The sequence below is a fragment of the Silurus meridionalis genome, chromosome 21 (genome assembly GCF_014805685.1).
Source record: "Silurus meridionalis isolate SWU-2019-XX chromosome 21, ASM1480568v1, whole genome shotgun sequence".
Lineage (NCBI taxonomy): Eukaryota > Metazoa > Chordata > Actinopteri > Siluriformes > Siluridae > Silurus > Silurus meridionalis.
Window position 1 is genome coordinate 11,388,360 of NC_060904.1, and position 144,179 is coordinate 11,532,538.

At 37.0% G+C, this 144,179-nt stretch overlaps 9 protein-coding genes across 16 annotated transcripts in view; 4 read left to right on the forward strand and 5 right to left on the reverse strand.

The window, feature by feature from the left end:
• The window catches only part of LOC124403766 (NIPA-like protein 2), a 6,943-nt gene extending 4,734 nt beyond the window's left edge, over positions 1–2,209 (forward strand). For both annotated transcript variants that reach the window (XM_046877508.1, XM_046877509.1), the window contains 6 exons: positions 84–180; positions 272–410; positions 573–661; positions 1,438–1,501; positions 1,603–1,697; positions 1,779–2,209. In XM_046877508.1, coding sequence (XP_046733464.1) covers positions 84–180; positions 272–410; positions 573–661; positions 1,438–1,501; positions 1,603–1,697; positions 1,779–1,885 — 591 coding nt within the window. In that variant the 3' untranslated portion in view covers positions 1,886–2,209. The remainder of the gene's footprint in view (positions 1–83; positions 181–271; positions 411–572; positions 662–1,437; positions 1,502–1,602; positions 1,698–1,778) is intronic.
• A 5,178-nt stretch (positions 2,210–7,387) lies between these two features.
• Positions 7,388–23,352, reverse strand: pop1 (POP1 homolog, ribonuclease P/MRP subunit). Its single transcript, XM_046877734.1, has 16 exons — positions 23,222–23,352; positions 22,934–23,021; positions 22,705–22,836; positions 22,119–22,294; positions 19,772–20,032; positions 19,494–19,581; positions 18,750–18,928; positions 17,751–18,013; positions 17,586–17,679; positions 17,352–17,460; positions 17,051–17,170; positions 10,201–10,322; positions 9,446–9,634; positions 9,100–9,254; positions 8,671–8,859; positions 7,388–8,343 (listed from the first exon to the last, which is right to left on the reverse strand). Exons 2-16 carry the CDS (start codon positions 23,019–23,021, stop codon positions 7,539–7,541), a joined length of 2,970 nt encoding a protein of 989 aa, XP_046733690.1. The 5' UTR covers positions 23,222–23,352; the 3' UTR covers positions 7,388–7,538.
• Positions 23,353–26,222: 2,870 nt separating this feature from the next.
• On the forward strand, positions 26,223–32,064 carry fzd6 (frizzled class receptor 6). Its single transcript, XM_046877735.1, has 7 exons — positions 26,223–26,290; positions 26,410–26,496; positions 27,138–27,517; positions 29,371–29,567; positions 29,717–30,731; positions 30,854–31,002; positions 31,357–32,064. Exons 3-7 carry the CDS (start codon positions 27,332–27,334, stop codon positions 31,736–31,738), a joined length of 1,929 nt encoding a protein of 642 aa, XP_046733691.1. The 5' UTR covers positions 26,223–26,290; positions 26,410–26,496; positions 27,138–27,331; the 3' UTR covers positions 31,739–32,064.
• Positions 32,065–44,020: 11,956 nt separating this feature from the next.
• On the reverse strand, positions 44,021–46,127 carry mrpl17 (mitochondrial ribosomal protein L17). Its single transcript, XM_046833640.1, has 4 exons — positions 46,062–46,127; positions 45,689–45,874; positions 44,515–44,583; positions 44,021–44,436 (listed from the first exon to the last, which is right to left on the reverse strand). Exons 2-4 carry the CDS (start codon positions 45,860–45,862, stop codon positions 44,176–44,178), a joined length of 504 nt encoding a protein of 167 aa, XP_046689596.1. The 5' UTR covers positions 45,863–45,874; positions 46,062–46,127; the 3' UTR covers positions 44,021–44,175.
• A 2,742-nt stretch (positions 46,128–48,869) lies between these two features.
• pigm (phosphatidylinositol glycan anchor biosynthesis, class M) lies at positions 48,870–64,400 on the forward strand. The gene is made up of 5 exons (XM_046877650.1): positions 48,870–49,235; positions 50,831–51,357; positions 54,101–54,359; positions 58,745–58,846; positions 64,190–64,400. The coding sequence occupies exons 1-5, from the start codon at positions 48,957–48,959 to the stop codon at positions 64,358–64,360; spliced, it is 1,338 nt and encodes a 445-aa protein (XP_046733606.1). The 5' UTR covers positions 48,870–48,956; the 3' UTR covers positions 64,361–64,400.
• Positions 64,401–64,421: 21 nt separating this feature from the next.
• LOC124403845 lies at positions 64,422–95,255 on the reverse strand. 6 transcript variants are annotated; one of them, XM_046877645.1, is made up of 9 exons: positions 95,028–95,255; positions 94,601–94,674; positions 93,753–93,934; positions 77,268–77,371; positions 70,395–70,484; positions 69,628–69,754; positions 68,694–68,827; positions 67,901–68,100; positions 64,422–67,754 (listed from the first exon to the last, which is right to left on the reverse strand). In XM_046877645.1, exons 1-9 carry the CDS (start codon positions 95,064–95,066, stop codon positions 66,698–66,700), a joined length of 2,007 nt encoding a protein of 668 aa, XP_046733601.1. In that variant the 5' UTR covers positions 95,067–95,255; the 3' UTR covers positions 64,422–66,697. The 6 variants fall into 6 exon arrangements, with proteins under 6 accessions (XP_046733601.1, XP_046733600.1, XP_046733605.1 ...); XM_046877644.1 differs by having other exon boundaries at positions 93,753–93,937; positions 95,028–95,254; XM_046877649.1 differs by having other exon boundaries at positions 94,601–94,688; positions 95,028–95,254.
• A 4,535-nt stretch (positions 95,256–99,790) lies between these two features.
• Positions 99,791–113,103, reverse strand: LOC124375463 (ankyrin repeat and SAM domain-containing protein 6-like). 2 transcript variants are annotated; one of them, XM_046833823.1, is made up of 16 exons: positions 112,358–113,103; positions 108,963–109,489; positions 107,810–107,854; positions 107,451–107,655; positions 106,387–106,493; positions 106,137–106,276; positions 105,697–105,940; positions 105,356–105,405; positions 105,070–105,279; positions 104,446–104,614; positions 103,650–103,840; positions 101,992–102,175; positions 101,562–101,629; positions 100,758–100,874; positions 100,539–100,623; positions 99,791–100,381 (listed from the first exon to the last, which is right to left on the reverse strand). In XM_046833823.1, exons 1-16 carry the CDS (start codon positions 112,690–112,692, stop codon positions 100,341–100,343), a joined length of 2,718 nt encoding a protein of 905 aa, XP_046689779.1. In that variant the 5' UTR covers positions 112,693–113,103; the 3' UTR covers positions 99,791–100,340. The 2 variants fall into 2 exon arrangements, with proteins under 2 accessions (XP_046689779.1, XP_046689778.1); XM_046833822.1 differs by having other exon boundaries at positions 101,992–102,178; positions 112,358–113,101.
• Positions 113,104–118,017: 4,914 nt separating this feature from the next.
• LOC124375626 (receptor activity-modifying protein 3-like) lies at positions 118,018–126,365 on the reverse strand. The gene is made up of 3 exons (XM_046834146.1): positions 126,049–126,365; positions 123,778–123,937; positions 118,018–121,222 (listed from the first exon to the last, which is right to left on the reverse strand). Exons 1-3 carry the CDS (start codon positions 126,092–126,094, stop codon positions 120,967–120,969), a joined length of 462 nt encoding a protein of 153 aa, XP_046690102.1. The 5' UTR covers positions 126,095–126,365; the 3' UTR covers positions 118,018–120,966.
• A 5,415-nt stretch (positions 126,366–131,780) lies between these two features.
• Positions 131,781–143,341, forward strand: hus1 (HUS1 checkpoint clamp component). The gene is made up of 8 exons (XM_046877274.1): positions 131,781–131,930; positions 133,176–133,303; positions 133,869–134,045; positions 134,623–134,730; positions 136,980–137,054; positions 137,830–137,929; positions 139,563–139,685; positions 142,973–143,341. The coding sequence occupies exons 1-8, from the start codon at positions 131,879–131,881 to the stop codon at positions 143,053–143,055; spliced, it is 846 nt and encodes a 281-aa protein (XP_046733230.1). The 5' UTR covers positions 131,781–131,878; the 3' UTR covers positions 143,056–143,341.
• Positions 143,342–144,179: the final 838 nt, after the last annotated feature.

The window sequence follows — 144,179 nt, forward strand, 5'->3', positions numbered from 1 at the left end:
ATAGCCATGTACATATTGACAATTTGTTACTACTGTTACTACAGTGTTTTCTAGTAAATTGTATTTGTTAATCTCTCCTCTAGTTTTCTGAAGTGGTTCTGTTTTGTATCCTGCTCTACCTGTACAAATGCAGGAACTTAAAACACATTGTTGTTGTCATGCTTCTGGTGGCTTTGCTGGGTAAGAGTATGCACATCTCATATAGTCAATAAACAATTGGGGTCCAACATTGATTTAAAAACAGCATTTTGGAAAAATGTGTGTATTTCAGCTTCTGTGACTGTGATTTCTGTAAAAGCTGTGTCTGGAATGATCACAGAGACAGTCCGTGGGAGCCATTTACAGCTCACTTACCCCATCTTCTACATCATGTTTATCATCATGATAGTCTCATGTGTCTTCCAGATTAAGTGAGCATGCAAGAATATTTTCAGTTCTTTTATATACTAAATTATAGCCACAAATGTATTGGCTTAGTCATGTGACTAAATAATTAGAATTAAAATAATTAATTCTGGAAATATGTTTGAAATTGTGACTGTGATAATCAATTATTTTCCTCTTCTTGACAGATTTCTCAATGAAGCAATGAAGATGTTTGATGCCACAGAAATTGTTCCTATTAATTTTGTTTTTTTCACAGCCAGTGCTGTAATAGCAGGTACTACAAATTATATTTTGAATTTTGAATTAATCAACATAATTTTGTACAAGAGTTGTATTGTATAGAACATTATCAAAACTTTATGCCAACAAACTTATATTGAGTTCAGTATGTTTCTTATAAAGTACAAAGCAGTCACTAGCATTGAATAGTATAAGTGTAAGTATAAACTTTTGTAGTATAGTGTAATTGGCCAGATATCCTCAAACTAGAAAAACAGAAAACACTGAATGAACAATTCCTGAAACATTACTTATATATTCACTAAAGATTTTAACATATACGTTTTAAATAAATCATTGTCAATACTTTAAATGGACCTGAAAAGTTGCTAGTTGCAAATAACCTTTACAATATAATACATGTTTACAATACATGTGGCTCAGTTCCAGGCATTCCTTGACATTTTCTCTTGAAATATATGAGCATTCCGACCACTTGTTGTTCAGAACACAGTTCCTTTACCACTGCATCTGTTTGAAACTCAGTTTAGTTCAACTGGCCAGTTATTGTGTTTATATATGCACAAAGAAACTGATCTGAAATAATTTGGAACACTTAAATGAACTATGACACCAGACATGTCAATCATCTATATTCTATCTTTAAAAAACATCTTTAGATTCACATTGTGGCTAATTCTTCATTCTCCTTTGGTAATTTTCTTTGTGTATATTCGTCATTGTGTTCAATACAATTTCATTTAAGTGTTTGGTTATTTAATTGTTATTTAAGAGTAAAACAAAACTGATATATAATATGTTTCTTTTTAGGTATTTTATTTTATGAAGAGTTTTATGGTTTATCAATTATATACATCCTCATGTTTGTGATTGGGTAAGCATTGAATTATACATTGCAGGTGAATACTTTGCACATTATATAGAGGACAAGATTTTCCTGTGCTGACTATGGATGTTGTTCTTGATAATTAATAGGTGTTTGTTAGCATTTACGGGAGTGTTTCTGATTGCTAGAAAGAGACCAAAAATAAAAATGGACAGTGTCATTATCTCTATGGGTCAAAGCTCAGGTATGTTTATTAAAAAATAGCAAAAATCCATTTAGCTCCAATGTAACAAGTGCTCTACAGTAAGTGTTCTGTGTTTTCCAGGTAAGAACAGCACTGCTAATATACAGCCAGAGACAAAGGACAATAAATTTGGAGGTCTGGCTTCCAAACTTGTGTGCAACACTGGAATACAGCAGGATGACATTTAAATCTACCTAATGTTCTAGTGTGCAGAGTGAAGTGTGTGTATGTGTGAGACAGAAAAGTCTGGTGTGTTATATGTCTGAATAACAAATGTGGGCTGCATGCGCATGCATCAAACTTCATAAAGAAGCAATAAATTAGAACTGGCTGTCTTTATTTGCATGAATTTCAAAATGCCTGTAGAGCATCTGGATCAGTACTGTTTCTCTGTCAGTTCTGAGTATAAAAAGCTCAATGATATTTGTAAGATATATGAAACGAAACTGTAATGAGCCAATTTAATTAAAAATAATATTTATATATTAATAGAATTCTTTTAATTTATAGAAAGGGTGTTTTTTTACATTTTGATTTATTCTGTAATAAATGATTGTAGTATAAAGAATGCTTGCCTGGGTTTTGCTGAAATGTTGGAACACTATCAGTACAAATGATTGAACCACAGTGAACAAATGGGGCTTTATTTTTTAGAATAATCGTAAATTCACACAATAAAAAAAAAATTAAATAATAAGTTGTTATGTAAGGCCCTTGTAACTGAGAGTAATTTAATTAGAATTAACATTTCAATTCTGCATTTTCTTCTACAAACCCGATTCCAAAAAATTTGGGACACTACAAATTGTGAATAAAAACAGAATGCAATGATGTTGAAGTTTAAAATTTTAATATTTTATTCAGAATACAACATAGATGAAATATCAAATGTTTAAACTGAGAAAATGTATTATTTTAAGGGAAAAATAAGTTGATTTCAAATTGCATGGCATCAACACATTTCAAAAAAGTTGGGACAAGGCCATGTTCAACACTGTGTGGCATCCCCTCTTCTTTTTATAACAGTCTGCAAACGTCTGGGGACTGAGGAGACAAGTTGATCAAGTTTAGGAATAGGAATGTTTTCCATTCTTGTCTAATACAGGCTTCTAGTTGCTCAACTGTCTTAGGTCTTCTTTGTCGCATCTTCCTCTTTATGATGCGCCAAATGTTTTCTATGGGTGAAAGATCTGGAATGCAGGCTGGCCATTTCAGTACCCGGATCCTTCTTCTACGCAGCCATGATGTTGTAATTGATGCAGTATGTGGTCTGGCATTGTCATGTTGGAAAATGCAAGGTCTTCCCTGAAAGAGACGACATCTGGATGGGAGCATATGTTGTTCTAGAACTTGGATATACTTTTTTAGCATTGATGGTGCCTTTCCAGATGGGTAAGCTGCCCATGCCACATGCACACATGCAACACCATAAGATCAGAGATGCAGGCTTCTAAACTGAGTATTAATAACAACTTGGGTTATCCTAAACCTCTTTAGTCCGGATGACATAGCGTCCCAGTTTTCCAAAAAGAACTTCAAATTTTGATTCGTCTGACCACAGAAAAGTTTTCCACTTTGCTACAGTCCATTTTAAATGAGCCTTGGCCCAGAGAAAACACCTGCGCTTCTGGATCATGTTTAGATTTGGTTTCTTTTTTGACCTATAGAGTTTTAGCCGGCAAGGTGAATGGCACAGTGGATTGTGTTCACCGACAATGTTTTCTGGAAGTATTCCTGAGCCCATGTTGTGATTTTCATTACAGTAGCATTGGTGTATGTGATGCAGTGATGTCTAAGGGCCCGAAGATCACAGGCGTCCAGTATGGTTTTCCAGACTTGACCCTTACGCACAGAGATTGTTCCAGATTCTCTGAATCTTCGGATGATATTATGCACTGTAGATGATGATAACTTCAAACTCTTTGCAATTTTTCTTTGAGAAACTCCTTTCTGATATTGCTCCACTATTTTTTCGCCGCAGCATTGGGGGACTTGGTGATCCTCTGCCCATCTTGACTTCTGAGAGACACTGCCACTCTGAGAGGCTCTTTTAATACCCAATCATGTTGCCAATTGACCTAATAAGTTGCAAATTGGTCCTCCAGCTGTTACTTATATGTACATTTAACTTTTCCATCCTCTTATTGCTACCTGTCCCAACTTTTTTGGAATGTGTAACTCTCATAAAATCCAAAATGAGCCAATATTTGGCATGACATTTCAAAATGTCTTACTTTTAACATTTGATATGTTATCTATATTATATTGTGAATAAGTTTATGAGATTTGTAAATTATTGCATTTGTACAGTGTTCCAACCTTTTTGGAATCGGGTTTGTATAAATAGAAAACAATTTTAATATAAATGAATTATGATGATAGCTAAAAAGGCAAACAAAGTTATAAGTCTCACACCCCAGTCATTAAACCACCCCTTTCCTAAAAAAAAGTATGCACTCTTCTTCCACATTTCCAACTTCCCATTGACTTTTTTTGTTTAAGCAGTGGCTAAATGGAATTTTGCAAGTGGCAGAACTCTGACAGTGATCAAGGAGATTAAAGCAGATTCAGTTTTAATTAGATCTTAAAGTACATTATATATATATATATATATATAAATAAAAATACAGTTTTACAAAATAAATCACACATGACCATGGAAACCTGGTTTATGTGCCACAGGACTGCTGTAAATCATTTATGACATATTGGTTGGAAAAATATGCCGGATACCGGATCAGTCGAGGCCCGGGTTACCAACGACCGCCACAGGTATTGTTAGCCAACAGGGTACTGGTGGAAATTGGGTTATTGTTAAGGAAGACGTCTACAGAGACGGCAGGGAAAGGAGAAGTATAGGGAAGTGGAGGTTCGGATGAGCACCTTTTAAATTTTGGTACTATGACTGGTAAAGGGAGAGAGGTAGCTGATATGATGGACAGGAAAAAGGTAGATATGTTGTGTGTTTAGGAGACCAAGTGGAAAGGGAGTAAGGCCAGGAACATTGAAGGTGGGTTTAAACTGTTCTATCATGGTGTAGATGGAAAGAGAATTGGTGTAGGGGTGATTCTGAAGAAAGAGTTTAGTAAATGTGTAGTGGAGGTGAAGAGAGTTTCTGATGATAGTGAAGCTGGAAGTTGAAGGGGCGATGAGAAATGATAAGAAATCAGTGCTTATGCTCCACAAGTGGGTTGTGAGATGGAGAAGAAGTAAAAATTCTGGAGTAAGTTAGATGAAGTGGTAGATGGTGTACCTAGGAATGAAAGATTGGTGACTGGGGCGGATTTCAATGGGCATGTAGGTGAAGGGAACAGAGGAGATGAGGAGGTGATGGGTAGGTATGGCTTTAAGAAGAGGAATGTGGAAGGGCAGATGGTGGTAGATTTTGCTAAAAGGATGGAAATGGCAGTGGTGAACACTTATTTTAAGAAGGAGGAGGATCATAGGGTGACGTATAAGAGTGGAGGAAGGTGCACACAGGTGGACTATATTTTATGTAGGAGATACAACCTGAAGGAGATTGGAGACTGTAAGGTGATGGCAGGGGACAGTGTAGCTAGACAGCATCGGATGGTGGTCTGTAAGATGGTTTTGGAGGTGAAGAAGAAATGAAGAAGAGTGAAGACAGAAAGAAGAATAAGATGGTGGAAACCGAAGGAGGAAGACTGTAGTGTGAGATTCAGGAAAGAGGTCAGACGGGCTCGGTGGTGAAGAGGTACTGGATGATTGGGTAACTACTGCAGGAGTGATAAGAAAGACAGCTAGAAAGGTACTCGGTGTGACATCTGGAAATAGAAAGGAAGACAAAGAGATGTGGTGGTGGAATGAGGAAGTGCAGAAGAGCATAAGGGGAAAGAGGTTGGCAAAACAGGATTGGGATCGACAGAGTGATGAGAAAAGTAGACAGGAGTACAAGGAGATGCGACAGCAGGTAAAGAGGGATGTGGCAAAAACAAAAGAAAAGGCATATGAGGAGCTGTATGAAAGGTTGGGAGAAAAGGATTTGTACCGATTGGCCAGGCAGAGAGACCGAGCTGGGAAGGATGTGCTGCAAGTTAGAGCAATAAAGGATGGAGAGGGAAATGTGTTGACTAGTGAGGAGAGTGTGTTGAGAAGATGGAGTATTTTGAGAAGCTGATGAACGAGGAAAATGAGAGAGAGAGAAGGTTGGATCGTGTGTAGATTGTGAAGTAGGATGTGGATAGGATTAGTACGGAGAAAGTGAGAGCAGTAATTAAGAGCATGAAGAGTGGGAATTCGGTTGGACCAGATGACATACCGATAGAAGCATGGAGATGTATAGGTGAGATGGCAGTATCCCTGACCAGTCCTGACCATTAAAAGCATTAACTTCTTCAGCAATTTCAGCTACTGAAGCTGGTGACCTTGTTGCTGGTTCACCACTGTTTCTTCCTTAGACAACTTTTGATAGATACTGACCACTGCAGACCAGAAACATCCCACAAGAGCTGCAGTTTTTGAGATGCTCTGACCCAGTCATCTAGGCATTACAATTTGTCCCTTGTTTAAATCCTTACGTTTGCCCATTTTTCCTTCTTCTAACACATCAACTGTGAAGACATAATATTTACTTGCTGCCTAATATATGTCACCATACTCCATCATCTCTGGAAAATGGATGGCCCCGCAGAACTGCAATCGGAAAAGGTTTAAAAGGTTATAAATTTGGTATTTAAAGTCCTAAAAGTTTATTCCATTATGATAAAAAAAATCTTACTTTTGATTCAACAGGTTAAATAGTAAAATGGCATGGACAAAAATGATGGCACCCTTTATCTAATCTTTTGTTGCACAACAAAAATATCTGTATTCATTGATATTTTCATCATTTGAAAATCTGATTTAAGTTGAATATAGTGATATATAAATAAGGCCTTAAATTATAATTTCCAGAACTACTTTTATACATAATCTTTAGTTGTTGGATAATCGTGATGATAATTTATTTTGCCTTTATTAAATTTTTTTTGTTTTACACCTAATTTATGTGTCTTAGAGAAATCTTATTAAACAACAAAGACCAAGATAAAATCCTCACCCATCCAACTTTATGTAAGCAGTCTGTCTGGCTTTTAAATTGATCTAAACATGCAGGGAAAACAGTACAGGGTGTCTCATTTCCCTTAGTACCCAGGACCTCTGTTGCTCTTCTGTTGCAAATCAATGATGCTTGGTTTACTACAGATGAACAAGCAAGAACACTCATGTAAGATAATACAGGTTTGTTCAAAGGATGCTTACTTTTCGGTCATTTACTGTAGATCTCACCACAAGATCAGTAAAACAATCCCTATACCTATCTTCATTTCTATATCTCTTCATGCTGCAGTGACACTTCAGAAAATCAATTCATAAATGAATTACACACTTATGCTGATCTCCAAACTTTCCAAAGGAGCTGAACTCAAAGAAGCATATTAGAAACCTTTAGGTAGTCTATGAACGGTATGTGTGAAATAGACTAGTAAACAATCTAAAATATAAAGTAAATCAAATTAAAAAATGTAAATCTTTAAAAATCCTATTCATGTTTTTGTAAAAAATTTTATTGGTATTCCCAGCATCACACTTTTACACAATAACCAGAAACTAACATAAAAAAAAAAAAAAAAAAGTGAACAAATCAGATGCTTCAATGTTTTGTAACTTAAATACTCTTTACAGTGAAATTTACTATACAACTAGCCTTTATTCATGCAAATATTCCAAAGCCCTTAATGCAAATCTGTATCAAGCAGAACTATCAGTTAGATGCAGACCTGTGTTGGTACACAAGACAGGTATTGATGCTGAGCCATTTGAGTAGTAGTGGTGCAGAGGTCAAGCTTCTATATGGAGTCTTACAAAGCGATACTGGAGGGAGGTAGGATTGCGCAGAAGCAGGATGCCCCGCTGATCTGCTGATTGCCCAAGAAGAATTTGCAGGAGGCCCGCCAAGCTTACAAACCCTAAAGCCTCCCCAGTTCCTGCTGCAAGGGAGAAATCACCCTGCACAACCCAACCAAGGGTCATACGGGAACAGTGAGATGAGACATTGGTCGGTTGCTCAGTCCACAATCCATGCACTAAATTTGAGTTACTGCAGCCAGTGGCAGAAAGTGAGTCAACAGAAGAGTGGCCAGGATCTGTTGTAACACAAACAATAGACTCGGAGCAAGAATCTTTGAGAACATCAGAGGGGTTGGAGCATTTGTTATTAGAGACAACAGTGTTTTTCTCTATATTGGAAGCTGAACTAGGGTCATCCTTTGTAGAAATGCTGCAGTCTTTATCTTGCCCAAGAGCAGTATAGCTTAGTGAAGCTTCACCACTCTTGCCCCTCTTCTTCAACTGTTGTTTTAGGTGGTCTATATGTTGCGGCTCCATAGGGCCACTCCAATGGGGGTCTTCACGAAAGTGTTGCAGGTCTTCAGTGGTGGGCACACAAAGCATGGCATGAAGCGCAGGCTGTCCCTTACTCAGAGCACGGACACGCACCCACAACACACACCGTTTCCACTGTGCCTGTAGAGACATGCTGACTACAGGGCACAACGACGGGGCACAGGAACCTCTTGGCGCTCTCCGAGTGTGTGAAGATGATGGCCTGCACCAGACGGATAGCTGCCTCAACACCTTACGGCTCCTAAAGATAAAAAAAAAAAAAAAACTTAACTGAGAAAATCCACAACTCAAATAATACTTTATTTAGAATATAGAACTAAGAAGCTTTGGCAAGACTTTGTGTTCACCTTAATGCAAATCAAATCATGTCACATTTTATTTATGAGGCACATTCAAAAATAACCTTAGTTGGCCAAAGTGCTGTACATAATGGCAAATTATATATATAAATAAAATTATGTTTATATAATAGCATATAATAATTTTCTTTCTCTCAACTATTTATTAAATGTGTTAAAAAAATTATTTTCATCTAATAAAAAAACAAAACAAATAACAACAATTATACCTCAGTACAGTAAAAGTTGATGTTCCAGACAGTGATGTCACATCATCCATTTTCATTTCACTAGTGTCTTGGTTGCCTTTTTGTTGTTCCACTCTCTCCTCCCATTCCTCTACCAGCTGTTGCCAGGGGCACCGGAAAGGAGCTACAACACCATATTTGATGTAGTTTGTGCGTTTGGAAGGTGGGTGTCTGTAGATAATTACAAGGAAATCACATCACTGGCAAAATTAAAATATTAAATATTATTTTAATGTACACAAGCCATTGCAAGTTTCTGCTAAAACCTGTCAAGCCAAAGCATTTCAAATCTTAGTGTCGTTCTCTGTAGAGTGATACTAAAATAGGAACGTTAAACATTACACGGCTCCAGACGAGGTGCACCACACAAAGCTACAGCAACAATCTAATACGGATATATATTTTTAGCACCTCTTAAACTTTTCCAGCAGTTCGAGCTCCTGCTGCTCCTGAAAATGGACACCTGCAAGGCAGTCTGGGTAATTGTGAGGAAAGTGGGGCGTGCCTTTATTCTGGGAGTGTTTTAAACTCATCTGAAGACCCCCAACACGAACACCACTGTATACCTGACACACAGATTTACATAGGTTATGGGCATGCATTATATATATTTCACAGCTTAATACATATCATTTCTTACCAACAGTTCCTAACATTGTGGTGCCAGGATGGTTGACCTTGTTAACAATAATTGACAAGTATTTGACCCCAAAGTACATAAAGTGAAGATTTCTTGGATAATGAGCCTTATCTTTACCAAAGGTACCCAAAATGCCATGCCCCAACCCTTGGGTAGTAGCAAGTCCCAACCGGATCCCCAACCAAGTCGCTCCTCTCCCAGCTGTTTCCCTGCCTGGTTAACCAGTAGAATTGGCACTCGGCCCTGTGCAGGGGTCGTCAACCTGGAACCTGGAACGAGCAGCTCTCTCTTCATCTTGTTTAGATCCTGATGGATGTACACACTTTGTTTACTTTATAATTAGGTTAACAAAGGTAAGCTCTAGTACAATACAGGCACAACAGGACACGTTTGCTATCCAGCCCCATACTGCATACACTATTTTGTTCTGTTTTAAATACATCAGTGGCTAATCTGTTATGTATTCATGCTACAGAACACAAAATAATTCATAAGTCTATAATGGTTTTTTTTTTTTTTTTTTTTTTAAATGTGAAAGGAACTCCAGAACTGAGACTACAATAACCTGGTATTATGTCTATGTTCAAGGTGGGATTTGTTTTGTGAAAGGGAGTTGAAAAAAGACCATTTGACTTTCTTTTGTGGACCTTTCATTTTGTAGCTTATATAATTAAATATTATACCAATAATCACCTTTTACAATATCTTTATAAGTGCATGAGTCATTCCTGGTAGAACAATTATATTTTCTTACTACCTTACATACACAAACTTACATGCCTTTATTTACACTGTATGGACCAGGTCATAAATTTGTTTGTTTGTGTGTGTGTGTGTGTGTGTGTGTGTGTGTGTGTGTGTGTGAGATATACCTTTTCTGAAATCTTGTTGTTTGTAACATTCTCTCGAACAGACTTATCCCATAGAGAACTCTGAGCACAGAAAGAGGGGACTCCTCTCAGTGTCAAATTTCTTCTCTGTTCCTCGTCAACACCTACCACACACACACACACAAAACAGTAAGCACTGATAAGAAAACTCCACTGCATTCCACATTTTAAACCAAAAATACATGTATGGTAGTAATATGGAATGGTGACATTTTGGACTGTAGTCTGCTCATACATTTAAGAGAGGTAAGAAAATATGAACCTAGCCAGTATATTGAACTGACTGAGTAACACAATGTCATTATCCCTGTTTGCATGTTTAAAATAAAAAATAAAATAAAACAGCAAAAAGAAAAGACGATAGAACAGAATTACAGATTTCATTTCCTGTTTTTTCCATCTAGACGTGATAGCCAATTAAAAACATAGTACCTTTTTTTTTTAAACCCACCAATTGTGACCAAAAATATTGTACATGTAACTGACAGATGTTATATAGGTTTTAAACTTTTGTTTAAACCTGGAGTCACACTCCTACAGCCTGACTCCACATTTGGAATGGCCCTCTGAACAATGCCAGAAAAATATTTTGAAAATAAAATTTTAAATATTATATTTTACTTGTATCATATCTGCATTTGATGATAAAGATTGGCTTTCAAAAAAGAATTTTCCTTATTTATTAATAGAGGTCGAGCTATTGATAGTTGATTGCTGGCAAAAATCCATCCTAATAGTTCCCTTTCTGGAACTTGAGCTGCATCAACAATGCTTTGGGAAAGCTTCCGCGTTGCCCACGCTCTGAATCACGTGTGTAATCTGTCGAATAGAAAGCCTAGTGTCACCGGTGGAGTGACGTCACAACCAGGAAGCTATAAAAAAATAAATAAATAATAATAATAAAAAATAAAAAAATAAATCGATGGCTTGTGCGTCGCTTGCTTTGGATAGGAGCATGTAAGGTCAGTTCCAGAGGGAGCCGGCCGTGCAAACTCCGCGCACACTCATTCCGCCGCGCACATTGTGCTCGCATGTCTATGCAAATAGGGCAATAAGTCACCCCGCCCAGAGTTGTAGAGGCTGTGACTGTGGCCACTGAGGGGGCACAGCTCCGAGGTTCCGGTCTCTCCACTGAGGTGGTAGAGACGATTCTAAATTCCAGAGCTCCCTCCACGAGGAGGTTGTATGGCGCAAGATGGCACCTGTTCAGTGTGTGGTGCGAGCATCACCGATTGAATCCAGTTAACTGCCCGGTTGGTTCAGTGCTAGAATTCCTTCAAGAACAGTCCGCCAAAGGGTTGGCTCCGTCCACCGTCAAAGTCTACACGTCTGCCATTTTGGCGTATCATGCCCCCTTAACGGTACAATTACTGGGCAGAGACCTGCTGGTGACGTGGTTCCCACAGCACAGCCTGCAGTGCAACCCAAAGTGCCTGGGTGGGACCTGGCCGTTGTGCTGGAGGCTCTGTCTGAGCCCCCAAATCGAGCCATTGGCAGAGGCATTTTTGAAGCACCTCACAGTCAAGTCCTTTTGGCTATTTGCTCTCTTAAGAGAGTAGGGGATCTACAGGCCCTCTCAGTGGCCCCCTTTTTCTGGCGTTTACTCTAGGCATGGCGACTGTCTTCTTGTACCCCAGAACGGGTTACATCCCCAAGTGCCCTGGGTCATCCCACGACCCGGCCACAGACCAGGAGAAGCTGAACCAGCTATGTATTGGACACTTACGTCCACAGGACGAGTCCATGGAGGAAGTCCGAACAACTGCTTGTCTGCTACAGCCCTCTGAATAGAGGCCTCCCTGCGAACAAGCAGAATTTGAGCAGTTGGTTTGTCAATGCAATTGCATCTTACTACGAGTCCCCTGGTCGCCCCGTCCCGTTCAGTGTCAAAGCGCATTTGACCCGGAGTGTGGCAGCCTCTAAGGCCACACTGCCAGGTGCTTTTGATAGCTTCCTAGTCGTGACGGCGTGCTTTCCATTGGACAGATTACACATGGAATTCAGAGCGTGGACATCGCGGAAGCGTTCCCAAAGGGTTGTTGACGCAGCGTCTCATTCTCTCAGGGAACTAGGGTTACATACGTAACCTAGAGACATTTTTCTGGCTTTCAGTCCGCTGTCCTTATGAGAGTGGCCTTTAGGGAGTAAATTACTGATGCTACATGCTGTTTGTTTTTACATGTGGGATGGTGTGCTGCACGAAAAGCACTATATTATATTTATAATTTATTAATTATATAATTATATTTATTAATGAATATATTCCTATTTATTTCCTTTAGCACACTCACAATTCAGTGTATATTATTATTTTATATATATATATATATATATATATATATATATATATATATATATATATATATATATATATATATATATATATATATATTTTTTTTGTAATACAGTTCAGTAGTACCCCAGTCATAAGGGTTGCACAATCCCAAGCTCAGATAAATGGGGAGGGCATCCAGCTAAAACGTGCCAAATCAAATATGCGGATCACGAATCAGAATTTCATACCGGCTCGATCCAGGCCTGGGTTAACAACAACCACCACAGGTATTGATTGCCAAAGGAGGCGATGGAGAAGACCTCTACAGAGACAGCAGGGAGAGGAGAAGTGTAGGAGAGTGGAGGTTGGGGTGGGCACTTTCAATGTTTGTACTAAGACTGGTAATGGAGAGAGGTAGCTGATATTATGGAGTGGAGAAAGGTAGATATTAGGGATGCACCGAAATGAAAATTCTTGTCCGAAACCGAAAAAGAGGAAAGCAAGGCCGAAAACCGAAAGAAATAATGCCAATTATTATTAATAATTATTTTTTCAATTGCATAAATTAATATTAAAGTTTCAAAGAATAAATCAATTACAAATTATGAAAATATTTATTTATAGCACATTGCAACAATGCACAGGATACAATAAAATTCAAACAATGTCTATCGTGAAACTGATTGCTGAAATATCTGCAGTTATATGCTTATGAACGTGAGTTGCAACAACATTCAGCTCAGGTAAACACACCTCTGAAAAATGTCATCTGCTCGGTATGGCATAACGGGGCTCAATGTGCTCGATCACTATCACTAGGAAACTTCCTTGCCTTTTCAAAAACGTCCGCCACAGACGGAGTGCGCGTGCTCGGGGGGGTTTTGCTTTTCTGTGCCACGTTTCTCTCATATTCAGCATAGCGATCGGGATGTTTGGATTTCAGCTGATAAATTAAACCCGACGTGCAGACGCACCTCCTTTTGAAATTTTGGCATTACATGTTTTGCAAATCACTATCCGTGGGTCTTTCTCAGATATACTCAAATACGTCCACACATGTTGCTGCAGGCGCGGTTTCTGTTTGCGTTATCACAACAAACTGTTTCGGCCGCGTTGTTTCGGTGATCAAAGTCTTTCGGCCGAAAACCAAAAATGCACTATGCACAAAATTTTCGGTGGCCGAATATTCGGTGCATCCCTAGTAGATATGCTGTATTCAGGAGACCAAGTGGAAAAGAAGTAAGGAACATTGGAGGTGGCTTTAAACTGTTCTACCTTGGTGTGGATGAAAAGAGAAATGGTGTAGGGGTGATCCTGAAGGAAGAGTACAGTAAGAATGTAGTGGAGGTGAAGAGAGTTTCTGATAGGGTGATGAACGTGAAGATGGAAGTTAAAGGGGTGATGATAAATGTCATCAGTGATAATGCTCCACAGGTGGGTTGTGAGATCGAAAATTCTGGAATGAGTTAGATGAAGAGGTGGACAGTGTACATAGAAATGACCTAGACAGATTTCAATGGGCATGTAGGTGAAGGGAACAAAAGTGATGAGGAGGTTATGGGTAGGTATGGCCTTAAGGAGAGGAATGTGGAAGAGCAGATGGTAATAGATTTTGTGAAAAGGACGAAAATGGCAGTGATGAATAAGTATTTTAAGAAGGAGGAGGAGCAAAGGGTGATGTATAAGAGTGGAGGAAGGTGCACACAGGTGGAATATTCTATGCAGGAGATGCAACCTGTAAGAGATTGAACACTAAGGTGTTGGCAGGGGACAGTGTAGCTAGACAGCATCAAATGGAGGTATGTAGGATGGATTTGGAGGTGAAGAAGAGGAGGAGATTGAGGACTGAACAAAGAATAAGATGGTGGAAACTGAAGGAGGAAGACTGCGGTGTGAGAATAAGGGGAAAGGTCAGAGACAGGGGCTTAGTGGTGGTGAAGAGATGCTGGACGATTGGGCAACTGCAGGTAAGCAGGTAAAGAGGGATGTTGAAAAAGCTAAGGAAAAGGCATATGAGGAGCTGTATGAGAAGTTGGACACTAAGGAAGGAGAAAAGGATTTGTACCGATTGGTCACGCAGAGGGACCGAGCTGGGAAGGATGTGCTGCAGGTTAGAGCATTAAAGGATGCAGATGAAAATGTGTTGACTAGTGGGGAGAGTGTGTTGAGAAGATGGAGTGAGTATTTTGATCAGCTGATGAATAAGGAAAATAAAAAAAGAAAGGTTGGCTTATGAGATGGTAAAGCAGGAAGTGGATAGGATTCATAAGGAGGAAGTGATAGCAGTGATTAAGAGGATGAAGAGTGGAAAGTTGGTAAGACCTAATGACATACCGGTAGAAGCATGGGGATGTTTAGCAGAGATGGCAGCAGAGTTTTTAATAAGATTGTTTAACAGGATTTTGGAAGGTGAGAGGATGCCTGAACAATGGAGAAGGAGTGTGCTGGTACCGATCTTTAAGAATAAGGGAGATGTGCAGACCTGCAGTAACTACAGAGGAATAAAGTTGATCAGTCACACCATGAAGTTATGGGAAAGAGTAGTGGAAGCCAGGCTGAAAGAAGAGGTGACCATCTGTGAGCAGCAGTATGGTTTCATGCCAAGGAAGAGCACCACAAACGCATTATTTGCTTTGAGAATGTTGGAGAAGTATACAGAAGGTCAGAAGAAGTTGCATTGTGTGTTTGTGGATTTAGAGAAAGTGTACGACAGGGTGCTGAGAGAGGAGTTATGGTATTGTATGAGGAAGTCAGGTGTGTCAGAAGTATTTGAGGGTGGTGCAGGACATTTTTGGTGCAGGTTTAAGGTGGAGGTTAGATTGCATCAAGGATCGGCTCTGAGCCCTTTCCTGTTTGCAGTGGTGATGGATAGGTTGACAAACAAGGTCAGACAGGAGTCTCCGTGGACTATGATGTTTGCGGATGATATTGTGATTTGTGGCGAGAGTAGGAAGCAGGTTGAGAAGAGCCTGGAGAGCTAGAGATATGCACTGGAGAGAAGGGGATTAAAAGTCAGTAGAAGTAAGTGTTGCAGGTAGAATAGGTGGAGAAGGTGGAGGAGTTTACGCAGTAAAAAGCTATAAAATATATAAAACTAAAAAAAAAAAAAAAAAACCCAGTCAGACACAACCTCCTGGGATGGGATGTAGGAGTAACAATCCACAATTTGATGAAAACTTTAAGAGCAGAGACCATATTACAAAAAGTCAAGAAAAGAAAGAAAACAGAATAAAGACAAAACATGAGCTCATCGGTCAGGCACACCAGATGCAATGTCGTGGCATTGGGTTACATAGCTTTAACGTGAAACCATGCAGCAAGACAATGTAAGAAAAACACACTCCAACAAACAGAAGACTTCATGAGGAGGGGAAAAAGTAGACAGTTTGCGAATTAATCACCACACCTTAACACAATTGAGCATGATTTTTACCTCCTAAAGAGTGAAAACTAATAACAACTGAAATAATTTGTGGCACAAGCCTGGAAAAGAAGAATGTAACAGTCGAGGCCAGTAGCAGCAAGGTATATGCAACTAAATACTACTAGTAAACAGTTTCAATACTTTTGCTTAGCTACAAACTTAGTGGTCTACCACCAAAGCTGCTCTAACTTGTTCAACACATTGGGTTTTAAATCATTCATTCAATTCCTCATATTTACCTCTCAAACATCTTCAGTGTATTTGCAAATACAAATTTGACCTTGACATTTTACTAATACTATTGTAGGGGGCAGTTTGCCAGGGTCTAATGAAAATTAATTCAATGTAAAATACTTTCAATGATTGTTCTTTTTGTTCTAAGTTGTAGTCCTAAGCCATTGTAGCAATGTGGATTGGACACATTGATGTGAATAGTTTTCTACAATGGCTCAGGATTACAAATGCCATGAAAAGTTTTGCAAGTCTCCATCAGCGAACAGTTACTTGAACATGCATTTATTATTCAGACTCAAGGTTTCTTCCTCATACCATCTCAGAGTGTTGTTTCTTGTGACCTTCACCACCTGCTTGCTCATCTGAAATAACACTTATAAAGGCTAATTTATACATTTAAATGTATTGAATACATTTAAATGACTGTATTGAATACATTTAAATGACTATTGAATACATTTAAATGTATATTCTTTATCAATTTATTTCTGTAAAGCTGCTATATCACAATGTGCATTGCTGTGCATCCAATAAAACTAAATTGAAGTCTATTGTGATAATCTTCCTATCTAGAAATTGTCATTATAATTCATTATTAGATAAACTTATATGCAATATGAAAATATCCTAGCTTTCTAGCAGATTGAGATGTAATGTATAAATTAGTCAAAATATTATTACATGGCTGTAAAATTAACATTCTTAATTTGGGAATTACATTGCTTGCATTGCAAGAGTTTGATTGTTCACATCAGACAGCAGAGAGAAAGCTTGCCAGAAAAATCCACACAGCATGCAGTTGACACAGTGTTTCCAGAACATACTGGTTAACCAAACATTCACGTGATATCACAGCACAAATATATACACTGTGTACATAAATGTTAAAATGAGTTCACCTTGGGTCTGGTAAAAATCTGTTGTAACTTTTCCTCGTTTCGCAGACAAAGACAGTCTTGGGTCGTTTACGGTCATCCCTAGAACACACCCTCCTGGAAGCTCAACCGTAGAGTTTATACCTTATTCAAAAATAATTTTTCGTTACACATTTTATATTCTGCTGAATATATTGCAAAAGAGTTATATGCTTGTCTGTTGATGAGCCACATTTGCTGATCTAAAGAGAGAAATTGGTGTATTACTACAATCTTGGAAAAAAAACTGCCACAATAAAACTAATTATAGCAATAAATACAATACCTTTCAAGAGCTGAAAAATATCTGTTTGCTGGCGATGTAGGGACATGCTCTCCTCTTTCTTACACTCTTCTGGCCACCAAAAATGGGATGAAGTCATTTCCATATTATTCTTTAAAAAAATAAAAAAATAAAAATGGATAGTTTACATATAAATGCAATTCCATTCTTCACACATTCAACACTTCAGTATTCATGGGAATAGACCATTTTCTTAGTGCTTAAGCTGCAACTCACCTCACAGTCAGTTGCTGGTACAAGCATCTGAGTCAGCACAGAGTGGGAAAGCGGACCAATTAGACGATACCGTACTATTTCCATGGTGAGATCACTGAAAAGGAAAACCAATATATAGAACTCGCATTGGATTTATTTTACATGTCATGCCATTACGTTGCTCACCTGATCACAATCTCAGTCTTGCAGGATGTCCAACTAACAGGAGTTGTAAGTGATCGAGTGCCATCCCCCACAATTTTTTTGGCAGTGCAGCCAAACTTATGGTCAGCTTTCAATTTCCTCTTGGCACACCGTGGCTTAGAGTCAGAAGATGCAGCTGGAATGAGACTTTCTTCTACCAGGTTCTCTGAAGGGTCCACTTCTACATTAGCTGGAGACACTGCTTCAAAGCAATGGCATACTGACTGCAATTCTGGTAGAAGATCCTGAGATATATATACACACACAGAAAAAACATTAATAGGGACACTTTATAATAGGCAAAAAGAATGTTTACTCCAGACCAAAACACCCATATGTGCTGATTCAACAAAGAGAGTTTAGGCAGTAATGTCAGGCAAAGAGGACCTTAAAGCTCAGTCACTAGTACTTAAACATGTCAAAAGACTTTTCTTGAAACATTTAAATTAAATACGCTAATTTAAAATGTCTGTGTGCTTTTCTATCCATGTTTTCAAGGACCTCACTTTCAAAATCTCAATAATAATACATACAAGTAAAGCATACAATATATTCAATGGATATTTTAGACAACTGTATGCTTTCATAGTAAATGTATGGGGAAGAGCCACATATGGGTGTGATGCCCATGTGTCCACAAACATATTGCCATATCAATGACCTTATATGTACATCTGAATATTATTATTTGTAGTAGTAATAACAGTAATGCCATCAGTTGCTGCTAATATTAAGATTGTGATCATTATTATTTCAAATAATATTGAAATTAAATAATCACATTTATTTAAGAGTTTCCATATTTATGGCTATATGGTTAGTCTCTCTAAAATAATAAATGGGAAAAAATGACCGCATAGCAATAGGTCAACTAGAAGCTGCAGTGAGCTATGAAATGTATAACTGATAAATGACTAATTATTACAAGTATACCTAATAAACTTTAGCTTCTAAGTGTGTATAAATGCACATACATGCTACCTGTTTTAAAGTGGGATGTGCCCAGATCCACAACTGTCTGTGAGGTGATGCAGTAGCGCATGGTCTCCAGAGAAATTGCACAGGACCCAGAGGTTGGCAGGGGTACTGATCAGCCTTATAAAGCATAACACTCCCCTCTTTCTGCCCTGACACACATGATGCTGCAGCAAATGTTGGGCCTGCAGGGACACAGAAACCAACAACACTTATTGGGATTCCAAAATGATATTAATGACAATATTACACTTATACTGGCTATGAGGAACATACTTTTCATATTTTACAAAGGGTCATTTAATTACCTTTAAGCCATAATCAATACATTTTGCTAACTTTTATTCATTAGTATTACTACAGACATTATTTTCAGTCAGCGTGTGCTTAGGAAAATGTGCATTGTACTAACAGTTGAATTATATTGTGCTTTGAGCTGCACTGTGCTTCGTTTAACTTATTTGTCAGCATTTCTACCTTGCTGCATGCTTCGGGAAAAGACAGCAAGTCATCTAATACAATTAACAGAAAACATTTGTTTGCAGCTCAGCACATGGCAGAATTGGGAACCTGTGCTTATTTTATTTATGGCATCGAGGTGAATTGTACCACCAAGATGTGCATAATATGGCCATGGTTTTGGACACCAGTCCATCATACACACATGCACTTTTTGAACAGCTATTCATAATTTATAGTGTTTTTTCTGTTGTACATGGTGGAGCTTTGAAAAGCTGGTGAAATATTCACCTGCATCTTTGTTGGTGAGTCTGGAGAGTGCAGTAAGTAGGTGTTCCTCTGGACCATGAAGCTCTATGCAACAATAGTATGAGAGGTCCTGAATAAGACAAATGTTTAAAATAAATAAATAAATTGACCAAGAAAGAGTAAAAACTGAAAGAAAAGAAATGGTTGAATGTTAAACAGCATGAGAAGCATAGAAAGACAAAAAAAGGGTTATAATTGCTTAAAAAGCATGAGGTATTTAATGCTACTGTTAAGAGTGATAAAAACTCCAGCAAGCTGACCTGCAGCAGGCAGCCAGAATTCATGGCCCTATAGCTGGCTCTGTAGCACTTGTATGTGGGGCGGTCTCCCAGACAGTAACCCCATTTCTTCAGCATGTGAAAACGCTTGGCATGCCAGATGTGAGTCTCTAACCATTTATTCTTACGCTGCCGTCGGTTAAATTCCAGCAACAAGCTGCCATGGCGGCGACGGGCACGTCGACTTTTGGTCTTTGACTGCTCTTTTTTCTCTTTCTTCCCTGTCTGCTGACTCTTCTCCAACTAGACAACAAAAATAAGGTTACAGCACTAAAAACAGTTTCTACACACACAAAACACTACTACAATAAATCAAGTCACAATAGTGTTCATTACAGTGATTTATCACGAGAGAAGGTGTTCTTGGCATGCAGCAGAGTAAAGTGCACCTTTCCCATGATAAAAATTACTGCAATGGTTTAATGTTTATTAAAATAGTAACAATAAGAAAAAGAAAGCAGTGAAAAAAGAACCCTGATAAAATTTATTTCTTAATTATTAGTTATATCACAAGTGTGTAATTAGACATCAAAATTGACTGATCAGAATTCAGCACCAAAACTACCGTAATTTCCCGACTATAAAGCGCACCCTTATATAAGCCGCGCCCACTGAATTTTACAAATATTTTTATTTTTAACATAAATAAGCCGCACCTTGTGTATAAGCCAAACAGTATACACTGAAACTAATGAACTTTACACAGGCTTTACCGAAAGAGCGTGTCTGTTACACGGTGTAACGGGTGAAATATGTTGTGGCTCCTTTAAGAGCAGAGCAGCATTTTGGGAACAGCAGGTCACTGCATTCTCCCGGTATTACTGCGTGCGTGTGGAGACTGAGGATTATGTGCTCATTATTTTCTGATGCTCATTTCTAAGTTTCTTTGACTAACCCGTAACGCTGTTGCCAAGAAAAATAAAAAAAAGCAAGAGTTTTGGAAACCTGTCTGTGCTTATATGATTTCTGTTGCAACTGGAGTTAGTGAGCTCTCCCTTCACCCGGACTCAACGCGTTACAACGGCTTGTATCTAAACAGTAGCCGACCAAGAAAGTCCTTGTTCACTGTCTTCCTCCTTCCTTTTACAACTACAGTGGTATCTTGACCTAAGAGTGCATTAATGTACGAGTTTTCCGAGGTATGAGCGGTCAATTTTTTTGCTTTGTTACGTTAGCAAAAAATTGAGGTACGAGCTCGAGACGCTGCTAGATGGCAAAGCGAAGCCAGAAAGCGAAGATTGTGACGAAAATTAAGATAAGCAAAGAAGAAAAAGTAAAAATGTAAAAGTTTAGGAATACGTAATGTACAGGAGTGATAGTAAAAAACTAGTTTTCCCTCCGCCTCCGCTTATCGCCTTTACCCCTCTCCACACACACACACACACACACACACACACACACACACCACTACCGTTTTCGTTAGCTCAAGTCGTCTCATCTCCAATGAAAATACATATAAATACAATAAATAAATCCTTATTATATCTTTACATACTCTTTCTATTATGTTTTTATACAAGGTTTGTTATTTAGAAATGTATTTTCCAATTTAATAACATGAAACATAAAAACGGGGTGTCATTTTGAGGGTTGGAACAGATTAATGCCATTTTAAGTATTTTCAATATGGAAAACTGATTTGATGTGCGAGCAAATTGAGATACGAGCTCGTCCACGGAGAGAATGACACTCATAGGTCAAGGTACTACCGTATTTCTCCCGATGTCGTGCAGCTCAGAACACAGGTGAGGTGCATTTTTTCGTTTACGTTCGAAAATTTCATTGGTCTAATATTATGTCGCTCAGTTTTTTTGGCTTGAAGTTTCTGAAACCGGGAAAAACCCAGGAAAAATCCATAAATTAGCAGCTTCGTTGTTTAAGCCGCGGGTTCGAAACGTGGGGAAGAAAGTAGCGGCTTATAGTCCGAAAAATACGGTATTTGTTTTAGATCTCCACAAGTTGGGCACGAAAAACAAATCAACACAACAATCCTAAATGATGAGCTGGTTTGTTAAACATGTTGGAAATGGCCCACTATTATCCCTCAGAACATTCTAAAGCCAATGTCAAATGTTGAGGGAAAGTCGCGTTGCAACTCTGAAATGAATCGAACTTTTTATAGTCAGGGACCTCTTTAACAGAAAAATTGAGAGTATAGAATGTCCAATGATTAAAATTTATACAATAAATAAAAATATTTTGTTTTTAAACTCTCATTAAATCAAATGTTCAGTAAACCCTTTTCATAGTCATAACAGCAGCAGGTTATGGTTTAAATCACCCGAACAGGTGACATACAAATCCGTCTTTAAACAAGAAAATTGTGTACCATTCTCTGTGCCATCTCTCTCAGTCTGCAAGGCAATCTCTTGATGTTGTGGCTCATGGCTCTTCGGCGCATATGCTTTGGCAGAGCTCCAAACACATGGGAGCTACTTGTCATCTTTGTAGCAGCCCTTAACATGGCATTGACTTCTGCAGCTCGTGCTTTGGCAAAGAGTGATGCTGGAAAGAAACAAAAGAAAATATGGAAAAACAAAACCATAAAAGCCAAATGCAGTAGTATCTAGCAAAGAAAGTAACAGCTATTTTATTTCATATTTTATTTGCTGTTTTATTGTTCTGATCCTTACCAGTCATGTACTTGGGCAGTGCCTGCTCATGTTCATTCTGATGCCCCCAAAGCACATTGTATATGTACTGTTTAACTCTTCTGATCATTACCAGTGAGGCACTTGCGCAGTGCCTGCTCATGTTTACCTCCTCCAAACTTTTGCCCCCCAAAGCACTTAGTTCATGTACTGTAATACTGTTCTGATCATTACAGTGATGGACATGAACAGGCACTACTGAAGTACATCCTGATGCCACCAAAACCATAATAAAATGTCCTGTTATTCTGTTCTGATCCTTACCAGTGATGTACTTGGGCAGAGGCTGCTCAGGTACAACTCTTTCATCCTGATGCCCCGTCACCCAGGTGCTGGAGTGCTGTAGAGACCCCTTCATGTGCTGCTGCTGCTGCTCCTGAGAATCGGAGCTGCGACCTGACCATAAGTATTTTAATATAAATGACACACAAGCTCGGCAACCCACAGCTTAAAAAGTCGGAAAGGAAGTATTTAATATATTTTTTCCACCAACCTGTACCATCATGTGACTGCGAATAAGTAACATTAGAAGGCTGATTTCTCATTTTCTTGTGTCGCATTCTGTCTTTGGCCCCCGACATCTACAGCAAAAAGAATGAGCACGTTTTTATTTCTGCACGCAATATTCACACACATCACGTCTGCTCTGGTCTTCTTTAAGTAATTTGGCTGTAATTAGCTAGCCACTTCCATAGCAAACACGGGAAGAAGTTTCCTAATGTGAATACATTCGCCAAATTACAGCCTTCGTTTGTACCTGACATAAATGGAAAGTACTTACTTTGTATCCTGCTTGTTATGGGAAAACTTATAAATGTATAAAAAATGGTCCTGTCGTCCAGTCCTCAGCATGTCAGCGCTAACACCGCGCTTGTAAAACACGTGTAGCAGCACTTCCGCACCGCGATGCTCATGGGTAATGTAGTGCGTTTGTAACTTGGACTCGTGTGTTTCATCAAAAAAATATTTACATCCTTTTAATGATGTCACTTTATAATTTAGATGTTTAGAATTGTATTGTGCAGTAAGACATTTTGTGTATTGTTATTTATTTTTATTATAAGGAATTGGGTGAATGTAAAGACTACCTGCTTTTGTTGGAGTGGATGATGACAGTTAAGAGTTTTAGAGTTTTGGCTCAAACAAAATACATTACATGGCTAAAAGTCTGTGTACACTTAACCAACACACACACAACTGTGGGCTATAAACCGTTCCTACACAAATTGAAGCACACAAGTTACACTATTAATTCCATGTGTTACATTAGTACAATTAACAAAGACTACCATAGAGCAACCCTGCACCGTAGACTAAATTGGCAAATATTATCATGTGCACTGCCTCACTTTTAAATACCCTGCACAAATTGTATAGTTAATGTCTCTATCTTTATTTATTACTTTATTATTATTTTTATAGCACCACCACACTATCCAAATTTCTTGTACATGCAACCCATGATACTTGGCAAATAGGGGACTAATCCTGAAATGGGATGACCAAACAGCACATATCAGCAGGGGCGCCGTTAGGGGGGGTGCAGAGTATGCCAGGCATATGGGCCCAAGAGAACGCCAAGGGGCCCTACAATCATCAATTAAAAATTTTCCAATTAGTTTTTTTTTTCTCGTACATACACACATATATTTTAAATAATAACACTGTGGTGAAATTAAATAAATTCCCTGTAAATAAAATTCAACTATATTACCTTTATTATTAATAATATAACATATAACATATTAATATATTTATATATATATATATATATATATATATATATATATATATATATATATATATATATATGGGGGCCCAAAATTCTGTCTTGCATACCCCCCTTAAAACTGTTAATTGCGCCCCTGTATATCAGTGTTATGTTGAAATTACCACAGACTTTAGCCCTGTAATTTAATATAACGATAAGTCAAGTCAAGTTTATTTCTATAGCGCTTTTCACAACAGACATTGTCTCAAAGCAGCTTTACAGAAATTAACAGTTAAGGTGAACAATGTGTATTTATCCCTGATGAGCGTAATGACTGTGGCAAAGAAAAAATCCCTTAGATGTTATGAGGAAGAAACCTTAAGAGGAACCAGACTCAAACAGGGAACCCATCCTCATTTGGGTGACATTAAGAGTGTGATTATAGTCTTTAAACAATACAGAACACTGGAGAGAGAGAACTAACACGAGCACTGGAGTGTAAGATTATGAGTAATGATCTTTCTGCAGTCTTTTACAGTCATTGTGGTTATAAAACTAGTAGCTACTAAACAACTCATAAAATAGCTCAACATTTGCGATCATCACAGATCCAACACCAGCTTCTCCATGCCAGAGCTTTTAAACACTCAAGGAGGTCCAGTGTCCAAACTCCACATGCAGTGGGATCCAATTGGCACTGGTACGTCTCTAGATGGTTGGAGATGTTTGCGAGTTCGGCATCTACTTCTTTAAAGGTCCACAATCTTCATGAGGTGGGACGTGACTGGGGCTGAAGCAACCTCAGGTTGCCTCGAGATGCGTAGTGAAAGAGAAGCAGTGGAGAGAAATTAGTGTAGCTGCTGTTCATGATATTAACAGCACAAGTTGATAATGTGCATTTGATCAGATGTTCTGGAGCACAAGGTTATGTTGTGATGCGTGTTATGTGTAGGCTTTGCTAAAAAGATATGTTTTTAAGAACGTGTATTAATCCTTATTTCTCTCTCCCTGTCACCCCTCTGTTCTCTCTCTCTCTCTCTCTCTCTCTCTCTCTCTCTCTCTTTCTGTCTAGTTAAATATACTATTAAGGTACCAATGATTAGTGATTCTTTCCCTTTCTTCTTTTTGGATCTGCCTGATTCATCAATACCCTACCTCTGGATGGAGTTCTCTTTAATTGAAGAACATGTTGTGCAGCTGAGAATAGTTCCACATGAACAGCTTAAAGATGGCTTAGGACTGCAATTTGCATGAACAGTCCTGCATTCAACTACCAATCACTGAACAGCACACCTTAACAATCAAGAACTATAATATATGGACATTCTGTGCCACCCATATGAAGATGGGCTTCCTTTTGAGGAAAACAGGTTCCCTTTCACTCAAGGTTTCTTCCTCAAAATATCTTGACGAGTTCTTCCTTGCCACTGTCGCCACTGTTTTGCTAATTAGAGATAAATTCAGATGTATAACTTATTTACTTATCTATATAAAGCTGCTTTGGGACAATATACACTGTTTAACAGCACTATGCAAATAAAACTGAATCGAATTAAATTGAATTTAAAGTAGTTTGTGTATATAAGAAATAGTTTTGGAAGTATATTCGTGTTGTACATTTTCATTACATTTTCTTAACTGATAGAGGCTTTGTAAACAAGTTTCAAAAAGACACCATTTAGCAATTACAGATAGGGATATGTCGTGAGAAATTCTGTCAGTCTGTGTCTTTGGCCTCCTATGTGAGGCAAGACTTTAGGGGGCTGAGATGGCATAAGACATAAGATATTTTGTGCAAATTTCATGTGGAACACTATCATTTATGGACGTCGGATACAAACTTATATTATGACATGAATTTTTAATCAGTTCTCAGAAAGGGCAAGCAAATTTAAATGTACAGATGTATCTGCAAAAACAATTCAGGCATTTCATATTTCATGTTTATATTTGTTGAGATTTTTTCTAAAATGTGAGACAGTTGTGTGCTCCATAGAACATACTCCGCCATGGATTTTCCATAGGGACACTGAAATGTGGGTGGGGTTAGGACACGAGCAGCCACTAGAGGGCGTCGGAGACACTTTTGCTTCACTTTTCAATCTCTTTCTCGTTGTCTGTCTTTTACAGGCAGTAAAGGTTCTCGTTTACTTCGTAGTTTCGTATTTTATTATTCAGTTAAAATATATATTTAGATCATAGCATCCGGGCAAATTTAATATATAATTAAAAATATGTATTGATTCCTTAATTCCCAGGAAGAACTAGACTACGGAGCGGAGACTGCACTCTGTTAGAAGAGGTGAAACTTTGTTTGCAGAATGTGACGAATAACAGGAATAAACGTAAGTGGGGAACATGGGGCACAAAACAAAGCAAAATAACTGTATACTGATGGAAATTGTATTGCACAGAAAGCTGTATTTAGAGCATACACTCTGTATTTGGCTGTAGGAGTGTTATGAAAACATGAAACCTACGACTGCTTTGTAATGGTCGACATGAGACTTCCGGACAAAAGAAAGCGTCCGCTTTTGTCGAATTTCGTCAAAATTGTCAAAAACCCGACTAGACTCATTCCTGTAAGCCTGGATAGTTTAGTGTTTTGAATCCGTGAAACTATCACATTAGGTCGGTGTAATTTTACAAACAGTAAATCCATTTTAGACAACCACCTTTAAGGCGTAACCTGAAAACTTCCCGACATTCCAGGATCAGCAGCGTGTCTAAACCAGAAGCCTGAAAATATGTTTAATCACAATGTTTTAAAGTATCTGTTTCTCTTCCAATTTCACATCAACAAAAAATAAAGAGTCAAATCAAGAGAAAGGTTGTTTTGGTCAGATTTGCCGCAAAGTCCACTTTTATTTTGCATTAAGAAGTGTGTGCTGTTTAATACCAAGCAATGAGAAACAGGTTAAAGTTGTGTCTCATGCTTGCTGCTTTTTGCATTTCCATGACTTTGTTGTGTGGATCTCTGTTTTAGGCTCCTTGTGTGTTGGATTAATTTGTGCTCAAATCTGGCTTGTGGTCATAAAGTCAAAGTGTTGCTCGTCTCCATGGACATGGACGTACCTTTTGCCCAAAAGCCAAACAACACAGCCTTTCAGTTGTGCCCAAAATACTGAGCAAGTTTGGTTTTCTACAGTAGCGCTAAACACCGTGGCGTAGTAGTTCACCATGTGGAGTTGCACCTGGCTTTGGCTGTGTGTGTGTGCGGTGCATCTGGACACATGCCTGACACATAGCATGTTCACCTGTGAACCGGTGCACGTGCAATGGTGTAACACCATGCCGTACAACATGACCTTCTTCCCTAACATGTTTGAGCATTACGACCAGGATGTTGCTGCTATCAAGATGAAGGTGGGGCTTTATCTCAATACTAACCACACTCAAATGTACTAGTTTCATGTATACTGTGTTTTCAGTAACCCAGCATTGGGTATTTCGGTGACTGTGACATGGTTTCAGCTGTCATTTGTCAGTCATTGGAGACTGACACAGGTGTGATACACACATTTAAGTGCTAACTGGGTTTTAACTCGCCTAACAAGACCTTACAAACTGATCAGGGATAAGTGACATGAGTAATTATAAAAAAGGTGGGTAACCACTCAGTAATCCAGTTTGCCATAATTCCCTGAAAAAGTGAAAGGTGATTAAACTAGGTTTTCATCATGGACCTAGAACAACTGGAACAATCTTCCATAACTTCTGTTTGGTCTCTTTATTGTAGGTACTAACAAAAAACCTGCACCTTTTGACCATTTAGTGCTTTATATGCCATTATTAGTGTTTTGTATTATAAATTGTATTCACAACTGAACTATTTTATGCACCTAATGTATCATTCAGAAATCAGTTCTATACAGTGATTCAGGATAGAGGTAACCAAAGTGGGAACTGGTTTTCATTCTTGCTGACATTGTATTTGTTTTTAGCTTAGCAATGTATCTGCTTAAGTTTCAATTGAGGTACTGGAGTCGATAAACACAATAAAGCAGAGTTGCTTAAATTGTGGGGCATGCAGTATTAAAAGTAAGTTGCAGTTTATTAAAAATAAGACGATACAAGGCTTACAACATCAAAATGTCTTAATATTAAAGCTATTAAATTAAATTCATAATATTTTTATTAAATCACATTAAATGCATACATTTATTAGGGACTTGTGCAAGTTGTCAAGAAACTAGGAAGGTGGGCTCATGCAGAAAAAGTTTCATACTTTCACTGCCGAAATCAATGTAATTGTGAGTATCCGGAGAGACTGTGGAATAGTAAGAGCACTATGTTATTATAAAGTAATAATTGTACTTACAATGGGTATAAATATCTGCACACACAAACAAAACCAACAACAGATAAATAATGTCAGAAATACCCCCGAATGTGAAATTACAATCTACATCTTGACCTGCTAATACTTTCCACTTTTTCTTGCGAAAAACATTCTAGATTCATTAAATGTAAGAGCATCTTCTACACATAGCTTGCATAAGTTTACCTCAAATATTCTGAGTTGGCTTCAGGTCTCGGCTCTGGCTAGGTCATAAAATACAATTTGATGGTTCTAAGGTTAAGCCAATGCTTTTATCCTTTGTCATGTTAAATAGTGGAATTAATTCCATATTCAGTGTTTTAGAAGACAACTAAAATCATCTGGTATTTATAGCAAACCATTATTCCCTCCACCTCACCTGAAGAAAAGTAATGTGGGTATGGTGTGCTTTATGGATTTATGGATATCTTTTTACAGTTGTTCTCATCAGACCATAATACACTTTGGCAAAGGGTTTGCTTGGTTAATTTGGATGTGTTTTTTTTTTGTTTTTTTAAACTGATGACTTTTTTTTCTAGTCATCCTACCTCATAGCCATAACATAAAATAGAATATATGAAGAATATGAGAGATTGTTTTTCACATATTCAACATAGTTGATGTTTGTCATGAAGCTAAAACATATACTAAATTTGCATCATCAGCATAGCAGTGAAAGCTAAAATCGTCCTTATGAATAATTTGTACACTGAGGAAGCAAATATAGGTTTTATGGGCAGTGGGCTAAGAACAGAGTAGGGCTCAGAGTAATTAATAAAAGGCATCAGAGTAATTAATAAAAGTATTAAGTATATACAAATCATAGAAACAATTTATAGAAGGGCATTTTCTGTTATGCCTGAGACATAGTTCAACCTCTTTGTTTTTGCATTTTCAGCACTTCATGCCACTGGTTAGTCTACACTGCTCGCCAGATGTGCATTTGTTCTTGTGCCAAGCCTTTGTTCCAGAGTGTACACAGCAGACACAAGTGCATCAGCCCTGTAGAGAGCACTGTGTGCGCGTCCTCTCTGACTGTACAAAAGACATGCTAACCTTCGACATCACTTGGCCATCGGAGCTGTCTTGTGACAGGTCTCAAAACACACACAGCACATTCTTATTCCTTTTTTATATTTTTTTAAAGTTTATCCAACATATAGTTATAATGAATACTTATTTAACCATTTAAAATAATGCACATTCTCGAGGTTCATAATAAAGTTTTTCTCTTTGTGATTTAGGCTAAAGCCCTGTCGCACCTCTACAGATGAATCTACAGAGCTTCCTCAAAAAGACATAACAACACCCAAAGCATCTTTATTAGCCAGTAGAGAATTGGGCTTCTGGTGTCCTTTACAGTTGAAGACCCGTTCTGGTCAGGCTTCCTCCTTCCTGGGTGCTCAGGATTGTGCCCCTCCATGTGATAACATGTACTTCAAAAGACACGAGATTGAGTTTGCCAAGAAGTTTATCGGCATCACCTCTGTTGTGTGCTTGTGTGCCACGCTATTTACTTTCTTTACCTTCCTCATCAATGTCAAGCGTTTCCGCTACCCAGAGCGTCCAATTGTCTTCTATTCCATCTGCTACAGCTTTGTGTCTCTTATTTACTTTATCGGCTTCCTGCTGGGTAATGAGACGGCATGTAACAAGCCAAACATGCCCACCACTGTATCCACAGTGGTGCAGGGGAGCCAGAGCAAAGTCTGTACACTGCTCTTCATGATGCTCTACTTTTTCTTCACTGCTGGTATGGTCTGGTGGGTCATTCTCACAATCACATGGTTTCTTGCAGCAAGGCCCAAGTGGAGCTGTGAGGCTATCGAGAAGAAGGCTGTGTGGTTCCATGCAGTGGCCTGGGGCCTTCCAGGGAGCCTTACCGTCATCCTGCTGGCCCTCAACAAGGTGGAGGGGGATGGTATCAGTGGTGTGTGCTTTGTTGGCCTATATGACTTGACAGCCCTGAGATGGTTTGTGCTGGCTCCACAGGCTCTTGGTGTCATAACTGGACTCTCATTTCTCCTTGCTGGCATTGTTTCACTTAATCATGTGCGACAAGTGATCCAGCATGATGAGCGCAACCAGGAGAAGCTGAAGAAGTTCATGATACGCATAGGTGTGTTCAGTGGCCTGTACCTGCTTCCTCTACTCACACTGCTGGCCTGCTACTTGTATGAACAGGCCCTGCGGGGCATCTGGGAGAACACATGGATCACTGAACACTGTCAGGAGTATAGCATCCCCTGCCCGTACAGAGTGAGCCCTGATTTTCTTATATTGAACTTAGACTGATGAGCACAAATATATTATTTCAGTGAAAGTGATTAGAAATGAATGCATGTATTGCAGTTTTATCTTGTGATTTTTTTCCTTTATAGAAAATTGATGCTGCTCACCCAGATTTATCACTGTTCCTGATTAAATACCTGATGACACTTGTAGTCGGCATCTCAGCCGTTTTTTGGGTTAGCAGTAAGAAGACCTGGTCAGAGTGGGCCTACTTTTTCAACAGAACACGCAAGAAAGAGTGAGGCCTATTACCTTTCCCTGACACTAATAATTATAAATAATTCTAAAGTCATGATTGAAATTACATTTAGATCAGAGAAATATAATAACAAAACCTATTAAAATTTGTGTTTTTTGATAGGAGATTAAAAAAGTCAGAGATAAAATGACAGTGTTCATTAGTAAAATGACTCTTTGCTAATGTCTGTTGACCAGAACAACACTGTTTGAACTTTTACAGCAATGGTGGCTACTGTGGGTCCCTCTACTGAAAATATTTCTCATCTTTAAAACAGCAGTTGTTTTTGCGCGTACATAATGATTTTACTATAAACTATACACTATAACACAATCTATTCTTTCTCTCTTCCAGCCCTATCAGTGAGAGTCGGCGTGTGTTGCAAGAGTCTTGTGAATTCTTCCTGAAGCACAACAGCCGTGTGCAGCATAAGAAAAAACACTACAAGTCTGGCTCACACAAGCTCAAGGTCATCTCCAAGTCAATGGGCACAAACACTAGTGCTGAAACAACCAACACTACTAACCATGACTTAACTTTCACCACTACCAACTTCTACAAGGGAACACCTGGTTCAGGGTCTGAGATGCGAGGTTCATCTAAATCATCTGCACAGGAGCAGGCTGCCTCGGGTAAGGTGTCCAGTCAGAACAGCAAGGATCAAAAGAGCAGCAAGTCTGGCAGTTCCATTCGAGTCAGTGGCAATGGGGAGCCTCAGAAAAGTGAACTCGCCTAGTAAAGGCTCTGAACTGGTCTTACAACTAAATTTAATTTAACATCATCTTAAAGACCATAAATGAATTGAAGGATAAAAAAAAGTTCATATCTGTTCCTATTCCACTGTGGGCCAAAATAGAGCTTTAAAATCAGGGCCAGAACACCAGATACTGAAAAAATGTGTAAATGATGCTAATGTATTTCATTATCAAAATAGAACATTTTTTGATACTTTAAATCTTGTGCTGGAAATACTCAATTTAGCCCGTTTCAGGTTCTAACACTACCAATTTGTGGGAGAAGTACAAGGAGTTTTAAACCATTAAAACTGTTACATTTAAACTATATCTATCTTAAAAGCATGCCCTTATATTTCCCTTTTAGTAAGCCTACCAGTATTTTACTACTAATACATTATTTATTGAGCACTGGAATTAATGATATTGTTTTTGGTTCTTTTTTATGAAACAATAGTAGAAGAATGTGCCTTAAAGAAATCCTATCTTGTTTTTATCACCTTTACTCTACTACATACTGTGCCTAAGAACATAAAATCACTTGAGTGTAATTATTCTCATTACTAAATAAGGTAATAAGCACAGGCCCCCATTGGCTTTCATATATTATATGTTTATTATATGTTTATGAACAAAAGCATGGCCTGTTTGACACCTGCTTTACAGAGTAAGTCCAGTTATATATCTAATTCGGCTCTTTTTTTTTTTAACTTATTGTTTCCTGGGTTAAGGGTAGGTGATTGAAAATCTTGCTATGCAAGCCAGATTCACTTTGGCCACAAGACACTACCCATCACAACCGGTGCAGTGTCCCCCCCAAAGTAACTGTCTATGTGCTTCATTTGAAGTTTGCTGCCAAAATGACATGCTGCAGTCTGTTGTTTGTTCTTATTTTGAAATCACCAATATCAGTTCTGCCCTACGGCCAGAAACAAGTCGAGTTTATCAGAAATATGCACACACTGCACAGACCTGTTCATTTTACCTTTAGCACACTAAATATAAAGAATGAGTTTTAAAATATGTTGCAATGAAATGTTACCATACATCCTAAAAAACCTGGAATATATCTAGTATTTCTCTCATGGAAAACATGGAAAGTGAAAAATGTGATCAAATGTTTTGGAAATATTCCTGAGGTGCTGGATTATTGGATTTGCTGTTATACCTGGATTATTCGTCTGCTGTTCTAAAGAGTTGATAAGTGGCTGGGTTTTATTTGTTTGTTTGTTTTCTTTTTTAGAATTGTACACTGGATAAATAGCACACCTTTCTGGTGTATAATTATGATTAACATGAGGTGGAAGGGTATATTAACACTGTAGTTATGTGTCATATATTTAGTTTACAGTTTATACTGTATAATCATCTAAATATGCTTTCCCTGCTTAATTAACCGGTAGAAAATGAGTATTGCTTTTTTATGTAGCTAATACAATGCATTTACACTTTTTATTTTAATTTAGATGAAATCGAAAGATGGCACAATGCTTTTTAACAATGATCTTTTTTTTTGTTGTTAATAAAAACATTGTGTTTGTTCTTGACACTTTAGGAATTTAAATTGGACATTAGTTTTTGTAAATTAAAACACTGGATGTAATTCACCATGAATTGAATGCAAGTCTGATAAAAAAAAAAAAAAAAAAACATTTATTGTGTTACTGCATCGTTTCTGCTAGTTGAAAGTACTTATGTGAGAGACATAAGGCCAAATGTTTATTAATATCTAGTAAACATTTATCAAAACTTACACTAATTTACACCTCATGTTAAAATACCTTTCTTTGTTCGGAATGTATGCTTTGTAAATGTTAACTTTGCTAAGTGGGATAAGTATTTATGTGGTGATGGAAAAAAATATATAATGACATGGAACAGCCATTTGGCACTCAATTACTTCATGCCACTGTTTAAGGAGAAATAGGTTTATCTTATTTTTCATATTTTCTATTTTATGATGTTGGTATTTTGCAAAATATTATTTTCAATCATTATGTATTTAATTTCTTTTTGTATTTTGCTATAAATAATTATAATAAAACATTTTCAGATAAGCCACGCCTCGTTTGTGCTTTTATATATTTCTTATGTATAAGGCTAAAGCATGTAGTATTTTCTTTTATAATATATACAGTGAGGGAAATAATATATGAATTATTTATATATATATATATATATATATATATATATATATATATATATATATATATATATATATATATATATATATATATATATATATATATATATATAATACACTGGCGAACCCAGCCATTAGGGGGGCACAAGCCAGTGCACTCTTAGTGCCGGTCCCAAGCCCGGGTAAATGGGGAGGGTTGCGTTAGGAAGGGCATCCAGCATAAAACATGTGCCAAATCAAATATGCGGATCACAAATGAGAATTTCATACCGGATCATTCGAAGCCCGGGTTAACAACGACCGCCACAGGTATCGTTAGCCGACAGGGTACCGGTGGAAATTGGGCTACTGTTGGCCGAAGGAGGAGAAGGAGAGGAGGAAGACGTCTACAGAGACGGCAGGAAAAGGAGCAGTGTAGGAGAGTAAAGGTTAGGGTTGGTACTTTAAATGTTGGTACTATGACGGGTAAAGGGAGAGAGGTAGCTGATATGATGGAGAGGAGAAAGGTAGATATGCTGTGTGTTCAGGAGACCAAGTGGAAAGGGAGTAAGGCCAGGAACATTGGAGGTGGGTTTAAACTGTTTTATCATGGTGTGGATGGGAAGAGAAATGGTGTAGGGGTGATTCTGAAGGAAGAGTACAGTAAGAGTGTAGTAGAGGTGAAGAGAGTTTCTGATAGGGTGATGATCGTGAAGGTGGAAGTTGAAGGGATGATGATAAATGTCATCAGTGCCTATGCTCCACAAGTTGGCTGTGAGATGGAGGAGAAGGAAAGATTCTGGAGTGAATTAGATGAAGTGGTAGATGGTGTATCTAGGAAAGAACGATTGGTGATTGGGGCAGACTTTAAGCAGAGGAATGTGGAAGGGCAGATGGTGGTAGATTTTGCTAAAAGGATGGAAATGACAGTGGTGAACACGTATTTTAAGAAGAAGGAGGATCATAGGGTGACGTATAAGAGTGGAGGAAGGTGCACACAGGTGGACTATGTGCTATGCAGGAGATGCAACCTGAAGGAGATTGGAGACTGTAAGGTGTTGGCAGGGGACAGTGTAGCTAGGCAGCAGGACCAGATGGCATCACAGGTCGGGTTCTGAAAGCCTGTGCTGACCAGCTAGCACCGGTGTTCACTGAGATATTCAACCTTTCTCTGGAACAGTCTGTTGTCCCCTCATGTTTTAAACAGTCCACCATTGTTCCTGTCCCGAAGAAACCCCAGCCTGCCTGCCTCAATGACTACCGCCCTGTAGCTTTGACCTCAGTAGTGATGAAGTGCTTCAAGGGGCTGGTCAGAGACTTCATCACTGCGTCACTACCAGACACACTGGACCCATTACAGTTTGCGTACCATCAGAACCGCTCTACTGAGGACGGCATTGCTCATCTCCTCCACACCACGATGAGCCACCTGGACCAAAGAAATGGGAATTATGCAAAGATGTTGTTCGTGGACTACAGTTCAGCGTTTAACACCATAATTCCCTCCACACTCACCTCTAAGTTGTAGGTCCTGGGACTCAGCCAGCTGCTGTGTCAATGGATCTCTAACTTCCTGACAGACAGACCACAAGCCGTACGGATGGGAAAACACACCTTATCCACCCTCACCCTCAGCACTGGAGCTAACCAGGGTTGTGTTCTGAGCCCCCTGCTGTACTCGCTGTACACATATGACTGTATGGCCACATCCAACTCCACCACCATTATCAAGTTTGCTGACGACACTGTTGTGGTGGGCCTGATCAACAACAACGACGAGATGGCCTACCTACAGGAGGTTAAAAACCTGGAGAGATGGTGCCAGGAGAACAACCTTCTCCTGAACGTCAGCAAGACTAAGGAGTTGATCGTGGACTTCAGCACAAAGCGCGAGTGGTCATACCAACCGCTAAACATCTACGGGACTCCAGTGGAAAGAGTGGACAGTTTCCGGTACTTCGGTGTTCACATCAAACAGGATCTGTCTTGGTCCTGTCACACTAACACCCTGGTGAAGAAGGCCCGACAGCGTCTGTACCATCTGAGACGCTTAAGGGACTTTAAACTACCCTCTCAGGTGCTAAAGACTTTCTACACCTGCACCATTGAGAGCGTCCTGACGGGTAGCATCACTTCCTGGTTCGGGAACAGCACCATGCAGGACAGGCGAGCCCTCCAGAGGGTGGTGCGTTCATCTACAGCAATGGACTCTTTTCTTTGTTGCGTTCAGGGAAACGCTTCCGCTCCCTGAAAGCGAACACAGAGAGAATGAGGAGGAGCTTCTTCCCGCAGGCCATTCGGTGTTTAAACCAGGAAACACCCAGGATCTAAAAGCTGGTCCACTCTCTCTATCATCACACTTCTTCTCTGTACAGATCTCACCTTTCGCACCATGACACTTTAAACTCTGGACTTGCACAGCAAAGTGCACTTTATATTTATTTATTTTAAACCACACCATTCTGCACACGGACACGTTACACCACACCATACCGCACACGGACGCTTTATGGACACTCTACACCACACCATACCGCACACGGACACTTATGGACCCTTACACCACACCATACCGCACACGGACACTTTATGGACACTTTACACCACACCATACCGCACACGGACACTAACGGACCCTTACACTACACCATACTGCACACGGACACTTTAGACAACCCACCACTAAAACTTTGTTACACATTTGTTTACTGTTTCACTGTCTACTGCTATAAGAAATATTTTGTATATACATTTTTCTCTTTGTTCACATACATATCTTTATATATCCTTTATATCTTATATTCTTATATTTTATTTTATATAGTTTTTATACTTTATACTTTATTTATCTGCTTTTTTTTCTTTCTTCCCACCCTATTCCCCTCATGCCGGACCGTCGTATAAAGCATTTCACTGCATGTCGTACCCTGTATGTATGTGTATGTTATGAATAAAATTTGATTTGATTTGATTTGATTTGAATTATATAGGAGGAGTTAATTATTGTTTGTGATCTCAAGGGAGCTGGGACCACAGTCACCAAGAAAACAATTGATAACACACCGAGGTCCTTCTGCTCAAGAATGCACATGACCAGACATGTCTGAAGTTTGCCAATGAACCCCTGAATAATTCAGAAAAGGCTTGAGAAAATGTGATGTGGTCAAATGAGCTCTTTAGCATCAACTCCACTCACCATGTTTGGAGGCAGAGAAATGAAAAATATGACTCCAAGAACACCATCCCCACTGTCAAACATGGAGGAGAACACATTCTGCTTTGGGGCTGTTTCTCTGCTAAGGGTAAAAGAAGACTTCACCACATAAACGGGGCCATGCAGTGTAGAATCTTGGATGAGAACCTGCTGGCCTCAACCAGATCACTGAAGATGGGTGGTGGAAGGGGTTGTCCAGCATGACAATGACTAAAAACATACGGCTAAGGCAACAATCTGATCTTGAAGCCCATTCTAGCTTTGTGCAAGTCTACAAACTTGCCCCTAATGTCCTTTAAAGCTCTTGGGTCTTGCCTATGGTGGTGGAGAGGTTTAAATAAAAGATTGATTCTGTGAGTGGAGTCTTTTATACACATAACGAGTTCATATTAGAGTACTTTTTCTAAAGGGGCAAGACTAATTTGGTCACGTGACAGGGCAGCTCAAAAAAATACTCTTGTTTCAAAGTAAATATGGTGTTTTAAATGACATAAATCATCAGGTCACCAAATTGAACTTTTGCTATGTTTCCACATGGACAGTTTTAATTGGCAGATGTGTGCATCATGGCAGATTTTGGTGCTTGATCTGAGACTTGGTGCATCATGAAAACAAATATTTAATGATAAAAAATTATTTTTCGGTGAAGTTTATTATTATTTTTTTTATATCTGAGTAAAGAAAGGGCGTGAATAAATCTGTATTGCATTGCCTCTTTTATATGTTTTTATATAATTAGTAAAAATGGTCAAACAGAAATTGCCCTTCATTAATCGCACATTAATAAGATTTGTCGGTAATTTGCGTTAGCATTGTTATTAACGCATAACATTATGACTTTATAACATTATGACTAGTGAGCGAATAACACTAATTATCTATTCATTATGGCACCTGTTAGTGGGTGGGTTGATGTGTTGGAAGCAGGAACAATAGGCAAGCGTAAGGATTTGAGCGAGTTTGACCAAAATTGTGATGGTTTGACGATTGGGTTAGAGCATCTCCAAAACTGCAGCTCTTGTGGGATGTTCCCGGTCTGCAGTGGTCAGTATCTATCAAAAGTGCTCCAATGAAGGTATAGTGGTGAACCAGCAGCAGGGTCATGGGTGGTCAAAGCTCACTGATGCACATAGGGAGCAAAGGCTGGCCCGTGTGGTCTGATCCAACAAACGAGCTCCTGTAGCTCAAATTGTTGAAGAAGTTAATGCTGTTAATATTTGATTAGTCAGAACTGTTTTGGCAGCAAAAGCTAGACCAACACAATTTTAGGTGGATTGTCATAATGTTATGCCTGGTCGGTGTGTGCATGCATGTATGTATGTGTGAATATAGAACACACACATATACTCACATATATACAATATATGGACAAAAGTATTTGGATACCATACCTGTCCTGCCATATGTGGTTCTTCTCCAAACTGTTACCACAAAGATGGTGGCACACAGTTGTACAGGACGTCTTTGGATGCAGTATAATAACATTTTGCGTTCACTTGAACTTGGAAACACAAATCTGTTCCAGCACAGCAATGCCCCTGTGCACATAGTGAGCTCCATAAAGATATGGTTTACATAGTTTATAGAGGAAGATCTTGAGTGTCCTGCTATAAAGTTTTGATCTAAACCCTACTGAATACATTTGGGATGAATTGGAACACTGACTGCACCCCAGGCCTCCTCACCCTACATCAGTACCTGACTGTACTAAAACCATGGTGGCTGATGAACACACATGTCCACATGCACATTTTAAGAATCTGGTGGAACATCTTCCCAGAAGAGTGAAAGGATTATAAGAGCAAATTGGGACTAAATGTGGAATGCAATCCTTAAATATGCTAGATATTTATCTGCACTTTTGCACGACTGCTACATTTTGCACTTCTGGTAGATGCCAAACTGCATTTCATTGCTGTGTACCTGTACAATGCATTGACAATAAAGTTGTATCTATCTATCTATCTATCTATCTATCTATCTATCTATCTATCTATCTATCTATCTATCTATCTATCTATCTATCTATCTATCTATCTATCTATCTATCTATCTATCTATCTATCTATCTATCTATCTATCTATCTATCTATCTATCTATCTATCTATCTATCTATCTATCTATCTATCTATCTATCTATCTATCTATCTATCTATCTATCTATCTATCTATCTATCTATCTATCTATCTATCTATCTATCTATTCATCTATCTATCTATCTATCTATTCATCTATCTATCTATCATTCATCTATCTATCTATCATTCATCTATCTATCTATCTATATCTATCTATCTATTCATCTATCTATCTATATCTATCTATCTATCTATCTATCTATCTATCTATCTATATCTATCTATCTATCTATCTATCTATCTATCTATCTATCTATCTATCTATCTATCTATCTATCTATCTATCTATCTATCTATCTATCTATCTATCTATCTATCTATCTATCTATCTATCTATCTATCTATCTATCTATCTATCTATCTATCTATCTATCTATCTATCTATCTATCTATCTATCAAGCACATACCATATTTATGACCAGGTGTTTACAAACTTACGCACACGCACGCACGCACACGCATGTTTATTATGTTAATGTTTATAACAAAAAGCAGGCAATGCTATCTTAACCAGATTTAACCGTGTATATACAGTATATTAGCCTCTATAATAAATTTTTAAAACAAACTTATATTAAAGAGAAGGTTGGCACCAGGTTGCACCTCAGACTGTCCAGGAGCTTAGTGATGCTCTGGTCCAGATATGGGAGGAGATACCAGGACACCATCTGTTGTCTCATTAGACATTGTTGGGCATGCATACAGCACACAGGGGCCATACATATTACTGAGTACTATTTTGAGTTGCTGCAATAAAATTTCAAATAAATGAACTAGCCTGTCTCATAATTCTTTTTTACTTTTAATTTTCATGGTGTCCCTCTGTAGGTGGATAATCGCCATTTCTATCAAACAGTATCTTTATAGGTAACCGGCATGATTTTTTTACCATTGAGATCTAATGTGTTTTCAGAGTGTTCTTTTAATTTTTTGTAAGCAATGTATATTAAAACAGTTACAGAACACTTGCCCAAAAGTCTTGGGTACAGTCAAGATTGTTTTTGGCAAATGTAAGATGAGCCTTTGTGCTCTTTTTGGTCAGCAGTTGGTTTGGCCTTGGAACTCTCCCATGGATGTCAATTTTGCCCATTCTCTTTATTGTTGGATCTTGAACAATGACCTTAACCGAGGCAAGTGAGGCCTGTAGTTATTCAGATGTTGTTCTGGGTTCTTTTACGAGCTCCTGGATGAGTCATCGTTTCGCTCTTGGAGTAATTTTGAAGGCCAGCCATTTCTGGGAGGGTTTACAACTGTTCCAAGTTCTCCATTTGTGGATAATGACTCTCACTGTGGCTCTCTAGAGTTCCAAAGCCTTAGAAATGGCTTTTGTAGCACTTTCCAGACAGAAACATGCCAATTACCTTGTTTCTTATTTGTTCTTGAATTTCTTTTGATAATTTTTGCTTTTTAAAATCTTTTACCATGCTTCACTTTGTCAGACAGGTGTTAAGTGATTTCTTGATTCAACAAGCCTGGCAATAAACAGTTCTGGGTGTGGCAAGTGTGATAAATGTGCAAAAAATATATAGGCTCTATACTTGTCAAATGTACCTTTTTTATGAGCACACTGGTGAAATTCTTTCTCCACATATCCCAGGATTGTTCAAACTTGATGTAAGATGTTTATTTGGTTCGTTTTTGTATGAAGAGAGAGATAACATAAAAAAAAAAAAAACACTGGAATAAAAATGTGTTAAAATCTACTTTAATGTACACAGGCTGATTGGAAACAGATAAAACAGAGAAATAGAGCAATAGCGACATCTACAGGAGAGAAGTGGGGCGTTTCCGACAGTTTTTAGTCAGTCAGTAAGTAATGTTAGTGTTCAAATTGTGTTAAAGCGAGTATTTTACAGGATAATATATAGCGTTATATCAGATACAATTATTATTATTATTATTATTATTATTAATTGTAGTCATAGTACCTATAGTTTTACCCATATACCCTACCCACAGTAGGGTATGTGGTAAAAGAGAAAAAAATAATAAAACAAACAATATTTCACCAAATAACAGTTAAAATAAACTATTTGCAAATAATTTATAAAACACATTAGAGGTTCTTCACACTGAGATGTCAACACTAATTAGGATAAGCACCTGTTCCTTCCCTTTAGTTTCCCAACAGTTTGTTGTATTTACAAAACTATCTAAGGAAATTTGACACAAAATGCATACTTTTTTTAAAACATATACCCAGGATTGAAATGCCTTTAGATTTAGGACCAAAACAACTATTAGATGAACAACTAGATGAGTTGTTCCTATCCCCAGGAAAGCATTTCATCTTTTTGTGCACTGGTATAGTAACTAAAAAGTTCCTTATATATTATGTAACAACTAACAGACAACTGGCTAGCAGAAGGAGTATCATAGCTTAAGCTAGCTAGCCTCATAAATTGTCAATAAAATAGTGCTTTTACATTTAGTATATCTAATTTAGGTCTGGATCGCTACTGTATAGTTGATAGTTGCTAGTTAAACTTTAATAGTAAGTTGTTTTTACAATTGTATAATTTTGTTATGCAATAGCTTACACACAGCACATGGAAGTTTAAAAATAAACTTATGCAATTTACATAAATACTATTATTTTGTGTGCAGGATTTAAAATGTTAGGGAGGACGGCACAGAGTATGTATTGGTGTAGCCTCAATAGCCCACAAAAGTCTGCTGTGGGCATGTGATTCATGAATGTCCAGGGTAGAGATTTAACTGAAATTGCAATAAATCTGCAGATTATTCCTGTTATAGGCTAAATTTTCAGTTTAACTACGACGGCTACAAAGTCGTAGCAATACAAGAATAAAGTTCTAGCACTATGAGAAGAAAGTGACTATTTTCATAATCTTAGTTTTTTTAATTTTAATTTTATTTTTTATTTTTTTACACATGGCATTAAAACACCATTGTAATTAACAGAAAATGCTTTATTAGTAATCTAAATGCTGGCACAAATAATAATACAAATATAAATAAATTTAATCTTATCCCACTATTTTATTTTTGTTTTAGAGCAGGCAGAATTATAGATGTAACGAACCACATTTAAACGCTAACAAAAAACGTTTAATTTAATCTGTCAAATCTTAAACCTCAAAACAACTACTACTACTTCCTTCGGCTTCTTCCATTAGGGGTCGCCACAGGAGATCATCTGTCTCCATACCCCTCTGTCCTCTACACCTGTCTCTTTCCAACTAACTACCTGCATGTCTTCCCTCTACCATATCCATAAACATCTTTCTTGGTCTTCCTCTTTTTCTCCTTCCTGGTGACTCCATCCTCAGCATTCTCCTACCGATATACCCCATGTCCCTCCTATGCACATGTTCAAACCATCTCATTCGGGCCACTCTCATTTTGTCCCCAAAATGTCCAACATGCTCTGTCCCCTAATGAACTTGTTTCTTATACTGTCCATCCTCGTCACTCCCAATGAGAACCTCAACACCTCAGCTCTGCCACCTCCAGCAACACCTCCTGTCTTTTACTCAATGCTATGGTTTCTAAACCATACAACATCTCAGGTCTCACCACAGTCCTATAAACTTTCACTTTCACTCTTGCAGATACCCTTCTATCACAAATCACTCCTGTCACTCTTCTTCACCCACTCCACCCTGCCTGCACTCTTTTCTTCACTTCTCTAACACACTCTCTATTACTTTGCACTGTTGACCCCAGGTACCAGAACTCCCCCACCTTCTCCACCTCTTCTCCCTGCAACTGCACCACTCCACTGCCCTCCCTTTCATTCACACACATGCACTGTCTTACTCCTACTACCTTTAATTACCTCTCCAGGCTCTTCTCTACCTGCTCCCTACTCTCACCACAAATCATCATGCGCAAACATCATAGTCCCTGAAGACCCCTGTCTGACCTCATCCATCAACCTGTCACATCACCACTGCAATCCGTAAAGGGCTCAGAGCCGATCCTTGATGCAATCCAACCTCCACCTTGAACCAGTCTGTCGTTCCTACTGCACACATCACTGCACGATCCGATGCTGTTAAGCTACACTGTCCCCCGCCAACCCCTTAGTCTACAATCTCCTTTAGGTTGCATTTCCTACATAGGATATAGTCCCCCTGTCTCTGTAGACATCCTCCTCTCCTTCTCCTCCTTCAGCCAAAAGTAGCCCAATTTCCACCTGTACCCTGTTGGCTAACAATACCATTGGCGGTCATTGGTAACCTGGGCCTCGACCAGTCTGGAAAGAATTTCTGGTTTGTGATCTGCATATTTGATTCTGCACGTTTTACGCTGGATGCCTTTCCTAACGCAACACTCCCCAATTTCCGGGCTTGGGACTAGCACCAAGAGTGCACTGGCTTGTGCAACCCTAATGGCTGGGTTTTGCTCTGCAGAAACTGATAGTTTTCATTTTTTAATGCTGGCGAGTGACCATGTAATTAGCAAAATAATACACTGCAATGTGTGTGTTACATGCTTTTAACGCACTATGTGGATGTCTCTGTTTTGCATGAAGTGCATAAAGTCGTGTAATGCACACCAAGCCCTGGGTTATTAACTAATTAGAACTGCAAATACATTTTCATTTTTATGTTTGGACACGAGAGTTTCTTTTGTTTGCATTTTATATTTTAATGTGTCATTTGACACACAAACTTAAGTTTTGTGTAGATATATAATATATTGAACAGCACAGTAAGTGGAAAGCACCATAAATACGTTACTCTTAGTAATGCAGTTGGCCTTACTCTTCAGACCAAGAACACCTAGAAATTTTATCTCTGTAATATGTTGAACAAAGAATTAACTTGAAGGCCTGAAAAACATTGTTAGAATACGGATCATTTTATTCAATCAAATTATTTTTACTACAGTGTTTGAAAGAAGACATAAATAAAGGCTTTACATATCCAAACCTTTGTACAAAACCATTTACATTGGTGCTAAACAAAACAGTGTACTATGATGATGAACGAATCATGAGTCCGTAATTTTAGCAGCCATTTGGGCTTTTTCTTCTCTGTACCCTTTTAGAAGCTGGTTAACCAGGTTCAGGTCATTCGTACGTCTAACAGGAAACAATGGTGGGAATGGGTTGCCCTTATACTCAATAACAGCCATAGCAGCCCGGTCCAGGTTTTCCCTGTTTGGAATACGGGCCATCAGAGTATATCCACTGGACTGGTTTTCAAACCTTGGAGCAAGTACTTTGAAAAGCTTCGGAATCAGATCTTTTTCCTGGAAATAATTGAGAAATCAAGTGAAACATACTATTTACTTTTCTTTAAAAAAAAGTGAAAAATAAGCAGCACCTACCGTGAGCCAAAAATTTGCCATTTCCATTGACTTTTTATTAGTATCTCCTTTTTTGGCGTAGTCAATTAACTGGCAACACAGGCAAAAAAAAAACAAAAAAAAAAATTTTTAACACAATCAATTCAACAATAATTCTCGCTGATTTATTTATTTTTATATTAACTGGTCGTGATATTTATCTGTTCATCTGCCTGTTAACACATCTATGACATATTATAGCATTACATTTCTCTTATCTCCAGTGATATATTGCCATATTACCTACCTTACCTAATCTGCTCTTCTTGTTACGGCTACATTTTTTAAGTTAACGTTTTTAAGCTGGTCACTAACAATGTTTAATGTTTAAACCATGATTAATCTAGGTGTATATACATTTCTTTTAAAGTGGCTCCCTTCAAAGTTTCAACTTTTTAGTATTATAAATATTTGGAGACACATCCAGAGTGACTTACATTTTATCTCATTCATACAACTGAGCTGCTCTGGGGTTAAAGGCATTGCTCAGGGGGTCAGGGGTGGCAGCTTGATATGGCTGCGATTTGAACCCTAACCCTTCGCATCCAAGTGCAATATAAGTGATTTTCACATAAAAAGCCAGCCATTATTACAGTTTATTAATACAAAAACTGCAGAAGGAATGTAATTTTATTTAACATCAAACTGGGACATCTTCACCACTGATAATTTTTTTCTCACATGGAGAAACACTACCCATGTTTACTCTGCTTAAGACAACCCACTGAAACACAGACAAGCCCACCAAATCAGGTGCAGTGTTCCACATTAGTTTTCTCAGCAACCTAATATATTGATGATGTCTTCATGTTTTAAACATTTATTTCTATCATGTTAATGGTCTCACTAATAAAGTCAACCACAGAATATTATAATCGAATTGAGCAATTCGGAACATCTGGTGATGTTTCTGTACTCCAGACTTATTAGCAGCCAATTTATAATGATTGTATTGTACAATTGTACAAACTATTTCTATTTATTTGGACAATTACTTACTTTGTCCCTTAGAAGGCGTTGGGAAACATGTAATTCCAAAGGTTGTGTGCTTTTGTATGATTGTCTGTACGGTTTTCACCACCATGGGGATGTTTTAAGTTAAGACACTGCTGAGTTCTGATCTTGACCTGTCTGAACAGCAGTCATGACATCTTACCTTTTCAGCGTAAAATCTAACCTCGTCGGCTCGGGCTCGGGTAGTCTCGATCCTCTCATGTCGAACCAAACCCGTTAGGATGTTCCGAAGCATATTTATTCGGGATTCAGGGCCCAGGCCAATTCTCCGTGCCACCCGCCCGTGGGAGATCAGCGCTCGGATTGTGAGACGCATTTTGCAAAGGTACTATGAAGGACACGAAGATTTACAAGATCTCAAAGAAACGATTCCAATGTTTAAATATATATCTCTATGTGTGTCTCTAGCTTGTGTTTTAATATCAGGGATTATTAATGTTTATAATATCCCTGAGTAAGTATCAATATAACTAAGAAATGACTTGATGCTTTACAGCGACAGACTAAACACTCACACGCTCTTTTCCTACGCATGCGCACCACTGTAACCGTGTTCTTCGAATTGAGGCGTAATCGACGAGTTTGGTATATTAACACCACCTGCTGGACTGGAGAGTGTACTGTATAATTTACTGTATATCTAAACCCTGTAACCCAATCTCAATTATACTGGATTAAGGGTAGTGTGTCAAAATTGTATTATATTATTGTTATGTATAATATTATAATAGGAAAGAGGTTCCGAAGCTTTCAGTTTTTTCCCTCAAGCCATTAGGCTCCTCAACACACCATATTGAACTGTACCAAACTCACACACAAACTCACTGAACTGTGTATTACTGAACGTGAACTCATACACATACTCAAAACCCTATTTCAGTTCATACATATCCATGTCTTCAGCATTACTAATATTATATTATAACCATATTATACTGTTTAACTGTACATTGTACTGTATAACATATTAAATAGTAGGTTTACTGGTCGGCGCTATTATGGGTTTTGTGTATATGTCTCACACTGTCCTGTATTGTCTTTTGTCTTGCACTGTTTGCACTCGGTTGCACGCGATGCACTTTATGTGGCGATGACACTTACTTTAGTCCTTAGCTCTGTTTTCTGTTATGTAGCTCTGTGTTGTGTGATGTAGCTTTATGTTGTTTTATGATGCACAGGGTTCTGGAGAAATGTTTTATTTCACTGTGTACTGCGTCAGCTTTATATGGTTGAAATGACAATTAAAGCTTCTGAAAAATTGACTCGACTTGATTATTATATTACTGTATTATACCAAATTGATAAAAACCGGACAGAGCTGGAGGTGCTGCAAGGAGTGATGAGGATGGACAATATTCGAAATCAGAGGGAAAGTACAGGTAGGACATTTTGGAGACAAAGTAAAAGAGGAGCTAATGAAACCACCTTGAATTTTTACTGTTTACTGTCATAAGCATACCATGTATATACACTTTTTTTCTCATATATATATATATCTTTATAAATTTTATATAGTTTATACTTTATTCATCTAACTTCTTTTTCTTGGTTTATTTTTCTCCCCATCCTATTCCCTCATGCCGGACCGTCATAAAAAGCATTTCACTTCATGTCATACCCTGTATGTATGTGTATGTGACAAATAAAATTTGATTTGATTTGATTATTTTATGAGATCATGCCTAGAGGAGGGACTGGGGTATATCGCTAGAAGAATGCTGACAGGCAGGAGGAAAAGATGAAGGCCAAGGTGGAGCTTTAAGAATGTCTAGAGAGAGGACATGCAAAAGACATGCATTTATGATTTCCCAATATTTAGAAATTAATAAATAGAAAACATTACTTTGTAACCTGCTTAACTTATGAAGTTTTATAAATCGGTGAAACTTATAGTACAATTAAAACATATAAACAATTCCTTTTAAAGTTCAATAGAGTTTAATGCCTAATACATCTATTTAGGTTCTAAGCAACACTGGCTCTAGAGACATGCAACAGCTCTTAATTTAGTTCAGAATCTTGTTCCAAAAAAAGATTAGACATTCACTAATATTCTCTAAATTCATTTCAGTTTACTTTATTTGCTGATAAACATCAAATAACATTATAATGTTAAATTAGAAAGGACACCCGTGTTAGTGAATTCTTTCCATGTTTTTCCACATCTCGTGTATGTACATGGCGAGCCAAATCAAAGGTCACCATTTGCCTTAGTTTTGCCATTTTTGCTTTAAACATATAAACAGTGCTATGCTTAGCCTCTGTGAGAAGTGATGTGGTGGACAGTTGGAGCTGCTATATATATATATATATATATATATATATATATATATATATATATATATATATATATATATATATATATATATAAAATGGACATTTAGTGCAACCCAGATGAGGATGGGTTCCCTCTTGAGTCTGGTTCCTCTCAAGGTTTCTTCCTTATGCCATCTCGGGGAGTTTTTCCCTGCCTCAGTCGCCACCGGGTTGCTCATCAGGGACAAACTTTCACTTATAAAGAACATAATAATTTTTAATCACCACATTATCTGTGTAAAGCTGCTTTGAGACAATGTTCATTGAAAAAAGCCTTGTTTCAATATCCTGTCTACTGTGAATTATTTAGTTGGATTATCTTCCATAGCAATATTCTCCAATTTGCAGCACTGTTCCTCTTTTTGCCCCTTATACAAACCATAAAGTTCAGACTCTTCCAATTATTTCTGAGGTCTATAAGTATAGGTTTGTCTCTCTTTTTTTTATTCTTGCAACTTCAATTGTTTATGAAGTATAATTAAGCTAATCGTGATGACCAGACCATAGATCTTTGGACCCATTTGTAAATATTTTCATGAAACTGGATTTTGGAGTGGAGGGATTCTGGTGTGTGAAAGAAAAAGGATGCCATGCAGAAGGCAGTTGGTTTTAACAGCTGAGTGGCAGGTTAAAGAAATTAAACTGAAAAACTGGGATTACGCAGCAAAAAATGAAAGATTTCAGTGTGTTTAAATACAACAAATACGTACAAATGAAAATACTTCAGTAAAGTACACATACACAAAAAATCTTCTTAAGTACAGTAAAAAAAATCTTTACTGTCCACCACTGGGTTATCTGTAATCACTATTTTTTATTATTATTATTATTATTTATTATCAATACTTCTTTCTTTAGATTAAATAGCATTGCATTTATTCATTGTTTAACCAGATGTTTATTTTGTCCTATATTTTTATTTAGTTCCATGCAAGTGTTTGTTCATTAGCAATGAGCCCTCCACCAACCTTAATAACGTGTGATGACTTTTATTTTGGAAAATAATACCAGTTTTACCAGGAAGTAAACAATTGAACTGGTGTATCTTTTGAATTTTCGTAGTCTTCAGCAAGTATTGACGTAAAAATGAATGCATGTGGATGACGGGCGATGAGAATGATCCAGCGAGATTAAGACTGAGGATAAAGATTGAGTCATTTGCTGATTATATTCCCTGGCAGACAGTCATCAGGTTATCAGGTGGCACCATGCTTCCAGTACAACTAATGACTTTCAGGAATCTGCACAGCGTCGCGTTTATTATACGCGTGATTTTGCTTGGCTTTGGGATTTATCAAGACAAAAACATGGTGGTCAAATACACTGACATCGACTATCACGTCTTTACAGACGCATCCAGACTTGTAACACAGGTGAGATCTAACGAAACCAGACTCTGAAACCAGACTTCATGTCTTGAAATACTCAAACCTGTAACACCCTGGTTAATATGAGCATTTCAAAGCATAAAAATACACTGAACACCTATATAAAACCCTAAAAGGTGACGTGAATAGCATTGATGATCTTGCTGCATTGCCACCAGTCAGGGAGAGGGATATATTAGAGAGTAAGTGAACAATAAACAGACAGAGTAATGCTCAGTGATACATGTGAAGTTCAGGAACAATCTTTAGAGGAACAACAACAACAGTTCAAAGTGTTGACTGTTGTGGGCTCCAAAATTTCCCAGATTTTAATCTGATCAAACATCCATGGGATGTTTTTGGTCTCACAAATCCAATCCTTTAAGGTCCCCACCTCACATCTTATAAGACTTAATAAAGGATCTGTTGTTTATATCTTGGTGCCAGATTCAGTACCACAGTACACCTTCAGAGTCCATGTCAGAAGGGGGACCTGCACAATATTAGTTTCAAAGAAGCTGTTTGGTGACTGTCTAAAGAAATAACCAAATATCTAAAGAAAATATCTGCAAATTGTTCTTTTTTTAGAATAATATTTTTAAAAATGACTTTTCTATAAAATTGACAAAAAATAAATTATGTAACTAATTAAATGATTGATTAATTTGGCATTGTATAGTAAAGTTATACAGCAACAAAATGCAGTTTAGCATCTGTCAGAAGAGCATCATGGACATAATTGACAAGTTTTATATATATATCACATCAGTAAAACAAATGTTAGGTGATTAAAAAATATTTTCCCGGTGTAGTTTTTTTTTAAATATCTGAGTAAAAAAGATGTTATGAATTAATGTGTGTATTTATTTATATTTTTGATAAAAATGGTAAAAAACAGAAATACGCGGTGCATTAATTGTGTTAATAAAATTAGATAGATAGATAGATAGATAGATAGATAGATAGATAGATAGATAGATAGATAGATAGATAGTATCCCACAAACGTAATTACACACTCATGTTTTAGCATGGCATGATATGGTATGTCAGTGCCACATGTGAATGGAAAGCTCTCAAATATAGATGTGAAATCCACCCAGCCATATAACACATGCAGAGTTTCTATAGATGCATTATTTCTTTATTTTTACTGCATTGAAGCCCTTATAATAAAGCTTGATCTTAAAGTACTCAGGATTTGGTATACTCTTCTGTGATTAAAGATTAATATTTATGTCGCTTTTCTGCAAATGCTCATGTACTGTGCACAGCTCAGATGTCTATCAAAGAAGCGATAGCAAGCAATTCATCTATTGAGTCGATAAACAAATTTGAGATTTTGAAAATTGCACAATTGATTTAACTTCCCAAGTTGCTTAATAAATTAAAAAATATTATCTTGCATCTAACAATAATATTGCTAATAGAGTTCCTACTGCAAGCTGCTAATGTCTTTATACCTGCTCTATGAATATTTATAAATAGTTGTTATAATTTACACTTTATACCCACACATCTTTGACACAAGTACAAGAAATTTTATTCAGAAAGTAAATGCTTTAAAACAGTGTTTTGATTATAACTTTTCTGCTTTCATAGGGTGAGTCTCCATACAACAGGTCCACCTACCGGTATACACCACTCCTGGCGTGGATGTTATCACCTAATATCTACTTGACCTTTCACTTTGGGAAGCTGCTGTTTGTGATTTGTGATGTACTCTCCGGTGTCCTCATATACCACATACTGACCCTTCGAGGTTTATCCTGTGATGCAGCCTGTCATTTCACAGCTCTTTGGCTTCTAAATCCTTTACCGATTGGTGTATCAACACGTGGGAATGCTGAAGCACTGCTGGCTATTTTGGTTCTATCCACTCTCCTGTGTTTGCAACTGAAGAGACATTTTACAGCAGCATGTCTATATGGTCTCTCTGTCCATATGAAAATATATACAGTAATATATGCCCTTCCCATTGCCCTTTTTATATCAAATCAAAAGGAGTTGAAGAATCGGTACAGAGGTGTTTCTAGACTATTCCTTACCCTTTTTCATAAGGATCTGGTTCTATTTGCTGTTGTTGCAGGAGTGGTGTTTCTTGGACTGTTTTTGACTTTTTATTGCATGTAAGTTAAAATAATTTGTATAGAAATTAACCATATTTCTAAGATGTTTGTACATTTTCCTCATTTTATTTTGACTGGCAACCACCAAAATTGCTTACATCTGTTTCATATAGTAAGAACACTATATACACAAAATAGAAAGAATGCAATATTCAATCCAGTTCTAAAAGACAGCATTAGCTAGTAGTACAAATAACACAGTATCGACTTTGCAGTCAAAAGCAATGCAAGTTGTAATGGAATAGTAGAAAAACATAATCAAAAACTGGTTTGCATGTCCAGATATTGTTAGGAGCGTTTTATCAGTGGCAGAAACAAAAATTGATGTAACCTGAATGTCTATATTATCCTTGTAGTTTATTGATGCTTTATGCTGTGCCTCTGTGTAAAAAGATTGTGTATGTGTGGAGTGGACAGTTAGATAGATAGAAGATGCAGTTCTAGTGAGTTAGTCAGTCTGATTATCCAGAAGGTTCCATGCCCATGGATGCAGGTTTTCATTCAACCCAAGCAGAAGCAACAACTAAGCCTACTGAAAGTCAAGATTAGCTTAATTATACAGGTGGAATTAGGTGTGGCTCTTGTTTAATTAGAATGACACACCGCCCCTTTGTGGATCAGATTGAGCACTCCTGACAAGGTGGCTAACAAATCATTTGAATTTTGAAGCTGGGTCCTAACTTTCTAAGCTCACTCGATAACCCTCAGAAGGGTACAAGAAGGAGGCAACAAGTAGTGTGTCAAGGCACCTTGACTTTCTTTACTCTTCTCAGAAAGTACCGCTTCTGGCTATAACTGCATATTACACATAGGAAACAAAACTGGATTCTCACTGGTCTACAGTAATTAAGACTAAAGCATTGTCATCACATTTAGACTACCAGAGACCAATGCTGATGATCTTGTTTTTTTTGGTGTTAAAAGTAAATTGCTCTCTAAACACTGTGGCGGTTCTGGAGCTTCTCTCTCTAGGTTAATTTTTTATTGCCAGAAATATGACCACTGTGCTTTCTGCAGTCATTATGATGTTTGTTGAAATTGTAAATACACCCATTTGGCACAGTACTTTATAGTAGAACAGTTGTTATTATAACCAGTAAAGAACTAGATACTCAGGCAAAATCTCGACAAAAATCTGGCGACATGATACGCATCACAATACAGGGGTTGTGGTATGAACTTTTCAATACAATGCAATAGCGTAACAAGGCGATATATTTCTTATTTTATAAATAAGGTCGATTGTTTAGGAAAGCTGTCATGAAGAATACACCACCATATGCAAATCTAAGCCAAAAAACTATTTAACCACAGCACAGAGGGATCTGCAAAATTACACTGCTAGCGCTAACCCCTTAAACCTACACATACCATAAAACCTGTGCCAGTCTTACCCGTATCATACCTCAGTGGCATCAATTGTTTTGCAATACATGAATGCAATTAGTAAGTATCTTTTTTCCTAATATGCACATTTTTAAAAAATATATATAAAAATATAAAAAATGTATATGCACATAGTCTTTAAAGACACATAACATGAAATGGGATTGATGATTATTGTATTATATTATTAGTATTACCATTGATATTAGGTTAATAGTAGAAGCATGATCTGAGCCCTAACTAGTGTTTTAAATGTAAAAGCAGCAGGGCAAGGCAGGCTATAAGTGTGTGGCAGAGTGGTGCAGATGCTCATCACAAAGTGCAACAATGACCGGCACATATTGTTCCTGAGGTTTTTAATGCAATTTTAACATATTTCTGCCTGAAAAACAGCACATAAACAAAACATATTGCCATCAGTGCATGCCAGTCAACTCTGCTATTACTTCTGGTGGAAATTATACCCATAATAATTTTTTACAGCAGCGCCCCCAGGTAGTATGTGGATAATAATCCTAACATTAGTGGTGTGCCATTCTGCTAGTACTTCCTGTCACTGTTTAAGTTTAGAGATAAGAAGACTGCTATCTATCTAGCGGTCAGGAAAAAAGCAAACAGCAGCCATTAATCTTGTATGAATTTTTTCATTATTAATATTGATATTGCTTTTTTGAGAATTGATACAATATCGGCAAACAAAATATTGCGATACTTGCATGTATCGATATTTTCTTGCACCCTTATTATATACAGTAAATGGCCAAAAGTATGTTGACACCATTACGTGTTGTTAAACACCGCATCCCAATTCCACGCATATTAATATGGAGTTGTCCTCCTTTGCTGCTATTACAGCCTCCACAGTTCTAGGAAGATTTTGCTCTAGATTTTACAATGTGATTTGGTTATTCATCTAAAAAAGCATAAGTGAAATGAGCACTTGTATAATAATGTTGAGACATGGCATTATGAGTTATACAGTTACACAACCAAAAGAGCCCTTTCATAGTTTTAAACACACTGGATAGGTGGCTTTAGATTTTTTAGGCTGATTTGGAAGTATTTTAATATGTTAGGTGAAATCTAATTGGACAAAGGTTGCCTTGTTTTTACAATTATCATGTTGACAAACATGTTCAATCTCGAACAAAAAATTGCGGACCAATTAGTTGCTTAATATTATTAACTAGAGGTCAAATTTACATGACCCTTGCATGTTTGTCTTCAGATGTCTTTAATTAATATCATTTATTTGGATAATATAATACCAGTATTTCTTACAAAAACTATTTTTGATTTAGACAATGTAGATTATGTCATATACCTGAGTATTATAAAATTCTCTTTACATTTTTAGGTATGGCTGGGATTTCCTGCAAGAAACTTACCTGTACCACTTAACAAGGCGGGACATCCGGCATAATTTCTCCCCATACTTTTACATGTTTTACTTAACAGCGGAGAGTGAATGGAACTTTGTTCTGGGACTAGTGACTTTTCTTCCTCAGGTTATACTGTTGCTTCTTACCTCTCTGGCCTTCTATGAAGACTTGCCTCTCTGCTGCTTCCTCAACACAGCCCTTTTTGTCAGCTTCAACAAAGTCTGCACCTCTCAGGTAACACATGATAAATCATAATTTACCTTGAATTTACATGATATTTTATCCTTGAAATATGCTGATCCTTTTATTTCTTGTATTATGAATGGATTTGATTTTGAATAGATTTATTGCCCATTTTGTCCATCAGCCTACAGTTGATTGACTTTAATCATGAATCTAAAATGTTTTTTGAGATTTTAAAACATTTTAAATAAAATTAAAAGAAAAAAAAATTCTTATTATAAGTCTTATTCACAAAAGAGTTCATACCCTTTGTTTAGTACTTTTTTGAAGGCCATTTGATGGCAATAGCAAGCAGCAAGTTTTTCAGGATTTGTACAAGCTTTCCACACTTGGATTTGGGCAATTTAATACATTTCTTCAGTCCAGACTGGATGGTGAGCATCTGTGAACTGTCATCTTCAGAATAATCTTAAGCAGTTTAAGTCTGGCTTTGACTGGAGTACTCTGAAGCCATTCTAGATTTCCTTCGGATGTTTAAGATCATTGTCATGTTGAAACTGTTGCACCAGTCTAAGTTTTTTCCATGTATGTTTCTGGATTTGGCTTCAATACTGAGAAGCACCCTAAAGCAAGCCATAAACCTGATTCATTTTAGGAATGGAAATTTCTTCAGACTTAGTGCTTGTTGTGCGCAAAAAGTAAATTTTTTTATTGTTTTGTATTGTTTTAAAGATCACAAAATCTTACTTCTTGCCCGAGCCCTTTATTAAGGACGTTATTAAGAGTGCCTTTTACTCAACATTGGCTTCCATCTTGCCACTCTTGCAGGGTCTCCTATTGCTGCACAGTATTTCTTTCTGAGTTACTGTTATTATGGGGTATTGTTGGAGAATTTTGAGGAAAAAATAATAAGGCTTTGTAATAAGGCTGTAACATAACAAAATGTGAAAAAAGTGAAGTGCTGTGAATATTTTCCAGATGCACTGTAAAAAGAATTACAACAATTTCCTATTATTCTACTACTTCTACTAATTCTACACAATTTTGTTCTTACTCTGTAATTAGGACATGAATACATAATGGAATACCACATATTTACATTTTGAAATCTGTTTTATAAAGAGGTGTTGATTACGCTTCTACAACAACCCAGCCATTAGGGTTGCAAAAGTCAGTGCACTCTTAGTGCCGGTCCCAAGGCCAGATAAATGGGGAGGGTTTCGTTAGGAAGGGCATCCAGTGTAAAACGTGCCGAAACAAAAGCGGATCACAAACCAGAATTTCATACCTGATTGGTCGAGGCCTGTATTACCAACGACCGCCACATGTATTGTTAGCCAACAGGGTACTAGTGGAAATTGGGCTGCTGTTAGCTGAAGGAGGAGTAGTAGAGGAGGAAGACATCTACACAGATAGCATTGAAAGGAGAAGTGTAGGAGAGTGGAAGTTAGGGTGGGCACTTTAAATGTTGGTAATATGACTGAAAAAGGGAGAGTTAGCTGATATGATGTAGCGGAGAAAGTTAGACATGTTGTGTGTTCAGGAGACCAAGTGGAAACGGAGTAAGGCCAGGAGCATTGGAGGTGGGTTTAAACTGTAAAGTAAGAGTTTAGTGGAGGTGAAGAGAGTTTCTGATAGGGTGATGAATGTGAAGCTGGAAGTTGAAGGGGTGATGACAAATGTCATCAGTGCCCATGCTCCAAAAGTGGCTTGTGAGATGAAGGAGAAAGAAATTTCATTCTGGAGTGAGTTAGATAAAGTGGTAGAAGGTGTACCTAAGAAAGAAAGATTAGTGATTGGGGCAGATTTTAATGGGCATGTTGGTGAAGGAAACAGAGGTGATGAGGTTATGGTAGGTATGGAGGATGGAATTGAGAGGATGAAGAGTGGAAAGTTGGTTGGACCAGATGACATAATGGTAGAAGCATGGAGATATTTAGGAGAGATTTTTACCAGATTGTTCAACAAAAATTTGGAAGGTGAGATGCCTGAGGAATGGAGAAGGAGTGTGCTGGTACAGGTTTTTAGGAATAAGGGAGATGTGCAAACCTGCAGTAACTGCGGGGGAATAAAGTTGATCAGTCACACCATGGGTAGTTATGTTATATTTAAGTTATGGGTAAAGAGTAGTGGAAGCCAGGCTGAGATAAGATGTGACGGAGAAGAGTGATAGCAGGAGTGATTTGTGATAAAAGGGTATGTGCAAGAGTGAAAGGGAAAGTTTATAGGACTGTGGTGAGACCTGCTATGTTGTATGGTTTAGAGACAGTGGCATTGAGTAAAAGAAAGGAGGTGGCGCTTGAGTTAGCAGAGCTGAAGATGTTGAGATTTTCATTGGGAGTGACAGGGATTGAAAGAATTAGGAACAAGTTTATTAAGGGGGCCGTGTATGTAAGACTTTTTGGAAACAGGATGAGGGAGGCTAGATTGAGATAGTTTGGACATGTGTAGAGGAGGGACATGGGGTATGGAGGTAACAGGATAGAAGGCCAAGGAGTAGGTTTATAAGTGTGGTGAGGAAAGACATGCAGGTAGTTGGTTTAAAAGAGGCATATGTAGAGGACAGTATGGAGTATGGGGTATGGAGACGGATGATCCGCTCTGGCGACCCTTAATGGATGAAGCCGAAAGAAGAAGAAGATTACGATTCTATAACATCTTATCTCTGACTGAAGGTCTTGCTATAAGATACATTTTAAGGAAAAAACTATTAGGACACTTGACCATTGTTCTAATACTGTAATGTGTAATGAATTTGCATTCTAAATACATAGACATTAATATGGAGTTGGACCCCCCCCCTTTGTAGCTTTCCACTTTTCTGCAAAGGCACAGAATTTTGAAGTGCTTTTGTGTGAATTTAGATAGATCACTTTAGATAGAACTTTGTAATTTCTGCCCATTAATCCAGTAGAGCATTTGTGAGGTCAGGCAATGATGATATTCCAATTCATCACAAAGGCATTCAATGGAGTGAGGGTCAGGGCTCTGTGCGGGTCAGTCAAGTTCTTACACACCAAACCTATTAATTCATGTCTTTATGGACTTTGCTTTGTGCACTGAAACACATTAATGTGGGTAAAGAAAGGGACCAAACTGTTCTTACAAAGTTGGAAGCATGCCATTGTCCAAAATGTCTTGGTGTGCTGAGGCATTAAGATTTCTCTTTAATGGAAGTAAGGGGTCTAATCCAACTCCTGAAAAACAAGTTTATACCATTATCCCTCCTCCACCAAACATTACAGTTGGCACAATGCAGTCCTGTAGGAAAAGTTCTCCTGGTATTCGCCAAACCCAGATTATCAGACTGAAAAAAATGCGAAGCATGATTTGTCACTCCATAGGACAGGTTTCCTCTGCTCCAGAGTCCAGTGTCAGTATGCTTTAAACCACTCCATCTGATGCTTGGCATTGTACTTGGTGATATAAGGCTTGCATGCAGCTGTTGCTGTTCTTAAACACGTCCACTATCCAATAATACCACTGGCAGCTGGCCGTGGAATATCTTGCTGGGAAGAAACTACACAAACTGACTTTACAAGAGATGAAACTACACAAAGCTGGAATTCTAGCACAATACTACTTATTTCTGACCATGTGATCTATTTGATCCCAGAGCAATTTTCCAACCATCCAGCTGAAATACTTTACCATCCAAGTTTGCTAAAAGTGCTCTTTTCTGGTTGGATATTTTTTCTGGCGATCCAGTTCAGCCCAGAGGACGGTTTAGATTTGGTGAGTGGGCAGGCCATTTCATGACAGATAACTCTCCAGCAGACTGTTTGCTCTCTAAATATTGATTACATAGCCTGAACATATGCTTCAGGTCATTGTCTGGTTCTATGGCAAAGTTTCATTGTTCAGTTTTCCTTTCACACAGAAAGTGATCAGGCAGTCTTGCAACACCTTCTCTCCTGTTCTTCTTCTCACATAAGCTCTTTTCTTAGGGGCAAAAATTTTTTCCTGTCCAAAGAAATTCTTCCCATCATTCCCTGTCCAGTTCTTGTGCCTTTTTTGTTGCATATAAACAAACTGAATATTCTTGTGTCTTAAAAACTATTAAAAACGGTTGTTTCCAAACTTTTGCCCAAACAACACTTGTGCTGTCTGAGTCCCTTTTGTATTTTGAATATCTTCAATAAGGACTTGAGATCAGGGATGTGGTGGATCTTTAGCCTTTTGTGGTGACACTGTATGCAAAATGGAAGAATTTACAATCCAAATTATAATCTTACTGGCAGCAAGATTTTTCATTCCAAAGGTTTATAGTGATTAAATAGTTGCAATTAAATGACTATTAACCACTGTTTTATTCAAAATCTATCTATTCATAACTACAAATGAATCGCCTCCAAACCTGCTTGCATAGTAAAATCTATCAAAAGAAATATGCAGCGCATTTTATAATCCATGATTCTGCCCCTGTTTTGATGCAGTATTTTCTGTGGTACCTGTGTTTACTGCCTCTGGTCCTGCCACATCTGAGACTTACGATAAAGCAAGGGATTGGGCTACTGCTGTTGTGGTTCATTGGACAGGTATGAAATATGTTTATGCTTTACATAAAAAAATTATGAAAAAAAACCCAGTTTCTATCATGTTAGCCTCCCTGCTGTTGTTGTTGTTGTGTGATAGAGAAGAGCAGGCTAATGGCATAAATTAATGGGAAAATGTAGCTATTAAATAGATTTTACATATCATGAGAGGGTCTCAGCCCAGAGACTGCACCACCATGGGGGCATGATACGCCGAAATGGCGGACGCATAGACTTTTCGGGTGAATGAAGCCAACACTTTTTTTTAACCATACGGCCAGTGGACTGGATCCAAATAGTGGTGCTCACACTGACGCTGACCCACCCAACACGCTGACCCACCATCGCCGGCGTTTTACGAATGGGCTTGGTAAGCAGTGTCTGGGTCTTAAAGAGTGAATCAACACTCCGGGAGAGATAGCTGGCTAGCGTATACTTCAGCCCGGGGCATCGACCCGTAACCGCGCACTTTTAGTCCCACTACGTTAGGGACTACGAAGAAGGTTGGCCGAAAACGGCTTAAGCCAGGACCTGGACACCTCGGCAGACCCCGACACAGAGGTTGTGACGTAGGTGCAGAAAGCGCTTACTGGAACCAGCATGCCGCTCTGTAAAAGCACCCCCTAAAGGATTTGCATGCACAGCAAAGAGCGCGGCGCAATATGCGCAGATCATGCACAGAATGTGCAGGGTATCTGCACTAAATGTGCACAGAATGTGTGCAGCCGGCTCCCTCTGGAACCACCCTAACATGCTCCGTCCCAAGCAGTCTCATAGGCAGCCACAACCTCCATAGCTCCTCAAGCCTAGCTCGCAAAGCCCCCTCCTAAGAGGAAGAGGGGCAGAGCTAAATGCTCTTGTCGCAGGGGAAAGAAATGTGAAGAAAGGCGTGCTTCTGAGCCTGTGAGCGAGTGCTGGACCAAGCAGGTGAGTTTGGAGAAAGAGACAAGCCCGTCTCGGCGAGAGCGGGGCCAGAACCGCCCATAGCTGTTTCGATACCAAATACAGACTACTGCCACCTGCTGGTTTTGGACAGTTATGTTCTCTCATGGTTAATTGCATCAGATTTTTTTTAAACACAAGCAACAAAAATTAATCATTGGCTTAACTAATGAACTCAATGCTAGTTTGTTATTTGGTTCTTATGATATGTAAAATGCATTTTTAATAGCAAAATTTTCCCACTATTTTATGCCATTAGCCTGTTCTTATCATACATACTTTATCTAGCCTTATATATTTCACGTGTTAAAAAATATCTTGCTATTTTGGATAAAGAATAACAATAACATTTGGAGAAAGAACATGAGTAACTTTTTGGAACTGTATTGTTTTTCCACCAACTGTAGTATAGGATACAGGTAGGTAGGGGTCTTAAAACCTAGTAACAAGTACACTTAATAGAGAGTTCTGTGGTGTTTAATAAATGTTTAATTTATTTAACTTCTTATTAATTAACTGATTTTATGAGATGGGGGTAGGCCAAACATATTGGCTAAATAAATCGGTATCATATATCAGTCTTCGGCTGCCCTGATTTCTAAATATTGGCATCGGCATCAGCCAAAGAAAAAGCCTCTAGTGAAAATAATTGAGAAAAATGACAAGACATTGCTCGCTCTTATAACATGAATCATTCAACCATCTGCACAATTCTAAAGAACAAGGACAAGAACATGGAACAGGTGAAGTCTGCTGTGCCAAATAGGTCAACAATATCAAAAATATTTTATTTATAGCATTTTTATGTTTGTTCACTGAACAAAATTATAAACGCAACACTTTTGTTTTTGCCCCCATTTTTCATTAATGCGGAACTCAAATATCCAAGACTTTACACAAAAGGCTTATTTCTCTCAAATATTGTTCACAAATCTGTCTAAATCTGTATTAGTGAGCACCGAAAGAATCCATCCACCTCACAGGTGTGGCATATTAAGATGCTGATTAGACAGCATGATTATTGCACAGGTGTGCCTTAGGCTGGCCACAATAAAATGCCACTCTAAAATGTGCAGTTTTATAACACAGCACAATTTCTGTAAAGCTGCTTTGAGACAATGTCTGTTGTGAAAAGCGCTATATAAATAAACTTGACTTGACACAATGCCACACATGCCGCAAGTTTTGGGGGAACATGCAATTGGCATGCTGACTGCAGTTCATCATCGTAACCAACTTGAGTGTGAAAATGCTCACATTCGATAGCGTCTGGCACTTTAGAGAAGTGTTCTCTTCATGGATGAATCCTGGTTTTCACTGTACAGGGCAGATGGCAGACAGCTTGTATGGAGTCGTGCGGGTGAGCGGTTTTCTGATGTCAACGTTGTGGATCGAGTGGACCATAGTCGCGGTGGGGTTTTGGTATGGGCAGGCGTATGTTATGGACAACGAACACAGGTGCATTTTATTGATTGCATTTTGAATGTACAGAGATACCGTGATGACATCCTGAGGCCCATTGTTGTGCCATTCATCCACGACTATCACCTCATGTTGCAGCATGATAATGCACGACCCCATGTTGCAAGGATCTGTACACAATTCCTGGAAGCTAAAAACATCCCCGTTCTTGCATGGCTAGCATACTTACCGGACATGTCACCCACTGAGCATGTTTGGTATGCTCTGGATCGGCGTATACGACAGCGTGTTCCAGTTCCTGCTAATTTCCAGCAACTTTGCACAGACATTGAAGAGGAGTGGACCAACATTCCACAGGCCACAATCAACAACCTGATCAACTCTATGTGAAGGACTCCACTGCATGAGGCAAATGGTGGTCACACCAGACACTGACTGTTTTTCTGAACCCCTGGACCCCCAAATACAGTAAAACTGCACATTTTGGAGTAGCCTTTTATTGTGGCCAGACTACGGCACACCTGTGCAATAATCATGCTGTCTAATCAGCATCTTAATATGCCACACACCTGTGAGGTGGATGGATTCTTTCGGCAAAGGAGAAGTACTCACTAACACAGATTTAGACATATTTGTGAACAATATTTGAGAGAAATAGGCCTTTTGTGTGCATAGAAAAAGTCTTAGATCTTTGAGTTCAGCTCATAAAAATAAGGGCAAAAGTGTTGCATTTATAATTTTGCTCAGTTTATTTTTATGAACTACATTGTACAGTGGAACCTCAGGTTACGAACGCCCCGGCATACGTATAATTCAGGTTACGAATCGCAGTTCATCAAAATTTTTGCCCCTGGTTACGAACAATATATCGGGATACGAACGTCGCGCACCAAAAAATCACAGGCAAGTTGGTTGTTTTTGCTCTATCCACGCAGCTCGTCACATCAGTTAGCGTCCTGTGTCCCTAGCGAGAGCATCGTGTTACTTATCCGCTTGAACTTTTCCCGGCAGCAGCGTAACAACTCGTTAGTTGATGCTCGTGGACTGATGAGATGGACAACATTAGCCGATGCATAACCACTTTACTTGTTTTTATGAAGATAGATTAGCAGGGTTACAGTCTTTTCCGAAGTACAATACCCATAATGAATTTCACTCTGGACTTCAATACCAACTGATAGTAGCCTTAAAGAAACAGCTCTCATTTTCCCTCTAATGCAACAATTGTCTCAGCGTTCGTGTTAATAACACTGTCTTTAATATTCTATAATATAATATATAATAATATATAAATAATATAATATAATAAGATTCTCCTTCAAACAATAACTCTCCCTCCTCCCCTTCTCTGACGTCGTCTCCTGCAGCGAGTCTTCTCAAAGGGAAAGTACCCGGTAAAGATGTTTTCCTCTTTTGTATGTTTTTATGTGGTATAATTTAAATTTTTTAAAAGTAAATAATATTAGTGAATATTGGCTTTATTTTTATTAAAGTAATATTTTTGGTTGTCCAGAACGAATTACCAAAGTTTCTGTTCATTATTATGGGGAAATTTTTATCGGGATACAAACTTTTCAGGTTACGAATAAAGTACCGGAACGAATTAAATTCGTAACCCGAGGTTCCACTGTAGATTTGTTCCAAAGGTGTATAAATCTCACTTTGTTGGATTTACGTAAGTAAACAAATTTCTGAATGTGCTCCCGGAATGGAACTCTGATTTATTGTATTATTATCATTATTATTACAGTGGAACCCGGTTATCTCGCCCTCGGTTACCTCGACAACCCTATTAAGTCGACGTTTTTGAAGTGGAACCGCCAAATTCTCAGTTTTTCTTAGCATTTTTTATCGGTTATGTCACCGAAACCTGATATCTCGAGCACAAGGGGGGAAAAATTTGCCATTTAACGTCGGTTATCTCGGTGCAGCCGCAGAAGAACTCGCGGAAGTGGCGGGAAAATCAAGGCTTACAGCTGCTACAGGTGTTGTATTGTATACTGGTGAATCTCTGCTGTTAGTTAGTGCACATATGCCTTTTGTTGTTAAATTTTATGTGATTAACGGGAGGCGAAAGCCGCGCTTGGCGGCGCGGAACGTGTGATGACCATCCAAAATCATAGAATGAACACCGGCAGGATCGGGGGGGAATCAGGGGGGAATCCGCGATGCGCTTTGGGAAGAAAAGCGCAGCCGTTGAGAAAGTGCCGGTGGGAAGGCACGTACCGGGATACTCATGCGCGATAACAACGACCGCCGTGAACCAACATATACCAACAATAACGGACAGTAAGAGTGTGGAAGTTTAAATAGGAGCTGGTGATGATGCTAAACGAGCACCATATGTGCGCGATTGAAGCCGCGGGAGCTTCCGAGAAAGCGGCCGAGAAAACACCTGACACGTTGAAGGGGGCCGAAGGGGGCGTGGCAGGTGGATTCCTGACAGATAAACATGTACTGTATGTATTTTTATAGCATGCCTTCATCAAACAAATCGCGGCAACGCTGTTGTGTAAAAAACCCTTCAAAAACACGTGCATGCACATTCTCATTTATTAACGCACATCATGTATATAAAGAAATTTTAAGCACGTTAATATACTGCCGCCATTTTGATTTTCATTTATCTCGATCATCGGTTACCTCGATGCTTTTTGGCGACCCCCTAGGACATCGACATAACCGGGTTCCACTGTATTATTATTCATTCATTCATTCGTTCATTCATTAATAATGAATAATTTGGTAACTTATCTTTAATACTTTAAATAGAAATGCCTTTCTTCAATAACTTTAAGGCCCTATACTTCTAATACAGTTTAATCAGCACACAATAAATAAATAAAAAAGTCCCAGCAATCAATAATTAAATTATTTATGTAAACTTCTAATTGTTTGTTTACATGTTTCTTAAGAGTGGTATTTTGCATATACTAAAATGTGGTGAGTTTGACATCATCTTCCTTCATGTTACCTTTACAGGGCTTGTGGTTGGCACCAGCTTACTACTTGGAATTTGAAGGACGCAACTCATTTGTGTTCATATGGTTTGCTGGCCTGCTGTTTCTGATTATCAACTCGGTGGTAATGGTCCAGATTATCAACAATTACATACCAAAAACATTTGTTAACCAAAAAAAGAAAAGAAAATAAAGCCTGGAATGAAGATGATTAAATAAACAAATGATTTGTATTTTGTGTATGTTTATTTTCTTAATTCTGCCTCAATTGTCTAGCAAAATGCCCTTAAACAATACAAAGCAGGTACTTTGTTACAAGGCAGAATTACAGTTTCTTGTCTGTCTGCAGAATAAGCCAGAAGCACAGGTTATAAGGGTTTCCATTTGTTCTATATAATGTTTGTGTAATGGTATGGAGTTTAGAGATTACAACATGGGTGATTTTCTTTCTTTTGTTTTTTTGGATGAATAAAAGGTTTGACCTAATCAATTGCCCAAAAATCCATATAATCTGCTCCATTAAATATTGGTATTCTTTTTTAGAATTTTATTGGAAGACAAGAAAAATATTGACTAATATTATTTAGCATATAAATGCTATTGACTGATAAATATATAAAGCTCGGTGACAGTGCACACATTAATAATTTTTTTTGCTGGAATTATTGAGGTTTGCAGAGGAGATGTGAAGCTGATATGGATTATGTGTATGATTTACACATAATCCATATTATTTACACAGCCCAGGATAAAGACTATACACTCCCACACACGGTGGCAGCATCAGATGGCGAGCGGCCACCAATAGCAGGTTTTACAGTTGATACTAATGGAAGTCTACAGTATGTGCAGAGGGGTATCTTGTATGGCTCTTCAACATGTGAAGGCACAAGTGTTGCTTCAAAGCAAGTGGGAGTGAGCCAGTGTAGTAAGGAACCTGCCTTAAAAGTGTGGAACTGGAGGTAGTATGTAAAAATCTAATTTTGTGATTTTAGTATAAGAACTATTCAAGGAAGCTCCATACTATTTGGCTGCTTTTGCCACTGAGATCTGGCAACTCTAGTCATAGTTCTTGTGTGTGTGTTTGTGGAGATTTGTGCTTATTCAGCCTCAAGGGCATTAATAAACTAGAGTGAGGAGGCCTCCAAATTTGTGCAGTTTTGCTAAGAACCACATTATGGCTGGAAGTCAGGTGTGCCAATACCTTTGTCCATACTGAGTTCATTGGGAATATTTCCCCACACCTAACTTAAAAAAAAAAAAAAAAAAAAAAACCAAACAGTAAACAAGGATTTTCCATGAATCTTTAAATTCTATTCTGCATCATAAAGTGCATATTTATTAGGTCAAACATGAAAAATGGAAATTATGTAATTCCCCAAATATCCTGTTAGTACACCAGACTCCTTGTTTTTAATATTAATCTTTAGTAATTTAAGTATAAAATATTAAAATGCACTATTAAAATTACAGCAATATTTTGAGATTAGCTTGCTGCTTTAAAGTGATATTCTTACAGTCAAATTAGTCGCTATAAAAATGCAAAAAAAAAAAAAAATAAAAACAGTTTGTCTTTCAATGCCTATTAAAGTTCTCCAGAATATTTAACTTGGTGTAGCAAGGTTATGTAGCTTTTACTTGTCATTTGGCTCACCAGTCAGATTTGCTGAGGGGCCAAATTTCCTGTTTATGCTTGGTCCTGAATAAATTTGTAATCTATACATAATGTGTTTGAAATATTTAACCTTTAACTAAAAAATTATTGAAACAATTTTAAATAAATAACATTCATACCCAATTACTTTTAAACTACTGTTTTTATTATCTTAAATATAGGCTTTATCCTCTTATGCATAACAGTAATATACCATAGGTGGCATGGCAGTCCATTGCAGGACATTATGCATACACAAGCATATTAAATTTAGCATAGCCAATCCATGTCAGCATATTATTTGTGAAGTGAAGAGAAACTGTAGCACATGGCCAACGCTACACCTGTTGCACCACTATGCCATTAAAATGCTATTAGTACCCCTTTGAGGTTTTGTTATTTTAAGGGGAGCATGCAATAAACAGTAATGAAAACATTTGGCAGCTAACATCAAGGTAATTATTTCCCCTGCACTACTGTACACAGTTCAAATACCAAGAATCTGAACTAACAAATGCTACCAATTATTACATACGAGAGTTAGGTAAATAGTTTTTCTTAATAATCTTATTTATAAATAATCTAATATCACAATTAAATCAAATCAGATCAAATATTCACTTAAAAGTGCCAAGAAACAAACAAAATAAACATGCAAATCCCTCACAATATACAAATTTAATACAAACATGTATTCAATACAAAATAATCCTGCACCATATCTGAAAATGTAAAGAACCTGTAACATTAAATGTCCTGTTTAATATTATCTTGGAGAAGTTGACCTTTGTTTTATAATAACCACAGTTTATTTATTATCTTTGGTTGATTATATGATAACAGAGGTAGCCGTCATATGGCAGACATTTGTGTACATTATTGCATAAGAATATTTGGATTCACTTTGGGCTGCCCTATATTCATTATGTAATTAGGCATCATATTCCATTGTCCACCATTCTGTTCATATTCCCCTTCATGCCAGGAAAGAGAATCCATAGGCTCACGTTTGATGGAATGAAGCAGTCCCTGTCCTTTGAATTGACAACCCGGTTTGTAATCCTGATGTATGAAGCCCTTGTTCTCCATAGCCCCAGCATTGTAATTGTCCATACAGTTAGCACTTTGGCTGCTACAGAGTGGGTGTAAGTGTCCCAGCCTCTGGGGACGGAGATATTCTGTATCTTTATCAAGGACACACTTCAGAGGCTGTGCAGTTGCTCCTAAGGCATTTGGGTGCTGGCTGCTGTACAGTTGTCCATTACTTCGTGTGCTTTTTTGGCAAGGCATGTACTGTTCATAATAACTATCTTCTGCTTTCATTTGTAGGCCATCATAAAAGCTGTTACTATGCGCTTGATCTGTCCAAGCCTGTTCATAAAAGTCATGTTCGTTTTCAGCATCAGAGTCATGCTCTACTTTGATTGGTAACTCAGCTATCAGATGTGCATCATAGACTTGTCTTTGGCCTTCATAATAGGGATTTTCACTTTTGTTGCTGTCCATATAATTATCGTCCATGACTTCTTGGGATGGACGACTGGCATAGATTTTTGGAATATAATGCTCCGTTGTGCTGTTGGGATACACTGGGGATATTTTGTAGGGCTTTCCATAGTGACTATGCTTGCTTACTCTACCACCACGTAAAAAGTTGACTCCATGACCACTAAAGATGGGACCATAAGAGCTTCTGGGAGTCCATGGTGTCTCTAAGTCAGGGAGTTTCTGGCCACCTAAAGAGTCCTTGCAGATGTTCAGAGGCTCTATACTATTACTATTGTAATCCTCGTTCTTTAATTTGGCATTTGCTTTGGATAATGGTGCCCATGGTGTTTGGAGTAAGGTAGCTACAGGAGTGGAAGAATTCATAAAGATCGTTTCTTTGCCCTCATTTATCAATGAGTGCCTTCTGGAGTGCTCTTCTCTGTCACTGTAGGTGAGAAAGTTTTAAGCATTTTAAAATAGAGATTCATGTACATTATAAGGCACACACTGTTTAGTAAGAGAACATCTGTGTACCATAGCAATGTTGTAAATTTAATTTCAATAATTTAAGATGAGACAGTTAAGGCATACCTATGATCAATAATGTTACTGCCTGAGATTTTGTTCTTGCCCCTAATTATTGTGTTTTTCATCTTCATTTCTGTGATGGAGGACAAGAGCAGAGGCATGGCCACACAGAACAAAGCCAGCTGTGGAGGTAAAGAAGTGCCAGATGCCATCTTCTTCTTTTGTCCATACAAGAATTTTAGATGTCCCTGGAATTGCAAGGTCTTAAAAAACAACAACAAAAAAATTTAAACATGTAAGTCAATGTTTTTATTCAGAGAACAAGAACAACTTCAGAAACATGTCAATTTTGAGCAACCCACGTTGTTTTAATTCATATTCATATTAACTCATTCATAGGTCACTAAAAAGCCATTATAATTAGCAAATTACACTATAAATGCTGCCAGATTATTTCTTTAAGTTTGTATAATAAGGGTTTCAATTAAAATGAATGATTATCTTTTCTCTAAGGATTTAAATGACAACTAAATAATAAGTTGTAGCTCAATGGTTAGGACTTCTGATCCGAAGATTTTGTGTTCAAATCCCAGCACCATTAAACTGCCACTGTTGGGCCCTTGAGCAAGGCCCTTGATCTCAGATAATTATGTTTCTATGAATAAGAGTGTCTGCCAAATGCTGTAAATGTGTGAACCATTCTCTGAGTTATATAGTGTATAGATTCTATTTATGATAAATTGAGATATTAAGTAACTCCTGAACCTTGAACAGAATACATCAAACACAACTATTTATGTTCTAAATTAAATCACGACTTGCATGAAAAACTCTTAGGGTTTAGAGCATCACTTACTAGAAATCCTGAGGTGCTGTCCAGCAGACAGCGCACTCTCGCAACGAAACACCGGTTAAGAAAGGATGAAAACTCTGGAGGAACACAAACTGCATTCTGGGATTGGAATAACCTGCTAACCACAAAATCTTCACCTGTGAAACACACACTCGACTAATTAATTCTTCTTCTCAGGCTCAGGTTTTCTTTTTTTAATTATATAGGTTATTTTCCCCCCTGAAAGTATTGAAACAGCAAGGAACATTTTTTTTTTAAATTAATGACTTTTGAGTTTTGAGATAAAAGAATGTATATGAAATTACATTAGAATTGTAGATTTTATTCTTTGATATTTATTTCACAATAACTATCATACTGCTGCACTGTTCTTTTGTGGTGGCTGAACCTATTCTGCTGATACCATCATAATTTACATCACCAAGATTAGTGAGCCCATTCCAGAAGCACTTATGCATGCCAAAGCCATGACACTATATCCACCCTGCTTGTCTGATTAGCAAGTCTTTTCTTTATCCACACTGGCTTGTCCATCTCTTTTATAGAGCTTATTCTTGTTACCAAGACTTTTGAGTCTCATCTCTGTATTTTTTTGTGGCCCCCAGTCTGCTCTCACTAATCTTACTGATAATGTGTGATTTATGTCTTATAGTAGGCCTCTATATTTCTTCTTACAAAATCAAATTCTTGTATGTCAATGCCTAATGCATTATAAACAATGCTTGTCTTCAAAGTAGTTTCATACATCATTTCATATGCTTGGTTTAATCTTAAACACAAATGTCTGACCATAGCAAAACAATAGAAATGTTGCCCTTGCCATTCCAATACCTATGGAGGGGACTGCAAATAGACCAATAATGACAATGTGCTTAAAATACAAAATAGTACAATTAAATTGCAAAAATTACTTTCAAACTATTTTATTATGTCATACCATTTGCTTTGGCTAAATCCTGATCAGAAGTCTCAGAGGGTTTCATGCACCAATGGAGCTGTTGCCTGAACTCCTGCCTATCATCTATGTGAATGTAGTCAAAGAAGTTCTGGTGCATCACATCAGTCTATAAATTGAAGAGGAAAGACAGAAAGAGCCAAAAGATAATAGAATTAGATTGACACTAAATTGTTAAAAAAGAAGAATCATTTTGATACTAATTGTGATTTATCCATAATGTAAACACAATGAAATATAGTCATATAATGGCATAACTGCATTATGCTTTATACATTTATGTTGTATGTAACAATATGTTACATACATTTATATAAATAAAATTAAATAAAAATTAAATGAAATGTTGGTTTGATTAATATTTTCATATTGTATATATTTGTATATCATAAGTTTTCCATATAGGTACAGTATATTTAGACTATACCATATATATATATATATATATATATATATATATATATATATATATATATATATATATATATATATATATATATATATACAGACCACTAATCTATACCTAATAATTTAGTTTGTTTTTCAATGCCTCACTAAATCAACATTAAGATAATACCAACCCACAGGAAATGTGACAGCTAAAACACCATCTAAAATAATGTACATATAATTTTCTAAAAATTAATAAAAATTAAGTTCTGCAATCAGAATATATATTTGGTTTATATTAGTTTAGTGAGACTCAAAAGTGAAAACGTAGTGAAACGTAGATAAAATAATAAACTTACTTGATGAAATCCCAGATACTCCATTATAGTAGAAGAAGTATAGAAGACCATTCCATTACTGCTCACAATAAGAGCAAAGCCTGTTAAGGACTGAATAAGAGCAAAACAAATAAATATTTTACACTACTTTTCAGCTTGTGTTTTTGAAATTTGTAATTTAAAAGTTAGTGTAGGATCGTAACTAAAAATGTTGCTAGTGAACTGAGGATAAGAAGTCAGGATTGGTCATAATCTGTTTTGGTTAATAAATGCCAAAGCCTTCAATAAACTCTTTGCAGCATTAGTGCTATCCTAATTTGTGTTATAAAGCACATAAATGTATATAAATGGATACTATATATTGGGTCTATTTACACTACAATTAATGTAAAAGAATCCATTCAAATAAACGTGTGAAACATTAGATAGTCTGAGTGAAGTCTGCTGTGTGTAAATCCCAGGGAATCAGCAGATAAATAAATATATTTAAACCAGCCCATCTGGCACCAAGAATCAGGCCACCATCAAAATGATTAAGATCACATTTGTCCCCATTCTGATGGTTGATTGTACATTACCTGAAGTTGTTAAAACATATCAGCATGGAGTCAGTACTGTACTGATGCTGCTGAAACCCGGCAGATTTGACATGACATAATTGAGTAAGTGTACTTAATAAAGTGTTTATTATAAAGTGAACAGACAGCACTCCAATTGTGACACGTTTTGTCATAATTAAATTATTAATTTTCTTTGCCTTCATTTATTGGTTTGTGTTGTCTCACTCTCTTTTTATTTATTATTATTTTAATAGATTGTAATCATAAAAAACAGCCGGTGTTCACAAATTGTCCAATGATATTCTTACTCAAGTCAAGTCAAGTTTATTTCTATAGCGCTTTTCACAACAGATATTGTCTCAAAGCAGCTTTACAGAATTTGGCACTTAGTCTGTGTCCTAGTAAAGTAGCATAAGCACATGCTTTAGATAGAGACTCTAAAGCACTTCTGTACGTCGTTCTGAAAAAAGGCCATTTGTTGTAAACATAATAAAAATCAGCTATTTAAACTTGATAGTTTGTCTTCTGAATATAAAAGTGCAGTAATCCATGATAACAATGTAATCTTAAGTCTGTACAATATGCAGGAGGGCTCCTGAAAAGCACAAGCTAGATACCACCAGACTCATATCCCATGCAAGAACAGCTTGTATTTTTAGAAATCTAAAATGTCCTAATAATTACAAGTACATGAGTTACTTAAAAGTACAGTAGATAATGTAGCAGAAAGTGGAACTTGGGCTCTGAGTATTATCATCTGTTACCAGCATTTGTTTCTACTGGGAGATGATTATTGCGTGAGTTGAATTGTGTTGTGGGCCAAGCCCTGTCACTTCCACTTTAATTTGAGACAAAGCAGGTCAGCAGTGTGCTGAAAACCAGAAACTCTGAAGACAAAAGTCTAATAATTCTGTCTGTTTTGATCATCTTATTGGGGTGTACGCATCACATTATCATTGTGTGCATTCAGAGACTTTGGCTCATTCCATGTGAATGTATTGTGTTTCTTTAGTACCTGCCAGATTAAGGCACACCTTCGACATATAAAGATATACGAATCTTAAGTTTATTTATTTTTATGGAGGCACGGCACTAGCGGCCTCTTCTTATCCAAAATGGTGCTTTTCGCGTCTTTAGCCCGACTTTTCCAAGTGCAAGGACACCGGAGACAGCTGCGTTCATGTATATGACCACCAGGCGCTATTACGGTACAGAAATCACGCAACAACAAATCTGCATAATGAGGTACTTAATAACCTTCATGACCTTGGCTACAAAAACTTGTCTCCCAGCCCTCGTTTATGCAGGTGGCTGGCAGAGGGAATGTTGGAAGCGCTGCTCGAGGAAAGGCTAACCCATTCTACTTTCAAACATCTGCTCCCTGGACAATAAATTGGACTCCATCCGACTTCAATGAGAGTTTAGAGACTGCTAAGTCTTTGTTTTAACGGAAACGTGGCTCAACGTCAGAGTTCCGGACGCCGCCATTCAGCTAGATGGGCTAGCTGCATTTCGTGCCGACAGAAATGCAACTCTGTGCGGTAAGACTCGTGGTGGTGGCATGTGTGTTTATATCAACACAGAATGGTGCAAGAACTCTTTGCTTGTCTCCAGCAATTGCTCATCGCTAGTGGAGTTTGTGACTGTAAGATGCAGGACATTTTATTTACCATGGAAATTCACCACTGCTTTCATTGTCAGAGTGTACATTCCCCCCAACGCTAATGCTAACTCTGCACTGTGTGAACTCTATGGGGACAGCGACCTGCATAATGCTCACCTGACGGACTGTTTATTTTTGCCAAAGATTTCAACCATGTGAATCTCAGGACTGTGTTCCCAAAACTCCATCAGCATGTGGACTTTGAAACAAAAGGGGCTGAAACATGCTGGATCATCCCCGGCACATATTGTGCGGAGCCCCGCCACCAACCTCAGCTACTCAGACCACATCTCGTTATGCTAACTCCAGCATACATACAGACGCTCTGAACTGGTTCTGAAACAGGTGAAAACCTGTCCAGCAGGAGCCACCTCTGCTCTTTAGGACTGTTTTGAGTGCACTGACTGGGACATGATTAGGGAGGTTGCAACCAACAGTGATTCCATCAACTTGGAGGATTACACATCATCAGTGACCAGCTACATTAGTAGGTGCGTTGACAATGTGACCATCTCCAAGACCATCACCACACGCGCCAACCAGAAGCCGTGGATGACCGCAAAAGTGTGCGCTGCTAAAATCTTGTGACTCTGCCTTCAGAGTAGCAAGGGCCACACTGTCCCAAGCCATCAGAGAGGCAAAGCGTGCACACGCCAAGAGAGTCCCCCGGCACTTTCAGTATGGCGGAAACACATGGCATGTGTGGCAGGGCATCCAGGCGATAACGAACTACAATACAACTTCACCTGCTTGTGACCTCCCTCCCCGATGCGCTGAATGACTTCTATGCCCAGTTTGAGGTGCAGAACAACGTGACCCAGTGACCAGGTGCTTTGTTTATCCACGGCTGAAGTGAGGATCGAAAAATTCTATGCAGAGTTAACCCACAGAAGTCTGCTGGACCAGACAACATTCCTGCCAGAGTGCTCAGGGAATGTGCAAAACAGCTAGTGGATGTCTTTACTGACATCTTCAACATGTCCCTGAGCAGCACCATTGTTCCTACATGCCACTTACATAAGGACACTTATACGAATATACTTATACTACATACGAATGCTGTTCATAGACCTCATTTCAGCATTCAACACAATCATCCCTCAGCACCTTATTGAAAAGCTGAGCGTACTGGGCCTAAACACTTCCCTCTGCAACTGGATCCTGGACTTCCTGACTGGGAGACCTCAGATCGAGAACAGCATCTCCTCACAACTGTGTAGCAATGCACAGTTCGAATCACATCATCAAGTTCACTGATGACATCAGCAAGAACGACAAGTCAGCATATAGACAGAAGGTGAAACAGTTAACAACCTGGTGTAGAGCCATCAACCTGTCTCTGAATGTTGACAAAACCAAAGAGATGGTTGTTGACTTCATACAATGTTATATCATATTATACTTTTAAAAGTTGTTTTGCATCTCTTGACTGCTGCTACTGCTGTTTTTGCACAACATTGTGGTTATGTTTACAAATACGCTTACTTGTATACAGTTCTCTTTTGCACATTGTACTGTATAACATATTATACAGTAGGTTTACTGGTCGGCGCTATTTTGTGTTTTGTGTATCTGTCCCCCACTGTCTTGTGTTGTCTGCCCTGTTTGCACCAGGGTTCTGGAGAAATGTTGTCCAATTTCACTGTCTACACAGCTATATATGGTTGAAATGGCATTAAAAAGCTTTTTGACTTGACTGATCATTTGAACGCCATTGGCTCAGTGATTAGGAAAGAAAAGTGAGAATTTATAAGTTTGTCCTAAAGGGGAATTTAACCCCACTGGACTTTAATTAGGTTAAGTAAACAATCTTTATTTTTGATTCCACTACACAGTTTCTATTACATAGTTTTATTTTTTTAATGTGATTTGAGGGTATTATTTTTTAAGTGGGTGATACCAAAGTGGGGCAAACTATTAATTTCTTTCAACATTTAATCTGACCTCTAGCTTTCCATTTCATATTATCGGTGAGACTTCAACAAGGCAGTGTTAAGCTTTACAAGCATTTCAAAGTCATCCAAGCAAAAGAGTGAGCGAACTTGCTGAAATGGTTTTTGGGAGGCTAAGCAATCTTGACTCCCAGAAGAACAATCATAATATTCAACAATATACAGTATAATATACAACAATCATATTATACTGTACTACAACAAAAGAAAGTTTGTTCAAGATTAAATATCACCAGGTCTGGGAGCAGTAACATTTTAGTGTCGTTGTAAGGTTTTGTTTGAGGAAGAAAAAAAAACTTAATTTACGCTGGATGCTACACATGAAGGGTTAGCCAAACCTTCCCATTCATTATCAAGAAGATGAATATCAAAAGGCATGAGAAATACTGTCTTCAAATAACATTTATGGTTTATACAACCCCAAAAATAGGAAAATGTAAAAAAAAACAAAAAAAAAAAACCAATGCAATGATTTGTAAATCTTATTAACCCCTGTTTCATTTGTTTACACTGAGGGAATGTACGAACCCGATTCCAAAAAAGTTGGGACACTGTACAAATTGTGAATAAAAAAGGAATGCAATAATTTACAAATCTCATAAACTTATATTTTATTCACAATAGAATATAGATATTTCAAATGTTGAAAGTGAGACATTTTCAAATGTCATGCCAAATACTGGCTCATTTTTGAATTCATGAGAGCTACACATTCCAAAAAAGTTGGGACAGGTAGCAATAAGAAGCCAGGAAAGTTTAATGTACATATAAGGAACAGCTGGAGGACCAATTTGCAACTTATTAGGTAAATTGGCAACATAATTGGGTATAAAAAGAGCCTGTCAGAATGGCAGTGTCTCTCAGAAGTCAAGATGGGCAGAGGATCACCAAATCCCCTATAAAATAGTGGAGCAATATCAGATAGGAGGTTCTCAGAGAAAAATTGTTATCATCATCTACAGTGCATAATATCATCCAAAGATTCAGAGAATCTGAAACAATCAAGGAACGGTCAAGTCCGGAAAACCATACTGGATGCCTGTGATCTTCGGGCTCTTAGACGGCACTGCCTCACATACAGGAAAGCTACTGTAATGGAAATCACAACATAGGCTCAGGAATACTTCCAGAAATCATTGTCGGTGAACACAATGTTGGCACAATGGCCAGCCTGCAGTCCAGATCTTTCACCCATAGAAAACATTTGCCGCATCATAAAGAGGAAGATGCGACAAAGAAGACCTAAGACAGTTGCGCAACTAGAAGCCTGTATTAGACAAGAATGGGACAACATTTCTATTTCTAAACTTGAGGAACTTGTCTCCTCAGTCCCCAGACGTTTGCAGACTGTTATAAAAAGAAGAGGGGATTCCACACAGTGTTAAACATTGCCTTGTCCCAACTTTTTTGAGATGTGTTGATGCCATGAAATTTTAAATCAACTTATTTTTCCTTTAAAATTATACATTTTCTCAGTTTAAACATTTGATATGTCATCTATGTTGTATTTTGTAAAAAAATAATGAAACTTCCACATCATTGCATTCGTTTTTTTTTCACAATTTGTACAGTGTCCCAACTTTTTTGGAATTGGGTTTGTACCTTTTTAAGGAATATATAAAGTAATTTTGAATTTGATGACTGCAACATGTCTCAAAAAAGTAGGGATAGCAGCTCAGTAGCTGTGGGTGTTCTTTGTTGTATTTTCCCTTTCATGATGCACCAAATGTTTCTAATAAATGAAAGGTCTGGATTGCAGGCAGGCAATTTCAGCACCTGGACTCTTCTACTATGAAGCCATGCTGTTGTAATAGATGCAGTATGCATTTAATATTGGCTTTCTGAAATATGCAAGGCCTTTCCTGAAAAAGATGTCTGGATGGAAGCATTTGTTGCTCTAAAACCTGTATATTCCATTCAGAATTGATGGTGCTTTTCCATACCATCAGAGAGTTAGGCTTTTGAACTAAGCACTAATGATAAGCCAAATGGCTCATCTCCTCTTTAGTCCAGAAGACTAAAGATGGTTTAAAAAATAATTAAAAATGTTTACACTTCTGACCACTGAACAGTTTTCTACTTTGTTTTAGTCCATTTTAAAAGAGCTTTGGTCAAGAGAAGACAGCATAATTTCTGGATAAGAGCTTTAATATGTATTTTTGGATGACATGGCAACTGTGTTTACAGACATTTACTTATGTAGGTGTTTCTTAGCCCATGCAGTGGAATCATGCTTGTTTTTAATGCAGTGCTGCTTGAGAGCACAAAAAGATTTTTTCCAGACTCTCAGAATCATTTGATAAAATTACATACTGTAGATGATAATATATTAAACGTCTTCACAATATAATGTTGAGGAACATTATTCTGTAATTGTTCCACAATTTTTAGATGTAATTCTTTACATGCCTATCTATACTTGAGAGAGACTGTGCCTCTCTAAGGTCTAAGTCTTTTTATACCCAGTCATTTACTGATCTGTTGCCAATTCTTACTTTTCCAGCCTGTTGCCCCTGTCCCATTCTGTTTTTATTGACATTTTATTGGCATTTTATTGACATTTCACCCAGTGTCACATTTTTGGAATTGGGTTTTTACATGTTGGGAAATATCAAATACAGTAAGAAGTATGAGGAAATACATTCAATTAAGTAAGATTATCAGTAAACATGTTTAAATAACTAGGTTATAGGAAGATGGACAGAGGAAACAGACACACCTCCAGGAGTAGCCCACTCTCAGAAACACAAGGCATAGCTTCACCCGTGATGTCGTTACTGGATGAAGGACTGAGGTGCTTCATCATCTGCTTTTCTTGACTGGCTATAGAGAAAATATAGACCAAAATGGTAATCAATGCTCAATACTTATAAATGCACTTATGTTCTTTAGTTACAAACTTATATCAATGTTGTCCTCTCAAATCAGAAAATTAACAAAAGTGCAACAAAAAAGAAAGACTTGATTTACTGCTGTTAAAAGTAAAGGTAGTTTGTGATAAATGTGACTGTGACTGGGTATTGTTAAATTCACATAAACTTCTAAATGGTGCAACATGCGAATCACTAGCATTCATATTTTTTACACAGCTTACTAAGCTGCTACGTGTTGTACACTGCGGTGTTACAGAATCTTTTTTTTTTAAACAAGTAAGTGGATGGATGAAGATAGTGAAGGTGACCATACAAAAAATGTACTATAAATATGAGTTTCACACTTCATTCTACTTTATGACCCTACATATTTTATTCTGGGCCAGCATTGTGGTTTCATTCTGAACCATTTGCTCATTTCCTTCCTGAGTTGCAAAGATGACATTTCATGTTTATAACCATGAACCAATGTAAATTCCTTACAAAATCTCTCCACTATTATATTCCATGTCTTGTGGCAGAGTGGAAATAAATTCACAAGTTGCTCTGAATAAGGATAGGGGATTTTAACTAGTACCTTTCTGCAAAATGTCATAAATGTAAATCCTTTGTTTCTTTTAGTGAGTGCAATGTTAACCTTCCATGACAGTAATTCTAATATTTTACTTTTTTTTTTTTTTTATCTCTGCTGCTGAAACAAATATATGGCCTGTTATTTGACCCAAACATTTTAATACCATTAGTATGTTCATACATTGCAAAATGCTTGTGGATTATTTAACTTCGCCAAGTTTCCCAATCTACTGTAATTTCCGGGTAAGATTGTGCATTGATTGTTCTGCCACTTTTTAGCATCAGAACATACACTACTACCACAAACCAGACTTTGCCCACATTGCCATTAATACCAAAAGCAACAGTTTTGCAGACAATGGAAATACTGCTGGGTATTTAAGACATTCCTCTGATGCAGCAGGGAGTGAAGAAAACAACAGACAGTGCTAGTTTGCTAGATAGATCTTAAAACCTCTCAAAGTAACCACCAAACCAAAATCAGTCACACTTCAAGTTACACTAAACATTTCACTCAGATGATACACAAACAAGTAAAACACACACACACACAAAAACATTTGTAATGCACAGAATCAGGATAAATATAGACGACTACACTAATCCAAAAAACTGTTAATACAGTAAATCAGGAATAACCTGCTAACACAGATAATTGAAGACCCATTGAACAACATTATACTACAGCCTTCAAAATACTATGTGAACTTACGCAGATAAATCCATCAAAGTATAACATCAACAACAATCAGACACATTTTACTTTGGTCTGTACAGTATATTGGTATATTCACATGGCTACACCTACATCACACAACATGTTTGCCATCCCAATGGAGAAAATGTTTTATGACTCTGCTCTGATTTTTTTCAATGGTAAATAATGATAATCACCATGACCATGTTTACAGTCAGGGTTCACTGTTTATTAGTCATTGTCTGCCTCTATAACAGTTTCTGCTGAAATGTGCAAAAAATTATATGCACTGTTATATAACTGGGATTTAATTCTTAATAAGCTTATATGTCATATAGGACAAAAAGTTTATGGTGTAAAATAAGTACTGTATATTCAACTCAAGTAAAAATGTACAGTCATTGGTGTTTTTACATGTAGTACACTGAACTACAGTATCACAGTACAGTACATAGAATATAAACAGTGACAGTTACTGTATAGTGCTTAAATGACAACGAAGTGAAGCACTATTGTTTGTGTGGTGTACAGTAAAGTACTGTACTAATAATATACTGTCATGTAAGCAGAAGATTGCAAGTTTTGCTTAATTTGTTAATAAAGTTTAGCTAAACCCAAGGTCAAGGATATGATAACTCAAAATCGTCCAAATTTCATTTCATAAAGATTCTGTCCTTGTCTCTTCCTCTTCCTCCTCACATTCTTTGTTGTCTTCTGTTATCGTTTTTGAGCATTTTTGAACAGATGTGTTGTCATTTTAATAGCTCTAATTTGCATGCAAACCATTTAGTGTAGTGATTTGTGTGTAAAATTCTGCTTAAATAGTGCAGTCCATCTGTAGCACAAATTTAAACACATTAAGATTATTAATAGTTATGAGAAACCATTAACTATTAGTGTGTATGCAGTTGAGAAACAAATTAAACTTTAAGGTCCTTTGTTGTGTTACATAAAAAGTATACCTGACAGCACTGTACAATAGATTTGGGGTTTGTACTGGGAAACAATTCTACACATCTTCAAATTTCATACAAAGACTCTGGAACCATTCCTGGACTAAGCTGTTCATGCAACTTACCACATGAATCAGATAATGAAGATGTGAACATAATGTTTAAAAGTATATAAAAAATTATGATATAAATAAAAATATGATAATATTAAATATTAAATGTATGAAAAAAACATGGTTGTTACCTGGTTGTTAAGTAAATTATGCTAAAATGTGGCATATGATTGAATTCAAAAGTATGATGAGCTTATTATGTGTTTAGGAATTAAGTGAGTACTTGGGCAAAGTGACTTTATAGTATGCAGTCATTATCTTTAAGTAAAAGGTTTAAGGCTAATATTTTTCCTATGATCATTACTTTGTACATAATGATGTTTGTACATAATTAAGTTTGTTGGCTTAATAAAGTTTGCATGAGTCAACTGTGTGTTGTGGCATATTTAAAATTATTTTTAAACTTTCTATAATTATATATAGTAGTTTCTATTAGATTTGTAAGACACACCTCTGTCCTCATTAAAAATAAACTAAAATGCTTATCTACACTGCATTTAAACAGTTATAGATCACTTTTTGCTCTAATAGTTTTGGAGAACCTTTAATTTAATAAAAGTCATGCAAGTCTAGCTATGTGTTGTGTATGAATTTTGCAATGTAAGCAACATGAAATAGTTAATAACCTATTAAACAGTTCTGACAATTTACATGCTCTTTTGCATGCATTTCCTTTCTATTTGTAGCTACACTACATTATATTTAAGTAGGCCTATGTCTCAGAGGAACAGAGACAGTTTTCATGCTGTAAACCAACTCATTTAAAGAATGTCTCTTGCTAAAAACCCTCCTTCTTTCAAAGAGGCTGAGTAGATTATAGCAGAGAGACATAGACACAGCTAGGTGCTGTTTTTAGAGACTGGAGTTGGCTGACCGAAGTACTGTTGTCACGCGAACAAGCTTTCTGTCAATCTCCTGGTGTCCCTGACAGACTATTGGCACACAGCCAAGCCCTTGCGTGCAAGCGGGTAAAGCCACATTAGCAGTAAAAAAAAATCATAACAACAGCAGCTGTTAAATATTGATGACTACTGGCAAAGCATGAGTACTCTATGTAACAGGTTAAGAATATAAAAAGTAATTCAAACTCATTCTTTGACATTTGCAAAAGAATGTGTGTGGGTGTATTTTCTTTCTTTTACAATTAAAACTACAGTTCTTTACACAATAAGGAATTATCTTTTCCCATGTTATTTTAAATTGCTTACTGTAGTTTCTTCTCTCATCATCTCTCTTTATTTATTCACTCTGTTATTGAAGAAACATTTTTCAAATTGAATCCCATTTTCTGCTTTATAAAAGACATACATGCATTAGTGGTATGGGTAATTAAATTCCTGTTTATGCTTTTGAAATTATAGTTTGATAAATGTATAGATATCCATACATGAACTGGCATTTACACTTGAATTTAAGACCTTTTTTTTTTTTTTGTATTCTGGCATCTTGAGAGATTCCAGAGAATCATATCACTCATAGAAACTAAAAGTTACATACAAAATGCAACCACTCAATGACACAGGCATAAAAAATTCAAACATTTTCTGTTCTGGGACTAATCCAAAATAAACATTTGTTAGTAGATTATAACATTTGGTTTGAGTCATAATAAAAACAATAGGCAAAGCCTTGCAATTTCCACTAATGAGTGCGGTGAATGAGTTGTTTCTGTTGTCGTTGTACAGGGATAATTACACAACAGACACAAAGTCACCTCTCTGGTGTTTTTTTTTAATTCATTACTGCTAAACAACTTTTTTTCATGACAGTGGCTTTGTGTGAATTGTACAATTGTACAATCTGGCACTCTCATCTCTTTCACATGCTCCTAATTCAAAGGTTTCAAGATCTCTACCGAGCTTTTACTGTAGGTAAGTGCTATGGTGAAATGCTAGTATTAGGGTCTGACTTTTGTCTGTGTCTATGCAGCTGTATCCTGAGACATTATGAAAGCACAATAAAGCCTGACCTCGATGGGAATAAATTTCAACTGGCATAGACATTTATTTCTAATTTAATATATATGGCATAAAAATATAAGTAAATTAACTGTAGAGAATATAAGTGAAGACCAGCTTCATGTATCTTCTTAGAGGTCATTAATTTTACAAACATGTGGCTGTATTGCTAATAGCTTCAATAAGCTGAATTCGGCATTGAACTCTACTGTATAATAAATAGGATTGTTTATATGTTTTCATTGTACTATGTTTCACTGTACTAAAATACTACATTAGAAAATAAAACTGCATTAGTTAAGAAGATTATGATTTCTATTTATTTATTTATTTATTTATAAATGGTATGAATTATAAATAAGGGGAACGATGGCACCAATTGTGTATTATAAAACAGCTTGGTATAATGCAACATTTATTTCAGCCCACGGCCTTCAATCAAGACCAATTTCTGGCCTTTGATAGAAAAAAAAAAAATTGGGCACCTCTTCAACACATTCAACACAAGAAAACAAAGGCAAAAACTATGAATTAAAATGAAATGTATCATCCCTCTGCTGCTGTTTCAAATGCCAAACAACAGAAATGGCCTTCATCAATCACAGAAGCTTGTTTTAATGTTATTCTCATGAGTAATTGTACAATAATTGACTTCTTTCCAGTTTCCCAGTTAAGGAAGCAAGACAAAAGGTAATATATTCTGGGCCAACAATAGGCAACTAAAACAACATATAAAATGATGCAAATATAAAGTTGAAACCTGTTAGTTCAGCTTCACAGAAGATTGGTTGAATTAGTCAAGTCAGATAAGCTAAAACGCTGTATTTTATGTTTATTTAAAAAAAATATATATATTATGTTGCATTTTTTTTTTAATGCCATTACATTTTCAAATTTTATCAAATTTGAGCAATTTTGGCAATGGCCAAATTGTGATGGCTAGATGACCAAAGAAGCAGACTCAATAAACCGGTTCTGAGTTATAAATTAAAGGAGAAAATTTAGATTTTGTGAAGGCTCTTTGAAAGTGAATTCTATAACTCTAAAAAACATATGGCCCATAGAGGAATGTATTAATCTCTAGTTTGTTTTTCTGTTTTTTTCTCAGTTGACACATGGAAGTAACACTTCAGTCAGGTAACCTGGGTTATAGTTATCAAAGGCTATGTAGGTGAGGAGGAGGGTTTTGGTTTGAATACAATAGGTGCTGGGTAACCAGTGTAACTTAAAGAGTGTGGGTGAAACATGTGTAGAACCTTTAGGGTTTGAGTAATCAGTTTTTACTATGAGTACTGTGAGTAATTTGGAAATTATGTTGGTAGGGAGACCAGTAAACACAGCAGGTTGTAGTGAAGGCATGGATAAAACTTTAAGTGTTCCTAAAGGTGAGTATCGATTAGAGCAGGGCTATTATATAAAAATGCAGTTTTTCCTTAGATAACTAATAAAAAATAAATCTGCCTGGACAACATGTGGTTGAACTTAGTAATTGTTTATGTTTAAGCAGCTGCCTAATCCTTTGAATGAATTTCATGAACTACAAAATCCTTATGGTGGATTCTGCTCTACTTCTGAGTCAAAGCAAAGCTTGAATAATGTGGTGTAAAATCAGTTTACAGTTTATCATTTGCAGGTTTCAAACTTAACAGAAGCATTAAAAAAAACATTTAAAATGAACAACATAAAGAACACACATTAACAGCAGACTAACAAATTACAACAAATACCATTCACAAACCACTATTCACAGAGATGCCATTATAGTTTTACCATCTTATAATAGGTAGATACACTGATAAACATATAAACTGGTTACCAGCAAATACCAGCAAAGATTTTTTGAAAGATAAGTATAATCATTTAAACTAAGAGGCAATTTTGTGAATTAATTTCTTCTGACATTTATGTAACATAATTCCTGGTAATGAATAAAAGAGTATATGCTTTACTGTAAAAATTTGCAGATAATCCCTAGTGACACTAAAGGTTCTAACCGCTTCTGCATTTACATGATTGTTCTAACCTTTTAAACATTCTCTCTAAAATGGGCTCTGATGGGAAGCATCCTAGTCTCTCTTCCAACTTCACATGCCTGCAACTAACCAAATTTTAGAACAGAGGTCCTTTATTTGTGAAACATTACTTTCAGGCCTGATGTCTGAATACAAGCCAAAACTCACAAACATACCAAGTTTATACATGAGGACACATATTTGTATGGGAATTTTATATGACTGATGACCTCTCCCACATTAATTTAATATATAGGTTCACAACTCAAAAGCAAATTGCCAGTTGTTGCACAGTCTCTTCAGTGAGCAATTAATACAACACAGTCAATTAGTTAAAGCTCTGAACATCTCCAGGTTACGTATGTAACCATGGTTCCCTGAGGGAACAAGACAATTCGTCAACAACGCTTTGGGAACGCTTACACATTGTCAATGCTGTGAATCAGGTGTGCAATCAGTCCAGTGGAAAGGTGATGTGACAACCTGGAAGCTATAAAACGCACATGGAGTGAAACTGGCACTAGCTTCTAAAAGGGAAGGACGCACTGAAAGGATTCGGGCAGTGTGGCATGGAGATGCAGTGATTTGAGTGGCATTAACAACGCTTTGGAAACGAGAGTCCAATAACGCCAGACTGACCAATCTCTGCCTAGTGTGGATGGGCACAGCTAGGTCGAAAGACTGAGGGGCCAGGAGTGGCAATAAGGTCAAGGCTATAAATCTGACACAGGTCAGTGGGGTGGACCAGACCGCAGCATTGCAGATGTCTTGGAGAAAAACTCCAGAGGACAAAGGCTTAGAGGTTCCACACTCCGAGTAGAGTGAGCTCTGACTCCAAAAGGAGTGGGAGACCAGAGGACTCATGAGAGAATAAAATCGCTTCCACAATCAACCTGCTGAAAGTCTGCTTGTTCACACGGAAACTTTTCCTGGGAGGGCCATAGCAAACAGCTGCTCCGACTTTCTCCACACTTCCGTTCTGTAAACATATGGACACAGTCTTTTAGCTTCTCCTGGTCTGGGGCCTGAAAGGGAGGGGAAAAGAATGCCTGGAGCATAACAGGTCGTGGGACAAAAGAGAGTACCTTGGGAACATACCCTGGCCTTGAGTAGAGGAAGGCACTGGCCATGCCTGGAGTGAACTCTAGGGAAGAAGGGGCCACAGAGGGCCTGAAGGTTTACCACTCTTTTGAGAGACCATGGCAAAGTCCCACGAGGGCACTGAAAATCGTACCGGAGGCGACTGCCCCATGAGGGGGGTATGATAAGCTGCAATGGTGGACACATAAACCTTTAGGGTGAAAGGAGCCAACCCCTTGGCAAACTGTTCTTGAAGGATTTCCAGCACTGAGCCGACCGGGGGGTTAACTGGATTCAAGGGGTGTTGTTTGCACTAAACCATGAACAGGGGAAATTTTGTGGCATACGACTTCTTTGTGGAGGGAGCTCTGGATTGGATGATGGTCTCTACCACCTCGGTGGAGAGACCAGAGGCTAGAAGCTGTGCCCCCCGGGTGGGGGTGACATACTGTGCCTGAAAAAATCCCCCCTGAGAAAAATCTCCCAGGAAGGGGTGTTCGAGAAGGGCTAAAAGGTCCACAAACCATGGCCTGCCTGGCCACCATGGGGCCACCAGAAGGAGACGGACTCCGTCCTGGCGAACTCGCTCCAGAACTCCTGGGAGCAGCGCAACAGGGGGAAAGGCGTGCAGGTGCAGCCTCGGCCACGCCTGTACCAAGAGGGGTTGGAGGTGTCATGGACCATGAACCAGAGGGGACAGTGCTATGTCTCTCAAATGCAAACAGGTTCACCTGTGCTCTGTAAAATCTCAGACAATTTGCTCCACCACCTCAGGGTGGAAACGTCATTCCCCTCAGCCCTTTTCTCGAGAGGGCATCCGCTCTCTTGTTTAAGTGGCCTGGGATATACGCTGCCCTCAAGAAGAGCAGCTTCCCCTGGACCCACAGGAGTATCCGATGTGCAAGCTTGTACAAGAGGCGAAATCGGAGAACCGCTTGATGGTTGATGTAGGCACCCACTGATGTGTTGTCTGTATAGACCAACACATGGTGGCCCATAAGCTCTGGATGGAAATGCTTCAATGCTTGAAGCATGGCCAGCATCTCAATTGATATGCCATGTGACGAGGCCTTCCTCAGAGCTCCCAGCACGGGGCCCGGTGACAAGAATATGGGATCTCTCCACACATATAATGCATGTGGGGCTCGCCGCATGACCTTGAGCGTACAGAGTGGATTGCCCCACAAAGTGTGAAGGTGTGGAGTGAGAGGGTAAGATGAAATGGAGGACCCAGTTTTGGGAAGCTTCGGCCACGAAAGCAAACCTCAGGAACTTCCTATGTTCCATGACCAGAGCCTGCTCGGGCAGGGCGACATGGGAGATACCAAGTCAAGTCAAGTCAAGTCAAAAGGCTTTTACTGTCATTTCTACTATACACAGTGGTACACAGTACACAGTAAAAACGAGACAATGTTCCTCCAGAACCCTGGCGCTACACTAAACAACATAGAGCTGCAACACATAACATAAAGATGCATCGAGTGTAACCTAGTGCAAACAGTGGAGACAAAAAACAGTACAGACAGACAGGCAACACAAGACAACACAAGACAGTGTGGGACAATACGCATAACATAAGATAGCGCCGACCAGTAAATCTAACCTATACTCTATCTATACTCTGAATATACAGTACTGTGCAAAGAGGACTATAAAAACTATAACAAAGTTGCCTTTCAGTATTTACCATATACATATACATATATGCATTATATACCAGTAGACACAAGAGCGGCTATGGACTGGCCAATGGCCCAAGCGGTTTCTTTAGATGTCCTGAGAGCTAAGTCTGTCGCACAGCGAAGCTCTGGCTTTCTGACCACTCAATGTATCTCCCACATCTAGCTCCCATAGTGGGTCAGCCTGATAGGACAGGCGAGCTTGCTGCTGATCGGCCGGCCGATCTATCTCAAGCATGGATCAGCATGGGTCCCTCCCTTTAATAGCTCTTCAAAGGGGACTGGGTGAGGGGTTGTCTCAGAGAAAGAGAAGCGGAGCTGGGCGTTCTCAAAGCAAGGAAAAGAAACCACCGAAAGGCGTGCTTCCGAGCCTTGTGACAGAATGCTGGACCCGGCTGTGAGCCACAGGTCCTTAGACACCGCTTTGCCTAAGCGAAAATGGGGCCAGAACCATGAGAAGCAGGAGCTCTCCTCAAAGAGTCTGCTCCCAGACAAGCGAGGAACACATGAACGAAGGGAATGCTTAGTTTCTTAGTCACTTTAGTTTTATATTTTTTCTGGACATTTACCACTTACCATACATACACACCATACATACATACCTTACACATACACACATAGAGCGCTTCATGAACAAACAGAAGCTAGTGCCAGTTTGACTCCATGTGCCTTTTAGAGCTTCCTAGCCAAGACGTCACCCTGCAGTGATGCCACGCTTTCCATTGGACTGATTACACACGTGATTCCGATTGTGACAGTGCAGAAGCGTTCCCAAAGAGGAACTGGCTGCTGAACATTTATTACATTAATCGCTCATAAAGGGCTTATAATATCTTTCACCTGACTAAATTATATGTGAGACATGGTCTGCAAAAGTCTGTCAGTTTTTATTTCTTGGCCTTATGAAAACCAATATAAAATACTAAAACTTAATCTCCTCTTACTTTGCTTTGTTATTATCTTAATGTCATATGCGCTTTTGCATCTTGTTTATTTTTATTCTCTATATTTGGAAACTTACAAAATAAAGCTGTTTTTTTCTGATCCTCATTAGACACTGTGTGTGTGTGTTTGTGCGTGTGTGTGTGTGTGTGTGTGTGTGTGTGTGTGTGTGTGTGTGTGTGTGTGTGTGGAAGAGGAAGTACTCTGCCATTTTCGCAGTGCTGGTCTCCTGTGCATGATTTGTCAGATCGTTTTCATAACCACTTCTCTGAGGTCAGCTTCTAGTCAGCTCCAGTCACGCAATCCCCCCCTTCTTTCACCACTAATACTACACATACACACACTCTCTCTCTCTCTCTCTCTCTCTCTCTCTCTCTCTCTCTCTCTCTCTCTCTCTCTCTCTCTCTCTCTCTCTCTCTCTCTCCCTCTTAAAGAGACAAAGCACAACTTTTTCCAAGCCTACTAATGCAGCTCATTAATTCCCTGTTCTCAGTGATGTCTCTCAATCAAAAGGAGTTTGACTGCCACACAACCAAAGATATTCATAGTATGTTTTAAATACCTTATGTTTATCCACCAAAGCGGGATGAACGATAGGAAACACTGATAGTAGCTTTCTAATGAGCTATTTCTGTTTGTATTCATAGTTAAAGTTCAAGGGAAATACAAGGTGGAAGAAGAAATCTGAGAGAGTTGCGTGTGAGCAAAGAGGCTAATGTCACATCTGGCAGAGTTAAATCTCTTAATTTAATCCAAACACTCCAACCACAGCAAATTCAAAAGCCTCACAATGCATGTAACACCATGGTGACTACAGATGGTTAAATAATTTTGGTACACATTCTGTTGAACTCTAACAACAACAACAATAACAACAACAACAACAAAAAAAACAACAATACATGTTGGTTACTATATAATAATATACAATCTGCAAAATCCCCTATTTAAATTATATTTTTGTGAAAAAGGTAAAAATATGAACATTGAATTGTTATTGACGTGATGAATTAATTAATTTGGTAAAAAATATATTAATTGAATAATCTCTACATTTATCAAACCTTGTGTTGCACAGTAGTAGGTAGATGATTTTTTATTAAAGATGCCTGTAAGTGTATATAGTCATAGACATGTGGTATGGGGTTAACCACCATTTACATTTACGGCATTTGGCAGACATCATTACCCAGAGCGATTTACAGTTATCTTTTTATACAACTGAGCAATTGAGGGTTAAGGACCTAGATTATGAGCCCAGAAGTGGAGGTTTGTGGTGTTAAGATTTGAACTCCTTTCAAGTGCTTCAATAAATATAGTTATCTATGTTGAACAATAATATGCAGCTCTATTTACAGAAATAAAATATCTATTGCCTTTATATTACCACAGAGTACAAATTAAATAAAACCAGTATATAAATGATTACATATATTGTATATGTTATAAACATCCCAGAGATGCATTCAAACTGTCTATTGCAAATCCTGTCTATTATGGTATAGTCTATAGTGGTGTGGGAGTCATTTTTTTCAATGTTAACAGCAGGAAATCGTATTTACAAAACATTGGTTTCTCCGATTGTACCTTATAGTGTGTTCAAGAATTCAAGATGATAATGGAGAAACGCACTATTGATTTTGAAGAGCCTGTTCTACAAAATGACCGGACACAAGCATCATTGGCCAGTTGTAAAAAAATTAATTATAAAAACCAAAAAAAAAGTGGTAGAAAACTATGTTGAAAATGTTTATATTAACACCACACCAATCTGGAGAGAAATATTTCCCATTTTTACAGGCATTATGAGGTAAGCAAAAAAACTAAACAAGGAACAAGGAAGTGTATCGTGACATGGATCCACTTCACAGTAATTTCCTCAGCAAACCTTATAAAGCTTTCTAACAGTTCCACACGGTGAATGCATGATTTAAAATTAATAAAAAATAATGAGCCTATAATTTCTTATGTGTTGAAATACTATTTCAAATGAGATCAAATACGTAAATAAAACAATGCACATATTATTCAAATGTGGTACACCAATGTGGCTCCACTTTATTATTTAACAAGAAAAAAGGCCTTTATATATTTAGACCACACTGAAGTCTGGGACCCAAAGTAAAAACATTGCGTGCGAAGGACTGGCTAACATGGAGATCTGGTGACCAGCTAGAAGAGAAGATGCATCTTCATGAATGTGTCCTTTGAGTGGTGCCAACCATAGACTGGCTGCATTTTTATTCTAATGGAGGGTAATGAAACTTCAAACAGGCCCCTTCAATGTGAGTTGTGTTATTATGGTCTAACATAATAGGCTAGCTTAGTCATATCCATGGCCTCTGCTATTTGTGTCCTTAAATTAGTGTTACAGTGAATGAGTGCAAAGGTTACTGTGGAGACAGAACAGACAAAAGAAAGAAAGGAGAAATATATAAAGGACCCCACACAAATCTCATGCTTACTCTCCCTGTCTGGGAAGCATTCATTTTTTTTATACATTGCATTAGAAAGCTTTCAAATCTCTTAAATTTCTCTATCATTTCTAGTGTTTTTGTTACATTTATTGTTTTATTTACACCCTTAGTCTAAAATTTAGTAAATTAATTACAAATGCACTATAAACTATAGGTTTTCATGAAGTTTAATAAATGTTCAATGTTTTTGTCCGTTCCGCCTTCCAGTCCCTGCTGTATTCAACATCCCCACTGTGTCATGCTGCCTCTACTACGCTTTACCCTAATAATGGCAGTTTATGAGCAGTGTCTTGTTTCCCATCTGTGACCCAATGGAATTCTTGCATATACAGACCTACATACTGATAATTTTTGCTCTGACTCAATCAAGTTAATCAATAAGGTTGATTAGTGGAAACCACATGTACCTAAACATCATAGAAAACATGTTCTATTAAAAAACCTAAAAAACAAACTGTTTCATCTATTTAAAGCAATGCAATAAACTGAGAGAAACTTTAAGGGGCTTGAATACTTTCTGAATGTTAGGTTGCTTCAGACGCTTTACAAACAGTGTCTCATCTGCATGCAAATATTACAATGGTCAGACATTGACAGCTGCACAATAAGCACAATAATCCTCCAACATCAAATCAGCTTTGAAACATCACATTTGGGGCCATATCACAAAGAAAGGCATCAAATTTAATTAATTCTGCATATAGTAAGTCATTGATTCTATGCCTCAGGCAGAAAATTCACAATTCATTCAACTTGCCATTTATGAATAAGAGGTTAACAAATGGGTAAAAAATGTTTTAGTTCATTCATTCATTCATTTATTCATTCTTTTATCAAATGGGACTTTTCAGCTAAAGGTTCTAATCTAAAAATACCAAAAGTACCTATTTGCAAACAATGACAAAAATTGTGCTTAAAAAATGTTGATAGTATTACTTGTTTTAAAAGATTCTAAATATTTTGTATTGTTAATTGCAATAAAAAAAGAGATTTGTAAAAGAATGTAGCATTTTTTAATTACTCGTACACGATGCTTCAGCATCTTGCTAGAACCAGACCTTTGGAACACATCATTTTACAGGCTACCAGTTCGGAAGAAAAAATTGTTTTTGGGTAAATAAAATTTTAAATATTTAGATTCTTGTTTGTTCTAATGTCTTTGCAAATAATATCAAGTCTCTTGAAATCAAAGAAAACCATGTGAAGTAATAATACAGAAACATTAATATGGTGCCCTCCGGTGGACTGGCAGCCTATCCAGAGTTAATTCCCACCTCAAGCCCAGTGTTCCCGAAATAAATGTCAGTAAAAACCGATTATTGTATTAAAACAGGATATGAAAATTAACTAATGCATACTGAAAATTAAATATTTACAAAAATTACTGTTAAACTTTCTTTCGACTTCTCCCATTAGGGGTCGCCACAGCGGATCATCCGTGTTCATGATCCGCATGTTCGATTTGTCACGTTTTTACGCTGGATGCCCTTCCTAACAAAACCCTCCCCATTTATCCGGGCTTGGGACCGGCACTAATAGTGCACTGGCTTGTGCAACCCTAATGGCTGGGGTCGGTTCCCTGACCGGGGATCGAACCCGGGCCGCAGTGGTGAGAGCGCCGCATCCTAACCACTAGACCATACTGTTACTGTTATTATTCCAATTTTTCTTAAAGAAAATTCATAGATCTTTTTGCATGGCTTGTGTAATGGTTAAAACTGGTGTGAAACACTATTAAACACCGCATTACCAATAAAAAAAATTATAATATTATATATTGATATTACCACCATATACACTCATTGACCACTTTAACAGGAAAATCTGAACCCTAAACAATTTTTTAAAAATCATCCAATTAGCCAATCATTTCAGTGGTAATGCATATAAACAAGGAAATACAGACCAAGACAGTGTTAATATTAAGATCAAATTGGGAAAAATGTGATTTCAGTCACTTTGACCATTGCATGGTTGTTTGTGCCAGTTGGTCTAGTTTGGGTATTTGAGCAACTGCTAATCTCTTGGAAACAACAGTCTAGTGCATAAGCCATGTTGATTAGAGAGGTCAGAAAACTTAAAGGAAGTTTGAAAGTTGCACAAAATGTACAACATCCTAAACATGTGGAGGGATAACAAAAACAGACATGTAGGTTTACACTCCTGTAAGCCAGAACAGGTATCTTAATGCCTCATTGGCCACAATCTCATTAAAACTGGACAGATGAAGCCTGAAAAAGCATCACCTGTTTTTTTCTCCAATCTTTAAATGTCCATTTCAGTATTCCTGTTTCTTTATCTCAACTACATGTCGGTATATACACATTTCCTTTACATGACCCTACTAATTAAAGTAATAATTAATTCATTCATAATTCATGAATTAAATACAGAACACTGACAAGTGTGTTAAATTCTGTGACATATTGTCATGATAAAGTATAATCCAGAAATCATTAAAAGCTTTGAAATCAATAGGAGATTTTGTTTTTTACCACCAGTCCCAATTCTAGTTACTGCTGACAAATATCGGGATCATTTATTCTTTCTTAGAATCCCCTAAATACCCTAATTTTACCCAAACCTAACAATGTGCATTAAGAGTTTACATCAAATATATTAGCTACAGTACATAACTAATAATATATTCACATAATATTCATAGGGGTGTAGTATGCAGTATTTATCCTGGCAAAAGTTCAATTTGTAAACAAATGTCCTAAGTTTTTTGCCGTGTACCCAAAATGTACCCGCCAGTATTTGTATAAGAATTAAATAAAATAAACATAGCATAAACCTTTTTATATACTGTGTGTTCCTTTGAAATCACATTCTTCTAATGCTTGTGGCTGCTATTTCCTGCTCCCCCTCACTTTATCTCACTTTTTTATTTGTCTATAACTTCCTTTTATAAGAAGTTTAGTGATAAGTAGAATATGATGGACATTATTAATAATCTTAAACCATTTGATTTAAAATTATTGGCCAAAAGTGATTGACACTGTATTGGAACCCTGAAAACCTGACTAGGTTACTAGCAGCACCAAGTTTAAATTATTTGATTTAGGCTATTACAGATTTCAGTCTGATGCTAATTGACATTAACAATAAATGCCAAATAACATGTATAAATTAATAGAAAATTATCCAAAAATATTTAGACCTAAAAAGTATATATAACATGTCAGTCACAACATTAAAAGGAGAGTTTCTCAGCACCAACAATAGATGGTGTAGATAGGACAAGATATAGTCTTAATGTTCTAATACTTTATCTTGTCATATCTACAGGAATAGGGAATAAGCAATAGTAATGTTTGCCTATTTCCTACTGCCAATAAATGTCTGAAAACTTTGTTAATGCACTGAAAACATAAATTCCCTGGCAAAGATGGCAGAATCAATAAAAACTTGGAAGCACTCTAAAATATCTTTTGTGTTGTACAGCAGCAAGTTTGGTATATAATTTCATGGATTTTGTGATTAATATTAAACAAGAAAAGACCACACTGGAAGTGGAAAATTTTACTTTAGTTTGTTTTAAATTAATTATATATGTTCTTTATATTAGAAAAGAAGTGATTAAAATGAAATAAAATATTTAATACTGTTTTGTGGAAGTTGTTAAAACAATACATAAATAAGAAATTCGGTTTAAATAATGATAGAACATAAAATACATACTGCAGTTACAATCCTATCGCATGCATGTAATGGGAAAGCTTTACAAATGATGTGTTTTCTTTCATACTTGAGTGACAAATATGGATTTCCCCATATTCAATGTGAGTCACATGCAGCAAATGTCTAAACAAGATTTTTCCACCTATAAAAGCAGGTATTTTACCATGGAAGAAGCTCTTGACACGAAGATAACTGACACTGAGACGCAGCACGGAAAGCTTGTCCAGCTTGGAGATGATCTCTGGTGGGAAAGGCAGCAGACTGGCCAGCCGGTCTAGCTCTGCATTCAGCCGGTCTCGGTGCCGTTTTGATGGATTGGACTTCTCACTCGCAGGTGCAGTCTTTCTGCTAAACAGAACAAAATACTATACAGTCAACTGATGTAAAGCCATGTAACCACTAGGATAGGTGATGACACTGATTTTACAGTAAATTGTAAATGTCTATATATTAAAAAATATTTTTATGATTTGGACAAAATGTGTAGTGGCTTTCAACTGGTGTTTCACAGGCTTCCGGTGCAACAGATGAGCATATGATCCTAATGACAATTTCAGGATGTCGAGACACTCGTGTATCACTGGGTATTTCTTCGACAAATTAGACAGAAATGATTAACAAAGCAGTTCTCACCCTCATTAGGACCACTGAAATACAGACTTGAGCACTATAATTTTATATGAATAATTCATGTTTATAATTTTATATGTACCAAACAAATCAGTCACCACTTTATGGTCAAGATTACAGTGAACCCAGAGCCTAACATTGACTGTGAGGGAGAGATACACCTTGGATGATATGATTATCCATCTCAGGGCATACGGCACACACATTTACACATTAGGCCCACACTAATCCACTAACAATACTACTACTTGAGCACTATCTACTGTAACTGACAGTAACACATGTATAGGACAAAGCAGCACAATGCACAAGGTTGAACAAGATTTGCGTCAAATACAGTGTTAATACAATATTCAAAAATGCAATAAAATGACACTTAACTGCTTTTGTATGGGTTTTCTCCGTTTTCGCCCAGCATACATGCAGTCTCCCGGGGGTATCATCTCGCACTCACTCTAGGGAAAAGGTGCTAGAATGACATCCAAAAGTTTTCATCTCCTAAAAGTTCATTTTAACAAATCAGAAAAAAATAATTCACATTTTCACGTTTAAAAACACAATAAACTTAAATATATCCAATAGTTTTAGTCAGTCGTGTTAGTCAAGCTGTAAATTTGCCTATAAAATCTACAAAATCCATATTTAAATTAGTTCCAAATGGCATATTACCATTCAGTCACGATACATACAGTATACTGTATTTACTCCAACAAGTAAACATGACCTAAATGCTCTGGCGCTGAGTAATGTCTATGGAATGCTCATTCCATCTTAATATAAACCACTAATATCTGGTAAAAATACTTACCAAGATACTAGACCAGGTCCCAAAAAACTTAAGTCTCATTCACAGAATTATTGTAGAAATGTTATATTCCAAGGACTTGAAGAACTGTTCAATTATTCAATGAGAATAACTTTGATCAGTTTGCAGAGCTCCAGGCAGATGACTGTTTTATACTCGACTTCCTCGCGTTTCAGGTGGCGGATTCCTCTGAATGACAAGCTGCTCTCTTCGCACGCAATGCTGAGGCTCAGCACACACACACACACACACACACACACACACAGAGACACACACACACACACACACACACACACAGTCTGGCGCGCGCATTCAGTTTCACTCCCACTTTCTCTCGTGCTGCACTGTCGTTCAAGCCAAAATGTGCAAAAACATATTGTTTTTGTGTGTTGGTGTGTTGACACTGCAGTGTAGAGATTATTGAAGTTATCTTTGAATGCATGGTATTTTTTAACATTAATATTTGATAGTTTACATCTCTACTAATAGAAACTCGCCAGTGACTCCACTAGATCTTATGTAGTCATCTAGTTCACCACTGGAGCTCCATAATGCAGTTTGCAGTTTCTTGAATAATCGTGTTACCTATATTTTCTTGTACTTGAAAGCAGGCTAGGGGTTGGAAGTTTAAAATCGTGATATTTATTGGTAGGGTTGATATGTTTTATTGAAAACTTTTAAGTAATAAGTAACATTGCTTTTATTTCTGAATACTTTGAATACTTGATAGATTTGCGTTTACCAGTGCAATCTGGTGGCTTTGAAACTACAGAAACAGTAAGAGGAAAAGGAAACCATGCAATTAAAACCACACTAATGTGTTAAAAGCCACATATTTGTTCTTTTCATAAACCTTGAGCCTCATGAATTTTAATTGACAACACTCCTTTACTGTTTCTTCAGCAAGTGAGAGAGGGAGGAGGCTTTATTTAGCCCTAACAAACCCTGGCAGTTGGAGTAGAGAAACAAGATTTTGCACGCAACCTGGCAAATTTTTAGTGTGTGGTCAATGACACTGCTGTATTGTCAAATTATTTCCAGCTGTCAGATTCAATGAATGGATAATTTCTTTTGTACTAAACAAATCAGTCACCACTTTATTCTGGTCAGGATCACAGTGAACCCAGAGCCTAACACTGGGTGTGAGGAAGGGATACACCTTGGATGAGGTGATAATCCTTCTCAGGTCATAAGGCACACAAATGTACACACTCCTTTACACCTGGGGGTAATTTATCGTAGCTAATCCACCCACTGCCATGCTTTTAGGAGGTGGGAGGGAATATAAACAAAAATCTCAGACAGAGAGTAATCTGAGCTCTGGACTGAATAGAAAGCGAGTTGAGAATTTAGTTAATGCCTCAAATTGTTAGTTGTGTTGATTTGATTGTATTTAAGGAAAGGCACAGTGTACAATCTACAGAAGGTCACCTTATTCCTGATTAATGCCAGAAGCTTTGTATTCTATTGTATATAACAAAAAATAAATCTATTCCACTTTCTCTTCCCTAACTCTTATTGGAATGAATGTATTAAAAACATTAAACGAAGAAAAAAAAAGAAAATCATTTACATACAGTTAAATAGCTTCAGGTAATATTCACATCAAACATCACACTGGGAAAACAGAGACTTTAACAGTGGCTTAAGTATTTCAAAACTGATTTCTAGATTTTAATCAGTCTGGAGTAAATAAAAAAATTCAGTAAATGTGAGAGTTTTGTGGGTGAAAACGTCTTACTGCTATTAGAGGTCAGAGGAAAATAGCCAGATTGGTTCAAGCTGCTGAAAGGATATAGTATTATATATACCTAGTGTAATAGTTTCATATACAATACAGACCAAAAGTTTGGACACACCTTGTGTGTCAAACTTTTGGTCTGTACTGTATATATATATATATATTATATATACAGTACAGACCAAAGGTTTATATATATTATATATACAGTACAGACCAAAAGTTTATATATATTATATATACAGTACAGACCAAAAGTTTGGACACACCTGCTCATTCAAAGAGTTTTCTTTATTTTCATGACTATGAAAATTGTAGAGTCACACTGAAGGCATCAAAACTATGAATTAACACATGTGGAATTATATACATAACAAAAAAGTGAACTGAAAATATGTCATATTGTAGGTTCTTCAAAGTAGGCATCAAGAGAATGCCAAGAGTGTGCAAAGCAGTAATCTAAGCAAAAGGTGGCTACTTTGAAGAACCTAGAATATGACATATTTTCAGTTGTTTCACACTTTTTTGTTATGTATATAATTCCACGTGTTAATTCATAGTTTTGATGCCTTCAGTGTGACTCTACAATTTTCATAGTCATGAAAATAAAGAAAACTCTTTGAATGAGAAGGTGTGTACAAACCTTTGGTCTGTACTGTACGTTTTTCAACAATTTCCCTCACAGGATCAATTAACTATATCTATGTCTAATCACTCTTTATAACCATAGTGAACAGAAAAGCGTCTCAGCATGCATTAAACATCGAAGCTTGAGGTGAATGAGCTACAACAGCAGCAGATCACACTGCGTTCCATTCCTGTCAGACAAGAACATGAGGCTCAGAATAAACTCCAGAAACTATGATGTCTGGCACACAAACACCAAGTTCAAATCATTTCGATCACATTTTTACCTGATGTTTGATGTGAACATTAACTGAAACTGTAGTATTTGCATGTTTTTATGTATATGCTGCTGCCAGATGATTAAATCGGAGAGCAGGTGTTCAGCTGTTCTTGTTAATCTGGATGGTGAGTTTTTTTTTATCATGTATAAACAACATATTTTGATCAAATCAGACCCAGGACAATTTCTTTTTCTCTATTTAAAAATTAAGATACAAATCTAAATTTCTGTTTTGTGTTTCCAAAAGACATTTTGTTTTTAATAAAAACATTTTTTACTTTTAAAAGCATTAAATGATTTTTGATACATTTTTTATAAACTTTTATTTTTATGGTTTATAGACGTTAAAGTAACTTGTAACATGTTAACAGTTAGAATTTTTATTTTCACAAGAAATAATACTGAACCTTGAACATCTGTAGAAAGCAACAGATTCTTTATATAACTGTTCTGTTCCACAGATTTGATTAAAAAAAGCAACATTTCAAGAATGCTGATATTTAGTATTACAGCACTAATTAATTGGCATAGCAATGCTCTATTCAGCTGTGGAATCTTTGGGATTTGTTTTGTCAGAGCACAAATAAACAAAAAATTTAGCCATGTTTCATCTGAAATGTCAGTTTTTCAATGTTGCAATTGTGCTGTTATACTAAATACTAGCATGTCTGTGATTACCTATGGTCAAATCACATCTTTGCTAGTATTCAGTGCAACGGCACTCTTGCTCTAAGCAAAAAGCATGCTCTTTTACATTCCATCATTTCACCTGTTCCTGGTGAAGAACGATTTAAAATCTTCAATTTGCATTGCAATTTGCATTTGATAAAATCTCACCTCATGGTGTAATGATGATCCTTAGATCAGCCCACATGGGAGGAGCTTTTTAATGATCTCAAGGGTCACCAAGAAAACCATTGGTACACAAAGGACTCTCTGCTCAAGAATGCACATGAACAGACCCATATGAATTTGCTAAAAAAAAAACCCTAAATGATTCAGAGAAGGCTTGGGAGTATGTGATGTTGTCAGGTGAGACCAAAATTGAGCTCTTTGGCATCAACTTGACTCGCTGAGTTTGGGGGCAGAGAAATGCTGAATATGACCCCAAGAACTCCATCCCCACTGTCAAACATGGAGGAGGAAACATTCTGCTTTGGGCCTGTTTCTCTGCTGAGGATATAGGAAGACTTCACCACATGAACATGACCATGCACTGTAGAATCTTGGATGAGAACCTGCTGGCCTCAGGCAAAACACTGAAGATGGGTCATGGATGGGTCTTTTAGCATGACATGACCCAAAACATATGACCAAGGCAACAATCTGATGGTCTTGTAGCCCATTCCAGCCTTGTGCAGGTCTACAATCTTTTCCCTGAGCTTCTTTGAGCTCTTTGGTCTTTCCCATGGTGGTGGAGAGGTTTGAATGAAAGATTGATTCTGAGACGGGCGTCTTTATACACATAAGTTGATATTATCAGTACTTTCCTAAAGGTACAGGACTAATTTGGGTCTATGGAAGTCAGAATTCTTGCTGGTTGGTCAAATACGGGATCAAATACAAATTTGAAATGTATAACCTTTACTGTTTTTTTTATGGGTTTTTTTTTTAGTTTTTTAATATTCTGTCTCTCTGTTAAAAGAAACCTACCATAAAAATTCAAGACTGTTGATTTCTTTGTAAGAGGATAAATCAGCAGGGGATCTGAAAACTTTTAATGGGAACTTCATCTGCAGAATTTTGGAAATATTCTAAGTTAGAAAGTTACCAGGAATTACTTTGAAATTTTGGACTGAATTTATAGACACTGTATCATATACAAACATAAATATTACATTTCATTTGTTCATAATCTAAATCTAAAACTAATACAGATTTTAAACAATGAAATTTTTCACTTGTATTTGTTTAGTATCATTTTGTTGAATGTCCAGAAAAGATAAAATCCACTGATAAACTAAAAATCCGCCATCAAACAGGTCAGCCAAGGAAAGATTCAGTCTCTAGTTAAAAATTAAGTATCGCATTTATCAAAAGCAAAATGAACCCTAACTATGCATTCATTTCCCAAACTTTAAAAATGTTATGAAATTATCTCTATTGACTTTAAACAAGTAAATCAGATAAAGTTTATTAAACTGTTGCAAGTTGCCCTGGCAAGCTTGTAATATTCATTCACACTCAAGTTCATTTTGGCAGAAACTTTTTGATTATCTGAGAAATCATGACCCAACTTGGCTGTACACAAAGCCAATGGTTGAACAATATTCAAATAAATCCCGAAAAATGCACACATCATAAAAAAAACTAAACAAAAAAGAGAGGCATAAATACAAAAGAAAGTACCTAAACATTATCAATAACAGTCTAGTATTGTATAAGCATTCCCTATTATGACCTTTTACCTCGTGCCATCGCAGCTTTATGACCTAACGTCAGTGCATGTATGTATTATACTAAAACTAGTCTGCTTATGCAGATTAATGTGTGAGGTCCTTTGCAATTTCTCTTTTGCTTTTTGTAGAATTATGTTATTTGTTTTAATGATGATATTCTTTGTCTTGGAGGTGGTTCTCCAGCAGCTCGTCTGAATTTGAACTTTAGAGTTTCTTGAACTTCAAAGTTAGAAGGCACCGATCTCCAATCCCTCGTCTGGCCAAAAGTGTTACCTTTTGTTCAGGGTGTGCAGCTGATGTCTTGGCCAAACTGTAAAAAAAAATAAAAATAAAGAAAAACTGAGAATATATTAGATCATCCAGATACACTGAAAAGATAATTAGGTAATAGCTTCTGCAAAAACCGTGAAAATAAACATTGTCATTAAAGACTGAGTTTTGTGAGTAATACTCAAAATGTGAAAAACCTGCAGGGTGCTGGTTACTTGCACTACTCCCAAAAGAAGACTGGAAATTGTGAATAGTTTCCTGCAATATCTGTCTTTCTCTTCCCTAAAATGAATAGATGATGTTATAAAAGCAGTCTATGAACATGCCAACTTTTTTGAATTTCAGCAGAAATAAGTACTGTATAAAAATTAAGACAAAGTTCATGATTGCTGTCTTTGAACAGGAAAGAAACACACCTTTCCAGCATTTAGTTCAGAAATTGCAGCCAGAATCTGTTGCCTGGGCCCATCAGTTTTAATCCCCAGCTCCTGCAGATCTCTGTCAGTCAGAGTCAAAAAGGCCTCCATGTCTACCTGCAGGTACACATAAGGGTAATTTACAAAGAATGAATAAACACAAATATGCAATTATAGTGTATGGGAACAAATGTAACTTAAGAAATAAAATTGCATTTATTTGTTAACTCCACTGTATATCTTTGTGCTTATTCTCCACATTTCCTTTGTAGTAGAAGTTAAATAGCATGTAAATAAGAGTTATATTCATATTAAGTTTGTAATCTTGCGTAACAGTGTAGATTTATTCATTGCTAGAAATGAAGATGTTATGGTTTTTGTTGGGAGTGACGAGGATGGACAAGATTAGAAATGAGTTTATTAGAGGGACAGAGCATGTGGGATGTTTTGGTGACAAGGTGAGGGAGGCGAGATTGAGATGGTTTGGACATGTGCAAAGGAGGGACATGAGTTATATTGGTAGGAGAATGCTGAGGATGAAGCCACCAGGAAGGAGGAAAAGAGGAAGACCAAGGAGGAGGTTTATGGATGTGGTGAAGGAAGACATGCAGGTAGTTGGTGTGAAAGAGGCAGATGTAGAGGACAGGGTGGTATGGAGATGGATGATCAGCTGTGGCGACCCCTAATGGGAGCAGCCGAAAGAAGAAGAAGAAGAGACTCAAAGCACTTTTGTATGTCGCTCTGGATAAGGGCGTCTGCCAAATGCTGCAAATGTAAATGTAAATATAAGAAAAATGCCTTTACCTCCTGTTCTTCAAATATTGGCTGATATTTCTCCAGGGAAAGTTTTTTCAGTATACCAGAAAGTTCATCTGTAAAAAAGGGATAAGTACAAATTGAAAAGTAAACAATATATTGACATAGAATGTTTAATAATATTGCAAACAACTTCTCTCATAATTTGCACACATTTCCAATTCTTCTGGTCTAAATATCTTCAGTATCTATAGTCTTGGTGATATTTTTTTATGTTGTTGTGCTAAAAGATTTAACATAGAGTCATAAGCGATGTGAAAACATGCCTTATGTGCTCCAGACATATATGTGTGTGTGTATATATATATATATATATATATATATATATATATATATATATATATATATATATATACAAATTACAGTAGTGTAAATGGCATTATTAACACAATTAAGTCTCATAATTATTAGCACTGACCTTCATCAGTGATGGTGCCACTGCTGGATCCACCACTACTCTTAGAACATGGCTGGGAGGAAGCAGAAGATAGGGTTTCACCAATGAGTGGTTTAGGAGTTGGGGATGGCGACGGGGTCAGGGTTGGGGATGTACTCTTGGATGTGGAGGAATTCCCAGACTGCGGCCTCTTCTTTAGATCAACCTTCTGGTGAAATTGAAGTCAACAGCACTCATAAAACACACTTATTTGGAGAACCTGCAGACCCCTCCAGAAGTATGGCAGTTAACTGAACACTATTTAGGTTTGATGTTTGAAAAAATGACAAATATTAGAAGGTAGATCAGAAAGTTCCTTTATATTTAAATCGAGATGTGCAGCTTTTTTTTTTTTTTACAGTTTTTTTTAACCTACAAATATATTAACCTACAAATTTTAAGTGATCACAAATATCAGAATACTTCATTGATCCTATAGGTTAAAATTTGTTTTATGACTGTGTGACTGACGAGTGTTTATTGCTGCCCAGGTGTATCCTATTGGACTGGTTATTTAAATAAATATTTGTCAACGATTTTGTTGATGGAAAAAAAAAAAAAACAGCAGCAGTTAATGACAGAAAAGCTGAAATAGCTGTGGGAAAAAAAGCCCTAAAACAAGTGATATCAGCAGCCTCCACAGGGCAGTGGTAAAGGCATCACAATACACCATTTGAAGAAGACTTGATAGCAGAAATATAGAGGTCATGCCACAAAATGCATCATCAGAAGTAGAATTTAGAAAGCCAGATTGGAACTTGCAATTGGAACAATGAAGCAATGAGCTAAGTATGAGAAAGAAGGGATCATAAGATGATCCGAAACATACAAGCTCCTCAAGCAAAAATATTAAGAGTAGTGGTACGACTTGGGCATGCTTGACAAACAATATACACTGACCAGGCAAAATATTATGTCATTATAACATTATGACCGGTGGGTAAATAACACTGATTATTTCTTCATTATGGCACTTGTTATTGGGTGAGATATATTAGGCAGCCATCAAACATTTTGTCCTCAAATTTGATGTGTTGGAAGAAGAAAAAATGTGCAAGCGTGAGGATTTAAGCGAGTTTGACAAGAGCCAAATTGCGATTTCTAAACGACGGGGTCAGAGCATCTCTTAAACTGCAGCTCTTGTGGGCTGTGCCCAGTCTGCAGTGGTCAGTATCTATCAAAAGTGGTTAAAGGAAGGAACAGTGCCACAGGGTCATGGGCAAAAAAGGCTGGGTGGGAAGCGAAGACTGGCCCCTGTGGTTTAATCCAACAGACAAGCTACTGTATCTCAAATCGCTGAAGAAGTTAATACTGTTAATCCTCCACGGGTCAGGACTGTTTTGCCACAAAAGGGGGACCAACACAATATTAAGCTGGTAGACATAATGTTATTAATCTTCAAATTAACAAATAAAAAAATCTGAGGGAAATTTCAATAGTCAAACACCTTAATTAACTTCCTAAAAGTGCATCATAAATTGTGTCCTTACATTTGCCCATTTTCCTGCTTCCAACAATTCCGCTTTGAAAAATAACTGTTCACTTTCTGCCTAATATATCCAATGCCTTGAAACATGCCAGTGTAATTAGATAATCAGTAATATTTACTTTATGAGACAGAAATGTCAGCAGAACCATACCCATCTGGAATGCAATTCACTTGTCACCAGACTTTGGTTGCTTTGAATGTTGGGCAGGCTAACATCAGGCACGGTGGGCAGGGGTGTAGCAGTTGATGCCTCTTGGGTTGGTGCTTTGACATCAAGCAGGCCTGCGGCCCTCTTCCTCTGAGCAGCGATTTGAGACAGTACGCTGTCAGCTGCACTACCTCCTGAAGAGAGAGTTGAATTAAGACAAAATAGGTCAAATGACTGAAAAAAGATCCCTGAAGCAAGCCCCCAGAACAGGGGTTTATTTTTTTTATTAATCCTGGTGTAAAACAAGGTGAATTATGTGTCAAACAAGCTTAACTAAGTACAAATCTTTTTTTTCCAACAAGATCAGTTTAGACCTATTGTTAATTAGCATGTCTCTTAATAAGCTGGGTTGAATGACGAAAACGGAAAACAACTTACGGTTCTCAAGCAGCTCTGTGACCAGGAGGATACGCCAATGTTTGTTTTCAGTTAGAAATTAAGCGTTAAAAACACATTTACACAGACCTGAAAAACCATGACCCTGTCGTCGGTTCACCACTGTTGTTTCCTCTAGCACAATCGTCTAGCCATCACAATTTGGCCATTGTCAAACTCACTCAAATCCTTACACTTGCCTATTTTTTATGCTTCTAACACATCAACTTTGAGGACAAAATGTTCACTTACTGCCTAATATATCCCACCCACTAACAGGTGCCATGATGAAGAGATAATCACTTACCAGTCATAATGTTATAATGTTAAGCCTGGTCAGTATATACTATATGTTTATTTGTACCTGAACGGTTGTGCAAGTCTGATGTATGACGGTTGACCCCTCCTACTCCGTTGGAACCCCCTGATGAATGAGGTGAGTTATAGTTGCCCGAGTTGGAGGGGGAGGAGGATGGGACCTTACTGATACTGGGGAACTTCATGGATCTGCTCACTACTCGACTTATGGATGTCTAAAACATTAGTAGAACATAGGTACAGATAATAAGGGAAAAAAAAAACATCTCAAGCTTGCCAACACAACTTTAGCACCAACATCACTGCACTCCCTTTTATATGAAATTTAACTCCTTAACTATGACTGACTGCTACTATTTTAGAACACTGATTGAAATGTGTTCTTCTGAACTCACAAACCAAAGAAAAGTTTTTAAGAATTAATTTTCTGTCTCAGATCCCAAAATTCAGTCTTACTATTTGTCCTTTTCACAGGAGAATAGAGCCCAATATTTAACATCGCTTTTATAGGTCTATAAGACAATGATTTTTCATGTTACACAATAATAATTGTTAGGAACAGCAAAAAGGCAGAAAAGAAACAGCATAAATAGCTAAATGACAGAACCAAAGTAAACTTGTGTGAGCAATATTGCAGTCATGTATAAACAAGGCCAAACCAGACACTTACAATATCAGAATTTCCACTGGTGTTGAAGTTGGCTTTGCTTGGTCTTTGGGGCATAGTCAAACGAGACTGTTCACTTGTTTTGCCTCCCTCTTTTAAAACCCTTGAGCGGTCTGAGTTCCATGGTTCAAAGTTAGATGGAGGTAGGAAGGGTGGAATAACGGCTTTAAGCTTGTCGTTGGGTAAGCGAGTCAGAGGTGCACCATTTCTCAGCTAAACAAAGAAATAATTATATTAATTGCAAAAATGAAAAGGTTTCAAACCCATAAGTGCTCATGAAAATGCTTACCATTGTGGTAATGAGAAAGTCATCTTTGTCACTGCTGTTTCTTCCAAGACCTTTAAAAATCATAAAACACCACAACTTACTTATATTTCTATTTCTTTATTTTTACTTTTACTTATTTAGTTAGACAAGTTATTATTCTTTTTTATAAACAATTTAAAACCATCCAGTAGTTTACAGAGTAAATTGCCAAAAAATTTAGACATTGCTTTCCTATAAAGAATCTCAAATTAACCTTAATTTACAATTATGTCCATATGTATATGTTTATCTGTATTTAATGCTAAGTAAAAACATGGCAATAATCTGAATAAGTGTTGCAATGATAATGAAAAACATCTTACCGCTTTCTTTGTTCTTATCCGTCCATGCAATGGTGAGATCATCTATATGTGCTCCAGCAGGAGAAACCATTGTACCACTTGGTTCAGAGCTGTTGTCTGTTCTGTTCTCTGCTTTCATTGTAGCATCCAGCAAAACCCCTGGGTTATCATGGAATGGAGCTAAGCGATTGGAAGGGAGCCCATGCCTTAGTGTGTGTGTTAGCTTCAGTCTACGAAAGCGATTGGACATGCGATTCCACCAGGACTAGAAAGGAAGAGAGGAGAAAAAGAGTACAAAAGAACTAATTGTAAAGCTGTCTCTAATGTGTCCATATTCCGGCCAAGCTTTAGTAATGCTTTAAACTGTGAGACACATTTTGCATAGACAAGACCAGTCAGACATTCAGATATTAAATTATGTGATAGATCATCTACTATATCCAAAATATACAAAGCAACACCTTTAGGCCTCCTTTATCATCTGGTGGTACAAGTACATTGGAAGGAAGATGTTTCTTGGTGGAGATCTTGTCTCTATGCCTGCTCTTGTCTTTATCCACCATCATGCACACAGCAGCTAACAGTCTCACTAATTCAGTGTCTGGGGAGAGAGAGAAAATTGGCAAAGAAAAATAATGAGACTATTTCATTTTTCCTTCAGGATAATTATAATTACCAAACAGAACATCATGATAAATAATTTTACTCTACCTGGGTCATTAAGCAGCATGACTAAGTCAAAGGCTGTGTATCCATTTTTGGCCCTTAGGTTTACATCAGCTCCCTGACTCAGCAGATATTTCACCACATCCTTATTTCTGTAAAAAGGAAAAAACGGAAGATATCTAAACATTCTGTGCATCTAAGACATTCAGTATGTACACTGCCTGTCAAACCTTTGGAAACAGCTAGTCTTTTATTGTTTTTAAAACACATGTATGCTCCTTTTGTTCATATGCAACAAACAAGGTAAAAGGCAAAAACTAAAGAATTGGATAGGGACTGACAAGAAGAAAGTTCTGTAGAGAGATTAGTCCAAATATGACATTTTCCACTCTTACATAGGAACCTTTTTATGATGGAGAACTGGAGAGATGATGTAATCACACCTACTGTCAAACATGGAAATGGAAGCTTAATGGTCTGGGGTTATTTGGAGCAGGTAAGTTTGGAGACTAATTCCAGCTGAAAGGAATACTCAGTCAACACGGCTACCTTTCAATAGTTTAACGCCATGCAATTCTGTCTGGTCTGCAGCTAATTGGACCCAACTACAACAAGACAATGTCCCGAAGCAAATCAGCTAGAGTGCTGGCCATCATGGAATGGCCTGTCCAGTCACTGCACCTAAATCCTTTGGAACTGTACTGGGATGAACTGGATCGCAAGATCAGAAAGAAATATCCAAATGGCAAAGAACACCTCTGACAAGTTTTACGAGAAGCATGGCAAAGTATTTCAGCTGAATGTTTAGAGAAACTAAGTGTCTGCATGTGTGTCTAGCTGTTATTTATGTTAAGGCAGGATTTCTCAAAGAAAAAAGTTTTTACCGTTTATTAGACCTTTGTACCAACACCTGAACATTTGTGTATTCGTTTGGTCAATGTAAATTTTCATACCATTAAATTACTCTGTGTTTGATATATAAGCAAAAGAAACATACATTTTTCTAATAAAAAAAAAATAATAAAAGACTAGGTTTTTACAACCTTAATACAGGCACTACATTCTAAACATTTTTTGTGTTAGGGAAAATTTAGGGATTCAAGCCTTACCCATGATATGTTGCCTGCATAAGTGCTGTCCAGCCATGTACGCCATCCTGTTTGTCTATGTCTGCATTCCTTTCAACCAGAAGCTGCACCACTTCCAACAGTCCGCTCACAGCTGCTATCATTAAAGGTGACGCCCCATCTGCATTTGCCATGTTCACCTGTGATGGATCCTCCTCTAGTATTTCCTTCACCAGTTGGGCATTTCCTGTAATACACACACAAACAAAAAACTGTAAACACATTGCTGGAGCATCAGTACAAATAAACTGTTCATACATTTATCCATGGCATATTACTATCAATAAAGAGCTATTCTCTTGGATATAAAAAAAAACCTCATTGTCCTCAGTGGCACTTACCTAGCTTTAGAGCACTGAAAACATCCGGCCTTTTCTTCTCATCATCTAGAGAGAAAATGGACAGAATAAAATAATTTAAAATATATTTATCGATATATTATATCGAACCCAATGGCTGTATTTCAAGCAGCTGTAATTTTGGGGGTTATATTATCAGTTACAATGAATATATACACTGATATATGTATAAACGTGTCTAGGTTACATATGTCGAAACTTTGGGAAAGGGACCGAGTGTAAAATAATGTGTGTAATCAGTCAAAAAATGGACGCCGGCCGTCACCGGTGAGGTGACGTAACGACCAGTAGTATAATATGCATATGCGTGAGGGCAGCGGCAGCTTCTGCAAGGGAGAAGGAAGCGCTGCAGAGTCTGCTTATTAGCAGAGAGGCCTCTCTTGGGAGGGCCGTAGCGGACCAGCAGCTGCTTGGTCCTTCTTTAAGGACCCGTCCTGTGGACATAGGTGTCCAGTGCACGGGTTTAGTTTCTCCTAGTCTTGGGCCTGGAATGGAGGAGGATAGAATGCCTGTAATCTTACGGGTCGTGGGATGACCAAGGGCACCTTGGGGATGTAACCAGTACAGGGGTACAGAAAGGCACTGGCCATACAATGGGTAAACTCCAGGAAGGAGGGGGTCACAGAAGGGCCTGCAGGTCCCCTACCCTTTTGATGGAGCAGATGGCCAACAAGATGATTAAAAGGCGCCTCCAAGATGCCACGGCTAGAAGCTCGAAGGGGGGCTCAGACAGATCCCACCCAGGCACTCTAGGTCATACATCTAGGCCTCCGGGTGCCGCGGAGAAAACGCATTACAAAAATTACAATCGGGACTCGTAGACTTTTAGGGTGGACGGAGCCAACCCCTTGGCAAACTGTCCCTGGAGGAAATCCAGCACTAAACCAAACGGGCAGTGAACTGAATCCAGCTGGTGGTGCTCACACCATGAGCAGAACAGATGCCACCTGGCAGCATACGACCTCCTCGTGGAGGGAGCCGTCAGATGTGTAAATAATGAGAGGTCAACTATAACAGCCAGAGATTTTCTATATTATTCCTAAGTATCGCAACACAAGGTCACAGTGCATACAGATGATGTTCATTTCAATGTTGATGCCACCAGTATAGATTAATTTTCAGGGACCAATCTTACCTGGTTGTGGACGAACTGTCGTGATGGAATCCAAATAGCTCTTTACCTCTTTTTGCTTAAGATGCATTGCCACTTCAAAAGCTGTTTTGGACAGAACATTAAGGTGATCAGGGTCAGCACCTCTCTCTACCAGCTGCTGAGCTATACTAGCTTTCCCACTCAATGTGGCTAGCATTAGTGCACTCCAACCGGTGGTCTTCTGTGAAAAGTTCACATCAGCACCCCACTCCAAAAGCAGTCTGACCATAGCCTCATGACCCTGCTGAGCACTAACCAATAAAGATGTAATATCCATGAAGTTTTTCCCATTATCACTGAGGTTACTGTTGTTTCCATTAGCATTTCTTTCAGCTGTAGAAAGATGGTCAAAGTCATCCACAAATGCTCCATGTTCAAGAAGGAGTTTGGCGACATGTGTATGGCCCCCTCGGGCTGCCATAGAAAGTACACTAGCTCCCATGCGATTCCTTCCATTGATCTCTGCCCCATTCTCAAGTAAGATGTGAGACACATTCAAATGGCCAAACCTGCACAAATAACACAGAAAGTTAATTCAAAGAGATCTGGGAAGTGAAGAAAAATCATACATAATTTAAGAAATACTGTACTTGTTGTACACAGGCTATAGTAACAAGCGATTTAAATTTGCACCTTTGGTCAAAATGAGCAAGGAAAAGGTATTGTCTAACCTTTTGATTTTTTTGTTAAGGTTTTCTATAGGGTTCCAATAGAGGAATTGGAATAGCATTAATTTTGAGGATAGTATGCCATGTTTGTGTTGGTTTTAGTTAATGTTTTGGATTATTGTCCTGTTGGAGGATTAAACCATGGCCCACTTTAACTCTCTGGCAGAGGCAGGCAGATATCCATTTAATATCTGTTGATCCTCCTCCTCCATGTTAATTCATAAAATTTCCAGTACCTTTCTAAATTAGTGCCCTAATGGGCATTTTCAATTATTTTGCTATTTTCTTATAGCCACTTTCAATTTGGTAAAAATGAACAAACTTTTGCCACACATCTCAGCTATATTACTTGGTCCTACCCATTGAGATGAATGACTAAGGGAATTTGTACTATGTAAAGTATTGCCTTATATTTATACACCTGTGAAACAAGAAGTCATAACTGAAAGTAAATTTTTGGTTCAAATCATCTAGTAATAGAAAATATAAGTAACATCAATAAGAATATACTTCAAATAGATTTAAATAATAAATAAGGGTGCCAATAATTGTAGCACACATATCTTTAACAAAGATTTCGTTCATCAAACTGTGCATTTGTTTGATACCCAAGACTACAGAGAATCTTATAATATAAAGAGAATCTAAACAATAAAGTAACAAATAACATGTTCCCAGCCTTCTTTGCTTGTAATTGCTAAGGGTGCCAATATTAGTGAAGGGCACAGTGGACATCTACGTCTTTCAAACACCATATGTAAAAAAAATATACAAATATTAGTGATATAACAATATGATACAAGGCTCCTGATTCACTATGTCTCTGTTTTAAACAATGCATACAGCAGTCAGCAAAATAAACATTTATTGCAATGAAAAATAAATTGTACATTTTAATATATCACTTATATCATGCAAAGTGTAATAAAAATCTATATTTATTCAAACCCAAATTTCTTCATCTAAAAAAAGTTGTTGAACCTCACAATTTTTTAAGCTCAGAAAAGTCTAATTGAGTTTAAAAGAAAAAAGTCACAAGTGAATTTGTTACCACAGCAATCCGAGCTTGCTAGTTTTAAGCACACCCACTTCCCAAAGCCCCCAACCATAAGAAAAAGTATTAAAAAGTATTATTATTAAGTACTAGTAGAAAATGTTTTGTTTGTTGTTTTTTAATAACTATTACTTATTCAACAAATAGACAATCAGAAATCCATGAGAACAGAATGAGAACAGATTCCATTATTCTGGGAACATTCACAGATGTTACCTAACATAAAAATGCCTCAAGGTCACCAAGTTCTTGTAAATACAATACAATGGTCTAGCTCCAGCAGAAAATATGGTGGCAAAAACTAGTGTTTTTGTATATGGGAAAAACAGTATGTCAAATGTTTGGAAACACTTAGTCTTTTATCAGTTTTGAGACACATCTAAGTACCTTTTGTTCATGTGCAACAAAATAGGTATAACACAAAAACACAAGAACTGGACTAAAGATACTAAAGCAACATGGCCACCATTCTAAATTTTTGTGCAATGCAATTCTGTTTGGACTGTGGCCAATTAAAAACAACTTCACCATCGAACAGGACAGTTACATGCAGAACAGAAAACTAGTGAACACCTTTGGCAAGTTTAACAAGTGGCAAATTATTTCAGTTGAATGTTTGGAAAAAAACTATCTGTAAAATGAAGGGTGTAAAGCTGGAATTCATGCTAAGGGACACTAAACTTTAACTGTGTATTACTTTTAATATTTATATATATTATTTTATATATTTTTTCGGTCGAAGTAATAGTTATTGCATCAAAATAAAAGGAACGATAATAGATGAGGTTTTTTCAAACTTTGGGCTGTAATTTTTTCAGCCATAAGTCTTCAGAAAAACAAACCCAAAGAGGAAGAAGCGTAATCTGTACGCAAAAGTAATCTACACAGAAACCCAAGATGATGGAGAAATCTTGCTGAAAAAATACATCTTGAACACAAACAAAAAGAACAAAAAACAAAAGAGAATTTCCCAGAACTATAGTACAACACAAAACAGCTTTCAAGATTACAAACAGAAGCAATAGTAGGTAACTGTCTTGTGTCCCGCAACAAAATCCCCTTTATAATCTAATTACACATTTTATTTATTAATGATTAATAAACTAATCCCAAAACGTATAATTAAAACTCCCGATGCGGGGCAAATACACCAGTGTGAGATGAGTATAACACAGAACAAGACATTAAAAAATATTATGATATTTGAATAAATATTTCCCTTTTGCTCTGAACTAAATTTGGACTGTTTTAAAATTAAAACTAATAATAATAAAAGGTGTAGTATAACATCACTGAGACATTTCACATTGTCCTCCCGCTGCTGTATCACTCCGCCAATTCACTCCACTGTCTGTAAGGCAGTCTATGCGTTGCCATGACATCACGCAACGCTCTATTCAGTTGTGGCTTCTTTGGGAACTTTAGTTTAAGGACCAAAATTAAGGAAACTATTTAAACATGGAAAATCTCAAGTTGGTAGATTTTAAATACTTGTTTAAAGACTGTTTTATAAAAGCGGTATGACGTTCGGCCTACAGCCTCGAACCTACAGCCGAAGCCGTACTACAAGAACACTCAGGTTGTTTTCTAATAAATGCACTTATTTAAAGCTCAGACCTGCTGATTATTGATTAAATAAAAACGGAATGTCCTACCTCGCTGCCTGCATTAGCGGCGTCCAGCCATAATTATTCCGGCTATCCACAGACGCGCCTTTCCTCAGTAAGAAACGGACTAAATGCTCGTGTCCGCCCGCAGCCGCGAAGTGTAAACCCGTGTTCCCTTCTTCGTCCGTGCTGTCGACGTGGACAAGCGGCAGTCCCCCCCGCGGGATGTCCACACCGCATTCCGACACCGAATCCAGTCGTGCCTTGGACTGTCTCCCTGAATCATTCCCAGCAGGCTCCAGAATCCTCTTCGCACTCTCATAGTCGCCCTCATCGCAAGCACGAAGCAACAAGAGCGAATTCGCTGGAACGCCGAAATTCATGTTTTTATTAGAATATTTCAGTAAACGCGCGATTTTTTTCTCGTCCGACGCATCGGTGTGAACTTTAACGACATCATCGGCATACAAGAGGCACTGATAACCGCAGGAGCAGGAAAAAAAAACAGGAATCAGTAACAGTCAGTACTTGGAGAATTTGGGAACTTTTCTTCCACGCGTTATGCGCATGCTCACTGAGGGGTCTGAAGGGTCATTCAGTCTGCACTGACAAAAAGCCAGTTCCGTTTGTCAAAATACATGTGGAGGAAAAACATGAGGACACTGTGGCTTGTACGTCAAACATCCATGAATTTAGAACTTAGACATGATCAGATATTTGGTCATTCAAGACTTCTGAATGATAAAGATTTTTAGAGGACAGTAAATCTGTACTGCTATATAACCTGCCCCTCATTCTATAGTGATCAAGGAGCAGACACTAGTCTACAGTGTCCCTTATACATCATAATTTCAAAATATGATGTATGTGTGTGTGCATGTGTGTGTTTACACACTCTTTTGAAATTGTAGGTTTTTAAAATACAAAGACAGAAATAACAAAAATGTCAGACTTATTACATCTTTAATGTGATCTTTTAACAAACAAACATTCAGAGAAAAAAAATAAACATTTAATAAATGGGAACATTGTAAGCAAAAAATAAATAAATAAATTACAACACCAATTGCATTAGTCTGAACCTCTCCCAAATAATACTCTGTTGAAGCACCTATCGCCCTTATTACGGCTTAATTACTGGCTTTGTGAATAAGTCTCTTTTAACCTCACACCTCTAAACTTTGGAATTTTATCCCACTCTTCTCTGCAAAAAAGTTCAAGTGACATCCTGCAGCAGTCCTGCAAACACTCCCCCTGGTATGGTGAAGTGTCAGTGCCTCTCATTCTATATTGATCAAGGAGCAGACACTAGTCTACAGTGTTCCTCAGCCAGGAGTCACAGATGAGGTGACACACTGGGCTACAGTGCTCCTTGCCCTATAGTCATGGATGAGAAGGAACTGGGTTACAGTGCCCCTCAGTCAGATATAAGAACAGGTTAGGAACAGGCCACTTACATTTCAAATGCTGGATGTTAGTGTTTCTGTGGATGTTCCTTTCTTGTCCATGTGATTTTTTAGTGGGTTATCTGGGTTTTTTCCCCAAACACATGCCAATAGGTGTCAGCTTTTGTAAATGTGTGTCTGTGTGTATGACATAGTGATTCTTGCCCAGGACATGCTCTGTATTCACTGCAACCTATAAACAGGATATACATTTACTGTAAGTGAGTGTAAGTGCGATTAAGTAACACTGTGAATAATAGCCTTAGCATATAATTTATTCATATCCTCACAAAAAATTCAGCTTTGTCTGATTTGACCAGAGCAAAATTTAGGGTTGTCACCATGACCTAAATCATACAATAGTAAGCCACCGAGTTGTTTTTTGTTGTTGTTTGTTTGTTTTGTTTTGTTTGTTATTTTGCCACTTATACACTTATAGGTTATGCAATATCCAGTGTAGCTTGCCTAATATTGAAGAAAAATCATCTGTAGTACAGTCGTTGTCATCTTGAAGATCACTTCCATCTCTTATTATGGTTTCTTTTTATTTTCTGTCATAATCCAGTAATTATGTTATTTAGCCTGTAGATGGCGCAGTTAAACACTAATCCACTTTATTAATTACACCATGGGTCTTCAACCGGAGGTCCGTGGGATTACTGCAGGGGGTCCGCTAATTAATGTTCAATCACATTTTGTGAAAAAATAAAATGAACATGGGTAAAAACATAAAATAATTAATTAAAAAATATTATATTTTTATATTAAAGTTAAACTTAATGCTGAAGTTCATGTAAATGTATAATAGTCCACCTTATAGTAAAAGGAAAATGTTTGAAACTGCAAATCTATTCAAATAATAAACTGTGACCAACTTAATAAATAGTATTTGCAAAATGTGTTTGTTATGACGCATAAATCTTTTTGAAAGATTTGAAAGTATATAAAAATACACAATAATGCATGTACAACAACAACATTCTTCTAATTGTCTAAACAAAATATCTAGTGTATCATGGGGTCCCTGACCAATGTCCCTATTGCCTTAGGGTCCCCTGTAAGACCCCTGACTTACACTGTACCAGCTATTAATAATAAATATGATTTATTTCACAATTTTTCTTACAAATTGAGATCAATTGTAGCACTCACAATAAGATTTACAATAAGAAGACATTTTCTTTTTCAACATCTGGCTCTCAAGTTCTGTGAACTTGTGAACTCATAGTATGCAACACTATATGGATGACCACTTATAGAGGTGAGTTTATATGTATGTATGCATGCATGTATGTACTGTACCTGTATGTATGTATGTATGTACACTATATTTCTAAAAGTATTGGGTCACATGGTCATAAGTATCGTATGTAATTTTTGAGCATTGCATTACATATTTAGTCCCAATTTGCTATTATAATTCCACCCACTCTTTTTGGAAGCTGTTCCACTAGATTTTGGAGTGTGCATTTGGATATTTGTGTTCATCAGCCACAAGGGTATGTAGGTGAGGAGACCTGGGATGCAGTCAACGTTTCAATTCAACCCAAAGGTGTTCAGTAGGGATGAGAACAGAGCTCTATAGCAGGCCACTCAAGATCTTCTTCCTCTCCAATGCATGTAAACCATGTCTTCAAGGAGCTCACTTTGTGCACAACATTGTAATGCTGGAACAGGTTTGGGTTTCACTTGAACAAAAAGACGTCCTATACAATTAAGTGCCTCCAACTTTGTGGTGACAGCTTGGAAAAGAACCACATATAGCAGGGCTGCACAGGATTTTGCTACTAAAATCCTTTTCCACTTTTCCTAATGACATCACAGAGCTGCTGGATGTTGGACACATGATGCTTCTCCACCTGCTGCTTAAGGATGCCTCATAGGTGCTCGATAGGGTTCAGGTCTGGAGACATACCTGGCCACTCCACTACCTTCACCTTTAGCAAGGCAGTTGTCATATTAGCGGTGTGTTTGGGGTCATTATTATGTTGGAAAACTGCTGTTTGGCCCAGTTTCTGAAGGGAGGGCATTCATGTTTTGCTTCAGAATGCCAGAGTGCATGTTGGAATTCATGTTTCTTTTAATGAACCGCAGCTCCCCAGTACCAGCTGCGCTCATGCAGCCCCAGAACATGATGCTACCACCACCATGCTTGACTGTAGGCAAGACACAATTTTCTTGGTACTCACCAGGGCACATTGTCGGACACCATCTGAGCCAAACAAGTTTATCTTAGTCTCATCAGACCACAGAACATTGTTCCAGTAAATCATGCTCTTGGACAGTTTGTTTTTAGCAAACTGCTTGTGGGTTTTCTTGTGAGCCAGCTTCAGAAGGGGCTTTATTCTGGAACGATGGCCATGCAAACCGACTTGTTTCAGTGTGCAGTGTGTATGGTCTGAACACTGACACGTGAGCCCTTTGCTTTTGCAACCTCTAAAGCAATGCTGCAGCACTCATGCATCTCTTTTTTGAAGCCAGCTTCTGCACCTGATGCACAGCATGATGATTCAACTTCTTTCACTGACCCTTGTGGACCCGAGTGGAACCCGTCTTGGAAAACCTCTGTATGACCCTGATCACTGTACTGTAACTCAGTTTCAGTTACCAATCTTCTTATAGCCTAAGCCATTTTTTGTGGATAGCAACAATTATAATTCTCAAATCCTTAGAGAGGTCTTTGCCATAAGGTACCATGTTGAACTTCCAGTGGTCAGTATGAGTGACTTGTACTAAAAGCAGCAAATTTTAAGTGCTCTAATACAAAATACACAAATTTGTATGTCTCTGTCAAGCAGACAAAAATGGATGGAATGAATACGATATGTGGCTTTGCATGGTTAAGCGATGTAAAGCTGTTATGACTTAGGGTGTACTTACTTTTTTCGCCAGCTATTTTGACTGTGTTGAGTTATTTTTAGAGGACAGAACTCTATACTGCTATACAAGCTGCACATCTGACTACTCTATAAGTTCAATTTCTATAGTATTTTCCCTTGAGAAGATATACTAAAATGGTTGCTGATTTTGTGAGATACCGTACATATATAAATGTTAATAAGCTAATTAATCGTATAGTTGTAACTTTTCTGAAAATGGAAAAGTAGACACTGAAGAAAGCCTCAAGCTTTACTGGTTGCATAATCTCACCATCATAAGCCGGTACTATATAATTAGCATATACATCTCAAAAGTAGCAAATAAAATGGGATTAGTGTGGTCATAAAAAAATACATGAAGTTAACCCTGTTATTGATGGAAAATACAATAAATGAATGGTGAAGATACACCAACATGAGGTTTCTGTAAAATGAGAATAAATATTAGACAATGTCTATGGTTTTAACAATGTTTATCTGGACGTCCTCCAAAATTTCTTAGCAGGTAAAATTAGATTTAATAAATCTTTATATAGTTTTTGTTATTTAAAAGTCTTATAGACATATTTTGCTTGCTTGTTTGTTTGAATGCCCTGTATTTTGATTTCTATTCATGAAAATAGAGACTGATACTCACATTGCATTAAATGATAAAATAATCAATTTGTAAATAAATGTTTCTTCCATTATAAAACATTTAAAATAATATCACTTGAAATATCCTTTAAATTAAAAATAAAATCAAATTATTTAGCAGATAGAAATCTTTCTTCACACTTTGGGTACCAAGTGCAAAACTGTTCATGTGATCAAAATCCAACCTAAGTGGATCTATGTAAAGTTAGGGTTATGATTTGGTCTAAACAGGGTTTTTCAAACCTTTCTTAACAAAATCGATGCATAAACTATAATACAGAAACCTTCATATAACAAATGTATTTTATAAACACAAACTATTTAATTAAATTCATTCATTTATTCAAACATAATCTATTTATTAAAGAAATATGGATTATTTTAATTTTTGTCCTCTAACAGAACACTTTAGCTACAAATGCCCTTAGATTCAGATTTGCCTATATTCCTTTTCAGTTCGAAGTCACCGGTGATAGGTTAAACCTCAGACAGCATTACAATAAAAATAAAAAAATAAAACATTAGTGCTGCTCCTCAGGAGATTGAACAAATCACACCAAATTGTGTTCTTATTAAGTTTATTTCTCAAAGTGCAAAATACAGCTTTCAAATAAGCTCATAATATATTTAAATGTGAGACAAAATCTGCTGCAAATGTGACACTGTTTAGTTTGGCATCGAACCATGAAGTGTGGTATTTCATGCATAAACAGCAAATTGATGGCTTTCACTGAATACAAAGAAAAACTTCCTTTGAAATGGTTTTATTTTATATAACGCTGTATAACAGAAAGGGAAATTATACATCTGATCAGCCTGTGACTGGTTTTTGTACCATAGTGAGTATAGCAATGAAACCACATTTTAAAAATCCAGAAACCAAACAATAATGTTTATGGTAATATTAATCATAGAGCAATGTGATTTGTTTCAATACATTGTTTGAGTACAAATGCTGTCATCACTGCAATAAAAAACAAAGTTCATAAGCTTTTATTTATATTGTAGGTCTTGTAGCCCTGGGGGTTGGGAATATGTCTGTGTGGAAGTGCCAAATCAGATGCAGTAATATGGAGATGGAAGGAAGGAAGTGGGGGGTTGACATCCTGTTTGGATTGTCTTCTTGTGAGCGTGGGAAAGGGTCAAAATTGATGTTAGTGGGAACGAGGCAGAGAACAAAAAATTAAAGAGATGAACATACAATATGCTGTGTGCATATTCATCTCATATTTATGTTTTGCCTATCATACATATTCTCTATATTATAATTCTGTTCTAATTTAAGAATATGAGAATATTGAATGTAGTTGTCAAAACAATTTTGAATCTCTATGAAGACACCGTGGCAACCAGGTACAAGGTATGCAGTATATGAGAAATTGTGCAAAAAATTTGTTAAAGTTTATGAACCTTACTGCCAGCCTATTTCTGCTTTTTCATTACTGATTCTGGGAAAGAATGTTATTCCAGTGGACACATGGACCAGTGCCTCCTATTACATTCTTCAAGGGCATGAGCCAACAGAGTTTAAAATGATTTACTATATTCAGTTTGTGATTTAAGGTCACTCACAATGCAGAACAACATATCAAACATTTATTTATTATACATAAAATTACCTTCATATTTACTTCCTACTTATTCAACACACACTTATAAAAAAGAAAATGAACTATTTTTAAATTAGCCAATTGCAATAAACCGAATATAAGATCATTTAACTTATTTTAAGCCACCTGTACTCATTCCAAGCTTATAATTGACTTGTTCAGCTGGTAGATAATGTTGCTTATTTTAAGCATCCACAGTATTTCGAGCAAGAAGTAAAATGATTATGCATTATAATGTCCAGAAATAGGAATGATGAGCTTATATTCGATATTGTATTGTATCATTGTAAACTTATAATAAGAAATACATGATATAGTTGATTATATTTAAGATATTTTACTTCCTAAGCTCTTACAATTTTACAGTTTTAAGGTTGTTAATTCTCCGTCCCATTACTTTACAACAACCCTCCTTTGGAAAAAAGCAAAAGTGGGAAAACAGGTAACAGATCATAGCTCACTGTAAGGCGTTATATGATTATACAGTGCTGTCCACAAATATTGGCACCCTTAAATATGAACAAAGAAGCCTGTGAAAATGTGTCTTTATTCTTTAACTTTTTGCTCTTTTGTTACAAAAATAACAAAAATATTCTGCTTACATAGATTTTAAACAACTGCAAACACAACACAGTCTTTTTTTCTTCTCTTTTATGTGTGCCATAATTATTGCCACCCATATCAAGTCATATGAGTTAAATATATTGGAATTGCAGTTTCATTGACATTTTACCTTTTTTCACCTGGATGCCAAGGAACAATAAATTGTTTAACTTCCTTTCACAAAGGTATAAATAGGAGGAAAAACATAGGCCAAATTCCATTAGTCATTTATCACAATGGGTAAGACAAAAATAACTGCAATGTGCAGCAAAAGGAACTGGGAAATGGCTATAAGAATAGTAAAAGCATTAAAAAAATGGCAATTTCCATTAGCACGACAATAATTAAGAAGGTACTGGAAAAACTATGAATCAACCTGGAAGAGGACATGTGCCTATATTGTTTTAACACACTATGAAGAGGATGGTTTAAGAGGCAAAAAAAATCTCAGAAGATGGCAGCTGGAGAATTGCATGAGTTAGTTGTGTATTGGATTCAGAAAGTTTACAAAACTACAATCCATATCACCTAATCACTGCAAGTTGTTTGAAGGTGTTTCAAGAAAAAAAGCATCTACTCTCTCAACAAACTCAAGTTTCTTCAGGTAGCCAGTCTCTACCGGCACTTCAAAAGGGATTGGGATCTATGATCAGATGCAATCAAAATAGAGCTTTTTTTGGCAACTGGCTACCGGTCTGTGTGTGCCACACCTCCCTATGGTGTTTAGATGTGTATTTGGCACACCCAGAGAGGTAGCCATATTGAAAAGCAGCTGATGCCCACTCTATCAAATACCAGTGAATATAAAATGATCACCAAATTGCCTCTGTCAGAAAGTTTAAAATAGTTTGTGGTTGGATCCTCCAGCAATGATCCAAAACATACATCAAAAATGGTTTACTGAATAAAAAAATCATAGTCTTGCTTTAGCTTGACTTGGGTGAACTAAAGAGGAGAGTCCACCAGCTTGGACCTCTTAATCTGAATGGCAAAAGGCAAAACTGAAGAAGACTGCTGATATATAAATATTTATTTTTGATAAATCTGTGTTGTATTTGCATTTTATAAATGTTTCACCAAAGGATCAAAAGGGATAAACAATACAGGTTTCAATGCTCCAACTTCCCAAGGGTGCCAGAATTCATGGATTGCTCTGTATTTTTAGGTTCACATTTTTACAAGGTTATATTAACAAATTATCTGCTGTACTGTTCATTCAGATCAATCTGGCGGTTGTGATCAATTACACTGCACTACCATTAACTTTGTTGGAGGAAGTAAGTTCAAATCCCAGTATAACCTTTAAATATGGCTTTTATGCCTCAACTGCTCAGTTGCATCGTCTCATTTGTGAGTCACTTTGGTTAAAGGCATCAGCCAAATGAGTTAAAAACTAATATAAATCTCATGGTTGCATGTTTGAGTGGTACTATGGGTAAAAGTTATTGTGTACAGTATAGATAGCATTTTTCAACCTCTAGGTACTATCTCTGCTTGCTGCACCACATCACTGATGTTACAATGATCAGTGAAATAAAGACTATAACAAAAATGATAAGATATGTGGTTAAGGTAAGAGTGTCTTCTATATTGTCATTATTGACTTTGGGTATACAAGTGCAATTGAAAAAAAATTGTTTATGGATAAGGATTAAGTAACGCTCTACCACTGGGTGGGGCCAAAAACAGCCAAACTTCACTGCACTGTTCTCTGTGCAGGATGTTAAATGATGGTATTCACTGTAGAAAGAAAAAAATAAAACAGATGTTAGAGAGCTATTGCATTTATTTATTAATTCGAACAGAATATATGCCACCAGTCAGAAAAGTATTAATAGAGAGCTTGCAAATTTTTTATTCAGGGAAGGTGGTGCTCAAAAATATCCAGGTTTGCAATCTTGGGGTATCATATTTGTCGAGGAAGCAGGGCGCATTATAGACATAATTTCATCCATGATTAAAAAAAAAAAAGATGAAAAGCAGATCATCTTGCAGATGGAACACCCTACATTTTTTTTTTATAATTATTTAATTCATAACAGTCACAAACAACTTATTTCCTAGTATAATTTGACCCTGGGTTCAACGCCAAACTTATTCAAAAACCCTAAGGGAAAATAAGAACCCTGCTATGCTTATTAAGACTTTTTGGTATTGTTCGAATGGCTAATTAACTGGGTATTATGACTGCACGTTGCATACGCTGTTGCTTATTTATATGGCATAATAAACTAAATTACAAATAGACGATGGCATGTGTAGCATGTAAAGTCTTTGCTGATTAATCTCACAGTGAAGCCAGCAAAGTGTGTGACTGTGGAGGTATGGTATCTGGGCTTCACTTGGATCATAGGCAAATCAAACTGACTGCTATGAAAGTTTGTTGAACACCTGCTTCATTTGACTCTCCTTTGACTATTCACGAAAACATTTAAGTGAAATATTACTTATTACTTACTTAGTGGTTTATTATAATCATTATACTAATATGGAAACTACAATGTTGCTTTTGTAAAGGCTTAAGGCTACCTATGTCTTTTGGCTATACAAAGACTGTAAAAGACAAAGACTATACTGTATATGATTTAGGGTTCATCATAGCACAGATTAAAGTATTTAACCACAGCACTGGTTAAAGTGGTAAATGACCTCCTGCTATTGGCCTCTGATCAGGGTTGTATCTCCTTACTTGTTTTGCTCGACCTTATTGCAGCTTTTGACACAATTGATCAGACTAGAATTGCTAGACTAGAAAACGTTGTTGGATCGAAGGGAACAGTTCTCTCCTGGTTTAGGTCTTATGTGACTGTTCGCTATCAGTTTGTTGATGTAAATGGTGAGTTCTCCACACTCTCTGAGATAAAATTTGGTGTTTCTCAAGGATCTGTCATAGGCCCACTGCTTTTCTTTGTGTATATGCTGCTTTTGGGTGAAATTATACGTAAACTTGGTATACACGGTTGTATATTTCAGCAAAGCCAGATGAGAGAGTTGCGTGATAATTTCCTTCTGCTCAACTTGGATAAGACGGAAGTACTTTTACTAGGACCACATGCAGCTAGAAGTAAACTTTCCGTTTACGTCGCATCTTCCGATGGTCTTTCTGTCTCAGTGTGTACAGCAGTCAAAGACCTTGGTGTGATTATTGACTTTAGTCTTTCCTTTTACTATTGTTAAAATTAGAAACATGATGTCATTACAGGATGCAGAAAAACTAGTAATTCTTTTGTCTGTCTGGGTGCTCGAGTAAGTGCATAAATAAGCTCCAGAATGCAGCAGCAAAAGTTCTTATTAGATCTAGAAAATATGAGAAAAATCACCACTGTTTTAATCAGTCTACACTGGCTCCCCATCAAATCTCACACTGTGATTGAAATACTACTTCTGACATATAAAGCACTTACTGGTCTCATGCTGCAGTATATAAGTGAACTTCTGTACCAATAAAATCCCCCATGCCTACTTAGATCAAAAGGTGCAGGCTATTTGTTGGTACCGAAATTAATGAAGACTACAGCAAAAGGCAGCTCTTTCTCTTATAAAGCCCCACAGTTATGGAACAGCCTTCCAGCCTTCCAGTGTTCGGCATTAAGACACAGTCTCAGTGTTCAAGTCGAGGCTAAAAATATATTTAATTTAATCAAAATATTTATTTTGTCAAGCCTTTTATTTGTAGGGTTTTTTAGGTAAAGGAGCAGATCTGGAGGGATCATGAATATAGAGTGTTTGGTGAACTGGGATATTTGTATGCTGTCGTCCCCTCACTCTCGCGTGTTCACTTTTGGTTTGTAGATAGTGGTGTGGTTTTTAGTTATGCTGCCATAGCAAGTCTTGCAGTATTTCCCAACTGCACAGTGTCCTTAACTTTCATACAACAATAAGGATACTTACTGTCAACAGTCTGCTACACTGACTCAGGACTACAGTTTGCATTCGGTCACCATCACTGCACATCTCAACTTTGTTTAGCTGTTATAAATAGACATTCAGTGCCACCCAGATAAGAATGGTTATCTCTTGAGTCTGGTTCCTCTCAAGGTTTCTTTCTTATGCCATCTCAGAGAGTTTTTCCTTGCCACAGTTACCAATGGCTTGCTCATTAGGGACAAACTTAAATTCTTTCTTATTAACCACATTATCTGTGTAAAGCTACTTTAAGACAAAGTCCATTGTTAAAAGTGCTATACAAACAAATATGAATTGAAATTAATCATATGAATGCTATGTATCATAGTCTTATATTATTAACTTTAATTCAGCAAATGCAAACATATAAATTTGATTAAAATGGTTACCTAATAAAATGTGTTAAGTTGCACCATTTCTGAGGGTCTAAGTGAGCCATATCAGTCTTGAAGCGTCCTCCACACACCTCCATTTCCAGAGAAAGGCCAGTTTTATTACACTCCGTAGCTTGAGGACTGCATGTGACTTTCAACCTACAGTTTTCTGTTGCTATAAAGAGTAAATTTTATTTATTTAAAGATGACATCTACATAGTACATCCAAATGCACTAACACGGTATAATGGTCCATTAAAATACTTATTAAAACTTTGTGTACAGTACACACAGTTCCCATAAAGTTAGATTTTTTTCTTCATAGAAAGATTTGGTCTCCCCCCACTGGAAATGTTGCATTTTACCAAACTGTATTATATTAAAATTATGGTTTTAATACACGGTCATGCCAGTCGCACTTTCTTTTTTTGCACGTCTAATCATGCACTTATGGGTGCTGTCAAAATGGATGTAAAGACGCTTCAGAACGGCATCTTTACAGAATATTTATGTATTGCTATTTTTATTCAGAACACAAATAAAATAATAAATAATTAATAATAAAATTTTATGTTTCTAATGTGTATAGACTTGTACTATATAATCTTTGACATTATACAATAAACTGTAAACTGTAAAATAAACTGTGTTAATTAACAGTCATTAAGGCATTTAATTAACAGGCATTTTTTATTATGTTCCATACTGAAACACTCATAAAACATTAATAGATTCATAGAAAAAGAGACTCTAAATAAAACAGTAAAATGATTTGAAAATTAACATAGTAATAGAAAATTCACTCAAAATAAGAATAATTTGAAAGAAAGAGCAAACCTATAAAGCAAATATTTTATGAATGTTTGCATATGGGACATGATTAAAAATGCACTGATGTTTGGAGTGATAATTTGCCTTTACTTTTCTCAAGAACTGTACAGTAAAATGACTTGAAAATAAACACAGTAACAGACAGGGAGACTCTAAATAAGACTTATTTGAAAGAATGAGCAAACCTGTAAAGTACGACGTTTTATGAGTGTTTAAATATATAGCATGATTAAAAATGCACTTATGTTTGGAGTGATTTTGCCTTTACTTTTATCAAAAACTGTACAGTAAAGTGATTATAAAATTACTGCATTCATAGAAAGGGAAACTTTAAATAAGACTTATTTAAAAGATATATTAAATAAGAAACCTATAAAGAAAAATATTTTATGAGTGTTTGCATATGGAACACGATTAAAAATGCACTGATGTTAGAAGTGCTTATTTGCATTTACTTTTCTCAAAAACTGTACAGTAAAATGACTTGAATATTATCACAGTAATAGACAGGGACGCTATTAATAAGGTCCATTTTAAATAATTAGCAAAACTATAAGGTATTATGTGTTAGCATAGGAGACATGATTGAAAATGCATTGATGTTTGGAGTAATACATGCTATTACGTTTCTCAAAAACTGTACAGTAGAATGACTTGAAAATCAATCAGCTAATAGACAGGGACACTGTTAATAAGAATAATTTGACAAACCTATAAAGGAAAATGGTTTATGAGTGTTTGAATATAGTGATTCAAATGCACTGATGTATGTTTCCCAAAACTTGTACGACCTGGAAATTTATTCAGTGATAGTCAGAGATACTTTAAGTAAAGATTAACTGAATAAAATGGCAAACAAATAAAGGAAGGTAATATAAAGGGTGATTTTGACATTAAGTTTTACTGTATAGTTTTAAAACTATACAGTAAGATGTTTTAAGAGTGTTTGAATTTATATATTTATATATTTACACCACAGAGAAAACATTTTATAATTTGTCTTCTGATGAAAAATAGCAATACATTAAGTTCTTGATGTGTCTTTGTTGTGATTTTATAACGGAAACGCAGTTCTGAAGCGTCTTTACATATATTTTGACCGCTCCCACCACCCATACCATAAGTGCAGGATTATACGCGCAACACAAACTAAAACAAGTGCGGCTGGCTTGAGCGTGTATTTTCAAACTGCGGCTGCGTGTTGTTGCCCGTGTCAGAACCTGAAAAAGCACACGACTATTCAATGCTGCTGTTTTCATTGAAACTAAGGAGCTGAACTTTAAACAGATGTATAAATCCAGAGGAAATAAAAGTTTTCCAAGGATTTTTTTTTTATCTGCCTTGGTGCTGTATGCACATGCAAAGAGGACGTGCGCATGTCCATCCAGCAAAAACTATTAAAAAATAAATAAGTAAAAAAAATAAAACCAAATAACTGCGTTTCATTTTACTCACCTAAAACTCCAACTACAAGAAATGCCAACAGCTTTGTTGAATTCATATCCAATTGGAAGAAATGTCGCGTCCTATTTTTCTTTATCCTTATCCTTAGTTTGTGGAAAATAGTTTCAGTCAAAACCGTCCAGTTATAAAAAAATATTAATAAAATTACACCCAGAGAACTCAAGAAAGGAATACAAATAGAAGGAGAACAGGAAAACGACGGACAGTACAACAACTCGATGATGATGATGAGCAAAATCCAACTTCTCCTCCTCCTTTATAATCTACTCCTCTTCAGTGGGAACATCTAAAGATCAAACTATCCACGCTTCAGATCCTGCTCGCATGCATATAAGACATTACGGTAATAATCGCGTAGATACACACTAAATGAGTGTCCAACCCAACCCTTTTTTGCACCATGGACCAGCAAGATAATTTTTCCATTTTTGAGGGGTGAGGGGTGAGGGGTGGGGGATATGCATTCACAATAACGTGCATATCACATTACTAGTATAACTATTATTTACATTTACATTTGCGGCATTTATTTCATTAGCAGTTTAATCATTGAGCACTGAGTTCATTGAACTCAAATGACCATGATGTAGAACCAGTGCGTGCAGGAAATTGCCTAGTGGTCTTTAAAAAAATAAATAATATGTATCACCTCGCAGATTGTGAAAGTAAAAAATAAAAGGAAAAAAAATAAAATAAAATAAAAGTTTTTATTCATACATGTGACCCTATACCAAATGATCAATTTCCCGACTTTATAGTTATTCTTGTGAAAGACATGTTACATTAATGCAGGGGTGGAGCTTGGGGGTGAACATAATCACCCCGCGCGGCTCTTGAGCACCCCTGCTCTTCTTCTTCTTCTTCTTCTTTTGGCTTCTTCCATTAGGGGGCGTCACAGCGGATCATCCGTCTCCATACCGCCTGTCCTCTACATCTGCCTCTTTCAACCCAACTACCTGCATGTCTTTCCTCAACACATCTATAAACCTCCTGCTTGGTCTTCCTCTTTTCCTCCTTCCTGGTGGCTCCATACTCAGCATTCTTCTACAGATATACCCCATGTCTCTCCTCTAAACATGTCCAAACCATCTCAATCTCGCCTCCCTCACCTTGTCTCCAAAACGTCCTACATGTGCTGTCCCTCTAATAATCTCATTTCTAATCCTGTCCATCCTCATCACTCCCAACGAAAACCTCAACATCTTCAGCTCTGCTACCTCCAGCTCCACCTCCTGTCTTTTACACAATGCCAGTGTCTCTAAACCATACATCATCACAGGTCTCACCACAGTCCTATAAACTTTCCCTTTCACTCTTGCAGATGCTCTTCTATCACAAATCACTGCTGTCACTCTTCTTCACCCACTCCACCCTGCCTGCACTCTTTTCTTCACTTCTCAATCACACTCTCCATTACTTTGCACTGTTGACCCCAGGTACCTGAACTCCTCCACCCTCTCCACCTCTTCCTGCAACTGCACCACTCCACTGCCCTCCCTCTCATTCACACACATGTACTCTGTCTTACTCCTACTGACTTTCATGCTTTGACAAAATTACATGTAAATAAAACTATATATATATATATATATATATATATATATATATATATATATATATATATATATATATATATTTATATGCATTTTATTTATTGTTACACCGTTAATAGTGTTTCTAAGAGAACAACCCTTATCTTGGCGTTCGAGGCAACATATGCGACCCTAATATTTTGTCTATCAAACCGTACGTCACTTCCCGCACCCGCGAGTAGCTTATATTGGGGTTCAATCCCCTGCTCTAATAAACTAACTATAAAAACTTAGGTGAGAACAGAAACCGTTTAATTGTGTGTTGACAGGTAAAAAATAGACTTATGGGGGTCCCCAAGATTATTTTAGTAAAAAATATATAAATTACACAACAACTGGGGACCCCCATTAGACTTGACTTAATTCGAGCACTGGTAAAGTCTCCAAACTCAACAACGGTTGCTAGTTTTGCAGCAGCTTAGGAGATAATAAAGTGCGGAAAGACATTCACAGAGGAAGAATATATTAAAGAATTGTTCATTAAAATATCAGAACACTCCCACGTCTTCACTCCTAAGCCTTGGTAAGTTGAGTTTCCTTAGAAAATTAGAGGAAACTGGTTGCCCTATAAAAATGAAGTAAAGTTTACTTGATAAACCTGAGTTTCACTTAAGTGAACATAACTTTAAAAATTTTAAGTTGTTCTAAAAATAATTTTCAGTTGTCCAGGGCCGCAACTAGCGGTTATTTTGATAATTGATTAATTGGCCGATTATTCTTCAATTCATCAGATCAAATGTTTTGCTTATTATATGTAATCCCCGCTTTACCGCGGTTCAATCTCGTGCCACCGGTTTATCGCAGAATTGCATTTGCCACATAACTAATCTGTTTCGCTGATTTTCCCGATCACTCACGGTTACCACGATAGACCAAAACACTTACAGGGAATTGTTTTTATGAAGTTTTATGTTAAAATAATGAAATGTATTAATATAAATATAATTATTAATTATAAAAGAAGTTAAATATGAATACAATACAGTACTGTATACCAGTGGCAGGCCGTGCATTTGGTACCTGGGCCTTCAGTGGGGACTTAATCCACCTCTTAATACCACCACTATCACGTCGCAATTATAAAAAGCATCAATACTATAAAAAAATGCAATAAAACAACGTGTGGCATTACAGAGAGAGAGGCATTTTGCATATGGAAGGTGGATAAAATTTTACTAAAGCAAGCTCCAAACCTCTACACTACAACCGCAACTGTGCCACCTACATCACCTGAAGCAGTTCAGAATCAAAATTTGTCTAATAACATGACAAAAACATAAAAATTGTAATAGAATACAACCTTCTCACCAGAGATGCCGACTCATAATTTGCACCGCTCCTCAGAGGCTGTAGGCCAGTGGTACCGCTCGTACTCACTGGTCTGGAAGTGGCAAACACTTTCCCTCTCCTCACGATGTCTAGCTTTTCTTAAAAATTTATTTTTAAGTATGTCCGAGACCAAATTAATTTTCCTCCTCCGTAGGCATAAAAAAGTCTAACTCGGATGTATTAATGTGTGCAGAGCGCTACATACGTGTTTTGCCAGTCGAACTTGGCTGTAACAGTTTCCCTCTGACCAACCAATCAGAGGATGGAAAAATGATAATTCTGAAAGCTAGCTGGCTCTGTAAGGCAAATTTTAAATCTGATTGGTTAAAGAAAGACTCGTTTCTATTAGAGACTATTGTAAAAAGGCCAGCAGTAATGACTTTGCAGGCCCTGGGCAGATTAGATTGAAATGGCAGCACAAAGAGGCTGAAATCTGGTTGGACAAAAAAATCTAACATCCAGATACACATCCTGGAAGCAGTGCAGCCAAGAGAAACGCTACGGAATTAAGAGAATAAACTGTTAGTAATAAATTAATACAATTTAATGGAACAAATATTAGAATTAAGGTTGTAAATGTAGGTCAGTGCCATGGCGTAAATTTCATTTAAGAGTAGGGGGGGACAATAAATATAAAATTTCTCATAAGCAATTTTTGAAGGGGGACACAAATAATACAGTCAATTTGTGCTTACAGTATAAAGACAGTGTCCCCACAGTGAAAAACTTTGTTTCTATTATTATAATTGTAGCATGGAGACTGCATCAATTACAATGGTAATTCAAACTGCTTTACATAAAGAAAGTAAAACTATCATAAAAAAATAATCACAACAATAAAAACAAGGAATTAAAAAAAAGGTTTAACATTTTATTTACAAATTAATTAAGACACTTAAGAACAGAATAGAAATTGATTATAAAAATACAGTGTGGTCAGTTCAGATGTAGCACAGTGCTCATTTAGTAAATGTACAGATAAACAATATGCTAATTGTGGCCGTTAATGTTAAATTAACATTATACCAAGTCGTCCCAAATAAAACACTGCATGTGAAACGGCTTTGGCGTGTTAGTGTCAGTACACTAATACATTAGTTGCAGTGTTAGTTGCAGTGCACTAGTACATTAGTTGCAGTGTTAGTTGCAGTGCACTAGTACATTAGTTGCAGTGTTAGTTGCAGTGCACTAGTACATTAGTTGCAGTGTTAGCGGCAGTGCACTAGTACATTAGTTGCAGTGTTAGTTGCAGTGCACTAGTACATTAGTTGCAGTGTTAGTTGCAGTGCACTAGTACATTAGTTGCAGTGTTAGCGGCAGTGCACTAGTACATTAGTTGCAGTGTTAGTTGCAGTGCACTAGTACATTAGTTGCAGTCTTAGTTGCAGTGCACTAGTACATTAGTTGCAGTGTTAGCGGCAGTGCACTAGTACATTAGTTGCAGTGTTAGTTGCAGTGCACTAGTACATTAGGTGCAGTGTTAGCTGCAGTGCACTATGCTACAAGCTATTGTAAACAAGCTAACGTTAACTAGATAAGTCATATTTTAATCGCTAATAGAGCAGATTCATGGTAAATTATATCGGTAATCAGCATTTTTGCCGCAACTAATTTATGAATGAGTCTGCATCAACTACATTAAAGAGGATCGCTTTATTCAAAGTAAATAAAATACCCTAGTTAATGGAGTTGAACATTAATTAAGGCGCAGACACACACTTGACTCGTGTGTGTAGAGAAGGTGAGATGAACTGGGAAACAGGCAGTGGGTCAAACCACTGTGAGGAAGGAGAGGGGGGAACACAACTGTTTCTAAATGCAGTTTTGCGGGGGGTTCGACTTACACCATTATTTTAGGTATACATACATATATTTTTCATATAAAAGAGAATACATATAATAGAGAGTGCGATTTTTTTAAATATTTTTTTTGGGGGCGGGGGCGGGCAACCCTCGGATGGGGGGGACATGTCCCCTCCGTCCCCCCGGGATTTACGCCCATGGTCAGTGCTCCTGATAGTGTTTAGGCCAGCAGAGAAGGCTTTGCTCTGACGGCCCACCACTGCTGTATACATAAAATGGCATTTTCACAAGTGGCATTTATCTTAACGCTAACCTGTAACTTGAGAAGCCCAAATGATCGATACCGGCATTGTTGACAACGAATTTCATTATCGATTATTGTCGATTAGTTGTTGCAGCCCTAGAAAATGTTTTTAAGTATCTTGTTCTGTCAAATTACTCCACTTAAATTTGACTTACATTAAATTATATACAAAGGGAAGCAAACAACAGAACATTTTTATTTTATTTCTACTTAACTTTTCATTCCAAAATCCAAACAAGTGAAGAAACAAGTTTAAAACAAGTTTGCCAATGTTTTTTTGTTTTCACATTTAAAAAAAAAAAGGATTAACCTGTCCAAGGTAAACAAAAAAAAGTACTTGCTGGACAAAATGAAAAGTGTTTTTCAAACTTGTAATATTTTATTACAGGGCATAAATTAGTCCAAAAAGAAGACAGAAGGCATGAGGCAGGTTATCCAGTTCCATCACTTCCTTTTCAAAATTATGCACAGCCAGGAAGGGTTTGTTGGGGAAAATATTATCTAGGCCAACTATGAATACTACTAATGGTCTTAATGAAATGATCTAACTGTATAGTGTAGCGTCCTGTTTGTGGGTTTAGAGAAAGCGTACGACAGGGTGCCGAGAGAGGAGTTCTGGTATTGTATGATGAAGTATCTCATGTAGAGGCGGAACCTTTAGAAGCCCTTTGTTTCTACACGGGACATTAATTTGGGTGCATCGTCGCGCGCGTTGATATGTGTATTATACATTGACTATTGATATTAATTAGTTTATTTAAAGTAATTTAAAAGCAAATCACCCGAAGTGACAATGAAGTTCAGAGCAAAGATAAATGACGTTGGATGTCTCAATCATTTCACACGTAGGTACATAGTTAACAATAGATGTTATTCTAAAAGCTGTTGTCTTCTGTATCCGATATTTACATCTGATCATAACATGTCAGCATGCGATGTTTTACACTCAATGGCAACATTTCAGCTCGTCAATTAAACAATTAAAATTTTCTAATCTAATTTTAATGTGCTTAAAGTCATTTTTTATAAGTGAGTGATGATGTGTTCATAATAAACCAATTGTATTTAGTCTAAATCATTTTCTTAAGATCAGCTGTTTCTGTATCATTTTCTTCACATCATCCTGAATTCATCCGGGTATAAACCAATGTTGAACATATTACAGGTACCAAAACCAAATAGAGAAAATAAAGTACTATAGTGACAACAACTAAGAACAGGACATCCCTCCAAATATTATAAAAGAATGAGAAAAAACTTACCACTGAGTCTACTAAGGGACATTAAAAGAGTTGCAGGATTATCTGACAAGTACTGATTATTATTTTTTTTTACTTTACATTTTTTACATGTCTGGGCTGTGATGGAGGGTGACTACAAAAGGCTTTTTTTTTTTTTTTTTTTTTTTACAAAAACTAAGTCGCTATAAACCATGCGTTTCATAAATGTGTTATGATCTGATGAGGCCAATAAATATGGTTCTATCCCATATGGTTCTACATGGTGGAGGCAGCACCATGCTTGTGGACCACTTTTTCAGCCAGATTTGGGAATATTATCAATGTGGAGGCAGTTAAAAAAACATTCAAGTACAAAATTAACAGTACCAAAACTAAATTTCAGTGGTAGAGGAATTATACCATTCTTGTGTTTGAGTAAAATACAAATACCATGCTTAAATTTGACTCTAGTGAAGGTAAAATTGCAAAAAGTACTCTTGTGAAAACTGTGTGGTTACAGTTGTCTCCTGATATCATTTAACACAATTTATTTGTTCACCTTATACTCTGATGTATTACAGATGCTTAAATATGTACTCAAGTACAACAAAGGAAAGGCTTAACTCAAATGTCATATTTTTTTAATGATCTAGCCAGAGCCCAGACCACCAGTAGGTGCCCTAACTAAGTGATGAATCTAATGAATGTTTTTGCATAAATGAGTTGGAAAATAATTGCCAATTATTGGCAAATGGTGGAATAAAATAAAAAGCCATGTGTATTCAATTAAATATTGTGCATATAGTAAATACACATTTTCTCCTTCGATTAAAAAATTAAAAAGTTTAACGGCGATCATTGTGTCTTCAGGTGTGGTGAATACTATTACAAAACTTACAAAGACTTGTGTTGTACGTCTTACTGTCGACAACATTTTCTTCATCCTTTCTGGGAAAGTTGCCAATGGAGGAGTCAGTATGTGGTGTGAGTTACTGCAGGTAAGCCCATATTTATTATTTTTGTTATGTCAGAAATAGACAAATGGCAAATTACCATCCACATGTAACGTTTTTGTTGTTATGATCATGTTGCTGGAGAGTTCTGTCTTACACATCAGTACAAACTCTGCTAAGTGACTGTGAAGGGAATAGTATTTAATTTACATCATTTTTATTCTCATTAAAATTGGTCCTCTTTTTGTAGTGAACTTTTGTGTAAAAACAAATGATATTTTAATTGTTACATCAGACATGCAAAAGTTTTCACATCTGACTATGGTGAAATAAAAAAATACACCAAAATAATTTTCTTCCAATAAAGGCAGTTAATGCAATTGACATATAAATCTCGACTCACTAACAGTTTTAAAACAACTAGAAAGAGTCTCATTGGTCAGAAGTTTCTCACAGCATAACATGGCCCCCTTTTTTTTAACTTTACTTTCTCATTTGTCTGTAAATATGACATAACGTGTTTAACTTTATTTGATTGGTTGCCTTACAAGCAAATACTGCATGTTCAAGTCATAAGCCCTGACTAATCTTCAGTTTTATTCTTGCAAAGGTTAATTTTTTTGATGAATATCAACTGGAGGGTGTGTCAGAAGACGCTAATGAAATATGTTTAGAAGTAAATCCAGAGAATTTATCCAGAGCTTTAAAAACTGCACAGAATGCCAAGTCTGTCAAAATAAAACTGACAAAGAAGCACTGTCCATGCCTCACCCTCGCTGCAGAACTGGTAAGCACAGTCTTTAAATATGTATATTATCATTATATTTTTTATTACTTTTTTTTATTATTTTTTTTTAGAAGGTTAGAAGTTTTAGTGATGTCAAATATCTTATATAACTTTGAAATTCTTAACATATGACTAAATATGCAGCCATTGTTAAAGAGCATCGGATTATTTTTGTCAAAAATTTGGATGTGGATTGTAATCAGTGATTTTTTAATTGTTTTAAACTACTGTTTACATGAGCATAATCTATCTATGGTTCCCTGGTGGTCTAGTGGTTAGGATGCGGCGCTCTCACCGCTGCGGCCCGGGTTCGATCCCCGGTCAGGGAACCAACCCCAGACACTTTCAGTGCCGGTCCCAAGCCCGGGTTGCGTTATGAAGGGCATCCAGCGTAAAAACGTGCCAAATCAAACATGCGGAGGATCCGCTGTGGCGACCCATAATGGGAGAAGCTGAAAAAAAGTTTACATGAGCAGAATCTATGCAGAATCAACTTGGATTAACACGTTATCTACAACAATAGTGTTATTAATGCATTGTAATTATTCATCTTTATTACTATTATCTCTCTTTCCAGCCTTCCCTCTCTTCCATTAGTCGCATTGTCACCCATGATATCCCAGTGGATGTCATTCCCAGAAGGCTTTGGCATGATTTTAAAGAGCCCAGTATGCCAGATTTTGATGTAAGTAAAATAACTCTGATCACTAAGTAAAAGGATATTTAAGGGCATATGCTGCTATAGGTGCCAGATAAACATGGATGCTGGATTGAATTTTTGCTAGATATCTTAAAATAATTTATAACTCTAAGCCATTTACATGTGATAAATGGGTTTTGAAATTTAAAGTAAAAGGTAAGATATTAAATACGGTCCTGCCATTAAGACATACTATAATAGTGGGGTCCAAAATTCGTCCAAAATAAATGTTTAAGATTTTGAAAATGTAATAAGATTCTGCATTATTTCTAGGTTCTTATTTAAATGTAAAAAGAATTTATATTGACCATGTTAACTGCTTTGTATTGAGTATCCTCATGTCTAGTCTTTTAAATTGAAGTTACTTATGGATGTATTCTAAAAATGGATTATAAAGTTTTACACAAACCAGCTTAAGTGCACACTGTCAAAAATTGTCATTATAGCACATTCTATAATAATAATCCATATAGCACTGTCATTTATTAAATACTCATAAACTCGTAAATTCTTTTTAAATATTTTAAAGATTCTACTTTGCACTGAAGTCATTGTGAAAATATAATATGTAATGCAAACTGTAGTATTAAATTTGAAAAAAAAAGAAGCGTGTGTGTGTGTACAAAGGGCAAGAATATTACAAAGTGGTGATTAGGTCAAAGCTAACTAAAGACCTGTATTATCAGTTTTAAGTTACCTTCACTTTACTGCAGCAGAAAGTCAATGCTTTATCAAAACAGAGCTTTTATTTTTACAGCACTGACTGTTGATACAAGTTGCCACCCACAAAAAAAAAAACTGCCAACGTTACATCATGGACTCAGTAAAAGCATTGGATGTTGTAATTTCTCTGTTTAAATAAAGAGTTACGAGGGCAAAAAAAGGGGGATATTTAATGTATTACTAGGTTTTTGTTGTTGGACACTGGTAGTGTATATACGGTAGATGAGTATTTGATATTGAGCTAAAAGAGATATACATGCACTTTTTTTTGTTTAAACCCTCCTGGCCATGCTGGAAAGAAAGAAATTCACTAGGGAAGACCGACAGCTCAGCAAAGCACTCGAGAGGCATCTTTTCCTACAAAATATATTAATAGTACTTATATTAATAGAAGATAAACAATCAGTCTAATGCTATTTTATACAATTTAAAACAGTGAGATCGGAAATATGTTGCTAAGATATTAGACAACGGTTAGGTTTTATTTTGATGCCTAGATGGTATTTTTTATGTATCAGTATATTAGAGTTTTATATGTTTTTTTATGTTACACTGTAGAGAAACAGCCTTTATTCATAACATATACATTAAAAGCACAGTGGAATTCTTTTCTTCCCATACTCTTGTTAGGAATTTGGGGTCAGTGCACAGGGTCAGAGAAGTCTAATGGCCTGGCTCAAAGGCTCAACAGTTGCAGATTAGTGTGCTGAGGCTTGAACCCCTGACCTTAACCATTGACCCTCCCCCATTGAACATTTTACAGTGAAAGTGCTGTTTCCATAGTCATTCTACATTCCTTTACTGACCTTTCTGGTTTAAAGGTAAATTTGCATGTGAAATCCTGTCTTAAACACATCCACTTAGGAAAGATCTGGCAACAGTTTATTTTGATTACACAGATGCATAATCTATGGGAACATATGGTATCAGAAGTCCAACTGCATGCAAATAAGTGGCTAAGCGGCATCTGATCTCAATATAATACTTTATATATTAATATATCTTTAATACACGCAGAAACAAACAGCATCATGAAGACCAAATAGCTATCCAAACACACTCAGCACAGTTTTAGAAAAATATCAGTGGGGGTACGGTTTATTGCAAAGATCCTACATTATGAACATATTTTAAAGCATCAATTAATAAATTATTCAAAGATAAACAGAATGTGCCAGAAATATTGATTTTGGTTTATATAAAATATATATATATTTTTTTAATTAAAGATGAGCTTATATTAATAATGGTTATTATTCATTAAAAGGGGTGATTGGCTGTAAACAAACAAAGAAAATAGTTGATTTGCAGAAGCAGAGCCGGCTGAGTGAATCATTTTCTTGTACACACTATTAGGCAAGTTTTCAAGAGCTTTTGAGTAAATCTTAAATGGTAAACCTACCTATTCTTTCTCTTTTTTTGTGCTGCTTTGAAGTGGTACTGCTATTTTTCCCCCTTTCTTTTGCTTCCAGGGGTCTTACACTATGAAAATTCTTTTTATCTGTTTTTAGGTTAGCATATATTTACCCCCTTTAAAGACTATGAAGAGTGTGGTAGACAGAATGAAGAACCTCTCCAACTATTTGGTGAGTATCAGAATGATTTACTATTTAGTATAGAAGCCAATCTTCATTGGGAGTTTGGCATACTGGACTCCAGAGAATAAACATTCTAACTACTACTAATAATAACTAATAATATACCAAACTAATAAACTGTATGTAACATGTCAAAAATTCTACTCACTAACCAATTTAATTAAAGCCCCTGTACATATTCTTGTTTAAGAAGTTATACAATCAGCAAGTTATGTGAATTTCACACACAACAGTCTCTAGAGCATGCACAGAATTGTGCAGAGAAAAATCAGTAAGTAGTAGTTTTGCTTGCAGAGACACTATGTTGAGAAATGTCAGAGGTTAATGGCCCGACTGTCTCAGCTGACAGAAAGGGTAAGGTAATTAAAATGACTCTACAAAAATGTGGTGCACAAAAAAAAAAAAAGAAACATCTCAGAATGCAAGACACATAGAAACTTGAGAGTGATGGGCTTAGCAGAACCACATTGACTTACACTCCTGTCAGCCAAAACAGCAATCCACACTGGATACTGGCTCAGTGAAACAGGACAGATCTATCATCTATGTCATGTTAGAAGACATCACAGCATTCTGATCTTCTCTTTCCCAAATATTTATCTTCAATACTGTGAGGTTAAAATTCTAGCTTTAGTCTATTGGGATATATAAATGCCAATTGAGCATCCTGTATTGTTTTTAATTAAGCTATACTAAATAGTTTTCTTTTTGTTGTAAATCATCTTAGTAAAAAGCACTACCTCTCTCCTTCTTTCTGTCTCAGGTAGTAGAGGCTAACCTCAGTGGTGAAATGAATCTGAAGATTGAAACCGATCTTGTGTCTGTGACAACACACTTTAAAGATCTTGGCAATCCTCCATGGGGTGAGTTTGTTCATTAAGGTAGTTTACATGTTTGTATAATGTTTTTTCAATGGGTGGGATAACAACAGTAAGTTATTTATCTTTAGCAATTTGGGATCATCATTTATTTGGTGCAATCCAAGCAAAGATTTTGTGCATTGAGTACAGTTCTCTCATACTGACCACTGGGTGTTCAGCATGGCACTTCATGGCAAAGAACTCTCTGAGGATTTGAGAATTAGAAATGTTGCTCTCCACGAAGATGGCCTAGGCTATAAGAAGACCGGTAACACTGAGTTGCATACAGTGACCAGGGTCATACAGAGGTTTTCCAAGATGGGTTCCACTCGGAACAGACCTCGCAATGGGCGATCAAAGAAGTTGAGTTCTCATTTAGTACCAAGAAAATTGTGTCTTGCCTACAGTCAAGTATGGTGGCTTTAGTATAATGGTCTGGGGCTGCATAAGTGCTGCTGATACACAGGAGCTGTTATTCGTTGAGGGAAAAATGGATTCCAACATGTACTGTGACATTCGGAAGCAGAACATGATGCCCTACCTTCAGAAACTGGGCCGAACGGTAGTTTTCCAACTTGAAAACCCCAACCACACTGCCAAGATGACAACTGCCTTGCTGAAGGTAAAGGTTATGGATCTGAACGCTATTGAGCACCTGTGGGGCATCCTTATATAGAGGTTGAGAAGCGCCATGTGTCTAACATCCAGCAGCTCTGTGATGCCATTATGAAGGAGTGGAAGAGGCCAGAGGCCCAGCAACAACCTGTGCAGCGCTTGTGAATTCCATGCCAAGAAGGATTAAGGCAGTGCTGGATAACAATAGTGCTCACACAAAATATTGACACTTTGGACACAGTTTTGACATCACTTAGGATGTACTCACTTTTGTTGCCAGCTATTCTGACAATAATGGTTGTATGTTGAGTTATTTTCAGAGGGCAGTAAAACTGTATTGCTCTACAAGCTGCACACTGACTTCTCCTAGTTTAAATTCAATAGTATTGTCACTTTAATAACTTTTACTGTGTATGTATGTATGTGTGTGTGTGTGTGTGTGTGTGTGTGTGTGTGTGTGTGTGTGTGTGTGTGTGTGTGTGTGTGTGTGTGTATATATATATATATATATATATATATATATATATATATATATATATATATATATATATATAAATAAAAACATATATATATATATATATATATATATATATATATCCTAGTTATTATAGTGCAGGATAACAATATGTGGCACAATATGTGTAGATAATTTTGGATATATAAATTTACAGTATGGAATATGTACATTGTAATAATTATCCAAAAATGATATTGAAGGTACAGAGTGGAGCAGAACTGCAAGATGATTCAGTATATGAATCAGTAAAGCATCAGTGTCCTATCAGTGTAGTGTGGAGTTCAGTAGGGTAGTACAATAATAGCATTTTGCCTGGTGCGACTACACCTAAATATTAGCTACAGAACCATAGGCAGAATAAAAAAATTAAAGGAGTACTACATATTATTATTATTATTAATTATTATTATTATTATTATTATTATTATTATTATTATTTTAATACAATTGACCCCAGAACAAAATAAAACAATTTATCATTGATTTTTATTTTATTTTCCACAGGTGCCTCACAGTCTCAAAGTCAGAGCCGAGATGTCGAGGCCATGGCACACGCACGAGTGGATATTCGGAAACTTCAACAATTCCTTATGGGGCAGCAGGTCAACCCAACCAAGTCCATGTGCAGTGAGTACCTTATACTTGTAAGCAAATAAGCGCTGTCTGAAATTTCAGCTTGGCAAAATGTGACAGAATGATTTAGGACTGAGAACTGGTAATAATCCAGGGGTTTGGTATAACCACAAAATAACTGAAAATGGATCTGTGGATGGAATGTATTTTTCTATACTGAAGGGGTAAAATGAGTAACTTGAAAGAGGAAAAGGTGCGTATCATGTATAGTTAGTGTAAGTAGAGGGATAGGGCAAAAAGTAAACTGATGCAGCCACAGTATATTTTCTTCTCTGATTTTATCTAGTATTAGTTTATTGCAAAATAGAAACTATAGTACTATATAGTGTAGGCTAAAACGATTCCTCGAGTAACTAGAATACAAAAAAAATTAAGGCAAATTATTTTTCTCGATTGCTTCGTTTAGTATGTTTATCAACACACAGATCACTGTGTTTTCCCACGGACCATTATTACTGATGCACCACCCGTTAAACTATTGAGGAACAGGGAGAAAACTGTGAGGGGTAAGGGGAAAATTCATATGAAAGCCAATTCAGACTTTTTTACTAGCAATTCCGAATTTTTTCTCGGATTTCCGATTGTATTTCTCACAATTCTGACATTATTTCTGGAATTATTAAAAAAAAAATAATAATAATATTTTAGCCAATCAGGCAGCATCACCCCCTCTGTAGTGCCAGAGAGCTTTACACATTACAAATGAAATAGTCTGTTTTTTTTTGTCAAAGAAAATTACAAAATTTCCAAAGTTTTAGATCATTTCAAACTACAACACAAAGAAAACACCATTCAGTGCGTTTACTTTTTTTTTTCAACAGTAATCTGACATTAATTTTTATATTTTTATTTATAATTTTTATATATTTGTATATGCATTTTGATGTAATTTTTTCAAAAAAGAACAAAGAAAAAAAATGGTAAACTTGTAATTTTAAGAGATCTATCTTATTTTCTCTTGTATATTTAGTATTGCTCTTTAATAAAGAAAGTGTACTTATACTGTTACTTGATTAATCATAAGAAATAATCGGTAGAATACTTGATTACTAAAATAATCAATAGCAACAGCCCTAATATAGTGTACAACTGTGTCTAAAAGTTTTGAAAATGACACAAATATTAATTTTGACGAAGTCTGCACCTTTATTGTTTTTAAATCTTTTTGTCATATGTTACTATGGTATACTGAAAAATAATAAAGCAATTTCATAAGTGTCAAAGGCTTTGATTGACACTGACATTAAGTTTAAGCAAAAAGTCAATATTTTCAGTGTTGAATCTTCACTTTCAAAACCTTTTCACTCTGGAATGCAGTCAATCAACTTCTGGGCCACATTCTGACTGATAACAGCCCATCAATGCTTGGAGTTTGTTAGAATTTGTGGGTTTTTGTTTGTCCACCTGCCTCTTAAGGATTGACTACAAATTATCAGTGGGGTTAAGGTCTTTGAGTTTCCTAGTCATGGACCCAACATTTCAACGTTTTGTTCCTTGAGCCACATAGTTATCACTTTTGTCTTATGGCAAGGGGCTCCATCATTCTGGAAAAGACATTGTTTATCACCAAACCGCTCTTGGGTGGTTGGGAGAAGTTGGGTTAGGAGGATGTTTTTGTATATTCAGGGTTGTTTCCGTAGGCAAAATTGTGAGTGAGCCCACTCCCTTGGCTGAGAAGCAACCCCACATATGAATGACCTCAGGATGCTTTACTGTTGGCATGACACAGGACTGATGGTAGCACTCACTTTTTCTTCTCCGGACAAGCTTTTTTCCAGATGCCCCAAACAGTCGGGAAGCGAATTAATCTGAGAAATTGACTTTACCCCAGGCCTCAGCAGTCTAATCCCTGTACCGTTTGCAGAATATCAGTCTGTCACTGATTATCAATCTGTTTTTTGCTGGAGAGAAGTGACTGCTGCTCTTCTTGACACCAGACCATTATTTAAAACTTTTCGACCTCAATGTGCATGCAGATGCCCTCACACCAGCTTGTTGCTATTCCTAAACAAGCTCTCCACTGGTGAGGCCCCGATCCCGCAACTGAATCAACTGGTCCTAGCGCATGCTGGACTTCTTGGTTGCCCTGAAGCCTTCTCCCCAACAATTGAACCTCTCTTTTTGAAGTTCTTGATGATCCGATAAATGGTTGATTTGGATGCAATCTTACTAGCAGTAATATCCTTGCCTGTGAATCTCTTTTTGTGCAAAGCAAAGATGACTGCACATGTTTCCTTGCAGGTAACCATGGTTAACAGAGGGAGAACAATTATTTAAAGCACCACCCTACTTTTAAAGCTTTCCAGTCTGTTATTCTAACTCAGCATGAGAGTGATCTTCAACCTTGTCTTTGTCAACACTCTCACCTGTGTTAACGAGAAAATCACTGACATGTCAGATGGTCATTTTGTGGCAGGGTTGAAATGCAGTGGAAATGTTTTTTTGGGATTAAGTTCATTTTCATAGCAAAGAGAGACTTTGCCAAAAATTGCAATTCATCTGATGACTCTTCAGAACATTCAGCCCTGGTGAAGGTGGATGAGTTCAAGTATATGGGGTCAATTGTGCAAAGTAATGGATAGTTTTTAGAGAAGTGAAGAAAAGAGTGCAGGCAGGGTGGAGTGGGTGGAGAAGAGTGGCAGGAGTGATTTGTGATGGAAAAGAATCTGCGAGAGTGAAAGGGAAAGTTTATAGGACTGTGGTGAGACCTGCGATGTTGTATGGATTAGAGACAGTGGCATTGACTAAAAACAGGAGGCGGAACAGGAGCTGGCAGAGCTGAAGATGCTAAGATTTTCATTGGGAGTGACGAGGATGAACAGGCTTAAAAATGTATTAGGGGAGACAGCGCATGAAGGAAGTTTTGGCGAAAAGGTGAGGGAGGCGAGATTGAGATGGGTATAGTGGTAGAAGAATGCTGAGGATGGAGCTACCAGGCAGGAGGAAAACAGGAAGGCCGAAAAGGAGGTTTATGGATGTAGTGACAGAAGACATGCAGGTAGTTAGTTTGAAAGAGGCAGATATAGAGGACAGAGTGGTTTTTAGACTGATGATCCGCTGTGGCGACCTCGAACTAGAATAACATTCTGTATTGTGTAAGAATTGTAACTTTGTGAAAATTATGAAAGTATTGATTATTAGGTAAAGGATATTAAAACATGGGTTTTCACAGGTTAAAACAGAATTTTCATTAGATTAATGTGCAATTAGTTGCATTTCTTTATGTGATAAAGCAAAACAGTGAGCATTTCAGTGGCATTTTCACTTTCTTTTTTCTACAGATATTGTTGACAAGAGGATTATTCATTTGATTCTTCTTCAGGAAGATGTTTCTCTTCAGTACTTCATCCCAGCTGTGGTTTAGTGGTATTTTTTTATTCAGATTTATTTTTCATACTAGTAGGATATACATTACTGATAAAAGCCTGTATTTAATGAACACAATCTGTTAAATGTTTCTCTGCAAGACAGGGTTTTGCAACAAGTACAGACGACTTGTGAATGATTTCTAGGTGAAATTGATAAGGTTTTTTTTACATCTGCTGTATTGCTCCACACTAAACAGTTTAAAAATGTACTTTATGCAACATTTTGTATAGTATTTGATGAAAGTGTTTATTTTGCAATAGAATAAAGATCAATAAAGAACATTATCGGTGTAAAAGCCATTTTCTAATTAGAAATTTCAGTTTAAATTGTATTTATTGCTTGGAAGAAATACTACTACTACATTGTTAACAGTAATACATTTTCCCTTGTCATTGTACATTTGCTTAAAATATTTAGAATTGGTAACCTTATTGCCATTTAACTAGAATTACAGAAACCATATACTGCTATACTGTATTTACAAAACATTCTAGCAGATAAAATATATTTTTTAATGCTAATTTTATCTAGAACATGTACAGACTTCTATTCTATTCAAGAATTCTATTCAATTCTATCAGATAACAATGCAAACAGATTTTAAAGCCAATTGTTTGGAGCATAGATATTTTTCTATTTTCACAGATTGTATTTGTCCTGTAGGCACTGGGTTAGGGTCATGATACAGTAAGCACTGGTTCTGTAAGATTCTGTTATATGACAATTTAATGTCCAGCAAGCAATTACTGAAGTCACTTCACAATTATTAAAGAGGCTTTATAGAGTGTTTTCAGACTGCATTTATTAATGCCAGTGTTCTGTTAGGTATAATTTCAGCATAGACTAAAACATGATGCTGTTGAATAACCCTCACAAAAATGGCAAGCATTGTAAGTGCAAAGCAGCAAATTAGGTCCAATCGTTAGAATGCAATAAAAAAGGAAAAAATAGCAATTTTGACAAGGCACAAATAGACGTCTGCTAGAGCTCAGCTCATAAAGCTGCATTTAGACAGGCCAGGTATGAAACATCTTAATGTTCTGTGACAATACATCTTCCAGTGAAAGGAGTTGTCATGGAGTCTCAACTACTAGCAAAAGCAGCAGTGAAAAACCAATG

Excerpts from the sequence above, each read along its gene's own strand:
- pop1 (XM_046877734.1), bottom strand. The coding sequence starts at position 23,021 with ATGTCGGGGGCCAAAGACAGAATGCGACACAAGAAAATGAGAAATCAG. Across the intron at positions 9,255-9,445 it reads TGGCATTTTGGGTACCTTTG|GTATACAGTGGTGTTCGTGT; the intron begins GTAAAGATAAGG and ends TCTGTGTGTCAG. Across the intron at positions 8,344-8,670 it reads TCAACTTTTACTGTACTGAG|GAGCCGTAAGGTGTTGAGGC; the intron begins GTATAATTGTTG and ends TTTTATCTTTAG.
- fzd6 (XM_046877735.1), top strand. The coding sequence starts at position 27,332 with ATGTGGAGTTGCACCTGGCTTTGGCTGTGTGTGTGTGCGGTGCATCTG. Across the intron at positions 27,518-29,370 it reads TTGCTGCTATCAAGATGAAG|CACTTCATGCCACTGGTTAG; the intron begins GTGGGGCTTTAT and ends TTGCATTTTCAG. Across the intron at positions 29,568-29,716 it reads TCGGAGCTGTCTTGTGACAG|GCTAAAGCCCTGTCGCACCT; the intron begins GTCTCAAAACAC and ends TTTGTGATTTAG.
- mrpl17 (XM_046833640.1), bottom strand. The coding sequence starts at position 45,862 with ATGCGTCTCACAATCCGAGCGCTGATCTCCCACGGGCGGGTGGCACGG. Across the intron at positions 44,584-45,688 it reads TTAGATTTTACGCTGAAAAG|TTAATTGACTACGCCAAAAA; the intron begins GTAAGATGTCAT and ends CTGTGTTGCCAG. Across the intron at positions 44,437-44,514 it reads TGGCAAATTTTTGGCTCACG|GAAAAAGATCTGATTCCGAA; the intron begins GTAGGTGCTGCT and ends AATTATTTCCAG.
- pigm (XM_046877650.1), top strand. The coding sequence starts at position 48,957 with ATGTGGATGACGGGCGATGAGAATGATCCAGCGAGATTAAGACTGAGG. Across the intron at positions 51,358-54,100 it reads TTTTTGACTTTTTATTGCAT|GTATGGCTGGGATTTCCTGC; the intron begins GTAAGTTAAAAT and ends TTACATTTTTAG. Across the intron at positions 54,360-58,744 it reads ACAAAGTCTGCACCTCTCAG|TATTTTCTGTGGTACCTGTG; the intron begins GTAACACATGAT and ends GTTTTGATGCAG.
- LOC124403845 (XM_046877644.1), bottom strand. The coding sequence starts at position 95,066 with ATGAGACTTAAGTTTTTTGGGACCTGGTCTAGTATCTTG. Across the intron at positions 68,828-69,627 it reads GGATTTAGCCAAAGCAAATG|GTGAAGATTTTGTGGTTAGC; the intron begins GTATGACATAAT and ends TGTGTTTCACAG. Across the intron at positions 67,755-67,900 it reads AGTAACATTATTGATCATAG|TGACAGAGAAGAGCACTCCA; the intron begins GTATGCCTTAAC and ends TCTCACCTACAG.
- LOC124375463 (XM_046833822.1), bottom strand. The coding sequence starts at position 112,692 with ATGAATTTCGGCGTTCCAGCGAATTCGCTCTTGTTGCTTCGTGCTTGC. Across the intron at positions 109,490-112,357 it reads CCGCTAATGCAGGCAGCGAG|GTTTGGCCATTTGAATGTGT; the intron begins GTAGGACATTCC and ends TTATTTGTGCAG. Across the intron at positions 100,875-101,561 it reads CAATATTTGAAGAACAGGAG|GTAGACATGGAGGCCTTTTT; the intron begins GTAAAGGCATTT and ends GTGTACCTGCAG.
- LOC124375626 (XM_046834146.1), bottom strand. The coding sequence starts at position 126,094 with ATGAATTCAACAAAGCTGTTGGCATTTCTTGTAGTTGGAGTTTTAG. Across the intron at positions 123,938-126,048 it reads TCTTGTAGTTGGAGTTTTAG|CAACAGAAAACTGTAGGTTG; the intron begins GTGAGTAAAATG and ends TACTCTTTATAG. Across the intron at positions 121,223-123,777 it reads AACTTAACACATTTTATTAG|TGAATACCATCATTTAACAT; the intron begins GTAACCATTTTA and ends TTCTTTCTACAG.
- hus1 (XM_046877274.1), top strand. The coding sequence starts at position 131,879 with ATGAAGTTCAGAGCAAAGATAAATGACGTTGGATGTCTCAATCATTTC. Across the intron at positions 133,304-133,868 it reads TGTGGTGTGAGTTACTGCAG|GTTAATTTTTTTGATGAATA; the intron begins GTAAGCCCATAT and ends ATTCTTGCAAAG. Across the intron at positions 134,731-136,979 it reads CCAGTATGCCAGATTTTGAT|GTTAGCATATATTTACCCCC; the intron begins GTAAGTAAAATA and ends ATCTGTTTTTAG.